At 42.6% G+C, this 144,179-nt stretch overlaps 1 protein-coding gene across 3 annotated transcripts; it reads left to right on the top strand.

Annotated features, from left to right (window-relative positions):
• Positions 1–32,254: 32,254 nt before the first annotated feature.
• On the top strand, positions 32,255–126,640 carry LOC126094809 (serine/threonine-protein phosphatase 6 regulatory ankyrin repeat subunit C-like). 3 transcript variants are annotated; one of them, XM_049909381.1, is made up of 6 exons: positions 32,255–32,429; positions 100,383–100,667; positions 103,626–103,907; positions 117,058–117,423; positions 123,283–123,907; positions 125,415–125,575. In XM_049909381.1, the coding sequence occupies exons 2-6, from the start codon at positions 100,393–100,395 to the stop codon at positions 125,424–125,426; spliced, it is 1,560 nt and encodes a 519-aa protein (XP_049765338.1). In that variant the 5' UTR covers positions 32,255–32,429; positions 100,383–100,392; the 3' UTR covers positions 125,427–125,575. The 3 variants fall into 3 exon arrangements, with proteins under 3 accessions (XP_049765338.1, XP_049765339.1, XP_049765337.1); XM_049909382.1 differs by having other exon boundaries at positions 32,256–32,429; positions 123,283–123,768; positions 125,415–125,592; XM_049909380.1 differs by having other exon boundaries at positions 32,259–32,429; positions 123,283–126,640.
• The last annotated feature ends 17,539 nt before the right edge of the window (positions 126,641–144,179 follow it).

Raw genomic sequence — 144,179 nt, 5'->3', positions numbered from 1 at the left:
CGCTCAAAGTCCGTCAACTGCACATACGGTTCACGTCCACGCTGTCGCGGCATGCTACCAGTGTTAAAGACTGCGATGGAGCTCCGTATGCCACGGCAAACTGGCTGACACTGACGGCGGCGGTGCACAAATGCTGCGCAGCTAGCGCCATTCGACGGCCAACACCGCGGTTCCTGGTCTGTCCGCTGTGCCGTGCGTGTGATCATTGCTTGTACAGCTCTCTCGCAGTGTCCGGAGCAAGTATGGTGGGTCTGACACACCGGTGCCAATGTGTTCTTTTTTCCATTTCCAGGAGTGTATTTACTTTTAACATGAAATATTTATTGTTTTATCGTTTTGATATGTGCAATTGAATGCTGAAGATATTGCATGTATGTTTAATTTATTGTTAAATGAAACAACAAGTATACTGTTACCAGTCATCGTTTATCTATATCCACGACGCGTTTAAACCTCCATCATCAGATGGATTTACATTTGTTAATATGACATCTGTGTGTGCGTTGTGTTACGATTTTTTGGAGGAACTTTGGCACTGTGTAGTGGAGAAAAATGGTTAAAATGGCTCTGAGCACTATGAGACTTAACATCAGAGGTCATCAGTCCCCTAGAACTTATAACTACTTAAACCTAACTAACCGAAGGACATCACACACATCCATGCCCTAGGCAGGATTCGAACCTGCGACCGTAGCGGTGGCGCGGTTCCAGACTCTAGTGGAGAAACAAAACGCTATTTCAGAACATGGTTTTGGATTTCTTTTGACAAAAAATTAAACGTGTATCTAACGGTAAACACAAAAATAAGTAAAATAAAGTACCTCAAATGGCCACAGGTTCCTTTCACTGTCGTCAAAAGAAACCCAAAACCAAGTTCTGAAATAGTTTTTTGTTTCTCCACTAGATAATGCCACAAGTTCTTCAAAAAAATCGTAACACAACACAAACACAAATTTCATATTAACAAATGTAAATCCACCCGAACATGGAGGTTTACACATTTGAAACGCGTCGAGGAGATAAATAAACAGTGACTGGTAACAGTATATTTGTTGTTCCATTTAATGTCAGTAACAGTCACGGTAAAGCCTAACCTAAAATGTTTAATTTGTATTTTGTTACACAAATGTTCCACAAAAATTAAATATTTCTCTAATAGCAGAACAGGTAACACTTCGAACACCAACAACATACTGGCTTCTCGTAATGTTTTGACTAGAGAACGCATGAAGTCCAAGTTAGCATTGGTTGCCGCAACGGGTCCCTCTATGAAATTATACAAGGTGCATTCAAGTTCTAAGGCCTCTGATTTTTTTTCTCCAAACTGGAAAGAGATAGAAACATGCGCATTGTTTTAAAATGAGGCCGCGTTCATTGTCAATACGTCCCACAGATGGCAGCACCATACGGCAGATGGAATTTTACCGCCAGTGGCGAGAATGAGAACTGTTTTAAATACTTAAAATGGCGACGTTTTCCTTACTTGAACAGCGTGCAATCATTCGTTTTCTGAATTTGCGTGGTGTGAAACCAATTGAAATTCATCGACAGTTGAAGGAGACATGTGGTGACGGAGTTATGAATGTGTCGAGAGTGCGTTCATGGGTGCGACAGTTTAATGAAGGCAGAACATCATGTGACAACAAACCGAAACAACCTCGGGCTCGCACAAGCCGATCTGACAACATGATCGAGAAAGTGGAGAGAATTGTTTTGGGGGATCGCCGAATGACTGTTGAAGATATCGCCTCCAGAGTTGCCATTTCTGTGGGTTCTGTGCACACAATCCTGCATGACGACCTGAAAATGCGAAAAGTGTCATCCAGGTGGGTGCCACGAATGCTGACGGACGACCACATGGCTGCCCATGTGGCATGTTGCCAAGCAATGTTGACGTGCAACAACAGCACGAATGGGACTTTCATTTCGTCAGTTGTAACAATGGATGAGACGTGGATGCAATTTTTCAATCCAGAAACAAAGCGCCAGTCAGCTCAATGGAAGCACACAGATTCACTGCCACCAAAAATTTCGGGTAACCGCCAGTGCTGAAAAAATGATGGTGCCCATGTTCTGGGACAGCGAGGGCGTAATCCTTACCCATTGCGTTCCAAAGGGCAGTACGGTTACAGGTGCATACTACGAAAATGTTTTGAAGAACAAATTCCTTCCTGCACTGCAACAAAAACGTCCGGGAAGGGCTGCGCGTGTGCTGTTTCACCAAGACAACGCACCCGCACATCGAGCTAACGTTACGCAACAGTTTCTTCGTGATAACAACTTTGAAGTGATTCCTCATGCTCCCTACTCACCTGACCTGGCTCCTAGTGACTTTTGGCTTTTTCCAACAATGAAAGACACTCTCCGTGGCCGCACATTCACCAGCCGTGCTGCTATTGCCTCAGCGATTTTCCAGTGGTCAAAACAGACTCCTAAAGAAGCCTTCGCCGCTGCCATGGAAACACGGCGTCAGCGTTGTGAAAAATGTGTACGTCTGCAGGGCGATTACGTCGAGAAGTAACGCCAGTTTCATCGATTTCGGGTGAGTAGTTAATTAGAAAAAATAATCGGAGACCTTAGAACTTGAATGCACCTCGTAACTCGTTGTGTCGCGTGTAGGCAAAAAGCTTAAGAATATTTCTGAAAATCTCAGTGGACGCCAGCATCTGTATCTGTAACTGCTGAGCTCGGGAGGGACAGGCCGCTCAAGAGACAGCGGTCGCGACCAGAGCGCGGGCAAATATTGGCCTTAACGGCGTCCGTGTGACGTTCGCTGGATGTCAGCAGCCCGTGAGCGCGTAACCAGAGAGGCGTAGGGTGAATCACTAGGTCCGAGAGCAACTTACAGTCAAAGAACAGCGTGCACGGGGTCGGAGAATGAGGCACAACAGGATTTACTTATTGGCGTCCAGGATCTGGAGTAGCAGCCAGCGTCCTGTAATACGCTGCGCCTCAGCACAGATGTGACTAGTGTTTTTGTTGACGTCAGTTTTTGCTTATGAGTGAATCAAACTGTCACATCCTTGAAGCTGATGGTTTTTAGCTCCCACTACATTCTGCTGCGCCCTTCTCCTTCTCTGTCTCTTCTTCCCGTTTGTCAGGATATGTCACAAATTAAGGGTTGTCACTAGACCACGGATTTTTAGGTCGTAAAAAAGTGTGTTTTAGGCACCTAAAATAGGCTCCTTCAGTAGTTCATTTAGGCTACATAAAACCTAAAATAGGCTCTAATATAAATGATGCAGAGAAAATAAAAATAAATTAAAATACACAGTGTTGACAGTATGAACATCTTATTAGTCGTTAAAACAAGGGGAATGAATATTTACACAGTTACAGAGCACAGCAATCTACAACATTAATGTTGAACATAACTCCAAATATTTTTGAGTTCCTGCAAGATAAAGATCTTCGTAAAAAGTGATGTGGCACTGGTTTAATTAATACACTCGTAGTTTCACATATTCTGACCATAGTTGGCTTCACAATAAATAACCAAAGTCTTTTCTAGGTTTTCTAGTGAAAAACAGTTGCGCTTGTCAGTCAGAATCAGTTTATACGCTGATAAAGAACGTTCTACATCAACAGATGTGACAGGGGCGTACTTCATTTTCGGCACATGTTGGACGGGAATGCTGCAGTCAGGAGTGCTGGATTTTCCACTAAGTATGTCGGCAGCTGCACGCAACTCCTTCAGGCCATTGTTCTTCTGCAAAACCGTTTGCATTTTTGCCCGTACTTTTCCCCCTACTTCACCTGGCGCTTCATTAATTTTCATTTTGACTTCTTCAAGCAAACAAATATAGTCGTAGATAGGTCTCCCTGAGCCTTCTAATTGGGAAATTATTCTTGCCATAAATGTGTAGTGGGCCCTAATGTAAGATAAGCCCCGTTTTAAAGAAGAATTTTTGAGTAACTCCTTTGCTGCAGTTACGGATGCAGCAGCCTCCGGTATATTTTCAACCACCTTCTGGACAGCTGAGAGACGCGTACTATAGTATTCTGCTGCTATCAGCCACGTGCCCCAGCGGGTGACAACAGGCTCTGACGGCTATGGGACATCTGGAAGCTGTTCTTTGAATGCCTGTATTCTTGATGGTGCATTAACAAAAATTTTCTTCACCATAGATACTACTTTATTTACTTTAGGAAATTTTAGCCTTACTTGCTCTGCTATGCGGTTGATCTCATGCACTACACAAGTTAAGTGCAGCATCAATGGGTAGAATACTTTTAATAGTTGAAACGGTGCTATCATATATGCAGCAGCATCAGTGACGGCCAGAAGCACCTTATTCTCATTCACTCCGTTTGGGTATAGCACCTTAAGCCCATTGTTCACAAACTGTGCTATTGTTTGTTAATTAGTTTTAGCAAGCTGTTTTGAGTAAATCAAATGAGTCCTGGCTGGAGCATCTGGATCTAGCTTGCCAATAATCAGGTTTGCAATGTAACGGCCAAGACTGTCAGCAGTTTCATCCACAGAACTCGATATGCAAGATTCTCCAACATCTTCTCGGATTGTGTGCAATGCAGCATTGTAAGCTGGATCCACATAATTCTTACGTAAAGTTGACTCTGCAGGAATAGACTGATGGCAGTACTTCTCAAGAAAACCTCTGAAAATAGGGTTTTCTAGTTTCCGAAAGGGGATGTTCGCTGCCACAAGTGCAAGACACAAATCACTGCAGAACTTGCTTTTTTCGGAGGATTCGCCAGATTTATTGGTTAAAAGAGTTTGCTTCAATTTTTACTTTCGTTCAACATTAGATTTATGTGCGATTCCATCTGCATGCTGAGTTAAGTGAGATTTCTTAACACTCGAAACCTAATACGAGAGAAAAGGGAAATGCAGTTAGAATCGCATATAAAGAGTATTCCGTATTACTAAAGGATAGCGATAAAAAATAATCCTAAGTGACAGGAAAATAAGAAGCCGCCCCTTCTGAACAAGCGAATGGAATCTACCGGTGCTGGCAAATTATTTTTCGAACCGGAAAATTCACGTATAATACCTTTCACGAAACAGAGTAGTTTGATAGGACTGCCTGTAGACAGCAGCGAGAAAATGCGCGAAGGGCAGTAATTTACCTATAGATGGCGTCTACGATTAACATTGTGATTTTTTAATCTGTGCTCAGCTTAAGGCCAATGAAACTGTTTCTTTGCGAAAACACACAGCTGGCCAGAATCCTAAGAACGAAATATTTTCAAATATAACATATAGTACTCCCACGTTCGATTCTAATGTGTAACTCAAATCTTTGACGGGTTCCCATTCGCTCACCGAAGTTAAGCACAGTCGCGCTCGGCGCGTACTTGGATGGATGACCACTCACCTGTGCCGAGTGCTGTTGGTAGTAAGGCAAGCAAAGGAATTGTAAACAGTCTCTAACGAACTTCGCCTTCGACGAGACGTAAAGGCCTAAGTTTACTTCCTTTTTCTAATCTTTGAAAACAAAAGAACTCTATGTCAGATTAACGAAATAGGTACTTTTTAGGATTTTGATGCCGAAACAGGCAAAATTAGGCGTCAACGTCGAAATACGCATTTTAGGTCCTATAGAACTAACAGTATTCAGTTTAGTTAGTCATGAAACGCGTAAGTACCAACTTATATGCAAATTGGAGCTTAGGAAAAAAATAGGTTTTAACCTAAAGATCCGTGATCTATTTTTTACGTATGAATAATAAAACACCTATAAAGAGTATTTGGTATTAACAGGGATAGCGATATAAAAAAATAAAAAAAGACCGAAGTGTTAGGCAAATACGAAGCATGAGCGCATATCAACTAGCCACCTTGCTGCACGCTGGGCAGAAAATATTTTTTTCCATCTGTCGTATAGTGTGGAAAAACTTGGAGCCACTGTCTTATATGATGAAATAGGCACTTTTTTAGGATATTAGAGCCGAAATAGGCAAAAATAGGCGCTAACGTCGAAATAGGCTTTTTAGGTCCTATAGAATTAACGCTATTAAGTGTAAATAGTCATGAAACGCATAAGTACAAATTTTTATGCAAATAGGAACTCAGGAACAAAATAGGTTATTACCTAAAATCCGCGGTCTAGTTATCACTTTTGCGTAACCATCTGCACAAGGGTCGACAGTGGCCACATCTGCCGCTTAGGCAGACTGTAAAATGACCACCTAGATAAGCGAATTTGGGAGGACGAGCGAGACACTCGTTTAAGGCGTCTTTTCCTAGATTAAATGAACGAAGTCGTGTCCACGAAACGCTATAAAACGTGACCCATTTAATCACTTTTATTATAAATTAGTTGTTACTTTTTGTCGAGCGGCGTTTCACAAAGTTTTGACGACTTGAAAATTTGAATAACGCGACAGCAGCGCCATCTATTAGTAGTCCAGAATGTCGAGTTTCATCCCACATACAGATACGTCGTACTAATCACCGCAACATCGCGCGTTCGCGTTGGTGTGCTATTCGCTTCGACGAATCTTCTGTGCGCGTGCAACGTGCCTTTCATAAGCATTTCGAGATTCAGCCGCAATAATCAATTCCTCCTTCTAGGACAATACTGAACTGGGTACGAAACTTCCGTGTAATTGCCAGTGCATCGAATCGAAATTCAACCGGCCCTAGGGAAGTCATCTGAATTTCGGAGCAGGTCGAACGTATGCGTAACAGCTTACAGGTGAGCCCTCATCGTTCGTTACGAAAACGTGCCCAGACGACCGGACGAGAAGCTTAAAACAGCTAAAAGATCAAACTTACGATGAATTTTTCAGAATCTTTGCAGCAGTTACGAAAGACGTGTTCAAAAAACTGGGTGAAACGCCTCGACTATTTCGTAGGTAAAATTGAATAAATGTTGTACCTTGTGTAACATGTTCAACTTTGTTTCGCGATTAGTTTGAAACCATCGAAACATTCTGAAACACCCTGTATTTTCCCTTGAGGGACTACGTCGGAAGTTCCACGAGGCTTTTCACGGATAATGCTGTTGTAAGCAGAAAAGCCGCAACCCTAGAAAACTGTAACGAAAAGCAGGAAGACATGCAGACGTTCGACACTTGGTTTGGGGTTTGGCACATAATCCCTAACATAAACAAATGTAACTAGGCAGAAAGATGCACTACTTTATGATTATACGACTGCAAAACAATCACTGGAAGCTTAAAATATGCAGGAGCGTGTCTGTAAGCAGTGACTTAAAATGTAACGGTCACAATAAACTAACGGCGGAAACGGCAAATGGCAGACTGATACTTACTGAAAGAGTCCTCAGGGAGAGTCTGGCCACAAAGGAGGCAAGTTAAAAAAGACCCTAGCTAGACCAGATAGGATCGATAGAGGAAACGGAGAAGATGCCAAGGGTAACAGCGTGTTTGGTTACAGACTCGTTTGATGATGATGATGATGATGACGACGATGAGGTCCCATACGGGAAACCCGCACCGCCATACTTGGCAAGGTGCTAGCGGAGGTGGTTTTCCATTGCCTTCCTCCACAGATTCATTTAGTAAGCACGAAGCCTCGCAAGGCGCTCAGCCTTCTCCTGTAGCTGACGCTGCAACACGTGCGTTTTGCTTCACGATGCGATTTATTGTTAAAAGTTCCGAGTGCGTACGTCCCTAGAAGAGTCAACCAATATATTACTCACTACTGCGTATATTTAGCGAAAAGAACACGAAGACAGAGTTAGAGAGACCCAATCGTTCTTCCAGGTCACCGTTCGCGACTGGAACAGGAAAACGGGCAATGTACCCTATACCAGACACCAAATGGGGCTCACAGTGGCAGTCGATACGAGCGGCTTCTTGGGGCACCAAACTGTGGGGCCGGGGGGGGGGGGAGGGTGTGGAGGGGGAAAGGAGGAGGGAAGGGAGCGGTTGCGGGGGAGATGACGCCAGACAGTATACGACAGAAGAAGAAAATACGCTCCTGGAAACATGGAGCTAAACGTCTTGCGAGACAATTGTGTATGTATGGTTACAAGCTACATCTACATCTACATTTATACACCGCAAGCCACCCAGCGGTGTGTGGCGGAGAGCACTTTACGTGCCACTGTCATTACCACGCTTTCCTGTTCAATTCGCGTATGGTTCGCGGGAAGAACGACTGCCGGAAAGCCTCCGTGCGTGCTCGAATCTCTCTAATTTTACATTCGTGATCTCCTCGGGAGGTATAAGTAGGGGGAACCAATATATTCGATACCTCATCCAGAAACGCACCCTCTCGAAACCTGGCGAGCAAGCTACACCGCGATGCAGAGCGCCTCTCTTGCAGAGTCTGCCACTTGAGTTTGCTAAACGTCTCCGTATCGCTATCACGCTTACCAAATAACCCTGTGACGAAACGCGCCGCTCTTCTTTGGATCTTCTCCATCTCCTCCGTCAACACCATCTGGTACAGATCCCACACTGATGAGCAATACTCAAGTATAGGTCGAACGAGTGTTTTGTAAGCCACCTCCTTTGTTGATGGACTACATTTTCTAAGGACTCTCCCAATGAATCTCAACCTGGCACCCGCCTTACTAACACTTAATTTTATATGATCATTCCACTTCAAATCGTTCCGCACGCATACTCCCAGATATTTTACAGAAGTAACTGCTACCATTGTTTGTTCCGCTATCATATAATCATACAATAAAGGATGCTTCTTTCATGTATTCGCAATACATTAAATTTGTCTATGTTAAGGGTCAGTTGCCACTCCCTGCACCAAGTGCCTATCCGCTGCAGATCTTCCTGCATTTCGCTACAATTTTCTAATGCTGCAACTTCTCTGTATACTACTGTGTGTTACATCAGTAGCAAACGTTGTCCCAAATAAAGATCCCTACAGACGCATCTCTTTATCGGTCGCCCCACCAATTCCGTGTCACTCTACACACGGTCCGCCCTGTTGTGATTTGCTTATCTAAAGTTCCTTAAGTTTATGTCCGCCCCCGGTAGCTGAGTGATCAGTGCGACATAATGTCAATCCTAAGGGCCCGGGTTCGATTTCCGGCTGGGTCGGAGATTTTATCCGCTCACGGACTGGGTGATGTGTTGTCCTAATAATCATCATTCCATCTCCATCGACGCGCAGGTCGCCGAAGTGGCGTCAAATCGAAAGACCTGCACCAGGCGAACGGTCTGCCCGACGGGAGGCCCTAGCCACACGACATTTATTTTTTATTGAGTGTATGTTCTACGAAATTCCGCTTGGTTTTACACTGAAACAAAAACTGAGCTTTGCTTGGCTGTTCCAGATGTTATAATGCAAAAAAAAAAAAAAAAAAAAAATGCCGAGAGAAAGCTGTCGGCAAGGAAGTGAGTATCGATTAACCCTTTCGGTCATGGCGTCCTCATGCAAGGACATACTAAATAAATGCTTAGTACACTAAAATTCGTTAAATTTTAACATTTTTAATTGTTGTCCTCAAATTGTCACAAGCGGAGAGTTTATTTGAGAACAGTGTCAACACCTCCTGTCAATCTGTGGTACCACAAAACAAAACTGAATGTGTACAGTCACATGGTCGTTTGCCAGTAATCTTTGTACCTCCCATCAGCCGATTAATATCTTCTGAGTCTAGGTAAAAAAAAAATATCTGTGCTTAAAAAGGTGCATTCTTGAAAGTGAAAACTAAAGGTGTCTTTCAGAACGAAAGGTAAGTGACAAATTTAGAACTTTATACATATCTCTAAATGAGGACATTGTGATTGAAAGGTTGTAATAGAATAGAAATTTAGGACATTATTTCGCTGTCTTTTTAGTCATCTTATGGTGATTTCACAATGCCCCTTGTCAAAGATAGACGAAAGCCACTTACAGAAGAAGTTATATAACTCCTTAATTCATCTGAAATTGACAATCTATCCGATGATCCTGGCGATAATTTTGAACAAGAGAACAATGATGGAGGTAATGTTAACATTTTATATCATAGGGTACATTGAAAGCTGAGTAGCCCTGACACAAAGCCCGCTAACTGCATGATAAGTGACGCTGAGATAATCACGAAACACTCGTCCCATCCAAACGACAATGCATTTCCAGCAAGAATGCTATTGTTGTGTAAGAATTTGTTACAGCGCAGCCAACCTAAAGCTGAATAAGAAAAATATCCATTCTAATCGTAACAGACTGAATGGTAGCTTTCAATGTCCAGATTGGTAAGTCTGATGTCTGTTAACGTACTCTGTATGCGGACATGGCAGGGCGACAGCCACGTCTGTTGGGCATTTAGCAGGCTTTGCACCCGAAGACAACATGCAGTTAGCTGCTTTTGAATCCGAACACGATTTTCGGCAGCCATTTTCGACAGTTTGTAGCCGGTTTTGCAACCTGAAAGTGGACGCATGTTTGCTCATGCAATTGATATTTCATGCGTAAATACATGAATTGAGTACAAGATAAACGCATCAGAATTAGGTGCTCCTAAAAGTAAGACCTTTGATTTGCTTCACTGTAGGGCAAGTGTGGTCAAAGTACTGACAAAAATAGATAATCCAGCTGCCAGGAAAAAGTGAGAGTCCAAGTACTTCAAAATGAGCCAATACGGAAGGTCGCCAGAAGCTGAAGTTCGTTTGGACGACGTTAGGCATCTTCCAGTGGTCAGTGACATCGTCCTGCAAAGGCAAAACGAAATTTTACTATGTAAAATGTAACATTCACTTATGTCTATACAGAAAAAAATTGTTTCTTTGATTATCATTCTTCATAAGTGTAAAACCATACTTTATGTATATAATCATTAAGTAAACTTTGTGTAATGTATGGTATATTGGTGAAATAAAATCAAATAAAACACTTTGGCTTTTCGACATATACTGCACCCACTTGAACAGAATGTCCCCCCCCTCCCACCCCCTCCGGGGGCACCTCGGAATATTTTATACCTCTGAAAAACAATTTAATTCGAAGAACGGGATAGAAAAACCATGATTTTTTCAGGAAAAAAATAATTCGTGACCGAAAGCGTTAAAGTAAAGAATAAAATTAATCCACCCTCTGTTTGCGGTAGCGTTCTCGCTTCCCACGCCCGGGTGCCCGGGTTCGATTCCCGGCGGCGTCAGGGATTTTCTCTGCCTCGTGATGGCTGGGTGTTGTATGCTGTCCTTAGGTTAGTTAGGTTTAAGTAGTTCTGAGTTCTAGGGGACTGATGACCATAGCTGTTAAGTCCCATAGTGCTCAGAGCCATTTGAACCATTTGAACCACCCTCTGTTACTTAAGGAGATGCAAGTCTATGATTTCTTAATTACCTAAAAATGGATGAAACATGCATTTTGAAGTCACTGAATATCATCAAACCATTTTTAGCGGAAATGAATACAGTCATGAGAGCTTACAGCCGTAAGCTGCGAGGAGAGACAGCTACATTACATTTTCTGGTCACTGGTTGAAGTTAAGAAGACCTCATATTCAGAGCTGTTGTATCCTCTCAATTATTACCTAAATTGGTTCCTGAAACTTGCAGTGTGGTTTATAGTTGGTTGAGGAAATACATCATCGTAAAGTAAAATAAATAAAACGAAATAGGTTGTGCCTATTTTATTAATTTATTTATGTATGTAGCATAAAAGATGCCCTGTATGTTTAAGAAACTCATTTCAGACTGGATGAAGAAAAACTAAAACTTGTTGTGACTCACACTATCTAATAAAGCCAACAACATATACATAAGAAATGAACAATCTAGCAACTGCCAGAATTGTGAAAAATTTCAGAGGTTGCTCTTCCCAAGAGCAGGAGGCTTGGATATAGGCTGGGATTTTTTAACACTTACAGCAAAGCAGCAAGTATATTTTATGAATAGATGTCCATGACTGCTTATATTTTAGTTTTTGGGTTTTACTTCCTGTTTGATCTTCACCACCCGTCGCTAATAGGATGCCTAAGGTTCAAAATGGCTCTAAACACTATGGGACTTAACATCCGCGGTCATCAGAACTACTTAAACCTAACTAACCTAAGGACAGCACACACATCCATGCCCGAGGCAGCATTCGAACCTACGACGTAGCAGCAACGCGGTTCCGCACTGAAGCGCCTAGAACCGCACGGCCACAACGGCCGGCCAGGGTGCCTAAGAGATGCATCATTCTCTGAATGCTATACAACTATTCACACAAATAACATTAGTAGTTTTATTTCTCTAAAGCAGTTGACAATACTTAACTTTGAGATTTACAAGTTGTTTGTTGTGGTCTTCAGTCCTGAGACTGGTTTGATGCAGCTCTCCATGATACTCTATCCTGTGCAACTTCTTCATCTCCCAGTACCTACTGCAACCTACATCCTTCTGAATCTGTTTAGTGTATTCATCTCTTGGTCTCCCTCTACAATTTTTACCCTCCGCGCTGCCCTCCAATACTAAATTGGTGATCCCTTCATGCCTCAGAATATGTCCTACCAACCGATCCCTTCTTCTAGTCAAGTTGTGACACAAATTTCTCTTCTCTCCAATTATATTCCATACCTCCTCATTAGTCATGTGATCTACCCATCTAATCTTCAGCATTCTTCTGTAGCACCACATTTCGAAAGCTTCTATTCTCTTCTTGTCCAAAATATTTATCGTCCACGTTTCACTTCCATACATCGCTAAACCCCATACAAATATTTTCAGAAACGACTTCCTGACACTTAAATCTATACACGATGTTAACAAATTTTTCTTCTTCAGAAACGCTTTCCTTGCCATAGCCAGTCTAAATTTTATATCCTCTCTACTGCGACTATCATTAGTTATTTTGCTCCCCAAATTGCAAAACTCATACACTACTTTAAGTGTCTCGTTTCCTAATCTCATTCCCTGAGCATCGCCTAACTAGCCTACATTCCATTATCCTCGTTTTGCTTTTGTTGATGTTCATCTTATACCCTCCTTTCTAGACACTGTCCATTCCGTTCAACTGCTCTTCCAAGTCTTTTGCTGTCTCTCACAGAATTACAATGTCATCGGCGAACCTTAAAGTTTTTATTTCTTCTCCATGGATTTTAATACCTACTCCGAATTTTTCTATTGTTTCCTTTACTGCTTGCTCAATATACAGATTGAATAACATCGGGGAGAGGCTACAACCCTGTCTCACTCCGTTCCCAACCACTGCTTCCGTTTAATGCCGCTCGACTCTTATAACTGCCATCTGGTTTCAGTACAAATTGTAAATAGCCTTTCGCTCCCTGTATTTTACCCCTGCCACCTTTAGAATTTGAAAGAGAGTATTCCAGTCAACGTTGTCAAAAGCTTTCTCTAAGTCTACAAATGCTAGAAACGTAGGTTTTCCTTTTCTTAATATATCTTCGACAACGGCTGGCGATTTCTAAGATAAGTCCTAGGGTCAGTATTGCCTCACGTGTTCCAACGTTTCTACGGAATCCAAACTGATCTTCTTCGAGATCGGCTTCTACAAGTTTTTCCATCCGTCTGTAAGGAATTCGTGTTCGTATTTTGCAGCCGTGGCTTATTAAACTGATAGTTCGCTAATTATCACATCTGTCAACACCTGCTTTATTTGGGATTGGAATTATTATATTCTTCACAAGTCTGAGGGTACTTCGGCTGTCTCATACATCTTGCTCACCAGCTGGTAGAGTTTCGTCTGGGCTGGCTCTCTCAAGGCTATCATTAGTTCCAATGGAATGTTGTCTACTCCCGGGGCCTTGTTTCGACTTAGGTCTTTCAGTGCCTTGTCAAACTCTTTACGCAGTATCATATGTCGTATTTCATCTTCATCTACATTCTCTTCCATTTCTATAATATTGTCCTCAAGAACATCGCCCTTGTATAGACCCTCAATATACTCCTTACACATTTTCGCTTTCCCTTCTTTGCTCAGAACTGGGTTTCCATCTGAGCTCTTGATATTCATGCAAGTGGTTCTCTTTTCTCCAAAGGTCTCTTTAATTTTTTGTAGGCAGTATCTATCTTTTCCCTAGTGATATGCGCCTCTACATCCTTACATTTGTCTTCTAGCCAACTCTGCTTAGCCATTTTGCACTTCCTGTCGATCTCATTTTTGAGACGTTTGTGTTCCTTTTTGCCTGCTTCATTTACTACATTTTTAATTTTCTCCTTTCATCAATTAAATTCAATATTTCTTCTGGTACCCAACGATTTCTAATAGATCTCATCTTTTTACCTACTTGATCCTTTGCTGCCTTCATTATTTCATCTCTCAAAGCTACTCATTCTTCTTCTACTGTATTTGTTTCTCCCATTCTTGTCAATCGTTTCCTAATGCTCTCCCTGAAGCTCTCTACAACAACTGGTTCTTTCAGTTTATCCAGCTCCCATCTCCTCAAATTCCCACCTTTTTGCAGTTTCTTCAGTTTTAATCTGCAGTTCATATCCAATAGATTGTGGTCAGAGTGCACATCTGCACCTGGAAATGTCTTACAATTTAAAACGTGGTTCCTGAGTCTCTGTCTTACTATTATATAATCTATCTGAGACCTTCCAGTATCTCCAGGCTTCTTCCATGTACAGGACCTTCTGTTATGATTCTTGAACCAAATGTTAGCTATGATTAAGTTGTGCTCTGTGCAAAATTCTACCAGGCGGCTTCCTCTTTCATTTCTTACCCCAGTCCATATTCAGCTACTACGTTTCCTTCTCTTCCTTTTCCTACCGTCGAGTTCCAGTCACCCATGAATCTTTCGTTTCCCTTCACTATCTGAATAACTTCTTTTACCTCATCATACATTTCATCAATCTCTTCGTCACCTGCGGAGCTAGTTGGCATATAAACTTATATTACTGTGGTAGGCGTGGGCTTCGGCTATCAGTTTCAAATGCCGACTCTCTAAACGTCACCTTCCCGCCAGGAATTCCCATTTGAGTTCCCGGAGCATCTCCGTAACACATGTTGTTTGAAGCTACAGGTAATAAACTTAGCAGCGTCATTTGCAGACTGACAGCTAGCAAGTTATGCGTCCGAACTGTAATCATCCACTGCTGACAGCTCTACGTGCTTCATTCGGGGATTAGTGCAGCTTCCGGACTGGGCGCCGCCAAGAGCCAGTGCCGCCTGCATGGTAATATGCGAGGTGGCTGGCGATGCAACAGCCGACAGCGGTCGCGGACTGCACACATGGGAATACAGGAAGCGGCCATCATGTCTGCCCTGCAATCGGTGCTAAACGCGATCAGAAGGTTACGTGCATTGAGTTATGCTGACGTCGATTTTTTGATGGTATTGCTTGTGCAATCAGAAAACGCTATCTATTTAATTACTGCTTTTCGATGTATTTTACAAGACCTACATCTTCTGAAACACTAGAGAATGATGAGATTTTCCCACAAAATAAAAGAGAGATCCAACCCATATAAACTGATCTTTTTAAATGAATAGTATATCCGTTGCTGTGTTACTGACATTGATTTGAATTTACTATCTTGGGATCCTTCCTCGCCGGCATAGACTGAGTCCTTTTCCTGTGCATTTCCAGCTGTGGGAGGGAAGGGGGGCTGGGGGATTTACTAGATTGGGGGGGTAGTTAATTATTGATTTAATTTATTAGAGGAAGGGAGCTACTCGAATAACTCAGGCCTGATAGCATGTGTGTATTGGCAAGAGGGAGGAGAGAGGGTTGTAGGTTTCCTGAGGGGTGGGGGAGGAGGGGGATGGGTGTGGTGTTTCTTAGTGGGACAGGTAATCCCCAGGGGGTCATGAATCGACCCCCAGAGTGTCAAAAACCACTTAGCAGAGCGATAGGTTAAGGTCGTAAATGAATCAGCTGTCACAATTTAACTACTTTGCATATCAATTAGATATCAAAAGTGTGCCAGAACATAGTTTATCGCCCTACTCATGTAGGTCTCTGAACCCCTCCCGCCCAAAATATGCTGATCGCAAAACGCTTGTTAGAGTTTAGTGCTCACAAATATTTTTCTTTCTTCTGGGACTTTCCCCAAATATGGCAGTAAAGTCACCAGAAAGTGATAATCCAGATCTTCGTTTCGAGAAACTGAGTTCCTTTCCATGAACATTTGTTAATTTTTGTTCTTCAAGCATGGTCATTTTTTAAACTGCAGTAGCATTATTCATTTCGGCACTATCTTTCTGAGGAATAGCAAAGTTTTGGATGGCATAGTTTCATTCGATGTTTTGTGGGGTGATACTGGTTCGTTTTCAGGGGGATTAGGGGAAAAAAATGAGTAGTTGAATTCTGGGTGTCTGCATCAAATGTCTCGCTCGGAACATTACCCTGCAATCTTCTCTTTTGAAACTGGTCCTTCAAAGACTCCATGCTTTTGAAATGGGCCGACTTAGACTCTTTCATGCTTCCACTTTCGCCTCCACTCCGTGTTTTAGAATTCTTGCTCAAGTCCTTGCGAAACGTGTAACTCAAACGTCGCCTCTTTGTTTTCGGTGCTTCGTCTGAAATTAATGAAAAAAAAAAAACAATTGATCAATGTTTTAAATTGTAACCTAGTGTTATGTTCGTGCTTTGAATTATTGTCTTAATGGATATGTTGACTTAATGTATAGTAGTTGTTTCTTATTACAGATTTCTATCGACTGGAATGTCATTCCGAGCTTCACAAGCTGTTCTCGTGCACAAGAGTCATGAATTTATCGTAATGCATGGTAAAATAAACAAATTAATCGAAATTCAACGCACGAAAACATCCAAAACAGACGCAGGTCGCACGAAAAAAATCAAACTTGTTAGAACGCTAAACTGCTTCTGACGACGTCGTGGATCCTCTTGACGTATTCGTCGCTGCCAGCGTAAACGTTCTCTCTGGAAAACAGGTGTGTGTTTGTTCGGGCGAATTAGTCAGAACTCACCAGACCACATTTTCGTGAGAACTCGCATCAGTTGTAACCGTAGCCTTACACTAAGACTACACGGGCGTTCTTGAACGCAACAAGTTTACAGAAATACCTCAACGTTCTCTTACTGCAGTCACTTGCTACACCATACGTTAAATAAGGCAACCGTTTTATGCGGTTATTGGCGCAGGTTTGGGAGCACGGCGGCTACACGATATATTGTTAACGCAATTTCCTTTGTAGCGCGGTGCATTGTGCACCTACTGGAGTGAAGGACGAGTGTCGAGAACTGAGAAATACAGTGACAGAACCGAGCATAACATCGAAAGCGATTATTTCGTTGCTGGTTGTCAGACGGCGGTACGGGAAAAAAAAATAAAAACAGAGCAAAAAATCCATTAATTGCAGATTGGCTTCGCAAAGGAAGTTCATAAATATAAATGAATGACAAGAATTATCCAACCCTGTTTCTCTATTATCGTTCTTGTTGTTGTGGTCTTCAGTCCTGAGACTGGTTTGATGCAGCTCTCCATGCTACTCTACCCTGTGCAAGCTTCTTCATCTCCCAGTACCTACTGCAACCTACATCCTTCTGAATCTGCTTAGTGTATTCATCTCTTGGTCTCCCCCTACGATTTTTACCCTCCACGCTACCCTCCAATACTAAATTGGTGATCCCTTGATGCCTCAGAATATGTCCTACCAACCGATCCCTTCTTCTGGTCAAGTTGTGCCACAAACTTCTCTTCTCTCCAATTCTACTCCATTCCTCCAAATTAGTTATGTGATCTACCCATCTAATCTTCAGTATTCTTCTGTAGCACCACATTTCGAAAGATTCTATTCTCTTCTTGTCCAAAATATTTATCGTCCACGTTTCACTTCCATACATGGCTACACTCCATACAAATATTTTCGGAAACGACTTCCTGACACTTACATCCATACTCGATGTTAACAAATTTTTCTTCTTCAGAAACGCTTTCCTTGCCATAGCCAGTCTACATTTTATGTCCTCTCTACTTCGACCATCTACATCTACATACATACTACAGTAGAACCTGAATGCGTTGTTGTTGTTGTTGTCTTCAGTCCTGAGACTGGTTTGATGCAGCTCTCCATGCTACTCTGTCCTGTGCAAGCTTCTTCATCTCCCAGTACTTACTGCAACCTACATCCTTCTGAATCTGCTTAGTGTATTCATCTCTTGGTCTCCCTCTACGATTTTTACCCTCCACACTGCCCTCCAATGCTAAATTTGTGATCCCTTGATGCGTCAGAACATGTCCTACCAACCGGTCCCTTCTTCTTGTCAAGTTGTGCCACAAACTCCTCTTCTCACCAATTCTATTCAATACCTCTCATTAGTTATGTGATCTACCCATCTAATCTTCAGCTTTCTTCTGTAGCACCACATTTCGAAAGCTTCTATTCTCTTCTTGTCCAAACTATTAATCGTCCACGTTTCACTTCCATACATGGCTACACTCCATACAAATAATTTCAGAAACGACTTTCTAACACTTAAATCTATACTCGATGTTAACAAATTTCTCTTCTTCACAAACGCTTTCCTTGCCATTGGCAGTCAACATTTTATAACCTCTCTACTTCGACCATCATCAGTTATTTTGTTCCCCAAATAGCAAAACTCATATACTACTTTAAGTGTCTCATTTCCTAATCTAATTCCCTCAGCATCACCTAATTAGCCTACATTCCATTATCCTCGTTTTGCTTTTGTTGATGTTCATCTTATATCCTCCTTTCAAGACACTGTCCATTCCGTTCAACCGCTCTTCCAAGTTCTTTGCTGTCTCTGACAGAATTACAATGTCATCGGCGAACCTCAAAGTTTTTATTTCTTCTCCATGGATTTTAATACCCACTCCGAAGTTATCTTTTGTTTCCTTTACTGCTTGCTCAATATACAGATTGAATAACATCGTATGTCGACACAATCATCTGAGAGTTCCTTTCTGCGGTACGTGGAAAACTTGCACGCAGAGGTAGCAATATGCGAGAGCTGAAACTTGTGTCTTATAATGATTTTTATAATCGGTATCGCGAACGTCACAAACATTTGTGCTTTTCAGCCTGCATTGTAAGGACTTCACTGCCAGTAGACACCATTGTTGAGTGTCGGGCTACCGGCGAGTACTGAGATGAATGTACGAGACAGCAACTCGCCAACACTCGGGGCGACCAGTAGCCGCTCGGCCACTGCACCGCGTTATTTAGCGCACGTGTGGCCGCTACCGCTTGCGTCTTTTGGCCCAAGGAAATGTGCCCTGGCCCATCCGTCTGTGGAACGACCTCAAGAACGCGCTTGTCTTTCGACAATGTGCGTTAATTTCCTTACCGTGGAGTCACGTCACACACCGCAACGCTGGGTCGTTATTTCTTGACTTATTTATCGCACAAAAGTTGCGTTAAAAACGCCCGTGTACCCTATTTTATTATTTATTTATTTGGCCTTCCGAGTAGCACTTGATTTAGCCATCAATAACACATCGTTACAATGTACATAGAACTGAGGAAAAGAATGCAGAAATGCATCTACATCTACATCTACATAATTTTCCGCAATCCACCATACGGTGCGTGGCGGAGGGTACCACGTACCACAACTAGCATCTTCTCTTCCCAAACAGAACGAGGGAAAAATGACTGCCTATATGCCTCTGTATGAGCCCTTAGTCTCTCTTATCTTATCCTTGTGGTCTTTCCGCGAAATATAAGTTGGCGGCAGTAAAATTGTACTACAGTCAGCCACAAATGCTGGTTCTCTAAATTTCCTCAGTAGCGATTCACGAAAAGAACGCCTCCTTTCCTCCAGAGACTCCTACCCGAGTTCCTGAAGCATTTCCGTAAGACTCGCGTGATGATCAAACCAACCAGTAACAAATCTAGCAGCCCGCCTCTGAATTGTTTCTATGTCCTCCCTCAATCCGACCTGATAGGGATCCAAAACGCTCGAGCAGTACTCGAGAATAGGTCGTATTAGTGTTTTATAAGCGGTCTCCTTTACAGATGAACCACATCTTCCCAAAATTCTACCAGTGAACCGAAGACGACTATCCGCCTTCCCCACAACTGCCATTACGTGCTTGTCCCACTTCAAATCGCTCTGCAATGTTACGCCCAAATATTTAATCGACGTGAGTGTGTCAAGCGCTACACTACTAATGGAGTATTCAAACATTACGGGAGTCTTTTTCCTATTCATCTGCATTAATTTACATTTATCTATATTTAGAGTTAGCTGCCCCCCCATGAACCATGGACCTTGCCGTTGGTGGGGAGGCTTGCGTGCCTCAGCGATACAGATGGCCGTACCGTAGGTACAACCACAACGGAGGGGTATCTGTTGAGAGGCCAGACAAACGTGTGGTTCCTGAAGAGGGGCAGCAGCCTTTTCAGTAGTTGCAAGGGCAACAGTCTGGATGATTGACTGATCTGGCCTTGTAACAATAACCAAAACGGCATTGCTGTGCTGGTACTGCGAACGGCTGAAAGCAAGGGGAAACTACGGCCGTAATTTTTCCCGAGGGCATGCAGCTTTACTGTATGATTAAATGATGATGGCGTCCTCTTGGGTAAAATATTCCGGAGGTAAAATAGTACCCCACTCGGATCTCCGGGCGGGGACTACTCAAGAGGATGTCGTTATCAGAAGAAAGAAAACTGGCGTCCTACGGATCGGAGCGTGGAATGTCAGATCCCTTAATCGGGCAGGTAGGTTAGAAAATTTAAAAAGGGAAATGGATAGGTTAAAGTTAGATATAGTGGGAATTAGTGAAGTTCGGTGGCAGGAGGAACAAGACTTCTGGTCAGGTGACTACAGGGTTATAAACACAAAGTCAAATAGGGGTAATGCAGGAGTAGGTTTGATAATGAATAGGAAAATAGGAATGCTGGTAAGCTACTACAAACAGCATAGTGAACGCATTATTGTGGCCAAGATAGACACGAAGCCCACGCCTACTACAGTAGTACAAGTTTATATGCCAACTAGCTCTGCAGATGACGAAGAAATTGAAGAAATGTATGATGATATAAAAGAAATTATTCAGATAGTGAAGGGAGACGAAAATTTAATAGTCATGGGTGACTGGAATTCGAGTGTAGGAAAAGGGAGAGAAGGAAACGTAGTAGGTGAATATGGATTGGGGCTAAGAAATGAAAGAGGAAGCCGCCTGGTAGAATTTTGCACAGAGCACAACTTAATTATAGCTAACACTTGGTTTAAGAATCATGATAGAAGGTTGTATACATGGAAGGACCCTGGAGATACTAAAAGGTATCAGATAGATTATATAATGGTAAGACAGAGATTTAGGAACCAGGTTTTAAATTGTAAGACATTTCCAGGGGCAGATGTGGACTCTGACCACAATCTATTGGTTATGACCTGTAGATTAAAACTGAAGAAACTGCAAAAAGGTGGGAATTTAAGGAGATGGGACCTGGATAAACTGATAGAACCAGAGGTTGTACAGAGTTTTAGGGAGAGCATAAGGGAACAATTGACAGGAATGGGGGAAAGAAATACAGTAGAAGAAGTATGGGTAGCTTTGAGGGATGAAGTAGTGAAGGCAGCAGAGGATCAAGTAGGTAAAAAGACCAGGGCTCTTAGAAATCCTTGGGTAACAGAAGAAATATTGAATTTAATTGATGAAAGGAGAAAATATAAAAATGCTGTTAATGAAGCAGGCAAAAAGGAATACAAACGTCTCAAAAATGAGATCGACAGGAAGTGCAAAATGGCTAAGCTGGGATGGCTAGAGGACAAATGTAAGGATGTAGAGGCTTATCTCACTAGGGGTAAGATAGATACTGCCTACAGGAAAATTAAAGAGACCTTTGGAGATAAGAGAACCACTTGTATGAACATCAAGAGCTCAGATGGAGACCCAGTTCTAAGCAAAGAAGGGAAAGCAGAAAGGTGGAAGGAGTATATAGAGGGTCTATACAAGGGCGATGTACTTGAGAACAATATTATGGAAATGGAAGAGGATGTAGATGAAGATGAAATGGGAGATACGATACTGCGTGAAGAGTTTGACAGAGCACTGAAAGACCTGAGTCGAAGCAAGGCCCCCGGAGTAGACAACATTCCATTGGAACTACTGACAGCCTTGGGAGAGCCAGTCCTGACCAAACTCTACCATCTGGTGAGCACGATGTATGAGACAGGCGAAATACCCTCAGACTTCAAGAAGAATATAATAATTCCAATCACAAAGAAAGCAGGTGTTGACAGATGTGAAAATTACCGAACTATCAGTTTAATAAGCCACAGCTGCAAAATACTAACACGAATTCTTTACAGACGAATGGAAAAACTAGTAGAAGCCGACCTCGGGGAAGATCAGTTTGGATTCCGTAGAAATACTGGAACACGTGAGGCAATACTGACCTTACGACTTATTTTAGAAGAAAGATTAAGGAAAGTCAAACCTACGTTTCTAGCATTTGTAGACTTAGAGAAAGCTTTTGACAATGTTGACTGGAATACTCTCTTTCAAATTCTAAAGGTGGCAGGGGTAAAATACAGGGAGCGAAAGGCTATTTACAATTTGTACAGAAACCAGATGGCAGTTATAAGAGTCGAGGGACATGAAAGGGAAGCAGTGGTTGGGAAGGGAGTGAGACAGGGTTGTAGCCTCTCCCCGATGTTATTCAATCTGTATATTGAGCAAGCAGTAAAGGAAACAAAAGAAAAATTCGGAGTAGGTATTAAAATCCATGGAGAAGAAATAAAAACCTTGAGGTTTGCCGATGACATTGTAATTCTGTCAGAGACAGCAAAGGACCTGGAGGAGCAGTTGAACGGAATGGACAGTGTCTTGAAAGGAGGATATAAGAGGAACATCAACAAAAGCAAAACGAGGATAATGGAATGTAGTCGAATTAAGTCGGGTGATGCTGAGGAAATTAGATTAGGAAATGAGACACTTAAAGCAGTAAAGGAGTTTTGCTATTTGGGGAGCAAAATAACTGATGATGGTCGAAGTAGAGAGGATATAAAATGTAGACTGGCAATGGCAAGGAAAGCGTTTCTGAAGAAGAGAAATTTGTTAACATCGAGTATAGATTTAAGTGTCAGGAAGTCATTTCTGAAAGTACTTGTATGGAGTGTAGCCATGTATGGAAGTGAAACATGGACGGTAAATAGTTTGGACAAGAAGAGAATAGAAGCTTTCGAAATGTGGTGCTACAGAAGAAAGCTGAAGATTAGATGGGTAGATCACATAACTAATGAGGAAGTATTGAATAGGATTGGGGAGAAGAGAAGTTTGTGGCACAACTTGACCAGAAGAAGGGATCGGTTGGTAGGACATGTTCTGAGGCATCAAGGGATCACCAATTTAATATTGGAGGGCAGCGTGGAGGGTAAAAATCGTAGGGGGAGACCAAGAGATGAATACACTAAGCAGATTCAGAAGGATGTAGGTTGCAGTAGGTACTGGGAGATGAAGAAGCTTGCACAGGATAGAGTAGCATGGAGAGCTGCATCAAACCAATCTCAGGACTGAAGACCACAACAACAACAACAGAGTTAGCTGCCATGCATACTGATAAGTAGAGAAACTCTGTCCTTTATACTTTTGCAACAATTAGCTGAAAAGATAGTTAAAATCGTGTTGAATTAAAGTTCACACCGTTCCTGAAATATCTTCAGAAACAAAACAGAAAAATAGAATAAGTACACCATTAAAACCTACACATTGTGCCCAGTATTCTTAAGGAACTTAACAATGCCTTTCTAAAGGCGAATGTCTTTGGTAAATAAAAGAGGAGTAGCTGATTGAGGAACTGAACAATGTTTTCAGGAAGTCCAACCGTTCACGGTCAAATTTGGGACACATAAACAAGATGTGGTTGACATGAGCTTCCGACTCAGGGTCACACTCGCGTGCCGACAAAGCGTACACGTTGATCCGATGTACACTCCTGGAAATGGAAAAAAGAACACATTGACACCGGTGTGTCAGACCCACCATACTTGCTCCGGACACTGCGAGAGGGCTGTACAAGCAATGATCACACGCACGGCACAGCGGACACACCAGGAACCGCGGTGTTGGCCGTCGAATGGCGCTAGCTGCGCAGCATTTGTGCACCGCCGCCGTCAGTGTCAGCCAGTTTGCCGTGGCATACGGAGCTCCATCGCAGTCTTTAACACTGGTAGCATGCTGCGACAGCGTGGACGTGAACCGTATGTGCAGTTGACGGACTTTGAGCGAGGGCGTATAGTGGGCATGCGGGAGGCCGGGTGGACGTACCGCCGAATTGCTCAACACGTGGGGCGTGAGGTCTCCACAGTACATCGATGTTGTCGCCAGTGGTCGGCGGAAGGTGCACGTGCCCGTCGACCTGGGACCGGACCGCAGCGACGCACGGATGCACGCCAAGACCGTAGGATCCTACGCAGTGCCGTAGGCGACCGCACCGCCACTTCCCAGCAAATTAGGGACACTGTTGCTCCTGGGGTATCGGCGAGGACCATTCGCAACCGTCTCCATGAAGCTGGGCTACGGTCCCGCACACCGTTAGGCCGTCTTCCGCTCACGCCGCAACATCGTGCAGCCCGCCTCCAGTGGTGTCGCGACAGGCGTGAATGGAGGGACGAATGGAGACGTGTCGTCTTCAGCGATGAGAGTCGCTTCTGCCTTGGTGCCAATGATGGTCGTATGCGTGTTTGGCGCCGTGCAGGTGAGCGTCACAATCAGGACTGCATACGACCGAGGCACACAGGGCCAACACCCGGCATCATGGTGTGGGGAGCAATCTCCTACACTGGCCGTACACCACTGGTGATCGTCGAGGGGACACTGAATAGTGCACGGTACATCCAAACCGTCATCGAACCCATCGTTCTACCATTCCTAGACCGGCAAGGGAACTTGCTGTTCCAACAGGACAATGCACGTCCGCATGTATCCCGTGCCACCCAACGTGCTCTAGAAGGTGTAAGTCAACTACCCTGGCCAGCAAGATCTCCGGATCTGTCCCCCATTGAGCATGTTTGGGACTGGATGAAGCGTCGTCTCACGCGGTCTGCACGTCCAGCACGAACGCTGGTCCAACTGAGGCGCCAGGTGGAAATGGCATGGCAAGCCGTTCCACAGGACTACATCCAGCATCTCTACGATCGTCTCCATGGGAGAATAGCAGCCTGTATTGCTGCGAAAGGTGGATATACACTGTACTAGTGCCGACATTGTGCATGCTCTGTTGCCTGTGTCTATGTGCCTGTGGTTCTGTCAGTGTGATCATGTGATGTATCTGAACCCAGGAATGTGTCAATAAAGTTTCCCCTTCCTGGGACAATGAATTCACGGTGTTCTTATTTCAATTTCCAGGAGTGTAGATGCTGAGGAAGAAAGGCGTGATTGAAGCGAAGTCGGATGATAGTAGAAAATGTGGATCTGTCCAAATGTATCCTCACGAACCATAGCTGTGAAGGAATCCACGGTTTGAGCACTGCGTAATACGCGCCCATCGTTAGCTGTGAAATATTCCACATCTCTTACCGTTGTTGGTTTGCGTGACCTTTGACCTCACGTAAGTAGTCTGTGTAAGGTAACTTCAGATCCAGGAGAGTGCCTAAAGACGTCGTTTGCTTGGGTAATTCATCAGCTTCCTCACTATATAGGATACCTGCGTGGAAAGGCACCCACACCAAATGGATCGTCCGCCCCATTCGTGTGCTGCGAACACATTCCGAAACCACATACAAGATATAGAGGTTAGTTGTTTTCTTCAATATCCGGTATTCAATATTTTGAAGAACGCTTTGAGAGTCAGCCACAATTAATAATATCTTGGGGAAGGAAGTGGAAGAGAGAAACTTAAGAGCTTCAAGAAGTGCCACTGTCTACGCAATGAATATAGATTCGCTTTGGGGCAGTTTGAAGGTTTTCCGGATCTGAATCTCAGGGCAGAGAAGTGCACGTCCAGTATACTCTTCCGAGGAAATTATGAATCCAACGGTATACACACAGAGAAAACCAGGCCACTGAGATGCAACGAGATGACTAAATGCACTACGGACGTTAGCACTTTCCAAACAGTTTATATTAAAATAATATAGACTGGAATGTGACAGCTGAGTGTATGAAGATCGTAGTCAAATAGAGGTAAATGCGATGAACATCGTATAGAACGCCCGAGGGGTGATCAAGTGTCAAAGCTGATACAAACGGCCTCCTTGTGTAGGAGGCAGTCCATAGTCCGTATTGCAGTCTCTACTTTGGTAGACGGAACTGTCCATGAAGGCCATGCCTTGAATGAAGGATTTATTCGATAACAGTTGGCGTCTAATGCTCAAGGGCATCTCCCTGCTTCCACTGAAAGAGCGTTGAGGGGGGGGGGGGGGGGGGGGGCGTCGATGGCATGGCTCCAAGACAGGTAGGAACGGCTCTGCATTGGAGAGTATCTAGGTTGGTTAGATGAAGCTTAGGTGCATTGTGGTATAGTTGACAGCCATAGTCTAGCCGAGATCGAATAACCCGCCGGCACATGGTGAGTAAACTACTGTGGTGCACTCCCCCCTCCCCCCCCCCCCCCCCCGAACTCACACAGACACGGCGAGTGATCGAATTACATTTAAGCCTTCTTCACATTTGGTAACAACGGGTCGAATGAGAGGCACCCAGCTTCACCCTGAGCCAAAAATCATCCCCATAAATCGGGCGAGAGATTTGATGTGGAAAGTGTACTTTCCACACGTAGTGTGACCACCAATACGAGCCGATTTCAAATTGTAATGATTTCTCAGCCAAAATCTCCAGCCAGTCCACTAGTAAATAGACACTCATCAGTGTATGCAGTGGTTGTGAATAATGCTGTTTTGACCTAAAGATACGAAACAGAAGTGGAATAAACACAGACATAAAAGTTCCTGACAGATTAAAACTGCTTGCCGGACCGAGACTCGAACTCGGGAAGGTAGGAGACGAGGTACTGGCAGAATTTAAGCTGTGAAGACGGGTCTTGAGTCGTGCTTGGGTAGCTCAGTTGGAAGATCACTTACCCGCGAAAGGCAAAGTTCCCGAGTTCGAGTCTCGGTCGGGCACACAGTTTTAATTTGTCAGGAAGTTTCATATCAGCGCATACTCCGCTGCAGAGTGAAATTCCCATTCTGAGAATACAGACATAGTCTGCATACTGCATGTTTTTGTGGGGGGAGTGATTATGCGCTCTGCACCATGAGTAAACAGAGTATGCAGGATGGGGGGCTTAAAATTGCACCCTGAAGCAAGCCCTGGGAGACAAGAAAAGGTCCGATCACGTTTCCTTTGTAACGGACGTAGATGGTTCTTTGAGCGAAGAGGGTACTGATGCCATAAGTCCTCCGTGGAGGGAGGAATTCCGAACCCTGCCAGTTTGTCCAAGAGAAATGGTTTATGAACGTGACCTTACGCTTGCTTAACGACCAGAAAGGCAGCGACCACTGTTTCATTTGAAAGGTTGACGTAATATCCATAGCAATCAAATACAGTTTGTCCATAGTCCCTTTGCCTTTTCTGAAGCCGTATTGACTCCGAAGCATCAAGTTAAGATTTTCAAGCCACTATTCCAATCTCCTTTTAACCATTCGTTCCAGCGTTTTGACAACATACGACGACAAAGTAATCGGTCGATAATTAGAGGCCTCATTTGGATCTTCTTCGATTTTCAGAACTGCAATTATTGCTTGCGTGTTCCACGTTGCTAAGAGCTCCTTGAGCATCCAGTACCTATTGAAAATGAACAAGAGCAAATCTTTCGCTTCTGTAGGCTGATTCACAAGCACAGAATAATGAATAAAATCAATACCAGGACAACTGTCACTCGATAATTTAATAGCTTCGTTGAGTTCTTTGGAGAAAGGACCAACGAGAGCGTGTTCTCGGTCTTCTTCAGCAGGAGATGGATGATTCAGGAATGGGTCCGTGGGGCGAGCAAATGTATGTATAAATTCCTCTAGCCAGACAGTGGTAGCAGGAGGGGGGGGGGGGGGGGGGGGGGAGACAGTCGGCTGATTCTGAAAGCATTTGTTTAATGCCAGATGAATGCCATACTGGTTTCATTATTGAGGAAAGAACAAAATTTTATCCAACGGTCCTTTTTTTTCAGAAATTTGTTAGCTCACGCATTCGCTTTTCGAACAGCCAAGAAATTATGCAAAGTAGGATTTTGACTATAGGTTATCAAGCCGGCCGTGGTAGCCGTGCGTTTCTAGGCGCTGCAGTCCGGAACCGCGGGACTGTTACGGTCGCAGGTTAGAATCCTGCCTCGGGCATGGATGTGTGTGACGTCCTTAGTTAGTTAGGTTTAAGTAGTTCTAAGTTCTAGGGGACTGATGACCTAAGATGTTAAGTCCCATAGTGCTCAGAGCCATTTGAACCATAGGTTATCAAAGCAAGTCTGCGCTTAGCAATTTCTCGAAAACGTTTTGGGATTCCACCAATGAGGGGAACGGTGCTTCATAACGGTGAACTCTTTTTCCTTAAGAATGCTAACATCCGCTGCAGTATTCATAACGTTGATTAAAACTTGATATGGATCTTCATTCGGTAAGCCCCTTTATATGAGTCCCATTTGGCTTCCTTGATCTTCCATGTACGATTAGCGTAAAATGTTTCCGTAGTATCAACGTTGGTATGGATGTCGAACTCTATTGGGAGGTGATCGGGTCCCACTGAATCTGTTTTGAAGCGTCAGTTAGATAATTCAGTAAAACAGGGAGTGAAAATCCTTAAGTCGACCGCCGAGAGTCTACGGAAAGGTGAAGACAACATAGTTGGAGTGCCGTCATTGAGTATGACTAGGTTATTGTCTTCGATAACATTCATCAACGTCCTGCCACTCATGTCTCTTCCCCATGCTACATAGCAGGAATTCGAATTCCAGCTAGAATACGTATAGCCTGAGCCTTAGATTTATTTTCAAAGGTCTTCCAAGACCCCAAGAATAGGCCACTAACGTCTAAGGTTGGGGGTAGAGTGATACGTCGCTTGAGTGGAAAAATGACATCAGACCGGACCTGCGCAGATGTAGATGGGGAACACATTCAACTTTTGTAGTCCTGTCGTCCATAGTTGCGTCTAATATTGCGTTATGTTAATAGATTTTTGCTTTTGACAAATGTCTTGAAAACAAAATTTCAAATGGCAATTGTAAGAAGAAGGAAAACGCGAAAAATGGAACGAAGATACAACATGTAGGAAAACATCCACGGAACCTTTAAATAGAATTTTAAATTATTATTGCGTTATGACGAATGGAAAAACTGGTAGAAGCCGACCTCGCGGAGGATCAGTTTGGATTCCATAGAAATACTGGAACACGTAAGGCAATAGTGACCCTATGACTTATCTTAGAAGAAAGATTAAGGATAGGCAAACCTACGTTTCTAGAATTGTAGACTTAGAGAAAGCGTTTCACAATGTTGACTGGAATACTCTCAAATTCTAAAGGTGGCAGGGGTAAAATACAGGGAGCGAAAGGCTATTTACAATTTGTACAGAAAGCAGATGGCAGTTCTAAAAGTCGTGGGACCTGAAAGGGAAGCAGTGGTTGGGAAGTGAGTGAGACAGGGTTGTAGCCTGTCCCCGATGTTATTCAATCTTTATATTGAACAAGCAGTAAAGGAAACAAAAGAAAAATTCGGAGTAGGTATTAAAATCCATGGAGAAGAAATAAAAACTTTGAGGTTCCCCGATGACATTTTGATTCTATCAGAGACAGCAAAGGGCGTGGAAGAGCAGTTGAATGGAATGGACAGTGTCTTGAAAGGAGGATATAAGATGAACATCAACAAAAGCAAAACGAGAATAATGGAATGTAGGCTAATTAGGTGATGCTGAGGGAATTAGATTAGGAAATGAGACACTTAAAGTAGTAAAGGAGTTTTGCTATTTGGGGAACAAAATAACTGATGATGTTCGAAGTAGAGAGGATATAAAATGTTGACTGCCAATGGCAAGGAAAGCGTTTGTGAAGAAGAGAAATTTATTAACATCGAGTATAGATTTAAGTGTCAGGAAGTCGTTTCTGAAAGTATTTGTGCGGAGTGTAGCGATGTATGGATGTGAAATATGGACGATAAATAGTTTGGACAAGAAATGAATAGGAGCTTTCGAAATGTGGCGATACAGAAGAATGCTGAAGATTAGATGGGTAGATCGCATAACTAATGTGGAGGTATTGAACAGAATTGCGGAGAACAGGAGTTTGTGGCACAAGTTGACTAGAAGAAGGGATCGGTTGGTAGGACGTGTTCTGAGGCATCAAGGGATCACCAATTTAGTACTGGAGGGCAGCATGGAGGGTAAAAATCGTAGAGGGAGACCAAGAGATGAATACACTAAGCAGATTCAGAAGGATGTAGGTTGCACTACGTACTCGGAGATAAAGAAGCTTGCACAGGATAGAGTAGCATGGAGACCTGCATCAAAGGAGTTTCATTTCTGAAGATTACAACAACAACATTGCGGCATAGAAAAAACCAACCACCAGAACTGTTTATGACCTACATACTCATTGTCCCGAAATGTAAGCAGTAGAAAATGCAATAAAAATATGTACGTATTCCTGGCAACTGAAGAGCCTTGCAAAGAATAAAGGCGGAACGCTTATGACACGAAAATTGTGTTTCATTCAGTAGCAATTAGACAGTGCAAAAGTAAATATTATCAACATATCGTAATAGTAGAACCTTAATGCGCTGTTGTTGTTGTTGTCTTCAGTCCTGAGACTGTTCTGATGCAGCTCTCCATGTTACTCTGTCCTGTGCAAGCTTCTTCATCTCCCAGTACTTACTGCAACCTACATCCTTCTGAATCTGCTTAGTGTATTCATCTCTTGGTCTCCCTCTAAGATTTTTACCCTCCACGCTGCCCTCCAATGCTAAATTTGTGTTCCCTTGATGACTCAGAACATGTCCTACCAACCGATCCCTTCTTCTAGTCAAGTTGTGCCACAAACTCCTCTTCTCCCCAATTCTATTCAATACCTCCTCATTAGTTATGTGATCTACCCATCTAATCTGCAGCATTCTTCTGTAGCGCCACATTTCGAAAGCTTCTATTCTCTTTTTGTCCAAAATATTTATCGTCCACGTTTCACTTCCATACATGGCTACACTCCATACAAATACTTTCAGAAGGACTTCCTGACACTTAAATCTATACTCGATGTTAACAAATTTCTCTTCTTCAGATACGCTTTCCTTGCCATTGCCAGTCTACATTTTATATCCTCTCTACTTCGACCATCATCAGTTATTTTGCTCCCCAAACAGCAAAACTCCTTTACTACTTTAAGTGTCTCATTTCCTAATCTAATACCCTCAACATCACCCGACTTAATTCGACTACATTCCATTATCCTCGTTTTGCTTTTGTTGATGTTCGTCTTATATCCTCCTTTCAAGACACCGTCCATTCCGTTCAACTGCTCTTCCAAGTCCTTTGCTGTCTCTGACAGAATTACAATGTCATCGGCGAACCTCAACGTTTTTATTTCTTCTCCATGGACTTTAATACCTACTCCGAATTTTTCTTTTGTTTCCTTTACTGTTTGCTCAATATACAGATTGAATAACATCGGGGACAGGCTACAACCCTGTCTCACTCCCTTCCCAACCGCTGCTTCCCTTTCGTACCCCTCGATTCTTATAACTGCCATTTGGTTTCTGTACAAATTGTAAATAGCCTTTCGCTCCTTGTATTTTACCCCTGCCACCTTCAGAATTTGAAAGAGAGTATTCCAGTCAACATTGTCAAAAGCTTTCTCTAAGTCTACAAATGCTAGAAGCGTAGGTTTGCCTTTCCTTAATCTAGCTTCTAAGATAAGTCGTAGGGTCAGCATTGCCTCACGTGTTTCAACATTTCTGCGGAATCCAAACTGATCTTCGCTGAGGTCGGCTTCTACCAGTTTTTCCATTCGTCTGTAAAGAATTCGCGTTAGTATTTTGCAGCGGTGACTTATTAAACTGATAGTTCGGTAATTTTCACATCTGTCAACACCTGCTTTCTTTGGGATTGGAATTATTATATTCTGCTTGAAGCCTGAGGGTATTTCCCCTGTCTCATACATCTTGCTCACCATATGGTAGAGTTCCGTCAGGAGTAGCTCTCCCAAGGCCGTCAGTAGTTGCAATGGAATGTTGTCTACTCCCGGGGCCTTGTTTCGACTCACGTCACACCGCCGTAAATAGAGGGCTACTATCACACTTCACACGAGAGATCGCTACTGCAGATTTCACCTGAGACGTCAGAGGCCACTTGGCGTCACGGGGAATATCTGGAGGTAACGGTACGAGGCCTGCCAGAAGAACCGACCCACTGGCCGCGTGACGTCACAGCGCTTCCTCAGCGGCGGGGCGGAGCTGAGAGGATGACCAGCGCGTCCTGCTGGCGACCTTGCTCGCGCAGTAGCCGACGCGCGGCCTGCATGCTTTTCCCGTTTCACGGTCGGCGTTGAGAGCTGCGCGCGCAGCCGCCTTGCAGCGTCGCAGGCGGGCGCAGCTTCGCTCGCAAACATCCGCGCCAGTGTTGTTCGGCGAGCGGCCGTGTGTGTTTGGTACTGTCACCAGCGTACACGATATTCTGACGCGTGGCCAAAGCCGACCAGTGTGACCTCCCAACGCCGTAGGAACTGACTCTGCACAGAACACGTGAGTACTGCTGTATCTACTCTTACACTCTGCAAACCAGTGCGAAGTGCGTAGCAGAGGGTACTTACCCTGGGACAGTGTTCGATTTGTGCTTTTACCAGTGGGGGGGGGGGGGTGGTTAGTATAATTATATATGTTACCAGGTTGGACCGTGGCGTTACCCATGGTTAAACAGTTATTTATAAATAGATGTTAATGCCGAAACTCACTATTCGCACGTAAGCACGATCAGAAAAGCCATCCCTTGTTATATCTTTAAAATTACTTTATAGGTAAAGCTTATTTACAAAATCATCTACATACAGGTATTCGAGGGGAATTCAAAAAGTAAAGGCACATTTGTGAAAAGCTGTACTTTTTCTGATGATAGAAAACTGAAACATGCGTTATTTTTCTTCGTAACCTCCCTGGACTTCAATGCAGTTTTCCCGACGTTTTACGAGTTTTTTTTTTTTTTATTTCATCAGAAAATACGTTTATCGGTTGCATCTGTAACCAATTTTGCATCGCAGCAATGACGTCTTCATCACTTTTGAATCTTCTTCCCTGTAGTGCTTCCGGTAAGGGTCCAAACATGTGAAAATCGCTTGGAGCCAAATCTGGACTGTATGTTGGATGTTCCAGCACCTCGAATCTCAACTCCTTTATTGCGTCGGCTGTCCATTTGGCAGAATGTGGGCAAGCGTTATCTTTCTGCAGGATGACACCTCTTCACAGTTTTCCACGACGTTTGGATCTGATTGCAAGTTTTAGTTTCGTACGCGACACATCACATCCACCATACAACACAGACCTGGCTCTAAAGCCTCGTTTACGCTGGGGCGACGTCTTGCAACATTGTGGCATGTTACGGAAATGTTGCGCGCGTCGGCTTTTCGTTTAGTTCTAAATGTTTTGAAATGCTTACCTACTACATAACACTTTTTCAAGATTAATAAGCAAACATATTAATAGTATTAATAGTAAGACTGTATTAAAAACTTTCAGTGTTCGGCTCCACAAATGTAAATTATATGTAAAGTTTTACTCCAGAGCGTGGGAAATAAACATCCCAAGTTGGGATGCATAAACTAAAACAGGAGGAGGGGATGGTCTGATGCAGAGGGGGGAAATCGCCCGCCCCCTTCCCCCCCCTGCAAATCGCACACTGCCCTCGGGACGTTAACTGAGGCTTCTGACTGTTCCATTTGCGTACGCAGCGCGAGAAGAATGATTGCTTGAACGACTCTGTACGCGTTTTAGCCCAATTTTGCCTTCACGGTCGCTACGGAAGTGATGCGTAGGGGACTGTAACATTCCTCAGTTAATGCTCGGTCTAGTAAATCTGAGTACGCCTTCGTGTGATGGTTGGCTTCTACGTTCAGATAGCTGCCAATTCAGTTTCTTCAGCATCTCCGTGACATTTTCCCAGCAGGCAACCCTGTATGCTGCCTTTCTTGCTGTACGTTCAGTATCATTTTTGATATAGGTCTCAAAACAGTTGAGCAACATTAGAAAAAGTAGGGTAGATCGCACGAGTGTCTTTTAGGCAATCTCCTTTGTAGGCTGGTTGAGTTTTCCAAACATATCACTAAATCCAAGTCTGACGCCTGCTCTACCCAGGACTGAGCCAATGTTATTGTTCCATTTCATATACTTACGAATTGTTACACCTAGGAATTTGAAAGACACGACTGATTCCAAGTATCATTCATTGGTGATGTAGTCGTAAGATATATTTTTTGCATTTTGTGAAGTGCGCAATTTTAAATTTCCGAACATAGAAAATGAATTGCCAATCTTCGCGCCAGTTTCAGATCGTATCAAGATCTGACTGAATGTTTGTACACGTATTTTGAGAGCGAGCTCGATCACAGATAACTGCATCATCCGCGAAAAGTGTGAGAGTAATATTAATGTGGTATCCCAGCTCATTAATATAAAAGACGCACAGCAACGACCCCAACGCTCCTTACAAGATAACACAATGCGTCGTTCTTTAGATAATTTTAACTTGTGTAGTATGAGACAGTAAATTCTGATTACCAAGAAGCCGTCAATCCAGTAACAAAAAAGTTTTTTTTCGTACGATCGTATTTTCATTAATAAGAGTGGGTACGCTACTGAGTCAAATGCTTTCCAAAGTAAAGAAACTACATCTTCTTCACTGCTTTGATCTATGGCCTTCAGGATGTTCTGTGAGAAACGCGCGAATTGGGCTTCGTATGACTGATGTATCTGGAAACGACACTGTTGGGAATGTACGTCGTTCTGTTCGCGACATCTGCTGATATTTTGCTCCCACACGTTGAAGAGCTATTCTCCCGGCTTTGCTTGACGATTTCACTGTTAAATACAGCATTTTCCAGCAGTGGTGGAAGTACAGGATCGTGTGTTTGTTTTGCGAATCACTGTAAAGCGCGCTGCAAACGGTATTTACTATTGTACAACATGTTTTGTAGTGATGACATTCGTGGAAGGAGCGCGGGGAAGTACTGTTGCTTAATGACCTCGGTGCCTGCCGTAATTAATTTTCTTGAAAGCGATACACGGGAGACTGACGATTATACGCAATTTCCGCCCGGAAAACCAGTTCTCGGAACTTTCTAAACACGTTTTTACAAGATGGTCATCTTTCTTAGTGTCTGCTGTTTCAGGGTTTATAAGCCGTTACTTTGCATTCTCTTTCGAGGGAAATAACCATGGAGGTAAGAATAAGGGGACATGGCGCTACGTATCCCAGCCGTACTAAGTTTTGAAGCCATGGGGGCGTGGCTCGCTGCCATGACACCCTGACCAAAACATTGCCAGTGTGCTATAGCGCTGCGTGTATTACAGTCGCTAATTGCACCATATACGCATGTAACGTCATCAGATTGGTTGTTTCAAGTTTTTGTTTAAAATAAAATCTCGTAAAGGCGAAATTCCGCGTTTCTTCTGATTAAAAATAATTTTTAATGTAATATTACGAATAGCTAGCCTTCAATGTAAACGATACAATTTTGTTAATTCAGTAATAAACGTGTATCACAAACTAAATAATAGAAACTGAAAACTAAGTTAGCTATACCCTCCCTCCAAAGCCCCATAAATACATCTTGTTTGTAATACGTACTGGGACATTTCAGTTACGTTACACTACTGGGAAACACTGTTCATTACCACGAATATTTACTGAAATACGGTACATAGAATGGCAAATCTACACAGTGTCCTGTTTAGGCCTATACTTTACGCCAGTTAATGTAGTGTTAGCTTTTAATTTGGAACATGATGAAGACAAAGTGAGTTACTCAACACTTCGATTATCGACGATACGTACGTACACTCCTGGAAATTGAAATAAGAACACCGTGAATTCATTGTCCCAGGAAGGGGAAACTTTATTGACACATTCCTGGGGTCAGATACATCACATGATCACACTGACAGAACCACAGGCACATAGACACAGGCAACAGAGCATGCACAATGTCGGCACTAGTACAGTGTATATCCACCTTTCGCAGCAATGCAGGCTGCTATTCTCCCATGGAGACGATCGTAGAGATGCTGGATGTAGTCCTGTGGAACGGCTTGCCATGCCATTTCCACCTGGCGCCTCAGTTGGACCAGCGTTCGTGCTGGACCTGCAGACCGCGTGAGACGACGCTTCATCCAGTCCCAAACATGCTCAATGGGGGACAGATCCCGAGATCTTGCTGGCCAGGGTAGTTGACTTACACCTTCTAGAGCACGTTGGGTGGCACGGGATACATGCGGACGTGCATTGTCCTGTTGGAACAGCAAGTTCCCTTGCCGGTCTAGGAATGGTAGAACGATGGGTTCGATGACGGTTTGGATGTACCGTGCACTATTCAGTGTCCCCTCGACGATCACCAGTGGTGTACGGCCAGTGTAGGAGATCGCTCCCCACACCATGATACCGGGTGTTGGCCCTGTGTGCCTCGGTCGTATGCAGTCCTGATTGTGGAGCTCACCTGCACGGCGCCAAACACGCATACGACCATCATTGGCACCAGGGCAGAAGCGACTCTCATCGCTGAAGACGACACGTCTCCATTCGTCCCTCCATTCACGCCTGTCGCGACACCACTGGAGGCGGGCTGCACGATGTTGGGGCGTGAGCGGAAGACGGCCTAACGGTGTGCGGGACCGTAGCCCAGCTTCATGGAGACGGTTGCGAATGGTCCTCGCCGATACCCCAGGAGCAACAGTGTCCCTAATTTGCTGGGAAGTGGCGGTGCGGTCCCCTACGGCACTGAGTAGGATCCTACGGTCTTGGCGTGCATCCTTGCGTCGCTGCGGTCCGGTCCCAGGTCGACGGGCACGTGCACCTTCCACCGACCACTGGCGACAACATCGATGTACTGTGGAGACCTCACGCCCCACGTGTTGAGCAATTCGGCGGTACGTCCACCCGGCCTCCCGCACGCCCACTATACGCCCTCGCTCAAAGTCCGTCAACTGCACATACAGTTCACGTCCACGCTGTCGCGGCATGCTACCAGTGTTAAAGACTGCGATGGAGCTCCGTATGCCACGGCAAACTGGCTGACACTGACGGCGGCGGTGCACAAATGCTGCGCAGCTAGCGCCATTCGACGGCCAACACCGCGGTTCCTGGTGTGTCCGCTGTGCCGTGCGTGTGATCATTGCTTGTACAGCCCTCTCGCAGTGTCCGGAGCAAGTATGGTGGGTCTGACACACCGGTGTCAATGTGTTCTTTTTTCCATTTCCAGGAGTGTATTATAGTGAAACGTGAACTTGAAAACTAAGAATTCAATTCTTTGAATTAACATACCTTTTGCAAATGTTTTGGGTGTGTAGGGAAAACTGATGGTACAGCATTTTCTCGGAGCCTTACTGTTGGGTCTATGTCGTCTTCTCGGAAATGCTGAGAACATATAGTGCTCCATTTAGACGCACGCCAATTCTTCCTCCTCACGGCATTCTCCCACAGAGCTTTCCGACTTTCATTTTTAGGAAATCTAAATTATCATACAGGAGAAAAACACGCTGTAGTACAAGACCGATGTAGCACACGTTCATTCACAATGAAGTTGTAAAATCACACTTAACGAGACAACTTACACATGAAATGTTATTCCCTTCGATTTTGCATAACAATCAGAACGATTCGTACATCCGAACACCACACAAGTCACCATAATAGCGCAAAATCCTTCCAAAAGCGAGCGACAAGCCTATGCACACAAGCTTACAGCAGCAATGTTTTGGTCGGATTGAGATGGCTACCCTCGGCTTCACATAGCTTCACAGGTGTGACGTCACGGCGTCTCCCTCTATTCTTACCTCCATGGAAATAACCCTGCTAGCTTTCGCATCGCTCCTCCGCGCACAGGATCTTTGCAGCCTACACACTTTGGTGGTGTTTCTCTGCGGGTCGCAGACGCGTTCTGTAAGAATGCCCTTTCCTAGTCTAATGAATACGAGCTATTGGTGGTATATTTTCTGAAGTATGATGTTATATGTGACATAGATGGTGAGTGGGATGTTTTCTTTTGTATGTTTGTCGTCGGTGGTGTGTTTTGTTTATTTTTTTATAATGTGTCGTGTATTTCGTGGTTTATGTTAGGTTGGAAAGGCAATGTATCACATCTTATTGTTATTTTTTTAATATACGCTGTACACTTGAAAGTTATGTGGCCCTGTATTTTGAAGTTTTTAAAAGGGTTTGCAGGGGTTTATAGGAATACTAGCCTCGTCCAAACCCATCTACTCTCGTGTAGGCTCGACTTATCGGTTTTTAATTTGGTAATGTTATCAGCGCGGTACCGAGTTCTTAACGTACCCCGCTTTTGAAGGCGAGGGGATACTGCAGAAAGAAAAATAAACGTCTCTTTGTAGATGCATCTAAATATCTGAAACTTTGTTCTTGTACATTAGTGAAGAAATAGATTCCTTCACCAGTTCAGACGACTAATATAAAATACATATTGAAAGTGTCTTCAAATGAAGCACGTTTGTAATCGCATGTAGCACTAAATTTTATTCTGCGTGAAATACTCGTCAAAATCAGTAACGATCTAGTCAGTGACTGCCAGATGAAAAATTGGAAAAGGTCTAACAAGAGGATCGCCCTCTCCTAATCACCGATTTCGTCCGAATTCGTGATATACGCAGGGCCTGGCCAGAAAAGTGGGAGTTCCAGATGGGAAAGCGGTTAGAAAACAGGAGCATTTTTGGCGCGGGCTGGGGAGAGGCCTGAGCCATTTTAAGTGTAGTATAGTTTGTCAGTAGCGGTTGGCGTAGCGGAAAAAGCAGACAACGGTAATCAGAGGGTCGTGGACACCAGATCCCTATGGGGAAATTGCTGAAATTTTTATTTTCTGTTTGTACGTTACGTACAATGCAAATAAACTGAAGTAATCCTTAACATACTTTTTGGTATTTTCATAAAAGGCATACAAAGGAAAGTCAAAGGAAAATTTGAGATTGAAATAAACTTCCAGGAAGAGATTGTAAGGGGTGCATGAGAACGTCGTACGTAAAATTACTCTTATAGTTTTACATTCCATAATTTACTTGTGCGGAAAAACAGTTCTACATCATACCACGGTTTGGCAGCAAACCACACGTAACGTGTGATTTCGCCCAATACTGGCGACGATAGCTAGTGATGTACAATGGACTCGATTCTGATCAAGGCTTCTCGGGGTGAGATTTCTTTTTCTCTGAGGTAAGAGCAATTTTGAAGCTTTTTGATAATGTTCTGTACGTGTTGATAAAAATCACCGCAGGGTTGCACTAGCGGAGTGCATTTCGGGAGGAATCATTTTAGTACTGCACAATGGCAATCGTTCATCTTGAACAATCTCGTCGTATAATTGTGGATTCGTTTGTGTTCCCCACGAGCTAATTAACAGAAATTTGTTGCCGCGCATGTAGGGCCTCATCACATTAGACAAACAATGTTTGTATAAAGCTGTTTCAAGTTTACCAGGTTTCGACGAAGTAGTGACAACATTCCTACGTTTTGTGACGTATTCATCTACCTCTCCAAAAGAGCCAGTAGTCTTTTGCAGGCATACGTAGCAAAGAAGGGAAGGCAGAAAGGTGGAAGGAGTATATAGAGGGTTTATACAAGGGCGATGTACTTGAGGACAATATTATGGAAATGGAAGAGGATGTAGATGAAGATGAAATGGGAGATAAGATACTGCGTGAAGAGTTTGACAGAGCACTGAAAGACCTGAGTCGAAACAAGGCCCCGGGAGTAGACAACATTCCATTAGAACTACTGATGGCCTTGGGAGAGCCAGTCATGACAAAACTCTACCATCTGGTGAGGAAGATGTATGAGACAGGCGAAATACCCACAGACTTCAAGAAGAATATAATAATTCCAATCCCAAAGAAAGCAGGTGTTGACAGATGTGAAAATTACCGAACTATCAGTTTAATAAGTCACAGCTGCAAAATACTAACGCGAATTCTTTACAGACGAATGGAAAAACTGGTAGAAGCGGACCTCGGGGAAGATCAGTTTGGATTCCGTAGAAATATTGGAACACGTGAGGCAATACTAACCTTAAGACTTATCTTAGAAGAAAGATTAAGAAAAGGCAAACCTACGTTTCTAGCATTTGTAGACTTAGAGAAAGCTTTTGACAATGTTGACTGGAATACTCTCTTTCAAATTCTGAAGGTGGCAGGGGTAAAATACAAGGAGCGAAAGGCTATTTACAATTTGTACAGAAACCAGGTGGCAGTTATAAGAGTCGAGGGGCGTGAAAGGGAAGGGAGTGAGACAGGGTTGTATTCTCTCCCTGATGTTATTCAATCTGTATATTGAGCAAGCAGTAAAGGAAACAAAAGAAAAATTCGGAGTAGGTATTAAAATTCATGGAGAAGAAGTGAAAACTTTGAGGTTCGCCGATGACATTGTAATTGTGTCAGAGACAGCAAAGGACTTGGAAGAGCAGTTGAACGGAATGGGCAGGGTCTTGAAAGGAGGATATAAGATGAACATCAACAAAAGCAAAACGAGGATAATGGAATGTAGTCATATTAAATCGGGTGATGCTGAGGGTATTAGATTAGGAAATGAGACACTTAAAGTAGTAAAGGAGTTTTGCTATTTAGGGAGTAAAATAACTGATGATGGTCGAAGTAGAGAGGATATAAAATGTAGACTGGCAATGGCAAGAAAGCGTTTCTGAAGAAGAGAAATTAGTTAACATCGAGTATAGATTTAAGTGTCAGGAAGTCGTTTCTGAAAGTATTTGTATGGAGTGTAGCCATGTATGGAAGTGAAACATGGACGATAACCAGATTGGACAAGAAGAGAATAGAAGCTTTCGAAATGTGGTGCTACAGAAGAATGCTGAAGATAAGGTGGATAGATCACGTAACTAATGAGGAGGTATTGAATAGGATTGGGGAGAAGAGAAGTTTGTGGCACAACTAGAAGAAGGGATCAGTTGGTAGGACATGTTCTGAGGCATCAAGGGATCACAAATTTAGCATTGGAGGGCAGCGTGGAGGGTAAAAATCGTAGGGGGAGACCAAGAGATCAATACACTAAGCAGATTCAGAAGGATGTAGGTTGCCCCCCCTGCGGGTTCGGGGGTTAGAATAGGCCCGCAGTCTTCCTGCCTGTCGTAAGAGGCGACTAAAAGGAGTCTCACATGTTTTGGCCTTATGTGATGGTCCCCTCTCGGGTTTGACCTCCATCTTTCTAAATTATTCCGAAGAGCGAGCCAATTGGGGAAGGGCGCCTTACATGGTGCACTGTATCCGTCGTGCAATTCGACCTTTAGCCGGCTTTCACGTCGTTGCAATGGTGTCCCGCTCGTTTTCGATCTTTAGGGCGGGGATACGTCCCTGGGTGCGATTACCACGCTGCCCTCTGCAGTGTTTCTTTTAACTGCGACGACGACCTTGGACAGTTTTGCACCTAAGATCCAGCACGGTAGCCAGTCTGTTGTGGTGGGGCCGCCATGTACCCTCTTGGTTGTAGCCCCCTGACAACACAGGGATCGCTCTACTGATGCCTGCGCCATTAACTCCCCACGTATGCCAAGGAGTAGATGCCTATCCTCCTGGGGTATCAGGACTCCCGGCAACGGCCATCCTGCCAGGTGGCCTTTGCTGTGGCTGGGTGGCGCCCGTGGGGAGGGCCCTTGGTCGGAGTAGGTGGCATCAGGGCGGATGACCCGCAATGAAGCGTGGTCCATCATCTCTCGCTGGCGGCCAGCCGCCAGCAGTCTCTAAGCGTTCTCGGGCTCAATTTAATGCTGAAAAGTACGATCCAAAAACGTTCCCCTCCCTGGCCACGCCGTGGGAAGAGCGTAAGTCCCAGGATGGAGGTAACAGTTATTCGCCCCGATTCTTAGTTTGCACGAGAGCTGATGGGGAGTCTTTTCTCTATACAAAGCCTCAGTTCTTCGTCGAGCATTTAGAGGACAAGTTTGGGGAGGTGGAGGGCTTGTCTAAAATGCGCTCTGGCTCAGTACTGATACAAACGGCATCCTCCGCCCAGTCACGCAGGTTACTTGCTTGTGACAAGTTAGGGGATGTTAACGTTACTATTACTCCCCATGAGAGTTTAAATATGGTCCAGGGTGTTATTTTCCATAGGGACCTCCTTTTGCAGTCTGATGACGAGCTGCGCGCCAACTTAGAACGTAGAGGTGTTCATTTCGTCCGGCGCGTTCATCGGGGTCCGAGGGACAATCAGGTTGCTACCGGTGCCTTCATCTTGGCCTTCGAGGGTGATACGTTACCGGAAAAGGTCAAGGTGATGGTCTACCGATGTGACGTCAAGCCCTATATCCCTCCCCCGATGCGGTGCTTAAAGTGCCGGAAGTTCGGCCATATGTCTTCCCGCTGCACTTCCAGCCTCACATGTCGAGATTGCGGACGCCCATCTCATCCCGATACTCCATGTGCCCCGCCTCCCATCTGCGTCAACTGCGGGGAGCACCATTCACCTTGCTCGCCAGACTGCAGAATATTCCAGAAAGAGCGCAAAATCATGGAATATAAGACCCTGGACCGACTGACTTATACTGAGGCCAAACGGAAATACGACCGATGACATCCAGTGAGAATGACAACTTCCTACGCTGCTGCTACAACACCTGTGCTAGCCCCATCAGTTTCGCGCCTTCCGGCCGGATCGACGAGTGGTACAACTCCTCTTGCCCCCTTGCCAGTGGGGGGCTCTACCCACCGGATTGTTCCTGTGCCACCTACCTCAGGAGCAACACCATCCCCCCCATCGGGGACGTCGGTCCCCGCTTCTAAGCCGGAGAAGTGTCCAACTTCTTCGGCTTCTCACGCTCGCAAGGGGTCCCTTGGGTCCCTCCCTTCCCAGGTCTCCACCGGCGGGAAGGCTGACGATCGACAGTGGCGTAAGTGCCCACAATCTGCAGGTCGAAGGGCTTCCCGATCCTCCTCAGTCCCGGAGACTGAATCGGTGAAGCCCTCCCAGCCAGTTAAACCCAAGGAGCAGCATGAGAAATCAAAGAGCAGCTCTAAGCCCAAGGAACGCGCGGTGGTAGCCACCCCATCGCTACCTTCTAGCTTTGCGTCTGAGGACGAGGTGGAGATTCTGGCGTCCGCTGAGGACCTCGATCTCGCCGGTCCCTCAGACGCCGTGAATAGCAATAGCGCTAGCACGGGTGCTCAGTCGGAGGCAGCAGGTGACCCAGCGGCGTAATCTGCCGTCCCAGTCCCGGCACGCCTTTCTCAGCCATGGACAAAACCATCCTCCAGTGGAACTGCAGCGGTTTCTTCCACCATCTAGCTGAGCTCCACCAACTTATCAGCCTTCACCCTTTCCTCTGCATTGCTCTGCAGGAAACTTGGTTTCCAGCAATGCGCACCCCCGCCCTCCGTGGCTATCGGGGTTATTATAAGAACCGAGCAGCTTATGAAAGGGTGTCTGGTGGCGTCTGCATCTATGTCCTTAACTCTCTTCACAGCGAGTCTGTCCCTCTACAAACAGCTTTAGAGGCTGTCGCTGTTAGGGTGTGGACGCCGCAGGCTCTTACCGTCTGCAGTCTTTACCTTCCACCGGAGTGTGATGTCGCGCAGCATGTCCTGGCTGCGCTGATAGCCCAATTGCCGCCACCTTTCTTATTACTGGGCGACTTTAACGCCCATAACCCTCTGTGGGGTGGGTCAGTGGCAACAGGTCGAGGCGCCACCGTTGAGCATTTATTGTCGCAACTCGATCTCTCGATTTTGAATGATGGTGCCTCCACACACTTCAGTGTGGCGCATGGCACCTACTCCGCCATTGACCTTTCAATCTGTAGCCCTAGCCTCTTCCCATCTGTCCACTGGAGTGTGCATGACGACCTGTGTGGTAGTGACCACTTTCCGATTTTTCTGTCACTACCACAGCGTCACTCTTCTGGGCGCCCTAGCAGATGGGCTATAAATAAGGCTGACTGGGACTTGTTCTCCTCCACTGCCGCTATTGAGCCTCTCTCAGCTGATGCCATTGATGCGGTGGTTACATCGGTCACCGCCGGCATCGTCACTGCCGCCGAGTCTGCCATTCCCCGTTCTTCTGGGTCCCCTCGGCGGAGGGCTGTGCCTTGGTGGTCGCCTGAGATCGCTGAAGCGATTAAAGATCGCCGGCGGGCGCTCCAGCGTCACAAGCGACATCCCTCCATGGACCACCTTATCGCCTTCAAACGGCTGCGTGTGCGGGCCCGCCTCCTTATCCGCCAAGGCAAGGAGGAGTGCTGGGAGCGGTATGTGTCCACCATTGGACTCCATGTCACTCCATCGCAGGTCTGGGCCAAAATTCGACGGGTCTTCGGCTATCGGACCCCTGCCAGCGTCCCTGCGCTCTCACTGAATGGAGCAGTTTGTACTGACTCCGACGTCATTGCAAACCGCTTAGCAGAGCATTTTGCTATGAGTTCCGCTTCTGCGAATTACCCCCAGGCCTTCCGCTCCATTAAAGAGCGGATGGAACGTCGGAGCCTTTCTTTTCGCACCAACGCTTCTGAACCCTACAACGCTCCATTCAGTGAGTGGAAATTTCAGAGTGCCCTTGCCGCTTGCCCTGATACCGCTCCCGGGCCAGATCGCGTCCACTGTCAGATGCTGAAACACCTTTCAGTGGACTGCAAGCGACGCCTCCTCGACCTTTACAACCGTCTCTGGGTCGAGGGTGAGTTTCCGTCGCAATGGCGGGAAAGTATTGTCATCCCCATTTTGAAACCTGGAAAGAACCCTCTGGAGGTGGACAGCTACCGTCCCATTAGTCTCACCAACGTTCTTTGCAAGTTGCTTGAACGGATGGTGAGCCGGCGCTTAAATTGGGTGCTGGAGTCTCGGGGCCTTCTGGCTCCGTCTCAGGGTGGGTTCCGTAAAGGCCGCTCCGCCACCGACAATGTGGTGAGCCTTGAGTCGGCCATCCGTACAGCCTTTGCCCGCCGTCAGCACCTGGTCGCTGTCTTTTTCGACATGCGGAAGGCGTACGATACGACATGGCGTCATCACATCCTTTCTACGCTTCATGGATGGGGTCTTCGGGGCCCTCTGCCGATCTTTATCAGACATTTTCTGTCGTATCGTACCTTCCGCGTGCAAGTCGCGGCCTCGTATAGTTCCTCCCTCGTCCAGGAGAACGGGGTACCCCAGGGCTCTGTCCTCAGTGTCTGCCTGTTTTTAATTACAATAAACGGTCTCGCTGCGGCAGTAGGAAATTCTGTCTCCGCTTCCCTGTATGCTGACGACTTCTGTCTTTACTATAGTTCTATTAGCATTGCAGCAGCTGAACGTCAGCTACAGGGCGCAATCCGCAAGGCGCAGTCTTGGGCTGTAGCGCGTGGTTTTCAGTTTCCGGCTGCCAAGACCCGCGTTATGCATTTCTGCCGGCGCCGAACGGTCCATCCTGAGCCACGGCTTTACCTTGCCGACGAACTTCTTGCTGTGGTGGAGACCCACAGGTTTTTGGGTGTCCTTTTTGATGCCCGGTTGACTTGGCTGCCTCATTTCCGGCAGCTTAAACAAGCGTGTTGGCGGCATCTCAACGCCCTGCGTTGTTTGAGCCACACCCGCTGGGGCGCCGACCGATCTACCCTGTTGCGGCTCTACCAGGCGTTAATCCAGTCTCACCTGGATTATGGGTGCCTAGCTTATGGCTCAGCATCCCCATCTGCGTTGCGGGTGCTGGACCCAATTCTCCACAGCGGGATACGCCTTGCCACTGGTGCTTTCCGCACCAGCCCTGTGGACAGCGTCCTAGTGGAGGCAGGTGTACCTCCACTGCGGTTCCGACGCCAACGTTTGCTGGCCGCTTATGCTGCCCATGTTTTTAGCTTGCCCGGGCATCCAAATTATCGTGTCCTGTTCCCGCAGTCAGTCGTCCATCTGCCAGCCCGTCGGCCCCGGTCGGGTTGTCCGATCGCCGTACGCATCAAAGAGCTTCTCTGCGGGCTTGGGTTTTTCCCAGTTCCACCTCCTTTCCGGGCGCCTCTGCGTACACCCCCGTGGTGTGTTCCTCGCCCTTGCCTTCGGCTCGACTTGGCACAGGGCTCGAAGGACTCGGTCCCTCCAGAGGCCTTCCGCCGCCGCTTTTATTCCATCCTGGCCACGTATCAGGGCTCTGGAATTGTTTACACCGACGGTTCGATGGTTGCTGGTCGTGTCGGGTATGCGCTAACTCTCGGGGACCATTCCGAACAACGGTCCTTGGCGGCTGGCTGCAGCGTTTACACTGCTGAGCGAGTCGCCATCTTTCGTGCCCTAGAGTATATCCGCTCCTGCTCAGGTGAGTCCTTCGTTATCTGTAGCGATTCCCTGACGGTTTACGAGCTCTCGACCAGTGTTTTCCTCGTTCTCGTCTGGTGATGGCTATCCATGAGTCCCTGCATACTCTAGCGCGTTGCGGCCGCTCTGTGGTCTTTGTGTGGACCCCCGGTCATGTCGGTATCCCGGGCAATGAACATGTTGACCGCCTGGCGAAAGAGGCCACGAGTAAACAGTCTCTGGACGTTGGCCTCCCAGAGACTGATTTGCGGGCAGTCCTCCGCCGAAACGTTTTTGCGCTTTGGGACGCTGAATGGCGCAATCGGATCATGCCCAATAAACTCCGTGCCATAAAGGAGACGACGACTGTGTGGCGGTCATCCCTGCGAGCCGACCGCAGGGACTCTGTCGTCCTTTGTCGTCTCCGCATTGGCCACTCTCACCTGACACACAGTTATTTACTGCGCCGGGAGGACTCTCCTGTATGTCGCTGCGGGGCGGCTTTGACAGTGGCCCACATTTTGTTGGCTTGCCCCCTTTTAGCTGTGGTCAGACAGACATTTGCGCTGCCTGATACGCTCCCTGCCCTCTTATGTGATGACCCTGGTATGGCTGACTTAGTTTTCCGTTTTATTCGGGCAGGGGGTTTTTATTATTTACTCTGAGTGTTTGTTCTGTTCGTTTGTGTTGATTCTGGCCATTGGCCTACGATTTTACGCTGAGTTTTTAATGTGTTCTCGGTGGTTGGCTTTTCCTTTTTATCTCTATGGTCGGCCAACCACTGTCACACTCTGTGTGATTTTAATTTGTTTCGTCTGATCTCTGTAGGGGTATTTCTTGTCCTGTGTCGTCTGACGTCTTTCCTGTTGTTCGTTTTTTATTCTCTTTGGGTGGTTTTACTTTTTTGGAAAAAGGGACCGATGACCGTCGCAGTCTGGTCCCTTTCATCCCCCCCAAACCAACCAACCAACCAATGTAGGTTGCGGTAGGTACTGGGAGATGAAGAGGCTTGCACAGGATAGAGTAGCATGGAGAGCTGCATCAAACCAGTCTCAGGACTGAAGACCACAACAACAACAACAACAACAACAACAACACGTAGACTGCTTGCAATAATTTTGCAGAACGGGTTGTAGCGTATTGCCCTGTGTAGGAGTGAGTAACTGTGCTCCATTTCTGTGTATTTACAGTGTAAGTAATGTAAAAACTGAAAATTTAAAAAAAGTTTAGTCATAAGGATTTGATCCCACGACCCTCTTTCCGCTGGGCCAACCGCCGCTTGGAAATTGCACTAACATAAATGAGTCATGTCACGCCTGTCCCGCGCCAAAAATGCTATTTCTTTTCCCCCGCTAATCGTTACGCCATCAGGAAACCCGCTACTGCCACCTTATCTGGCAGTGTTTCATATGAAATAAATTTGGACGAGATCAGTGATGACGAATAGGCGTCTCATTTCACCGACAGGATTCCTGGGATAGGTTAGGAACACGATCGTCGCCGAAGATCCAGACGGTTGAGCCGCAGGAAATTAATAATAATAATAATAATAATAATAATAATAATAATAATAATAATAATGGGTAGCGAATGTTCCAGAGGCACTAATGCTGGTCACACAGGTCGACTTTGATTGTAAGCTGTCTTTTTTTTCTGCTGGCTGCGAAGTTAGATGTTAAACTCTGAAATGAGAGTTTCGCAGTGGCGGATCGAGCAAAATTTTATGATTGTGCTACAATGTGGTGACCTCTAATCTTTTGACTTACAGGGGTACATAACTAAACCGGATATATAAATTTTACATATATAAACTGAATTTCTAGGAATAAAAAAAGTATCGGTAACAGCGGGATTTGAACTCGGCTCGACCAATTGAGGATGTGTTGGACCACATGGCCAGGGGTCTGTTTAGATGTCAGATCCTCAAAAAGCTGAAATGAAAATGCCGACCTGGTGCTATGGGCAACATAGCACTCGTACTGGAAGGGATGCCATCTCATCAGAGCATGCGCAGTCGAACACGGACACCTGCTTCCCTTGTCAGAGTTGATCGTAGTGGCGGCTGACCATCATTAAGGCAGTCGGTACCGGTTTCTATTTATCGCGGAGAGAGCGCTAAAAAACAAGTTTTCATTCATTTTATTTGTGTACCAGCACGTATTCGAAGAACAGTGGCATAATTTTAGTGAGACTTCCGGTACACACTCGAAGAGAGATGACACAATTTTAGTGCAATATTTACAGTGTTCTTTAGCGCATTAACGTATAACTGGCTGCTGCTGGAGGCTGGATAGGTGGTAAGACCGAACACCACGAAGTGATGGACTGCAGGTTTGAGTCCCGGTCCGGCACAGTTTTAACGTCTGGAAATTTGAATGTATTTAGATATATTTGTCCTTACTTTGAACCACTTGCGAATGAAACTTGTGAAAACTTGTTTGTTCCTCAGTTCGCATTAATTTCTCGTTTTGTCTTAGGATCTACGGGTGAAATGTGAGGTCATGTGTGTTTTCCAATTTTTGTCGCTTCTTAATGATACGCCGATATACAGGGTTATTACAAATGATTGAAGCGATTTCACAGCTCTACAATAACTTTATTATTTGAGATATTTTCACAATGCTTTGCACACACATACAAAAACTCAAAGTTTTTTTTAGGCATTCACAAATGTTCGATATGTGCCCCTTTAGTCATTCGGCAGACATCAAGCCGATAATCAAGTTTCTCCCACACTCGGCGCAGCATGTCCCCATCAATGAGTTCGAAAGCATCGTTGATGCGAGCTCGCAGTTCTGGCACGTTTCTTGGTAGAGGAGGTTTAAACACTGAATCTTTCACATAACCCCACAGAAAGAAATCGCATGGGGTTAAGTCGGGAGAGCGTGGAGGCCATGACATGAATTGCTGATCATGATCTCCACCACGACCGATCCATCGGTTTTCCAATCTCCTGTTTAAGAAATGCCAAACATCATGATGGAAGTGCGGTGGAGCACCATCCTGTCGAAAAATGAAGTCGGCGCTGTCGGTCTCCAGTTGTGGCATGAGCCAATTTCCGCGGGCTACGCGTGAAACTTGCCCGGACGCGTTCAACCGTTTCTTCGCTCACTGCAGGCCGACCCGTTGATTTCCCCTTACAGAGGCATCCAGAAGCTTTAAACTGCGCATACCATCGCCGAATGGAGTTAGCAGTTGGTGGATCTTTGTTGAACTTCGTCCTAAAGTGTCGTTGCACTGTTATGACTGACTGGTGTGAGTGCATTTCAAGCACGACATACGCTTTCTCGGCTCCTGTCGCCATTTTGTCTCACTGCGCTCTCGAGCGCTCTGGCGGCAGAAACCTGAAGTGCGGCTTCAGCCGAGCAAAACTTTGTTTTTCTACGTATCTGTAGTGTGTCGTGACCATATGTCAATGAATGCGCTACAGTGAATTTATGAAATCCCTTCAATCATTTGTAATAGGCCTGTATTTAAACCATATATTTGACTCCAGTTTCGTGTCAGTAATTCTGTACTCCGAAGAGTCTGAATTATTTCCTTAACTCCTGCGTATTATATTTACCCATATTCAAAGCCAGGGCCGTAGCGGATGGCGACGTAGGCTCGCGCAAGGGCTACAGGCGCAGAGGGGGCGAAAAGAACTGACAGTAAAAAAGTAAACAAGAAACACGCCTAAAGAATTGCTTGGGGGAGGTACGTGACCTCTCGTAACCCCGGTGCCCCTGCTCCGTACCAACGAGAGGCAGCATTTCCCCGTCGGCCCGCGACTGTAAACACAGCCTGTTGTCCATGTCATTTCGTCGAAGTAGGTTCATAAAGAAACGACTGTTTTGGTGGCAGCAGTGTGATTGGTTAACACAGCTCACTCGTGTTCAGCAATAGTTCTTACTTCTAGGATCATAGAAGTCGTCGGCGAACGGATGCCGAAGCAAATATGCTGTTTTGAAACCACGAATTGTTCGCCTTTGGCCATCTGCGCCTAATAAACCTTCTTCACCAGAGCGCCCTTAGCCGACACGTTTCAGGGTTCCTGCTGGGACCCCGTAGCTAACAAACTGTCGCGGAACACACAGTCGACACTGCACGTCGGCCCAGCAGGCTATTTATTCCCTGCTACGTACCGTTTCTCGTTCCCACTGGTACGCCGACTGCTGACGAGACCCAGCCAGATAAACTGCTCAGAGCAACTTATGTTCCAACTGCGTATCTAGAAACGTATGTTGTGGGGGCTTTATTTTAAGAGAAGCAGGAAGTGAGAAGGTGAAGCCAAAATAATAATAATAATAATAATAATAATAATAATAATAATAATAATAATAATAATAATAAACCCCCCCCCCAATGAACCATGGACCTTGCCGTTGGTGGGGAGGCTTGCGTGCCTCAGCGATACAGATAGCCGTACCGTAGGTACAACCACAACGGAGGGGTATCTGCTGAGAGGCCAGACAAACGTGTGGTTCCTGAAGAGGGGCAGCAGCCTTTTCAGTAGTTGCAAGGGCAGCAGTCTGGATGATTGACTGATCTGGCCTTGTAACAATAACCAAAACGACCTTGCTGTGCTGGTACTGCGAACGGCTGAAAGCAAGGGGAAACTACGGCCGTAATTTTTCCCGAGGGCATGCAGCTTTACTGTATGATTAAATGATGATGGCGGCCTCTTGGGTAAAATATTCCGGAGGTAAAATAGTCCCCCATTCGGATCTCCGGGCGGGGACTACTCAAGAGGATGTCGTTATCAGGAGAAAGAAAAGTGGCGTTCTACGGATCGGAGCGTGGAATGTCAGATCCCTTAATGGGGCAGGTAGGTTAGAAAATTTAAAAAGGGAAATGGATAGGTTAAAGTTAGATATAGTGGGAATTAGTGAAGTTCGGTGGCAGGAGGAACAATACTTTTGGTCAGGTGAATACAGGGTTATAAACACAAAATCAAATAGGGGTAATGCAGGAGTAGGTTTAATAATGAATAGGAAAATAGGAATGCGGGTAAGCTACTACAAACAGCATAGTGAACGCATTGTTGTGGCCAAGATAGATACGAAGCCCACACCTACTACAGTAGCACAAGTTTATATGCCAACTAGCTCTGCAGATGACGAAGAAATTGAAGAAATGTATGATGAAATAAAAGAAATTATTCAGATAGTGAAGGGAGACGAAAATTTAATAGTCATGGGTGACTGGAATTCGAGTGTAGGAAAAGGGAGAGAAGGAAACATAGTAGGTGAATATGGATTGGGGCTAAGAAATGAAAGAGGAAGCCGCCTGGTAGAATTTTGCACAGAGCACAACTTAATCATAGCTAACACTTGGTTTAAGAATCATGATAGAAGGTTGTATACATGGAAGAACCCTGGAGATACTAAAAGGTATCAGATAGATTATATAATGGTAAGACAGAGATTTAGGAACCAGGTTTTAAATTGTAAGACATTTCCAGGGGCAGATGTCATCTCTGACCACAATCTATTGGTTATGACCTGTAGATTAAAACTGAAGAAACTGCAAAAAGGTGGGAATTTAAGGAGATGGGACCTGGATAAACTAAAAGAACCAGAGGTTGTACAGAGTTTCAGGGAGAGCATAAGGGAACAATTGACAGGAATGGGGGAAAGAAATACAGTAGAAGAAGAATGGGTAGCTTTGAGGGATGAAGTAGTGAAGGCAGCAGAGGATCAAGTAGGTAAAAAGACGAGGGCTAGTAGAAATCCTTGGGTAACAGAAGAAATATTGAATTTAATTGATGAAAGGAGAAAATATAAAAATGCAGTAAATGAAGCAGGCAAAAAGGAATACAAACATCTCAAAAATGAGATCGACAGGAAGTGCAAAATGGCTAAGCAGGGATGGCTACAGGACAAATGTAAGGATGTAGAGGCTTATCTCACTAGGGGTAAGATCGATACTGCCCACAGGAAAATTAGAGAGACCTTTGGAGATAAGAGAACCACTTGCATGAACATAAAGAGCTCAGATGGAAACCCAGTTCTAAGCAAAGAAGGGAAAGCAGAAAGGTGGAAGGAGTATATAAAGGGTCTATACAAGGGCGATGTACTTGAGGACAATATTATGGAAATGGAAGAAGATGTAGATGAAGATGAAATGGGAGACACGATACTGCGTGAAGAGTTTGACAGAGCACTGAAAGACCTGAGTTGAAACAAGGCCCCGGGAGTAGACAACATTCCTTGGGCGAGCCAGTCCTGACAAACCTCTACCATCTGGTGAGCAAGATGTATGAGACAGGCGAAATACCCTCAGACTTCAAGAAGAATATAATAATTCCAATCCCAAAGAAAGCAGGTGTTGACAGATGTGAAAATTACCGAACAATTAGTTTAATAAGCCACAGCTGCAAAATACTAACACGAATTCTTTACAGACGAATGGAAAAACTAGTAGAAGCCGACCTGGGGGAAGATCAGTTTGGATTCCGTAGAAATACTGGAACACGTGAGGCAATACTGACCTTACGACTTATCTTAGAAGAAAGATTAAGGAAAGGCAAACTTACGTTTCTAGCATTTGTAGACTTAGAGAAAGCTTTTGACAATGTTGACTGGAATACTCTTTCAAACTCTAAAGGTGGCAGGGGTAAAATACAGGGAGCAAAAGGCTATTTACAATTTGTACAGAAACCAGATGGCTGTTGTAAGAGTCGAGGGACATGAAAGGGAAGCAGTGGTTGGGAAGGGAGTGAGACAGGGTTGTAGCCTCTCCCCGATGTTATTCAATCTGTATATTGAGCAAGCAGTAAAGGAAACAAAAGAAAAATTCGGAGTAGGTATTAAAATCCATGGAGAAGAAGTAAAAACTTTGAGGTTCGCCGATGACATTGTAATTCTGTCAGAGACAGCAAAGGACTTGGAAGAGCAGTTGAATGGAATGGATGGTGTCTTGAAGGGAGGATATACGATGAACATCAACAAAAGCAAATCGAGGATAATGGAATGTAGTCGAATTAAGTCGGGTGATGTTGAGGGTATTAGATTAGGAAACGAGACACTTAAAGTAGTAAAGGAGTTTTGCTATTTGGGGAGCAAAATAACAAATGATGGTTGAAGTAGAGAGGATATAAAATGTAGACTGGCAATGGCAAAGAAAGCGTTTCTGAAGAAGAGAAATTTGTTAACATCGAGTATAGATTTAAGTGTCAGGAAGTCATTTCTGAAAGTATTTGTATGCAGTGTAGTACTGTATGGAAGTGAAACATGGACGGTAAATAGTTTGGACAAGAAGAGAATAGAAGCTTTCGAAATGTGGTGCTACAGAAGAATGCTGAAGATTAGATGGGTAGATCACATAACTAATGAGGAAGTATTGAATAGGATTGGGGAGAAGAGAAGTTTGTGGCGCAACTTGACCAGAAGAAGGGATCGGTTGGTAGGACATGTCCTGAGGCATCAAGGGATCACCAATTTAGTATTGGAGGGCAGCGTGGAGGGTAAAAATCGTAGGGGGAGACCAAGAGATGAATACACTAAGCAGATTCAGAAGGATGTAGGTTGCAGTAGGTACTGGGAGATGAAGAAGCTTGCACAGGATAGAGTAGCATGGAGAGCTGCATCAAACCAGTCTCAGGACTGAAGACCACAACAACAATAATAATAATAATAAGACGCATCCAACACATGGCTAAGAAAAGGCAATATATACAGTGAGACGGAAGGATTCATGATTGCAATACAGCATCAAACAATAAACACCAGATATTACAGCAAGCATATTATTAAAGATCCCAATACCACAACAGATAAATGCAGACTTTGCAAACAACAAATACAAACAGATCACATCACAAGCGGATGTACAATATTAGCAAATACAGAATACCCCAGAAGACATGACAATGTAGCAAAAATAATTCACCAACAACTTGCCATACAATATAAACTAATAAAACAACACGTTCCCACATACAAGTATGCACCACAAAATGTACTGGAGAATGATGAATACAAATTATACTGGAACAGAACCATTATAACAGATAAAACACCACATAACAAACCTGACATCATACTCACCAATAAAAAGAAATTAAAAATTAAAAAAAGTAAAAAGAAGAAATTAATCGAAATATCCATACCCAATACAACAAATATACAAAAGAAAACAGGAGAAAAAATTGAAAAACACATCCAACTGGCTGAGGAAGTCAAGGACATGTGGCATCAGGATAAAGTTGACATTATACCAATTGTACTATCAACTACAGGAGTCATACCACACAATATCCACCAGTACATCAATGCAATACAGCTACATCCAAACTTATATAGACAACTACAGAAATCCGTAATTATTGATACATGTTCAATTACCTGAAAGTTCCTAAATGCAATATAACATATACCGTACAGTTAAAAGGAAGTCACGCTTGATCAAGGTCCGCGTCACTTTCCATTTTTAACCAGACTTAACGTCTGAGAAAGTAAAGAAATAATAATAACGTGAAATAAAACAAAATAACATAGCAGGGAGTATCTCTTCAAAAGTGTACACCTTTCCCTTACTGACACACCGTGCCTCCCAGAAGTCGTTCCAACCTTCCCCATTCTCCTAAGATCGCCCAGTGTGTGAGGAGGCTCCCAGAGACTGTAACTTTCACCTAGTCCCGGAGGTGTCCAATCAGGTCGCTGTCGGCATCGACTGCAGGCCTTTCCATTACACTGGTTCGCGATTGCTGCGCCACGGTGTTCACGAGTTGAACGCGATGTACATCAGCGAGATCATCTCGAGAGACGAACCAGTTGCCGAAATATTGACTGTAGGGCTGGCTAATTGCTTGGAGAATCCTGTCCCGACACTGCACAACCTTCAAATTGACACCGATAATGGCGAGCGGTGTCAGAACCCGAAACACGACTGAGCCCCCTCGCAGTTGAACCAGCGGGATGTGCCACCCCGAGACGGACGCGCACGGGTCTACTGGCGGCCACGCCTGTCCCATGACTCATCAGGCGTCGGACAAACTCTGCACTCGACAGTCAAGCCGACGCTGCTCATTTAGTTTCCATTCGTGGTGTTTACTTGCATACTTTCTACAATGCAGGAGACGGGTTTGTGTTCGTAAGATACGTTTAGAAATCAATAGTTCGTGTAGAGTAGGTTTTGTGCTCTTGATAAACACACAGCTGGTTTGAATCATAATGAACAGAAAGCAAAAAGTTGTGCTGAATAACACAAATAATGTTGGGAGGGTGGTAAATTCTAGTGAATAGGGAGTTATCACAAAGGGACTCCCACAGGGTTCAATTTTGGGTCATCTACTGTTCCTTATTCATGTGAATGACCTCTCACTTAACGTTCAGCAAGCAGAATTGATACTTTTTGCAGATGAAACGAGTGTTATAATAAATCCCATTCCAGAAAAAGCAGCTGAAGATATTATGAAGGATGTCTTTCAAAGAATTAAGTGGTTCTCAGAAAATGGACTGTACCCTAATTTTGAAAAAACTCACTATATCCAGTTCTGTACACCGAATAGTCATACCGACAATTGATGTAGCATATGAACAGGGCTCAGTTAACAGGGTAGATTTCTCCAAATTTTTGGGTGTTCGCGTTGATGACAACTTGAACTGGAAGAAGCATATTACTGAGTTCTCAAACAATTAAGTTCAGCTTCTTTCGCTCTTCGTATAATCACTAGTCTTGGTAATAAACAGATCAGCCTCCTAACGTACTTTGCATATTTCCACTCAATAATGTCTTATGGAATAGGTTTCTGGGATATCTCACAACTTAGATATAAAGGACTGATTGCACAAAAGAGAGCAGTGAGAATAATTAGTGGTGTTCACCCAAGGACGTCATGTAGACATATTCAAGGAGTTAGGTATTTTAACTGCATCATCAGGGTACATATATTCGCAAATGAAATTCGTTATAAATAATCCATCTCAATTTGCAAAGAAGACTGATGTTCATACGTACAACACTAGAGGGAAAAAATGACCTTTCCTATCCGTTACTGAAGCTGTCAGTTGCTCAAAAAAGAGTACATTATTCAACAACAAAAATCTTTGATCATTTGCCCAACAACATAGTGTCTGGCAGGTAGCAGATCAAGTTTTAAACCTAGCTTAAAATCATTTCTTTTGGACAGCTCCTTCTATTACATGGACGAGTTCCTGTTTCAAAACTGGTAAAATAAATAAATAAATAAATAAATAAATTGTACCTCTAAACGTAATTGCATGTGCAGAACTAAAAATTTCAGTAATATTAATATTAGCACTATTCATGTATTCCACATCATATCGATAAAATAATAGTGAAAATGATCTACGGAACATGACAACTAAACTACACAAATCGCAGTGCCTTAAAAACGCTAAGCGCCGATATATTGCATTTGCATGCTACATATCACCCATAATTTGTAGTTAGCAGTTACCAGCTGGTATTGTTGACCGCACATGACCACTACCAAGCAAATCTTCAGTGTTTTCCGTCTTACTAAGATTTGGGAAAAAAGGTTAGCTGTGAAATGTTTTTCACAGACTGAGAGCTGCTGAAAAATGTCCTCAGTACTCAGATGTAAAACTGCAAAGCATCCTCTCAAGAGTCTAGAAACAGTAAGAGCGGAAGGACATCAGAGATATTGTTAAAGTATTGCTTAACGAGAAGAGAATTTCGTAGTGTAGAGAAATATATCTGCAAGAGTGAGGAATGTGTGTGTGTGTGTGTGTGTGTGTGTGTGTGTGTGTGTGTGTGTGTGTGTGTCGTAATCAACTGAAAATGTTGTAATATGTAAATAACTTGTAGCATGTTGTTTCATATTATAATCTGTGGGCTAAATATTTTAAGATATTAGGTGAAGTTGACCTGTCCTATATTAAAAGTACATACTTCGCACATAATGTAATGAAATGGGATCAAAAAATGTTAATCAGTCTTAATATGCGAACAGTCAGTGCCTAAATACAGAGCACATAGGTCGGTGTTTATTCCTTAACTACTCATTTTCTATTGCAGTTGCTTGCGCCAAGCTCATTAAGAAAAATGGTCGCAGCAAGACTAAGCAAATTTCATCTCAATTGCTTCCATGACGAGACTATCTCAATAGCTGCGAGCGCAGTTCGCAGTTCAGACTCTCCGTGTTGCATTCCATGGGTTGACCGGTACCAAGACAGTAGCAAATGTGCTCGGTTGTTGTGCGCGCCTTTGACGTTCATGCTGTGGACCAGCCGCCCTCAAAGAGGGTGGGGCGTAGAGAGTAAGAGAGGGGGGGGGGGGGGGCGCCGGCTTTCACTGAAACATCTTTATTTCGTATTATGAAAGAAAAAGAATTTCTTTGAACAGATTCTCATTTCGATGAACCAAGTTAGGAAGCTCCACCATTGTTAATTTGTTGTCTTGTTCCACAAGAACTGTCCAGCAGGAACGCTGAGATAAGTCGAGAGTAACATTTTATCTCACAGCCCCTGTCACCGATCACCCGCAGTCTTAACTACTTGCCAAAGATTAACAACCACTAAAATCAGAACATTTTCCGCAATGGCATCAATCAAGACGGAACATCAGTCTTGACCGCAGCAGGGAAGGGAACTGAGAGTCGCTGTTTCAAGGATACAACTAAAACTGCATGTGGTTTCTTAACAAAATCAATCGCACACGTGACACCATCACACCAAACGTGAAAGTGTCAGTAAAATTCAGAATTTTGAACAGTGTGCATTTTCACTCTCGTTTATTTATTTATTTATTTTGTTATCAATTTAAATACAACAGCTTTCGAAATTGGGAGTTAAATCTTGACTATTGTCCTGTCGTCATTTGTACGTCGTGATCTTTCAAATATTAAAACACAGTAAATGAATTAAAAGCAATATAAGTTGAGTCCTGCCTATTCGTCTCTATGGGTTACCTAGGAAACCCTATTTCTTGGATCGCTAGACAACAATTCAAGCAAATTGTATTGATGAGTTTTTATTACAGTAAGATAAATGACAATACTTAACTTTGAGAATTTACAATGATCTGTCGCAAGCACTGGATGACAGACAAAATAAGAAAATCTCTTCAGTGTACACAATTCCTAGGTCGCTGCTATGCAAGTGCCTATCCTTGATGCTGCTGTAGTGCTCATAGAATGGCCAGTCTTCTTCAACTGGCGGTGGCCAGGCTGCGCGGCGCTTACGTCCTCTTCGCCTAGAGGCCGCTGCTGTGTTGGTGTCGTCCTAGGGAGGGGTCGGTCAGCGTTCTATTGGCTGACGTCTTCTTCACACCCCTCTCTCCTCTAATGTTCCTGACTGCTGTGCCGGCGCTTGACTTTACGATGGAACATAAATGCAAATAGTTAAACTTTCATTAACTCATTTGTAAAAAAATATGTAGTGAAATACATATCTGCTCAATTCCAACAGCTACACGTGCAGCCGGGTTCTTTATAAACTAGTTGTAATTGCTAACTTTCAGTGCCTGTGAATTATACAAATGTATGATAATTGAAAAAAGAAAAAAAGAAAACTTAGCTCTGATGTACTCGAAGGACACACATTAACTGTAACGGTTGTTGTAACTAACTGCTGCAATAATTAGAAGTAAACTCATATCGTGAGCCGTTTTTGTGAGAAGTGCTGAGGGAAAAAATAGGGAATGGGCGTAACATGATTTATACACTACTGGCCATTAAAATTGCTACACCACGAAGATGACGTGCTACAGACGCGAAATTTAACCGACACGAAGAAGATGCTGTGATATGCAAATGATTAGCTTTTCAGAGCATTCACACAAGGTTGGCGCCGGTGGCGACACCTACAACGTGCTGACATGAGGAAAGTTTCCAACCTATTTCTCATACACAAACAGCAGTTGACCGGCGTTGCCTGGTGAAACGTTGTTTTGGTGCCTCGTGTAAGGAGGAGAAACGCGTACCATCACGTTTGCGACTTTCATACAGTTCGAATTGTAGACTATCGCGATTGCGGTATATCGTATCGCGACATTGCTGCTCGCGTTGGTCGAGATCCAATGACTGTCAGCAGAATACGGAATCGGTGGGTTCAGGAGGGTAATACGGAACGCCGTGCTGGATCCCAACGGCCTCGTATCACTAGCAGTCGAGATGACAGCATCTTATCGGCATGGCTGTAACGGATCGTACAGCCACGTCTCGATCCCTGAGTCAACAGATGGGGACGTTTGCAAGACAACAACCATCTGCACGAACAGTTCGACGACGTTTGAAGCAGTATTTACTACCAGCTCGGAAACCACGGCTGTGGTTACCCTTGACGCTGCATCACAGACAGGAGCGCCTGCGATGGTGTACTCAACGACTAACCTGGGTGCACGAATGGCAAAACGTCATTTTTTCGGATGAATCCAGGTTCTGTTTACAGCATTGTGATGGTCGCATCCGTATTTGGCGACATCGCGGTGAACGCACATTGAAAGCGTGTATTCGTCATCGCCATACTGGCGTTATCACCCGGCGTGATGGTATGGGGTGCCATTGGTTACACGTCTCGGTCACCTCTTGTTCGCATTGACGGCACTTCGAACAGTGGACGTTACATTTCAGATGTGTTAAGACACATGGCCCTACCCTTCATTCGATCCCTGCGAAACCCTACATTTCAGCAGGATAATGCACGACCGCATGTTGCAGGTACTGTACGGGCCTTTCTGCATACAGAAAATGTTCGGCTGCTGCCCTGGCCAGCACATTATCCAGATCTCTCACCAATTGAAAACGTCTGGTCAATGGTGGCCGAGTAACTGGCTCGTCACAATACGCCAGTCACTACTCTTGATGAACTGTGGTATCATGTTGAAGCTGCATGGGCAGCTGTACCTGTACAAGCTATCCGAGCTCTGTTTGACTCAATGCCCAGGTGTATCAAGACCTTTATTACGGCCAGAGGTGGTTGTTCTGGATACTGATTTCTCAGGATCTATGCACCCAAATTGCGTGAAAATGTAATCACATGTCAGATATAGTATAATATATTTGTCCAATGTATACCCGTTTATCATCTGCACTTCTTGGTGTAGCAATTTTAATGGCCAGTAATGTATTTTAGAAGGGGGACGCAACAGAAAAGTTTGAGAACATCTGCTGTAGACACCACAGCTCCATGGTGCTGATGGTCTGACCGATGTATCACATGCCACAACTGCGTGAGGTAGAAGACGCCCGCCTTACCCTAACAAAGATCAACCTTCAGAGGCCATGTGAAGGCCTCCGTGTTTCCGCAGACTACGAGCAGTCCTGTTGGGAATGCTACCTGCGTGTGACAAAAAGGCTGTAGACATCTGATTCACGGTTGGTCGACATCGGAACGCGCGTCTGATGTTTATTTTATTACAACCATTCTGGCGAATGATCACTTAGTTGGTATAACTCCGGTGACAAACTTCCAGGGTTTGAAATTACGTGGTCTTTGTGAACCCATATTTGAAACCTGTACAGTTTACAACACGAACGTTACCGCAAAACACGCTGACGGGCTTATTGGGAATGGCCAACTTTCGTCCAGAACGTCGAATAGGCTTTTGTAGAATATGTGCGAAACTTGAGTACGTCATACGCCTTGAAGGAGCACATAGAGCGAGGACCCGCAGATTTGCACTTACATAAAATGCTGATGTCTTGAAGTTGCCGATGCCGTCGCGGAATGCTTTGACGTGTACCAAGTGCAGTGTCAATCACGCCGCACGGCTGGAACTGAACAGCACCTGCTGACAAGGAGGACGTAAAGCGTCTTCTGTTGGTGTGTTATCGGCGCACACTCCACCGGCAGACCCCGATCGGTTAAGGGCATATTGGAGCAGACGCAAAGGCAAGCTTTGTCTTGATGCGTACGTCAAATTTCAACACAAATTTCAGTCATATATGGGGTCTGTATATTGAGCAAGCAATAAAGGAAAGAAAAGAAAAATTCGGAGCAGGCATTAAAATCCATGGAGAAGAAATAAAAACTTTGAGGTTCGTCGATGACATTGTAATTCTGTCAGAGACAGCAAAGGACTTGGAAGAGCAGTTGAACGGAATGGACAGTGTCTTGAAAGGAGGATATAAGATGAACATCAACAAAATGGATAATGGAATGTAGTCGAATTAAGTCGGGTGATGCTGAGGAATTAGATTAGGAAATGAGACACTTAAAGTAGTAGATGAGTTTTGCTATCTGGGCAGCAAAATAACTGATGATGGTAGAAGTAGAGAGAATATAAAATGTAGACTGGCAATGGCAAGGAAAGCGTTTCTGAAGAAGAGAAATTTGATAACATCGAGTATAGATTTAAGTGTCAGGAAGTCGTTTCTGAAAGTATTTGTATGGAGTGTAGCATTGTATAGAAGTGAAACGTGGACGATAAATAGTTTAGACAAGAAGAGAATAGAAGCTTTCGAAATGTAGTGCCACAGAAGAATGCTGAAGATTAGATGGGTAGATCACATAACTAATGAGGAGATATTGAATAGAATTGGGGAGAAGAGGAGCTTGTGGCACAAGTTGTCTAGAAGAAGGGATCGGTTGGTAGGATATGTTCTGAGGCATCAAGGGATCACCAATTTAGTACTGGAGGGCAGCGTGGAGGGTAAAAATCGTAGAGGGAGACCAAGAGATGAATACACTAAGCAGATTCAGAAGGATGTAGGCTACAGTAGGTACTGGGAGATGAAGAGGCTTGCACAGGATAGAGCAGCATGGAGAGCTGCATCAAATCAGTCTCAGGACTGAGGACCACAACAACAACCACCTCATGGCTCTCATATTAATCCTGCATTTGTCATTTGTTCCAGTTTCAGGCATAGTGCCAGATGTCATTGCGCCGCAAAAACGAAAAACAGACGTCGCTGTTGTTGAATACGTACTCGGTTCTTCCCAAGGCCGTCGTTTTGTCTCCTCCCAGCTATGCTGAGCCTCATATTCCGTCGTTTCTTGAAATGTGCGCACTGGTATTTCCCGAAATGTTGCAGCCGCTGCGGGTCCCCCTTCAACTGGCGTCTGGGACCTGCTCGTTGCTATCGCGTGTCGTGGCCACAAATTACGTGACCGTGGCCTTGCTCGCCACTAATTGTGGCTGCGAGCGTAGAGAGAAAGACACGCAACGGCGTACTAGCCAGGGGACACTGGCGCCCCTCCCTGATTCCTTTACAAATGTGAACACTCTGTGAGCAGAGTCAGTCATAAGAATTATGCTACACACCATCAAATGTGCTATTAGTATTTTCATCGACAGCTGTTTTTGCTTATAACTGTACACGCTTGACTGACGCTAGTAAACGTCAGACGATGTTTAAGCGTCTTATAACCCCCACTGCATTTCGCCCTGCCCCTTGTAACCTGCCTCCTCCTCCTTCTTCCTTACATCTATTGTCCACACTAAACAAAGTATTTTTTGAAGATTTGAGAGGAGCGAAGATTGCAATAAACTTTCTAGTTTACTTAGCTTGTCATGTTGAGTTCTTCTTGTCTAGTGGTCTGATTCTTGAAGCTGGAAGTGTCACATCTTACGTTCTTACGGTTGGATCGAATCAAATAAATTTGAAAATTGCTGTTGCAGAATTTTAGTATATCATACAGTCTTTTGATTTTTCTCATTGACAAAGCCGAAATTACATTGTTCGTACAAAAATACGTCCAATCACATCAGAGGCATGCCTACGACTCACACTCCGCGGAAGTAACTATATTCCAAAGGGTTTCCAATTTTTCTTAATAAATTAATTTCTAGTAGTTGGTGTTACATTATTAATTTCGATTCTCTCTTCTTCGGTTATCAACCCACAGGTTGGTTGGCAGCAGCACGCCATTCCGTTCTTTTGTCAACTTTCTTCTTCATATCTGCATAGGTCTGGCACCCGATGTCATTTATTACTTGTTGAATGTAGGTTAATCTAGGTCGTCCTCGGCGAGTTCTTCCTTCAATGATTCCTTCTAATATTCTCTTAATGAAATTGTTATGCCGTAAAATGTGACCTATGAAGGTTATTCTTCTTTTCTGTATATTTCGCCAAAGAGATCTGTTTTCTTTCACTCTTCTGAGGACATCTTCGTTTGTAGCCTTGTCTCGCCAGCTGATTTTTTCCATTCTCCGGTAGCACCACATTTCGAATGCCTCTAATCTTCTCTTTTCTTCTTTTCCACAAGTCCAAGTTTCACATCCGTAAAGGGCTGTACTCCACACATAGGTTTTCATGACTCTCTTTCTTACGTCTAAACTAACATTTCTACTCGTCAGTAAGTTTCTTTTTCCATTGAATGCTATTTTGGCAAGTTGTATTCTGTTTTTAATGTCACTTTTGCTCCTTCCATCTGCTGTTTTTTCGATTATTGTTTCATAAATCAATTCAAAAATAAAAATATTAAACAGTACAGGATTGCGTAATTAATTACAAATTTTAAGTGTGCCAATAATTCGTTATTTCAAATGTTTCTAAAAAATAGTTTGAGCTGTAGGTTCAGAGCTAGTAATTGTCGTTTGTAAGATCAAGACAATAATTCCTTTTCATAAATTTAGCTTGAAATATAACATACTATGCCTAAAATTATATGAAAAGTTTCAGAAAAGCAGCTGAGATAATACAGACCTGTCCAAAACTCGAAAAATAAAACTGGTATCGCCAAGTTCTGTTGAGGAAAGGTAATGCTAGAAGAGGATGTGCCCCTACACCCTCTCCTTCTCCCTCCTTCGGCCCCATTTGACAGTCCGTGCCCCATACGCCCCACAAAGAAGAGTGATACTGGGAGATAACCTGTGTCAGGATACGTATTAAATTCCGGGTATCACTTCTGCATAAACAACTGACCAGTGGTCGTGACTGTTGTACACTGTCTGATCAAAAGGATTCGGACAGCCCTGTGTAGTGCGGAACTGACAACGAGAGACGCTCCCACCGGTGTAAAAGGAGGCTGGGAGTAGAGGAACACGGGTCCGCCAGCGCCAGCAGAGCTCAGTGACTTCGAAAGCGGACTCGTCATTGGGTGTCGCCTCGGTATCACGCTCGTCAGTCGACTGTTGGTGACGCGACTGTGAAGTGCGAACGCGAAGGAACGGTCACAGCTGACCCGGAACCAGGCAGCGCTCGCGCACTGGTGGACAGCGACCGTCGAGCATTTCAGGGTGTGAAACTTCCTGGCAGATTAAAACTGTGTGCCCGACCGAGACTCGAACTCGGGACCTTTGCCTTTCGCGGGCAAGTGCTCTACCATCTGAGCTACCGAAGAACGACTCACGCCCGGTAAAGCTGTGAGGACGGGGCGTGAGTCGTGCTTGGGTAGCTCAGATGGTAGAGCACTTGCCCGCGAAAGGCAAAGGTCCCGAGTTCGAGTCTCGGTCGGGCACACAGTTTTAATCTGCCAGGAAGTTTCATATCAGCGCACATTCCGCTGCAGAGTGAAAATCTCATTCTGGAGATTTCAGGGTGTGGTTGTAAAAAAAACCGCATGAAGTCAGCAGAAGGAAACACTCGCGGATTCCGAAGCGCTACCAGCAGTCCAGCTTGTACACTGACCGTGCCTACGGAGTTAAAAGGAATGGGGTCCATTACTGGAGCAGCCCCCCATGAGCCACTCATTCCCATAGTTAGTGCTAAGTGAGGCTTGAGGTGCTGTAAAGATTGACGCGACTGGACAGTGGATGACTGGGAATGAATGATTTCGAGCGGTCAATTACGTATACCTTGTGGCAATCCGATGGGTCTGAATTGGGCAAATGCCTGTAGAATATTACCCCTAATTACCTCATGTGTAGCTCCAACAGTGAAGTTCGAAGGAGGTGGTGTTATGGCATGGAGCTGTTTCTCGCTCTTAGGGTGTGATCGCTTATTGCACTTAAAAAAACGCTTAATGTAAAAGGATATGAACATATTTTACAGTCCCTGTGCCGCATACAGTAGAGGATCAGTTTGGAGATGAAGCCTGTTTCTTCAGCATGACAATGCGCCTTCTCATAAAGCCCCTCTGCGAGTCCAGGGGTTAGAATAGGCCCGAGGTATTCCTACCCGTCGTAAGAGGCGACTGAAAGGAGTCTCTCACTTTTTGGCCCTATACGTTCAGGTCCCATTTTCTGGTTTGACCTGCCACTTCCCAAATTCTATAGTGCGAGCCATATGGGGAAGGATGCCTTAAGTGATGCACAAGTTGTCCATAGTGCCCTTAAATTCGATCTCCTGAATCACTTGTCATGGCTTTGCATCTCCACCTGCAATTCAACTATTTGGGTGAAGACACTTTCCAGGGTATGTCATCTTCTTTCGTCGTCTCCTGTCCTCTTTCGCCCGCATGACAATATTGGATTTCTCTGCACCCAATATCCAGCACAATAGCCAGTCCGTTGTGGTGGGGCCATTATGAACCCATTTGGTGGTAGCCCCCTGACAACACAGGGATCGCACTGCTTATGCCTGACCTGTAAACTCCCCATGTATGCCAAGGGGCAGATGCCTATCTTCGTGGGTCATCTGGACCCCTGGCGACAGCCATCATGCCAGATGGCCTTTGCTGTGGCTGGGTGGCGCCTTTGGGAGAGCCCCTGATCGGAGTGGGTGGCATCAGGGCGGATGACCCGCAATGAAGCAGACTGTCATCTCTTGCTGGTGACGGTATGGCGCCAGCAGTCTTTAAGAAGGGCAAGACCGAACACGGTGCTGACAGGTATGACCCCAAATCGTTTCCCTCCCTCGCTACACCATGGGAGAAACGTAGGGCTACAGAAAGAAGAGAGCCATATTCGTCTCGGTTTTTAGTTCATAGCAGAACTGATGGGGACTCGTTTCTACCTACGAAGTCTCAGTTTTTCGTTGAACACCTTGAGGATACGTTTGGAGGAGTGACAGCGCTGTTCAGGATGCAAAACGGCGCAGTCTTGATTCAGACAGCGTCCCCAGCCCAATCCCGAGCGTTACTCACCTTGACAAGCTGGATGATATTCCTGTTTCCGTCACTCACCATAAAAGCATCAACATGGTCCAGGGGATCAATTTCCATCGCGATCTCCTCTTGAAGTCTGACGACGAGCTCCACGACAATTTAGAACAGCATGGTGTTAATTCCATCCAGAGCGTTTACAGGGGACCCAAAGACGACAGGGTTGTTACTGGTGCCTTCATCTTGACCTTTGAGGGTGATTCATTGCCTGAAAAGGTCATGGTGATGGTTTACCGCTCTGACGTTAAACCATAAGTCCCTCCACCTATGCGGTGCTTTAAGTGCTGGAAATTCAGGCTCACGTCTTCCTGCTGCACATCCAGTGCCACATGTCGAGACTGCAGATGTCCGCTGCACCCAAATACTCCATGTGCGCCTCCTCCCACTTGCATCAGTTGTGGAGAGCACCACCACCCTGCTTGCCAGACTGCCCAGTACTCCAAAAGGAGCGGAAAATCATGGAGCAAAAGATCCTGGACCTGTTGAGTTTCAGAGGCTAAACGCAAATTTGAAAGATTACACCCCATTCAGTTGACGTCGACATATGCTGCAGCTACTTCACCATCGCCGTCCCAAGCGGCAGTGGTTCCTCATTCTGTGCCACAAACAGTGGGCCCTCTGGGTCCCCAGAACACATCCGCCCCCTTGGTTGTAGGGGGCAAATCTTCCTCCATTGCTCCCAAACCATCTACTTTGGGAGCAAGGCCCCCCAAACGCAGGAGACATTGGTCCCCTCCCCACTGCCAGAGAAGCAACAGCCTCCTCTGCCTCCTCTGGCGTGGAAGGGCCGCCTTGAGACCCTCTCTCCCAATGTCGCCACTAATGCCAAAGAGGACACTCGCCAGTGGCTAAAGGAGCCAAAATCTACTGGACGAAGAGCCTTAGACTTCCCCTGTGCTTGAGACTGCTTTGGAGAAGTCTTCCCAGCAAGCCCCTAAACAGAAGCGAGAGAGCAAGCAAAGAAGTAATCTGCAAAGAAACAGTACCCTCTGATGGCCCCAGCACCACCACTCCCCACCAATTCTGCATTTGAGGATGAGATGGTGATCTTAGTGTCCCCTTAGGACCTGGATCTGTGATGCCTCAGCCACCATAGGAATGGATACAAATACTCAGTTGGTGGCAGCGGGTGACCCTGAGGCATAACCTGCCTCCTTGCGAACTTCGTCTTTCCAGCCTCACGATGTCATCCTTCAGTGGAATTGCTGCAATTTTTTCCACCACCTGGCTGAGCTATGAAAGTTCTAAGCTTAACACCCTGCTTTCTGCATTGCCCTCCAGGAAACCTGGTTCCTGGCTGTGTGGACCCCTGCCCTCCACAGCTATAAGGGATATTCGAGGAACCATAGTGACTATAATCACGTGTCAGGTGGAGTTTAGGACATAAACGCAAACTCGGTCTGTAGTGAATATGTGCCCCTTCAAACCCCTCTTGAAGCTGTGGCTGTCAGGATAAGGACGACACAGGAAATAACCGTCTGCAGTGTATATCTTCCTCCAGATGGTGCAGTACCCCTGAATGCATTGGATGCACTGATTGATCAAATCCCTAAACCTTTCCTATTTTTGAGAGATTTTAACGCTCATAACCCCTTGTGGGGTTGCACCACGCTTACTGGCAGAGATGTTGAAGCTTTACTGTCTCAGTTTGACCTCTGCCTCTTAAATACTGAGGCTCCCACACATTTCAGTGTGGCTCTCGGCATTTACTTGGCCATTAATTTGTCCCTCTGCAGCCCAGAACTGGAGAGCACATGGTGGCCTGTGGGGTAGTGACCACTTCCCCGTCTTCCAGTCACTCCCCCGGCGTCACGCCCACGGACGCCTACGCAGATGGGCTTTAAACAAGACAGACTAGGAAGCCGTTACCTCTGCTGTCACCGCTGAATCTCCCCCACGTGGTGCCATAGATGTTGTCGTTCAGCAGATCTCTAAAACGATTGTTTCTACGGCGGAAAACGTGATCCCTTGTCCTTTACGGTGCCCCCCGGCGAAAGACAGTCCCTTGGTGTTCGCTGGAAGTCGCTGAGGCAATTAAAGAGCGTCGTCGAGCTCTGCAGCGACATAAGCGGCACCCTTCTCTAGGGCACCTAAATAGCCTTTAAGTGGCTCCGTGTCCATGTTCGCCAGCTTATAAAATGATGGAAACAGGAGTGTTGGGAGAGGTACATGTCGACCATTGGGTGTCATACTTCACCTTCCCAAGTATGGATGAAGATCAGACGTCTTTTTGGGTACCAGACCCCAACGTGTGTCGCTGGCATTAACATCAATGGCTTGTTATCTACAGACACAAACACGATTGTCGAGCACTTTGCTGAGCACTATGCTCGAGCCTATGCGTCAGAGAACTACCCCCCAGCCTTTCGCGCCCCCAAACGGCGGATGGATAGAAAAGTCCTCTTGTTCACTACACGCCACAGTGAACCCTATAACGCCCCATTTACAGAGTGAGAGCTCCTCAGCGCCCTTGCAAATTGCCCCGTCACAGCTCCTCAGCCGGATCGGATCCACAGTCAGATGATTAAACATCTCTCGTCTGACTAAAAGCGACATCTCTGTCACCTTCAACTGGATCTGGTGCAATGGCGGCTTTCCATCGCAATGGCAGGAGAGCACCATCATACCGGTGATCAAACCCAGTCAAAACCCATGATGTGGATAGCTACCGGCCCATCAGCCTCTCACCTACTTTCTTTGAAAGCTGCTGGAAAGTATGGCGTGTTGGCAGTTGGGTTGAGTCGTGGAACCACGTGGCCTTCTGGCTCCATGTCAGGGCAGCTTCTGTCAGGGTGGCTCTACCACTGATAATCTTGTGTCCCTCGAGTCTGCCATCGGAACAGCCTTTTCCAGATGCCAACATCTGGTTGCCATCTTTTTTGACTTACGTAAAACATACAACACGACCTGGCGATATCATAGCCTTGCCACATCGCATGAGTGGGGTCTCCAGGGGCCCGCTCCCACACCACTGTGGCGTTTGACTAGCGATGGGAGCTTCTAGGACGAGTCCAGTGACCAGCGTCCTGGTGGAGGCTGAAGTCCCTCCGTTGAAGGATAGGCATGCACAACTGCTCGCCAGTTATGTTGCACACATTTGTAGTTATCCTGCCCATAGAATTACCATCTCCTTTTCCCACCCATGGCGGTTCATCTCCCTCATCGGCGGCCCAGATCAGGGCCTACAATTGCTGTTCGTGTCTGATCCCTTCTATCTGAACTGAAGTCCTTGCCTTTACCACCTATACTTGAGGTCCATTCACATACACCTCCATAGTGTACACCTAGGCCTCGGCTTTGCCTGGAACTTTGACATGGCCCTAAGGACTCAGTTAACCCTGTGGCTCTCCACTGTCACTTCCTCTCGATTCTTGACATGTACCGAGGGCATGAAGTGGTTTACACCGACCACTCGATTGCTGATGGCCATGTTGGCTTCGCGTATGTCCATAGAGGACATACCGAACAGCATTCCTTGCTCGATGGCTGCAGCGTTTTCACTGCAGAGCTGTTGGCTATATCTCGTGCTCTTGAGCACATCCATTCATGCCCTGGGGAGTCGTTACTCCTGTGTACTGACTCCTTGAGCATCGTCCAAGATGTCGACCAGTGCTACCATCGTCATCCTTCGGTAGCGACCATCCAGGAGTCTCCAGCAGTCCATCTATCCCCTGGAACGGTCCAGTCGTTCAGTGTTGTTTCTCTGGATCCCAGGGCACATTGGAATCCCAGGCAACGAACTTACCGACAGGCTGGCCAAACAGGTTACACGGAAACTGATTCTGGAGATTGGCATCTCTGAAGCTGACCTGTGTTCAGTTTTACACCACAAGGTTTTATGGCTTTGGGAGTCGGAATGGCATAATGTCAGTACACCCTACAAACTGTGTGCTATTAAGGAGACTAAGAATGTGTGGAAGACCTCCATGCGAGCCTCTCACAGGGACTCTCTGGTTCTCTGCTGGCTCCGCATTGGCCATGCTTGGGTGACACTAGGCTACCTCCTGCACCATGATGACCCACATCTGTGTCAGTGCGGTGCCCGGCTGACAGTGGCACATCTTGTTGAGCTGCACTCCTTTGGCTGCCCTGCGACGGAATCTTCAGTTACTGGACTTGTTACCATTAATTTTAGCTGACAGTGCCTCATCGGCTACTTTAGTTTTGCGTTTTATACATGAGGGTGGGTTTTATCATTTAATCTGAGTTTTAGCGCATGTCCTTTGTCCGTTTGCATTCTCCACCCCACTGCTTTTAGGCTAGATGTTTTAATATGTCGCAGAGTGGCTGGCTTATCCTTTTTATTCCCGTAGTCGGCCAGCGACGGTCATCTGCTCTCTTGTTTTTATCCCTTCTACCCGTTTCTTACGTCGACTGTGGTTCTCTTGTCCAATTTTGTCCATGTTAGTGTTTGTTGCCCTTCTGCCGTTACTCTGGTTTTTTCCTTTCCTTGAGCTTTGTTTTGTGTGTCTTGTTTGTTTTACTCCCACCCTCTTGGAATTATTTTAATGGGAACAAGGGACCAATGACCAGCAGCTTGGTCCCCCCCCCCTCTTTTTTATACCAACCAACCAACCTTCTCATAAAGCAGCACCTTGTGAGGCAATGGTTTGTGGACAACGACATTCCCGAAATGAACTGGCCCACCCAGAGCCTGACCTTGAACCCAATCGAATACCTTTGGAATGACTCTGATAGGAGACTTTGCTCCAAAGTCCAGTGTCCAACATGACTGCCTTCTCTGGTTCAGTCTCTTGAGGAATAATAGGCTGCCATTCCACCACAGACATCCGGGCACCTCCTTGAAAGTGTACACAGCAGGGTTCAAGCCGTCATAAAGGTGAAGGACGAAAGCACTCCTCATTAATGCCCATCGATAGACGACCGGACACTTTTGATCAGGTGGTGTAAGGGTGAACTGTACATTGACCGTCTAGTGCGCCGATTTTTGGGGGAGGAGCACCAAACTTATGACGAAAATTCTGAAACTTTCAAGAAATTGCTCTCTTTGTTCCTTTGCGTTGTTAGTAGCTATCCTAATGACTTGCGTAGTGATGTGGCCTACTGTTAACAGTAAGTTATGCATCAGCATGATAACTTGCTTGGTTTAGGCTTACCTTGATCGGAAGTATCTTTCTCACAACTCGTTTGCGTACGTTTTTGTTTCAAAGTTTTACTCTATTATTTCCTACTCCCGTTGAATATAAGCCCAAACACATTCCCACAAACGCAGGGATGATGCAGAAATTTTCTGGGCAGTCTTGTCTCGCAGGCGCGACCAACCTCCCATGGACAAAGATTTACGGAAGACGTGTTTGAAATCCGTGAACTCCTTCTGAACGAGACTGATCGAAGGTTCACTCAAGGGGATATAAAGCGACTGTCCTATCTTGAAGAAATACTGTTTTTACGTTCTCCCAAACAATTATACCCTCTACACCACGAATGGATTTATTTGCTTGGAGTAAGTACAGCAGCCTTCAATCTAAACAGGCTTCACGCACAGCTCGAAATGCTGTCAAGGATTTGGCATCTGCTCCTTCGCATTCACTGAGACAACGCTCGAAAAATCAGTATAACGGATCTTATGAAATAATTCGTTTCCTGAACTGTGGCAAGAGAAGCTACGGTGGGAAATTGTATGTAAAAAAATTTTTATCAAGTCTGAAAAGAAACAAAATACATTCTTTTTCAAATATTTTTTTTCTTTTTCCTTTGAGATGCGACACACACACACACACATAGTACTTATAAAATTGTCAAAACACGAAGGACCCATTAATATTTCTGTTTACAGACAGAACAAACTCCTGTTTTAAGTGGTGGTAGAGGGAAGTATAGCTAATGTCTTCCAGGCTACGTGAAGTCTTCTTCAAAATTGAAACAAAACAGTTGTTTCCAATACGAAAAATAAAATTGAGCCTACATTTGAGGCTTTTAATATTTATGAATTATTTCTCAGCAGTAACACTGACTGCCTGAGAAACCTTTCTTACACAGTCGGTAGACACGCATGCTCAACAGTTTTGTTGAAAGATGTATGTCTGATTCACATTAGACAAATTCATTGAATGGGTTTATAATGTATAACCAATATGTCGAAAAGAAACCAGTAAAAACTGGCAGTGAATTCATAGAACGCATTCATGAGTTTTTGCATTAAGGGTGGGCTTGTAGAAAACGGCTGAATCTATGGTAAAAGGAACAAACGGAAAACTGCACGGTAGCGTTTTTCGTTAACTGAATGGTTTGCTAAATGAAGCTTCCTGTGTGTCTGGTAAGTTTACAGTCAGGGTGCATTACCGGGCCGGCCTGGGTGGTCGAGCGGTTCTAGGCGCTTCAGTCTGGAACCGCGCGACCCCTACGGTCGCAGGTTCGAATCCTACCTGGGGCATGGATGTGTGTGTTGTCCTTAGGTTAGTTAGGTTTAAGTAGTTCTAAGTTCTAGGGGACTGATGACCTTCGAAGTCAAGTCCCATAGTGCTCAGAGTCATTTGAACCATTTTTGTATTACCGGTTCTGACTTATGGTAATGTGACATCGACTTGTAATGCGAAAGCCATTCAAAACTTATGAGGTGGTCAGCGCGACGGAGTATTAATCGAAGGGGACCGGTTTCGATTCCCGGCCGGGTCGGAAGTTTTCTTCTATTGCGGTGTGTTGTCGTCGACATAATCGACATTCCACAGTTGAGATGTTCGTATGCCACGTACAGTAAGCCAATTAATTGAAAACATATCGGAGCTACGTAGCAAGCAGCTGGTCTTCCAGTGCCGTAGCTGAACGCGTGACTAGTCTGTGGTGACCAGTTTCTCCGAAATGTCTGCGGTATTCTGACCGATGACAACAGCATGGCGATGCAGCACTTTGCAGACACACGAGGCGCACACACACACACTGCTGACGATCACAGTTCCTAGACGTTCTGACCACTTTGCAGAATTCGTGGATCGGAACATCGAGTCACTCCAGGGCTTGAAATACACTCCTGGAAATGGAAAAAAGAACACATTGACACCGGTGTGTCAGACCCACCATACTTGCTCCGGACACTGCGAGAGGGCTGTACAAGCAATGATCACACGCACGGCACAGCGGACACACCAGGAACCGCGGTGTTGGCCGTCGAATGGCGCTAGCTGCGCAGCATTTGTGCACCGCCGCCGTCAGTGTCAGCCAGTTTGCCGTGGCATACGGAGCTCCATCGCAGTCTTTAACACTGGTAGCATGCCGCGACAGCGTGGACGTGAACCGTATGTGCAGTTGACGGACTTTGAGCGAGAGCGTATAGTGGGCATGCGGGAGGCCGGGTGGACGTACCGCCGAATTGCTCAACACGTGGGGCGTGAGGTCTCCACAGTACATCGATGTTGTCGCCAGTGGTCGGCGGAAGGTGCACGTGCCCGTCGACCTGGGACCGGACCGCAGCGACGCACGGATGCACGCCATGACCGTAGGATCCTACGCAGTGCCGTAGGGGACCGCACCGCCACTTCCCAGCAAATTAGGGACACTGTTGCTCCTGGGGTATCGGCGAGGACCATTCGCAACCGTCTCCATGAAGCTGGGCTACGGTCCCGCACACCGTTAGGCCGTCTTCCACTCACGCCCCAACATCGTGCAGCCCGCCTCCAGTGGTGTCGCGACAGGCGTGACTGGAGGGACGAATGGAGACGTGTCGTCTTCAGCGATGAGAGTCGCTTCTGCCTTGGTGCCAATGATGATCGTATGCGTGTTTGGCGCCGTGCAGGTGAGCGCCACAATCAGGACTGCATACGACCGAGGCACACAGGGCCAACACCCGGCATCATGGTGTGGGGAGCGATCTCCTACACTGGCCGTACACCACTGGTGATCGTCGAGGGGACACTGAATAGTGCATGGTACATCCAAACCGTCATCGAACCCATCGTTCTACCATTCCTAGACCGGCAAGGGAACTTGCTGTTCCAACAGGACAATGCACGTCCGCATGTATCCCGTGCCACCCAACATGCTCTAGAAGGTGTAAGTCAACTACTCTGGCCAGCAAGATCTCCGGATCTGTCCCCCATTGAGCATGTTTGGGACTGGATGAAGCGTCGTCTCACGCGGTCTGCACGTCCAACACGAACGCTGGTCCAACTGAGGCGCCAGGTGGAAATGGCATGGCAAGTCGTTCCACAGGACTACATCCAGCATCTCTACGATCGTCTCCATGGGAGAATAGCAGCCTGCATTGCTGCGAAAGGTGGATATGCACTGTACTAGTGCCGACATTGTGCATGCTCTGTTGCCTGTGTCTATGTGCCTGTGGTTCTGTCAGTGTGATCATGTGATGTATCTGACCCCAGGAATGTGTCAATAAAGTTTCCCCTTCCTGGGACAATGAATTCACGGTGTTCTTATTTCAATTTCCAGGAGTGTACTTATAACAATGAAACCGTTTGAACGTAGCGGTTGCCAACAGCTGAAAACATGTCAGTCACAAAGACAATCGACTTCTGCCAATATGTATCGAGCTGAACTATGAGGTATTGGGGGGGGGGGGCAGTGGTGTATGGTTGAAGAGGTGGTTCCGGCGTCTAAAATTTTAGAAATTAAGCACTGGGTCACTCTCTGTACCTCTCTTGGCCATACTGGCTTAGAAGTTCAAATTTTATGTCGACTGATTAGTTGTACCACAAAACTATTTTCGATGCTTGAAGCAACATTGTAACGTCGGGCCGTTGCCGCCGCTTGACTTGGGCTGTATGATGTACGGCGTTTCGGTTCTCGTTTGTAATGGCTTGAAAGACTGGGTTCAAGTAATTACAGACCGAACGTCCCGCTACCGAGCGCTGAATTTCACAAGTAATACAGTTCTGGCTATAGTGAACAGTCCGTCAAAAAGGAGTCTAACACGAAAGTCCCCTATTGTGCGCAACAGATAAATGCTTGGTCTTCTTGGAGACCTAAATTTGCATCTGAATGCCTAAAGAGACGTAACCGTTACAATAACAAAGGTTCCCCCTCTAAGAGCGAATATCAATTTGAATGCGCAATCCGTACAAGGAAAAAATTCTTTCCTTTAAAATGTTAATACCGATCAAATGAAAAGCTTGCACAGTACTGTAAACTAGCAAAATAATCACCATCAACTCACTCACACACTCTCATCACTAAAACAAAAACAGTGAATCGCTAAACAAATAATTCTGAAAAACAAGTCATAATATCTAGTTTCCTTCCTTTAACTGAGATCCAGTTACTATCAAATCCAATCTAGTAATCTGGCGTAGCGCAACTAAAAGTTATCGGCCGTTTTAGCAAAGGACGCACGGGCTGTCGACCTCGTTTTAGTTTTTATCCGTCGTAGCAACACGGCGAAGGCCATTTAAATATTAGTTCTGGACCTCAGTTTCTTTATAGTATACTTTATAGACCTTTCTCCACATCCCTGTTTTAAGCTGTCTTCTCTTTCATCGATTGGGATTGACGTGTAGTCGTTTTTCAACTCCTCCCTGTCTTCGTGTTCTATAGTTTTGACATGGCGCGTATGACTCTATAGTTGTTTTTGTGCGCCCTAAAACAAAACACACACAGCAACTAAGTGTTACCTCGGTCAGACTTGAGTATGAAACAATGACAAATTAAAACATAATCCATGTCTCGGTTATTCTTCTGGATGTCTTCTGCTATACATAAAGAAATGACGCATTATCTGCTAGTGGGTATTGTTTTAAATCAATGGGGAACGTGAAAAATTTGTCAGACCAGGACTCGAACCGAGGCCTCCAGCTTGCTCGGCACGTGCACTGACCACTGCCCCATCCAGCCCCTGTCTAGCACAACTCCTGTCAGACTCAAAATTCTCAACTCATCCACACTCTAACTCTCTCAGAGGGTCACAGCTCTTCCGTGAGCTCGTGCGTGGCGCACTCCGGACCCCGAGCTATTGCGGCCATTCTTCATTCCCTGGCTGCATTTCCTTCACCTGCCCCTCCCTCCCTATCCTCACTCCTTCCCCGTTGCCACTCCCCCCACCTTCCTCCACACACTCTCAGTAAGCTCGTCACACTTTGACAGGTTCGTGCTTGGCTAATACGGGGCCCCAGCCTTTGCAGCTTCTTTGCTCTTCTTCCGTGCCACATGTTTATCCTCTTGCTAATCTTTTTCCCCTCCCTTGGAGAACATGTCTGGCGTGTTATTGGGAATGTTCTGCATTGTCTGACGCTAACGTAATAAGTCTCACCACTGTTTTTTCGCTCCATTTTCCTTTTTGTTTCCCTTCTCTCGTTCCTCTGCTTCGGTGTTTGAGGTTCCTCTTTTTCTTCTTCCTCCCTGTGTGCTCCTGAAGGCCGGCTCGAGCGTCCGACACCTAACAGGTGACTGGGTAACGCGTAATTTTCAGCCCCAGGTCGACAGGTAGGGTTTACACGTACCCACTGGTACAGGCCAGGCCCAGGAAGGAGCCACAACCTCACCAAATTGCCGATTGGTCCCTCTGTCAGGTGTTCAGGAGGTGTGAACAATCGCCTAAGGTGGATGCACCCCCTTGTGAAGGGGCTCCCAGTTGGAAGGAGCACACCATCAGAGACACTGGCAATTATGGGGCATTTTCCCGCAATGAGCCAATCATCTTCACAAGCAATGTCAACAAAGCGTAAACGTAATGAGGCTAATGATTCAATGGCCCTTCCCACTACACCACGGTTCCCCGTGGTCTCACGTACTGAAAAAGGTCAGTCCTTCACCATGGTAAATCCGTTTATTGTTCAGAAAGATGTTGTTGCAATTGCCAGCCCTGTGAGATCCTGCTCTCATTTACAAAGTGGCACTTTGCTTTTGGGAACTACTTCTGATTCCCAAGCACAACTGCTTGCCGCCTCGCTTCTCCACAGCTACCACGTTCATTTCGAGACCCCGTGGTATTATTTACACTAGGCTGCTTGACGGTCTAACCGAAGACGAAATCCAATCTTACCTCTCTGATCATCGAGTGATGAAAAATGTCGATTCTTCCTTAGTGCCAACCTGCACTCTTTTTCCCAGCTTAGATAGAGGTGTGCTTTCACCCAAATCAAAGCAGGCTGTGAAATTATCACAATCCTGCCGTACATTCCGAACCCGATGCACTGTTACCAGTGTCACCGTTTCAACCACATTAGAACGTCTTGTCAACACCCAGCCAAATGTGTAACTCGTGGTAGGGATGTGCACCTCCTCCTTCCCACTGTATGAACTGCAATGGCGGCTGTGCCACCTCCTCTTGGGATTGTCCCGTGTATCTTGATGATCAGGCTGTTGAAGAGATCTGAGTAAAGGAAAAAGTGCCTTACCCAGTCGCTCGCTAGTCACAAACCCTGTATTATCCCGCCTGGCACCTATAGTTCTGTTCTTGTTACCCCTCGCTCTATGAAGGACATGGCCATGCAGACATTCAACCTCAAATTCATCCCCGAGGTTGTGCTAAGGTAGCATCGCCATGCCTCCAATCCAGCTGTGCAACAAGCCATCAAACTCTCGTCTCAAGGGGCGAAGCCACCAGCTACACAACTGGTAGGCCGGAAAGGTCAGGAGGAGTACTCCCGTGAAGACTCCCTACGTCCCTCCAGCCAAACAACACCTGAGTCTTCCTCTAACCGGAAAGGCTTGAAGTAGTCCACCAAAGGCAAATGGTCTATACTTCCCTGACTCGAAGATCCTCTTCAACAGTGCTGCCACGTGATACCTTAGCCTGGCCAGCCTCCGTGTCGCCGGTGCACACCGCCAACCATTTTTTCAGCATTGGACTCCACAGACCGACAGCACAAGCAAGCCGATGCTTCTGTGGACCCCATGGAGTAGGATCCTCGTGCCTCTGTGCCATTTAGCAGCGACTCTTCACAGGCTGTCGCCCGGCAGCCGCCGAGTGTCACCCCTGCATCTCTTCCTAATGATACCTCTCCTCCAGTGGAAAATTAGCGGCCTTCAGTCCCACAAAGGGGATTTACAGCTGCTTTTAGCATCGCAGCGTCCCCTTGTACTCTGCCACCAGGAAACGAAATTGCGCCCTCATGACTGCTTTTAGCTTTCACATTTCTTCCTGGTTCGTTTTGACCTTCCCTCTGAGGTCGGAATTCCATGTCATGGGGGCGTCATGCTGCTCATATGGGATGACATTGAAAGTCAACCCATCTCCGTGACTACCCACCTTCAAGCTGTTGTAGTTTCCCTTTTTCTTTCCTGCCTGAGTTTTTCCCTCTGTACCATTTATATCCCTCCACCATTCGATATCACCAGAGCAGACTTCCTTCAGCTTATTGGGCAGCTATCTCTCCCTTTTCTGCTACTTGGTGACTTTAATGTGCATCATTCCCTTTGGGGTTCTCCCAGAACCTGTCAGAGGTTCCCTCTTGGCTGATCATCTTGATCAACTCAACCTCTTCTGCTTTAACACTGGAGCAACCACTTTCCTTTCCAACTCCTTGCACACCTATTCCCGTTTAGATTTATCCTTCTGCACTGTCCAGCATGCCCATCGCCTTGAGTGGTCCGTTCTTTCTGACGCCTGCCCGAGCAACCATTTCCCCTTTGTTATCCATTTGTTGACCCCTACCCCACCTGTGGCACACCCAAATGGCGGCTTACAAAGGCTGAGTGGCGGCTTTACTCCTCCCTGGCGACCTTCGAAGAACAAGATTTCCCCAGTTATGAAGACCAGGTGGAATATCTCACAAACGTTATCCTTACTGCTGCAGAACGTTCCATTCCTTGCACTTCCTCTTTATCACGACGTGTCCCAGTCCCTTAGTGGGCTGAGGCATGCCACGATGCAATTCGCGCACGGAGACGTGCTCTCCGCGTTTTTAACTCGTGTGTCGCCGCGTTCTTCCGGATAGCAAAAAGCTAGGTGGATTTCATTCACTAATTCTTTTAACAGTTCCACCCCTTCCTCTGTCGTGTGGGCCAATTTCCAATAGCTCTCTGGGACCAAGATCCATTCGCCAATTTCCGGCCTGACAGTAGCAGCCGGCCGTGGTGGTCTAGCGGTTCTAGGCGCTCAGTCCGGAACCGCGCGACTGCTACGGTCGCAGGTTCGAATCCTGCCTCGGCACGGATGTGTGTGATGTCCTTAGGTTGGTTAGGTTTAAGCAGTTCTAAGTTCTAGGGGACTGATGACCATAGATGTTAAGTCCCATAGTGCTCAGAGCCATTTGAACCATAGCAGACAATGCTATTGTGGAACCTTTTGCTATCTCAAACACCTTGGGCAGCCATTTTGCTGAAGTTTCGTGCTCTTCCCACTATCACCCTGCCTTCCACCATCAGCAACGAGAGGAGGAGGCTCGCGCAATACCCTTCTCTTCTCAGAATCGGGAATGCTACAACGCCGTCTTTACTATGAGGGAGCTAGATCATGCTCTCAGTTCATCCCTATCCTCTGCCCCAGGGCCAGATGCTGTGCACATTCAGATGTTGCAGCATCTTTCTCTTGTGGGAAATAAAAAAAAATAAAAACACTAAATCGCTAAAATTGCCACGAATATAGCCCTCTGTCATGCAGTGAACAATAGGTTGTAGTGTATGTGGATGCTATCTCATCGGATACTAGTCTTAGAAGTTTATTTCATCACTGAAAGGTATCTTCGACTTGGTTAAACTCAAATTACCTTTTACTTATATCACGTGGCAAAAAAAGTCTTGAACTCGTGTCGAAAGGGAATCCAGCCTGGATAAAATCTAACCAATAATTTAGAATGCAAATATGGCTCTGTGAAGCTATTTCCCCTAGTTTCGAAAATGATGCCCGCTCGTGACTTGGCTACTCAATACTACCGGGTTTTTCAGTAGTGGCCTATATTGACGTTGTTTCCCCAGATCCTAAGTAGGTCAAGTAGTAATAAGTCGAATATGTGTAGTGAAAAACCAAGACCAAAGCTGTATCTTTTTTCGCGATTTGCATTTAAATCTTTAATGATAGCTTAATTTTATTCTGTTTCTCTGTTAATTGTGTAACTGGCTGAGTGGGTGAGTTCGAAATCGGAGGAAGGGAAGGACGTAGCATTTTCGATAGGAGCATGCCCAGCGAAGCAGAGTTGCTCTTCAAAGGAAGAAGAAACAGGAGTACTGACAGGGTTTAATTCTCGAACCACTGCAAAGATGAGTCACCCATATTCGGTGTCACCGAGTTGAGAAACAGCTGAAGTTGCTGCAACTGAATACGGCCTAAGGGTCCGATGGAATCCTTTTGAGATTCTATACAGAATTCGTGGCTGACCCATCTCCTCTTTTGAACCACAATATACCGTAGATCTAGCGAACAAAAAAAGAAAAAGAAACTGTGCCCAATAGCAATAGTTGGAAGGAAGCTTGAGTCGCACCCGTCCGCAAGGAGGAGAGTAGAAGTGGTGCACAAAATTGCAGTAAAATGTCATCGGCGTCCAACGACCATAGAATCTTGGGACATACTCCGAGCTCACATATGATGAAGTATCTCGGAGTGGCCTCCGCCTTGCAAATCAGCTAGTGTTTCAAAAACACTGATCATGCGGAATCCCACTCTCGCATTCTGCCCGTGACATTCTGAAATCCGTGGATCACGTAGGTGCAGCTTTCGTTGACTTCCGAAAAGCTCTTGACTCAGTTTCGCATCAACGCTTATAAACTACGGGTGTGAAATGACATTTGTGGCTGGATTGTGAAATATTTGCGACTGGATTGGGGATTTTTTGGCAGTTAGGAGGCAACACGTTATCTTGGATATAGAAGTAACTTCGGGTGCACCCCAGAAAACTGCGTTGGGACCCTTGCTACTCGTGTTGTATATTAATGATGTTTGCAGGCAATGTCAGTAGCAACCTCAGACATTTTTCAGCTGTACAGTTATCTATAATGTACTACCTGAAAACAGTTCCACAATTAGTCAATAAGACTTTGAAGAGATGCAGAGACTGGCATCCTGGTTTAAGTGTTCAAAACTGTTAGTAGTGTGTACATCGAGTAACGAAGAAACGTGATACCCTAAGAGTCACAATATATAGGGAAATGAAGTGGAATGATCACATAGATGCAGTCGAACGTAACGCAGATAGCAGACGTAGATTCATTGGTAGGATAACGAGAAAATCTAATTAGTTTACAAAGAAGATTACTTACGAATACTTTTTTGCGACTGGGAGATAGAGCTTGCACTGGATAGATTAGCATGGAGAGCTGCATCAAACCAGTCTCAGGACTGAAGACGACAACAACAACAACAACAACAACAACAACAACAACAACAACAACGACATAGAATATTGTTCAAATGAGTGCGGCCCCATACCAGATAGTTCTAACAGGGGGTGCTGAATGCACACACAGGGGCAACACGTATGCTCGCAAGTTTATTTGGCCTGCGAAAAGGTGTTGCGGAGATGCTGAAAAGTCTGAACAGAGAAATTGTTGTACACACACGCCAACTGTCTCGTGAAGGCCTACTTACAGGGTTTCAAGAACCAGACTTAAATGAGGACTCCAGGAATATATTAACGCCTGAGCTGTATCGCTCTCGTAGATACCGCAAAGATAAAATTACATTAATCCATACGCCAATGGTAAGGTAAGAAGCCCCGACTTGCGCAATGGAATGTACCCTCTCCCACGCCGTTCGGTGGTTTGCGGGATGTACAAGTAGGAGGTGTTAAAACCAACCTTAGGATTTTATTTTGATTTTCTATTTCTGACGGCCTTGGGAGAGCCAGTTCTGACTAAACTCTACCATCTGGTGAGCAAGATGTATGAAACAGGCGAAATACCCTCAGACTTCAAGAAGAATATAATAATTCCAATCCCAAAGAAAGCAGGTGTTGGCAGATGTGAAAATTACCGAACTATCAGTTTAATAAGCCACAGCTGCAAAATACTAACACGAATTCTTTACAGACGAATGGAAAAACTAGTAGAAGCCGACCTCGGGGAAGATCAGTTTGGATTCCGTAGAAATACTGGAACACGTGAGGCAATACTGACCTTACGACTTATCTTAGAAGAAAGATTAAGGAAAGGCAAACGTACGTTTCTAGCATTTGTAGACTTAGAGAAAGCTTTTGACAATGTTGACTGGAATACTCTTTCAAACTCTAAAGGTGGCAGGGGTAAAATACAGGGAGCGAAAGGCTATTTACAATTTGTGCAGAAACCAGATGGCAGTTATAAGAATCGAGGGACATGCAAGGGAAGCAGTGGTTGGGAAGGGAGTGAGACAGGGTTGTAGCCTCTCCCCGATATTGTTTAATCTGTATATTGAGCAAGCAGTAAAGAAAACAAAAGAAAAATTCGGAGTAGGTATTAAAATCCATGGAGAAGAAATAAAAACTTTGAGGTTCGCCGATGACATTATAATTCTGTCAGAGACAGCAAAGGACTTGGAAGAGCAGTTGAATGGAATGGACAGTGTCTTGAAAGGAACATATAAGATGAACATCAACAAAAGCAAAACGAGGATAATGGAATGTAGTCGAATTAAGTCGGGTGATGCTGAGGGAACTAGATTAGGAAATGAGACACTTAAAGTAGTAAAGGAGTTTTGCTATTTGGGGAGCAAAATAACTGATGATCGTCGAAGTAGAGAAGATATAAAATGTAGACTGGCAATGGCAAGGAAAGAGTTTCTGAAGAAGAGAAATTTGTTAACATCGAGTATAGATTCAAGTGTCAGGGAGTCATTTCTGAAAGTATTTGTATGGAGTGTAGTCATGTATGGAAGTGAAACATGGACGATACATAGTTTGGACAAGAAGGGAATAGAAGCTTTCAAAATGTGGTGCTACAGAAGAATGCTGAAGATTAGATGGGTAGATCACATAACTAATGAGGAAGTATTGAATAGGATTGGGGAGAAGAGAAGTTTGTGGCACAACTTGACCAGAAGAAGGGATCGGTTGGTAGGACATGTTCTGAGGCATCAAGGGATCACCAATTTAGTACAGGAGGGCAGCGTGGAGGGTAAAAATCGTAGAGGGAGACCAAGAGATGAATACACTAAGCAGCTGCAGAAGGATGCAGGTTGCAGTAGGTACTGGGAGATGAAGCAGCTTGCACAGGATAGAGTAGCATGGAGAGCTGCGTCAAACTAGTCTCAGGACTGAAGACCACAACAACAACAACAACAACAACAACATTTCCGTTTTATTCAAAGGCTCAATTTCTTATGCCAGAATGTAGAAATTTCTCCTTGTTTAATAGCATTGTGAAATAGTGATCGTGTCCAGTCCCTTGAATTTTTTACACCTTCGCATTTCGGACCTATTTGAACTTGCAAATTAGTGCGTAGTTACAGTTTGAAAGGACGTTACACTGAACTTAAATGGTCCGTGACTGATTAATTGGTCAGAGGTCGTCGTCAAACTGCGGGCCGTGGTTCTATCTTATTTCATAACAATTGCATCTAGCAACGAACAGTCGAAGCCAAAAAAGTGATCTAACGGCTACTCAGGTGTCGTTATCCTGCTCGGTAGCAGATAAAAAATACTTAAGATAGTAACATTTTAAGATGTGCTTGGTTTTAATTGGGCAACGGCTTGCTGCAGTGGCTACACCGGCTCCCGTGAGATCACCGAAGTTAAGCGCTGTCGGGCGTGGTCGGCACTTGGATGGGTGACCATCCAGGCCGCCATGCGCTGTTGCCATTTTTCGGGGTGCACTCAGCCTCGTGATGCCAATTGAGGAGCTACTCGACCGAATAGTAGCGGCTTCGGTCAAGAATACCATCGTCACGACCGGGAGAGCGGTGTGCTCGTATCCGCATCCTCTCTGAGGATGACACGGCGGTCGGATGGTCCTGGTAGGCCACTCATGGCCTGACGACAGTGTTTTTTTAATTGACGTTTGTGAGTTCGGCGTGACCTTACGGGCTGAGTGTTAGCGCGGCTACTGCCCGCTTAGAATTTTAGAGAGTGTGGGAGGGATGGTAATGTTTCATTGTCTTGTAGTACCGACAACTCAAGGGCACAAACGACTCGTACCGACCGGATGTTATGGTATAAATTTTGGCACGGAAGTAACACGGATTCAAGAATGTGCATTACAAAGATAGCCGTCTTCAAATGCGGTACATTTCTATAGCAAGGAATATGAAATCACAATAAAAATGTTGTATTACAAAAGCGCAGTGAGTAGAATTAGTAGTAAACATTAATTTTGTAATCGTGTCTCATATTGCATAAGGCATTTAAATATGAGTACTACTATTGTTATTAATAAATTAATCATCCGCTCACAACAACACTTAGTCTGGAATCAGTCTCCGAAGTTTGTGTCGCAAAGAGCGGCAGCAGTCTGAAACAAAACAGCCGACATGAGGTATTAAGGCCGGTCCACACGCAACGATCTGTCTGCGCAGACATCGGCGCAGATGTCTGTACATGCAAAAGATCGCTGCAAATGTGGTGTGTTCACACGACACAAACCCCAATCTACTACACGCCCGCCATCTGTCGGTGTAGAAAAGAAATATCAGTGGCAAGCGACTACGCTCCCCGTAAACGTCAAAAATTTAATTCAGTTATTTTGAAATATAGAAATGAAGGAAGTTCTGTTGTGGTCTCTGTTCGCAACTTGTGTTGCAAAAAACATTCAGACCAACCGCAGGAAACAGAGAAAGCGGTCAAAATGGTGTAGACAGTGGCTGCTAAAGCGAAAGCAGTTTTCTCATGTACATTTACTGTGAGAGTTGCAGGGCGAACCTGTTTTGTTTTACATTACACGGTGTTCCATTTCATGGCACTTTGACACTCCAATTTCATCTTCAATTGAGAGTTGCAGGGCGAACCTGTTTTGTTTTACATTACCTCGTGTTCCAATTCATGGCACATTGACACTCCAATTTCATCTTCAATTGTACTCCTGCTTGGTCTTGGCGTTTCTTGATCACTAAGAAAGCCAAGCAAATCAAAATACCATAACGTTGGCTGGTGTACTTGACCTACTCTTACACCAGATCTTCTAGATTTCTGAACTTTGGATAACTCTTTTCGGTAAACAGTTCGCTGACAGACTTAATTTACTTGACTTGCCTTCATGAACTCATCCTTCAGGACAGCGTAAATAGCTTCACATGTGTTGGGTATTATTTTACTCAACGCTTGTTTCGATATTGCAATTGAAAATTCCAAATCCTTGTAGCTCCTTCCTGTTGCTAGGAATCTTAATGTTACCGCCAGCCGTTCATGAGGAGAAATTGCCCTTCTCATACAAGTGTTTTTTCTCATAATATGAGGGGTTACAAGCTTTAAGAGATAATTATAAGTTTCGACATCCATCCGCAAATAATTCCGCCAGTTCGCAACGAATTTTTAAATTTTTTTTATTTTTTATCATCGTTTCTCTGTTTGCCGAGGCGTCAACTGCCCGCAATTTTTCAATTAGAGCATTGTATGCTGCTGCCTTTTTTGTCTCGGTCACTATATTCTTTACTTTTAATCTTCCACAAACATGGGTGGTTTCTATATACTTCAACGAATTCACTTACAAACTCTCGAGAACACTGACGAGTATCAGCCATTTTAATGCCCTGTGCGCACAAATACAAACACTAGACTGAACAAACAGCTGATTCGCGCCAGATTTGCGGCGATCTCCTGACCACACGCTCCAACTTGTCTGCGCAGATGTGGTTTGAACCCACAGATTTGAGAGGTTTCGCTCAAACCTCCAACTCCAACTTCCAGGTTTGCACACACCTCAGGTTGATGCAAATCTTCTGTCCACACGCAACGATCTGTCTGCGTAGATGTGATGTGCGCAGACATTTGCGCAGACAGATCGTTGCGTGTGGACGGGCCTTTAGTGTTAGTGCTTTGGGGGCCGACGGCCAACTTCCCGCGCCGCTGCTACAGCCAGTCTGCTGGGATCCATAACATCACTGATTTGTGTAGGTTACCAATGAGTGATGAGAGCGGACGCCACTATTGACTCTTCAGTAAAGCAGTCTGAACTGGTGCGATACGCATGCTGGCACGAGTGCAACAGGCAGGGGCTGCCCGGCAGTGCGTGGCGCCAACGTGGGCGCGGGTTATCGATTCACGCGCAGCCGGCTTCAGAGTCGGTTGTAACTCGAAGACGCAGTCCGCATCTCCGTGCACATTCTCTCGGGGGACGTCGGAATCCACTGATGTGCCAGCGATTTCAAATGTTGTCCTGTTGCACGCATGGAAAGTGGGAATAGTTAAATATCCTTAACGTTTCCCGCCGTGTCAGCTATTCAAAACTCAAGTTTCGTTTTTCGTTTAGCTAGGCTACTCTTCTACACGAGCCACAGACTTCGTTTAAATGCATAATTCTGTGCTTAAACTGCGGAGCCTTCAGGCGAAATATTGTGCTCATTTAATGGAGTAGCTCTTACCCTTAGTACTGTGGAAGGACCAACCCATAAACGCTGAAAGCTGTTGAGAATGTCACACTACATGGCGTCTTTAAGACACAATCATTCGCAATAGATCCAAGCGAGACGTTTGGTTCTGTGAGTCCTTAAATTCTAACACAATTCTCTTGTAGAATCGTATCTTAGTAACAGGAAACAAAACTTGAACTTTAATAACAATCACTGTGGATCTCGAAAGGTTTCTAGAGGCGTTCCGCAAACTTCTGTGCCTGGACTTTCTTTGATTTATGAAAATAACCTGCCTGTTATCACGGCATGAAAATCTGTTCTTTATGCTGTCGATACTACTCTCATTGCGACTCGAAATGACTTGGGGAGCCAGATGGAACAGAACAGAAGCAAACTTAGAATATCTAGTAACTATTTTAGAGATAATCATTTAGCTCTAAATGGAGATAAATAAGGGACGTAATTTTTAGATTTGGTAATTCTGGCACCGGCTGTATGTCCGTTAAACTGCCGAGTGTAAATTGCAACGTAAAAGTGCCATAGAAACATCCTCATGCCGCCCAGTGATTGAAGGAAGCACACCGTACTGGGTGCAGAATGGTTCGCTCAGCTTCCGTTGTAGATTCTCTCAGCATTACAACTTATATGGAGAAAAAGAAGGAAGATAACAGAAAAGGCGAAAGCTGATCCAGCGCTTCTGGATGCACAGGACCCCCCCCCCCCCCCCCCGCCACCCCTCACCATGTTGCTGGTGAATGTATCGCTGCTCAACAGATGGTGCTCAAGGCTTTGTGACATGATAAATAATGCAAAATATTTTCTAGGCGTTATATTCATTCCCAACAAAGAAACACAAGCATTTCTGAACATTCACTACCAAATTGAGGTCACTTACGAAGTAGCACTTACGTAAGTCAATGAATTTGAGTCACTACTCGAGGTGGTGGTGATAGGTAGTAGTAGTAGAAGGGTTTTGTGGGCGCACGACAGCAAGGTCTTCAGCGCCCGTTCAGTATCATAGTGAGACGGGTGTCAAGAAAAAAACTCAGAACATTTACATCAAACGGAACATAAAACACAGGGAACAATCATGGAAAAATGTGCTCACCCACACCGAAGCGTGGGATGAAGCAGGGCGTCAGCAGTAAAACACGGACAACACAGGAAGAAAAAGGTAGAGGGAGCTAAAACAATGGAGCAGATGGAAGTGGCTGGCTGACCGCAAGGAAAAAAGGGAGGAGTCAGCCACTCTGCAATACACTAAAACCGCCAGCCTAAAAGTTTAGGCCAGAGTCGAGACACATCACAAAACTTAAAAACCCTAGACACACACGTCTCATCGTTAGTTAAAACACAGGGCAGATCCCCATCAACTTGTGCTTCTGCCCTTGCATCACGGTATAAAACGCAATCTGTTAAAATGTGCCGGACAGAGATGTGCACACCACAAGCATCACAAAACGGAGGATCCTCCCGCCGTAATAAATAGCTATGTGTCAGAGGGCAGTGCCCGATCCGAAGACGTGTGAGGGCCACCTCTTCCCGCCTGAGCAGCCGGCAGGAGGAACGCCACGGCCGAGTGGTCGACTTTACCGACCGCAGTTTATTGGCCGTCACCGCCAGCGATTCGTCCTCCCACAACTCCATGCACTTCCTGTGGAGTGCAGCGATGAGTGACTGCAAGGGGATAGGACACTGGACCACATCCCGCTCTCTGCAGGCCTGCTTGGCAGCCCGATCAGCCTGTTCATTGCCCCATATGCCGACATGACCAGGCACCCAGCAGAAGGATACCTCTTTACCCCGCCGTTGGAGCAAGTACAGTTGGTCATGTATCAGCTGGACCATCTCCTCAGTCGGGTATAGGTTCTGCAGTGATTGTAAGGCACTAAGAGAATCGGAGCAGAGAAGAAATCGATCGCCCCGAACACGATGCATCTGCTCCAGTGCCGTCAGGATCGCGTGGAGCTCCGCTGCGAAAACGGTATATTCAGCAGGGAGGCGAATCCGGGTAACATGATCAGGGAACACCACAGAACAGCCAAGGAAAGTCTCCTGTTTGGAGCCATCAGAATAGTGATGCCTGCTTCTATATGGCGCAGTGAATGGCAGCCATCTTTACGTCTGAGACCAGTACTCATGCCACCTAAGTGTTACGAGCTCACTTAGCCTGTAATTCAACTGGAGTCTGCAAAACAGAAGCGGGAGTGCCGCTGGAGTTTACAGCATGTTGACGAGCTGCAGGTTGCATCGTGGCACACCCTGCTGTGTGCAGCAGCGCAGGCCGCTGAAGATGGTGCTCGTCATCAGGGACGCACAGTCACGTGTCTTCCCTCACTCTTGCCCCCACCAAGAAACGTTCTCACCGACTGGTTTTCGACATGCTTCCATACTCAATATTTTACAACTTTGCGTGGTTCAGAATGTTATAGAAAATCAGCATTACATTGTTTAAAACAGAACATTATGTTCCTTTATGGGCATTAGACTTGGCCACTGTTTCTATGTTTCGATACAGTGTATCGATACCTGGAACTGTTTCAGTGTTTCGGAACGGCTATGGTTCACTGTTTCGAAACAGTGGTGTTACATTCCGCCCCTGTCTCGGATCTCGAGCCACACACACAAACTGTATCGTTGTTTCAAAATAAGACTGTTTCAGTCCACCTGCGCCTGGAACGGACTAATTGTATCGAAACAGTGATGTTTCATTCTGCTCTGTGTCGGACGAGATTCGGGCTCGGCACAGGTACTGAAACACAACATACTACTTCATGAAACACTTTCAAGAGTGTCGAAATCTTTTGATAAGCAATAGCGTGAAGCTGAAGATATCCGAAAATAAAGCTTCATTTCTAGCTGACTGTCCTATTCCGAAATGGCGTAACATCTGCTTTATAAACACTAACCAAACAATAAAACAACGCATACTATTCGCATTCAAAATAATAAATATGTGAAAATCATTCAGTCAAATTTCACTTTCTTTATAACATACGCTTCTCTGTTCATGTACAGTAATCATATTAAGAAACGCAAGTAAGACTACAACATTTTAAATAAAAAAAGGCGTAGAGTGACAGTTATTAGACATGTATATAAATTTGATGTAGGTATAATTGCAAGCAATCTGTTTGACATATCACTGATAGTGTAATGGTGAAAGGGAAGCATCGCAAATTCATAGTAACGGCTCGAAACACAAATTTTTTTCTGTTATATTTTGTTATTTATTCGAATTATTTGGCGTTATTTGTGAGTCTATAGTCACTGTGTCTATTATCCACAATGATTCCCTTTGAGTGCATGGAAATTAGCAGGATGCGTATATTAGCCATACTAATGGAATGTGGGAATCCCAGTAGCATATCTGTTGTTTCTGCAGTTTGCTCCCACCTCCAATTCCGTTCGTGGTGGTTCTTCTGTCTTCAGCTAAGGCTTTCCTCAGCCAATTGAAAAGTATGAAAGTCACATGACACAAAAGCAGCGCATTTGCTGCAGGAAATACGCCTAAGTGATAGTTTCATACTTTCTGCGTTATGATTAGCGCTCTCGCACCTCATTTGTGTTTATATGGACATACTTATACAGTAGACATTCAAGATGATAAAATGTGTAGGTTTATTAGATTACTAAACACAAACTGTTTCACTGTTTCGAAACACATTGTACTGTTTCATGTGTTTCGAAACATTTACGTGTTTCAGTTTGCCCATCTCTAATGGGCATTAATACGAGGGCTATCCACAAAGTACATTACGTTTTCGTTTGTGTCCGTTAGGGGCGGGGCTAGCGCGGCCATCTTGGTGTCATGGCATTCCGCCGCTCAGTAGAGGTGGGCCAAACGGTTATTCTGGAGTAACCGTTATCACAGTTCCAGTTATTCTTTGATAACCGTTATCGTTAACCGTTATTAATAACTGCCAAGTTATTTTTCGCTAGCGAATACCGATAACTCCGACAGTTAAATAACGACATAGTTGGAATCCATCAGTTTAGTTATCAGTATAACTGCGAGTAGTGTGAAATAGCAGGAATGTCGTATGAATCGTGTCATAACCTTAGCTTATTAACTCCGGGTACATTTTAGTTGATGTTAGAACGACAGAAAGTACGCGGAACTTCGCCAAAGCACTGTTTAAGTAAAATGTTAACAACGTGCGTTTTTAAGTATAAAGTAATATGTAAACTGAGTACTGTAGGTTAAATTCGAAGCTTAATTTCTTGTGCTGCTCACATAATAGAATAAAGTGTACAGCCTTATAATACAACAAAAAATATACGTAATGTGACAGATTCGTTTACTCCTGTGCTGTAAAAGCTAGTCCTATTGGGGAAAGTGTGAGTACGCTAATCCAAGTTTTATGTCAGATTTGCAAAATGCTCGATTTCTCCAGCGACAGCATGTTTATAACATATTAAGACATGCAGATCGAAAAGATTGACAGTGTTAAATTTCTGGGACTACAACTCGATAATAAATTCAGTTGGGAAGGGCATACCACAATTTTTCATTCTGTTATTTCATAAGGGAGCATATTCTGTGGGAACTTATCAAACGTAGCAAAAGTTTTTCGCATGTAAAAGCGTGTAATAAAAATCGTTTGTGGTATCAATTCAAGAACATCATGTAGGAACCTGTTCAAGGAACTTTGTATTCTAACCACTGCTTCCTAATATATTTATTCCTTTATGAAATTTGTTACAAGTATTTCCAACCAATAGCTTAATACATAATATCAGTACTAGAAATGGGAACAGCAATCTACATAAAGACCTAAAATTACTTACCTTGGTCCAAAAGGGGTCCAATATTCAGGAACATGCATTTTCAATAAACTGCCAGCAAGTCAGCAACCATTAAAAACTTGGTTTCAGATAAGGCAGTGTGTTTACAGTGTGTTTGAAAGACTATTTGATACAGAAGGGTCTGATTCCACCTGTCATCAATATGCCGGAAATGGCTATTTTAAGTGTGTCTATGACGTCACTACATACACATGGCAACAAACACGAAGATACATATAAATAATACAATAACATTTCCCACCAAAAATACAATCAAACCAATGGGACAACTGCGGGAAGTTGGGGGTTTTAGGGTGAGGACAAGCTAGTAAAAAAAAACACACCATGATCCCAAAACACAAAATGAAGAACAAAAAGAAAAAAAAATTACAGCATTCTGCTACACCAACAAAAATCTGCAGGAATCGGACACTTCCCTTGAACAATATAGGTCAACTATAGGTGACCATACCAAAACACCAATACCCACAACTAAAAGTACGAAAATTGGAATCAGACATTTCCCTTGACCTATATAGGTCAACTTCAGATGACGATACTAAAACATCAACACACACAACTATGAAAATGGGAATCGGTCATTTCCGGTGACCTATATAGGTCCACCACAGCTACTGATGCCAAAAAACCAACACCTACAACTGCGAAAAATAAAACCACAATCCCAAAAGTCCACAAATCAATCATCCCTACATAAATTAAATCACATTCAATACATCATAAATACACAAAACATCACAGCTAGAAAAAAAAAAAAATTTAATTACCACCAGCAAATTCCGGCACTGCAACCTAGATTGACAGCCCCCCCCCCCCCCACACACACACACACACACACACACACACACACACACACACACACACACACACACACACAAAAACCAACTCATAAACACCGTGCCGTAATGACATTCACACACCACAACACCTTTACGTCGAAGCAGACGGGTGGAATCAGACGCTTCCATCGACCCCTCCTTCTACTCTGTAGATGAATATCGTAACAGAGACTGATAGACCAGCTTAGGTAAAAATTCTGCTATATTTCAGTTTTGACAGCACTTGGTTGCAACAGTGAATATCGGGTATTCTGTGTACGATAAATTTATTAAAAGTACGTAACTGTGTTTTATTCTGTCAGTGTACCAATTCTGTAAATATTAGCAGTTACTGTGATATATTCACATATTTTGGCAATCTCCTGACAAATGATGAGGATAATAATTATTATATTCCACTGTATTATGTTATACTTTCTGACATGTTATTTGTCATTCGCGATGGCCAGCGGCTATTTCCGTAGCAGTACAAAAATATTTGTTCGCTCCAGTTACTATCCTCTCTGGAAATATCACCTGGAACTACGACCTTTAACTGGAGTCACCGAGTCAGGAACGTCTAGACACACAGTTATTCCGTTACCAGCTTCCGGGTTATCTGTGGTGGTAGCCCGATAACTACCAGAGAACTAGAACTACGAGCCAATAACGATAACTGCCAGAGGAGAATACCGGTCTCTGACAGTTATTTCCATAGTCGCTCGAATTCCTAAGTAACTTTCCTTCTACTACCCGTCCAAGCTAAATTAACACGTAAGGCGGTGGCTTAAGGGAACGACCGTACTTGTTAATGCGTATACTGCAGCTCCTATCAGCCACGGCTCGGACATTAACTTTATTTAATTGTTTATGCTAAAAGTAACGAAGGCCCACGAAATAGTACACAGTTCTTATCAACAGATGGCGCGCAGTCTCACAGTTATTCCCATGGTCTATAGAACGCCTTCCAAATGCGCAGTACGATCTTCGGTCAACAGATGGCGCGAGGCACTGTTGACAGTAAACAGTTATTGAAATAACTGCCAGAATCAGAGGAACGGTTATCGCAGTAACCGTTACTTCTCAGTAACCGGTTATTTCTATCAGTTACGTTATTTTTTGCCACCTCTACCGCTCAGTCGGCATCCTGCCGTGCTAGTGAGAGGTTCGTGGTGTACTCCGTTGAGTTACTGAGACAGTTTGAAATGACAGCGTGAATTGAAAATGCCGCGAAGTGTGAAGTGCGTACTGTAATACAGTTTCTGACTGCAAAAAACTGTACACCGATAGAAATCTATCGGCAGCTTTGTGAAGTGTATGGGGACAACATAATCACTGAAGGTGGAGTGCGTCAATGGGTCATAAAATTTAAAAATGGCCGAACTAACGTTCACGACGAAGAGCGAAGTGGAAGACCCAGCATAGTGACTGCCGAACTTCTCGGAAAAGTCAATGCCGCGGCCCGTGAAAACCGTAATTTCACAGTAACGGAACTCTCTGAGTTTTCCCCAAATTTCACGAAGTTTGTTGCACGAAATCATTACCGAAAGCCTTGGTTACCACAAGTTTTGTGCAAGATGGATACCAAAAATCTTGACAGAGATTCACAAAAATCAGCGAATAGCTGCAGCGTTAACGTTTCTGGACGCTTACGAGAAAGATGGCCACTCATTACTCCATCGCATCGTTACTGGTGACGAAACATGGGTTAAGCATGTGAACTGCGTGACAAAATTGCAGTCAATGCAGTGGGGGCATACACATTCCCCCAAAAAACCCAATAAATGCATGCAGACAATGTCAGCAAGGAAGGTGATGGCGACTGTCTTTTGGGACAGAAAAGGTGTGATTTTTGTGGATTTCCTGGAAAGAGGCACTGCAATAAACTCTCAAAGGTATTGCCAAACTTTGCACAACCTCAGAAGATCAATACAAAACAAGCGCAGGGGAAAGTTTGGCTCAAAGATCTTGCTGATTCACGACAACGCCCGGGCCCACACGGCTAATGCCACTCGTGAAGTTCTCGAATCTTTGAAGTGAGTTGTTTCCTCATCCGCCGTACAGTCCCGACCTGGCACCGAGCGACTTCCACTTATTCCCAGCAATGAAGAAGTGGTTGGCTATGCAGCGTTTTGATGACGACGCACAGCTTCAAGAAGAGGTAACCACATGGTTGAAGGAGCAGGTGGCCGAATTTTACGATGAAGGAATTTCCAAGCTCATCCATCGCTACGATAAGTGCCTTAATTTAAATGGCAACTATGTAGAAAAGTAGTATTTAAGTGTGGCTTTCATCTGTATATAATAAAAAATTTCCAATACTTTATTTATTTTTAATTCCAAAACGTAATGTACTTTATGGATAGCCCTAGTATAATAGTTTACAAGTTTATAAAGTAATGTAGAGATATGCTGCCTGAATCTACCTCTCTAGGTTTCTGTCAACGACAGGCTTCTTGTCCGATCTTAGGGACACTTGCTGTTTTGTGCCTATGGCTGCTATGTAAAAGATATAGTGTCACTCTTTGTCTCCTAACTACAATATTGCACCACACTATAGAACTCTGAAAGAATTACACTAGTACATCAGAACCGCTATTTTATATGAACATTATTTTTGCTTCTAGTTTTATGGTTGTCAGTTTCACAATTCATTTTGAATTAACACTTAATTAAACATGAATTCCATTAGGGACTAAATTTTTGGGCATAAAAATGTAAGGTGTAGCAGAAATGAGAACAACAAAAAACTTAAAATCTAAATTCGTGACAAAGAAGTAGATGAAGTGAAAGAATTCTGCTGCAATGAAATTGAGTGTGGAAAAGGTTTTGTAATGAAATAACATCCTGACCACCACTTTAAATGAAGAACGCTTTATTATAAGGAACACATTTACACAAGTCAACTGCACAGTTCAGCAGTAGGCAAGACTGCCCTAGACTCCACAGTACAGGCCTAAGATCTTAGTGCAAATATTCCACATTACTCGATACATCGATCGGCCACAGAATGCCCCCTCAGAGTGTGGAGCATAGGGTAGGAGTAGTTAGAGAAATTGAGATGGATTGAGACAGCAGGAAGTGAAGACACGACATAATCTTGTAAGCATGCCGGTTGGCGCAGAGGTCGACCCACATGGGAGAATAGGACACGAATAGGCGTAGGTTGCGAGGGCTGATCGCACTGGATGTGAAATGTAAGGAGACATCACTGATGGAAGCTCGAAGAGAGCAGTCTACAAAGTCGGTATGTAATTGGAAAGTTCAGATGAGCGTTAGGTTACAATCAGAATCTCCGAGGGAGTGAGGTGGTGCACGAATAACAAATTGTCTTTCTGACAGTGCCAGGAAATATCCGCGTTGGGGTATGCAGAGACAGCGACAGTGAACGTAGCCATGGCAGCAGAAGGCGTGGGCGCTGGAAGAACATTGACAGATTCATCACATGCAGTACTCACTGCTAGGAACACTATCACTTACACTGCCCTGACAACGAGGGAGGGAGCACGAGGTGGGAGTGCCTACTGAACGCTCACCAGGGATTGAGTTGCTCTTCACGACTATACTTGGGGTGAGCTCAGAGTCCTCGTCATCTGAGAGCTGGTCGTCAAGGACACATGACGGTTTCACCTGTTGTAGGGAGACTGTTTGTGGTATGCCATTTAGCAAGATCACCATTGTATTTTCCGATAAATTGAGAACCTGATGAGGTCCTTACTACAGCAGAGTTATGGTCGGACGAACAGTTTCATAATATAATGAAGTCTCAACTTGCAAGGTCCTTGTGCAGAAAAGCTTGTGGGCATGTGTGCAGCCAGGGTTGCACATGTGTGCAATATGAGAGCAAACTTGCTCGACTAGAGAGGACAGTACCTCATCTTCGGTAGTATTAGGGTCCTCGACAAATTCAGCGGGTGGTACGAGAGGCTTTCTGTAAAGTATTTCTGCAAGCGAAGCTTTCAAATCATTTTTCGCCTTTATAGGCTGTGCATATGCCCAATAGAACCCACGGAAGTCCATGGGACCGAAAGTGTGAGTGACACATTAAAGCTGCTTTCAGTGTTCGGTGCCAGCATTCGACCGACCCGTTACTTTGTGGGTGATAAGCTGTCGTAAGAAATCTCTTTGCACCGCATAGAACCCGTAAGCAGTCCAAGATCAAAGATTTAAACTGGTGGCCCTGATCCGTGATGATGGATGAAGGGCAGCCAAAACAGGAGAGCCAGTGGGTAATGAGTACTCGGGCCACAGTATCTGCCAAGATATCGTTCCAAGAGACTTCCTTATTATGTGGTCAGTGTAGCAGTGGTCATCACAGAGGATAGGGGGCCGACGAGATCTGTGTGTAAGTGTTTAAAATGTCCCTTCAGAATCTGTGTCAAAGAGACAGCTGAGTGTGCTGACCAACTTTAGCATGCTGGCACAACACCTGTGCTCAAGCCCACTCGAAGCAGTATTTCTTAACATTCAGCCAGACGAAATGTTCAGTGACAAGCTGAACCGTTGCTCTGATGCTCAGGTGAGCTAGTCATGTAGTGGAGAAAAGATGGTCTGGTGTAGGGGAAGAGGTACAAGGGGGCTGTGATGTGTTTGTCAATGTATCACAAAGGATTGGTTGCTCGACACTAGGAAAAGGGCACGGTCAGATGCAGAGGGAAGTGAAGTTGTTTGTAGTTACTAACTGCACCTCAGGATCTGTAGTTTGTAGCTGTAAGAGTTCTGCTGGGTCAAAGAGGCTTGTAATAGTATCAATGTGTTACATGTAGTCTGCTGTGATGTTATCCACATCTTCGATAAAACAGATGTCTGCCGTATATTGGCTGATGAAGTCCATATGCAGAAAGAGGTGTGGAGGGAGATCACTGGCAGTATTACGTAGAGCATCAATGAGGGGACGGTAGTCTGTGTAAATATTGACATCTCGTGCCTCGGACCCTCTTGAAAGTAGCGTATAGCTTCGTAGATAGCAAGAAGTCACCTATCAAAGGCAGACCACTTATGCTGAGAAGCAGACTACTTTTCGGAAAATAAGTGCAGTGGCAAAGAGGTCTTGCCTATATGTTGCTGCAGCACAGCACCAATCGTGGTATAACTAGCATCAGTAGTGATTGAAATTGGGTTATCGGTGCTGGGAGGAGCTAGCATGAACTGCATTAGCTAGAGTCATTTTAGGTGGTATGAGGAATGTGGCACCTGAAGAAATTGATCGTGCCCGAGAAATGCCAGAGATTACGAAAACTGAGGGGCAGTGGTAAGCTATTAATGTGAGTGGCGTGTTCAGATGTGGGAAGTATGCCTTTAGAGTTCACGGTGTGACCTAGGAAAGTAACTTCCGTCAGACACAGCTGTGATTTGTTGTCATTTATCTCTGCACCGTTATCAGAGTGTATGCAGAGTACGTGGGAAAGGTGATGCTCGTGTTCTTTAGCAGTCACAGAAAATAATTAAAATGTCATAGAGATAAGTGTAACAAAATGGAAACTGGAGAAATAGTTCACAAAACGTTGCCACGTCTGAGCTTCATTTTCGAGTCCATAAGGCATAAAGCAGTATTTGAACATGGCAAAGGGAGTTATAATGGCAGTTTCAGGAATGTCGTCTTTGTAAATTGGAATCTGGTGATATACGTATGTCTTATGACAGTCAATGACGCTGACATACTGAGCGCCATGTAATTGCAATGCAGAGTCCCAAATGTGGTGCGTGGGGTAATTATCCAGAATGCTGCGAGCATTGAGCCTACAATAATCCCTGCAAAGTCTGAAAGTTGAGTCCTTTTTGGGGATGAGATGAATGGGTGGTGACAAACTGCTGTCGGAAATATGTACGATCCCTAAGTTAAGAATACCTGAATGTACTCTTTGGCAGCGCGAAGTTTCTTACCTGATAGGCGGCGTGCCTTTGCGCGGACAGGAGGTCCTTTGAAGGTATGTAGCCTGTGACAAGTACAGTTTGTAATAATGGATATCCTCAGTCAGACGAGCAGTAGTCACTCTGAGGTGGGGGACAACGTGACATGGTCACTGTCAACTGTGGTGGTTGCTGTGGTGCAGGCTTGTAGAGGCTCGGCGGGAGCTGTAGAAGTAGCTGTGTAGCTCGTTGGCTCAACTACTGTGAAGGAGATGGTTTTGTCTCGGTGGCGGACGTGTCATTGAAGCTATCTATTGTGGAGGAAGTAGCTTACTCACCAGGTGAGCAAGATGCCAGGTTGACGTGAACCTTCTCAGTGAAGACTGTGACTGCGGTATAGAGCTGTGATGTCGTGTCACTTGTCGAGTAGTTTGCACAGTGAATTTACCGGGTCAGGAATGAGGCATGAGAGTTCAGCTAACTGTGGCAGAGAGGCAGCAGTCATCATTCTCGAATGCAAGGGCATTGTGATGAAGGAGCCTGCGATGTGTCTGTTGGAGGGAGGTTGTAACAGCGTGACTGATGAAAGTTCTGGAGAGAGCCCGTGGTGTCACAGAAAGTTTGTGCCTAACACAGGTTCATCGATGTCTGTCATGTTAAATTTGCAATCAAAACAAAATGCTAATTGAAATTTAAGTTTAAGATGAGTAGAGCCATAAACCGTGACTGAGAAGTTGTTAGCTGCTCGCAGAGTCACGGCGAAAGGTGTCGGTGGCATACTACATGATGACAGGGTATGACACTAGTACCTGCACTGGTATTGACCAGAATGGCTAAGAGATGATGCATCTCATTCATCCTGTGGCACAAGTTTGGGTCCCACAAGTGAGGCGGGCAGCACATGGATAGATAAGATGAGAAATGTGAAGGTTGTCTGTAGAATTGGCAAAGAAAGGAACATATGGAAAACACTCACAAGGGACAGGATGATGGTGCACGTGATAACACATGAACAAATAACTCCCATAGCACTAGAGGGAAGTCTACATGGTAGAAACTGTACAAGAAGACAAAGATTGGAATACAGCCATAAAATAATTGAGTGCAAGTGCTACTCAGGGAAAGTGTCACTACAGGCTGCATTAAACCAGTCAGAAGGTTAATTACTCAGAGAGAAAGAATATAAAGGTTATTGAAGAGGCTCCTGTAGATGTCTTGTTTTGATGTCTACATAAGATTCTTACTGCACACTTCTGTCGAATAAATACTTTTTTAGCCTCGGCAGCACTGCAACAGACGATTATGCCATTGGGTAGTACTCGGCGAATGTATGCAAAATGTACTAGCACCGCTGTCTGTAGATCTAAAAAATGAGAAAGAGAGACTTCTACATGCAAAGCAAGCAGAGTTAAGATGTTTGATTACCTTACTGACATACCAGTTCCACCTCAGTTTATAATTGATCTATATGCCTGTAAATTAAGACTTGTAGCTTCATGCTGTGTGTGTCCACTGATTTGTCTGCTACTAAAATCATTTTTATTTCTTTGGAATTGCATTGACTGACTTTTTCTAATATTAAGGGTTAAGGTATTTGCTGTGAATCAGTTGCAAGCCTATTTTGCTATTCTTCTGATCATTTTGTACTGATGCATTTTGGACATTTACCATTATACATATCAACAAACGTAAGTTTCTGAACAGCCTCCCCATTCCCATGGTAAATAATTTATGTAGGTCAAGAAGAGAAGCAGGCCAAACACCAAATCTTGTGAGATACTATGTTCAATACTTCCGGGCAGACCAAAACTCTTTGCTTGACTGGGACTTGAACCTTGTACCTATGCCTTTTGTGCGCAAGTGCTCTACTGACTGAGCTGTCCAGCATGACATGCCCTCACAGATTTACTTCCACCAGTACCTTGTCTTCTACCAGACAGTAGACCACTTATCCATGAAGGCTGAAGGTTCCAGGTTAAAGCCATGGTTCAGAAAATGGTTTTGATATGACAAAGTTTAAAATCAGCACGCACTTCACTGTAGAGTGAAAATTCATTCTGGATCCTACATTTAATGCTTTCCCACTCTGAATTTTATTAGTTTGGTATCATTTGTTACTGAGGACCTTTGTTCTCTATTGTTAAGATATTTAACGTATGGTGAGGAAATGCCCTTAATGCCATAAAAGTGCACATTTGTTATTAGAATTTTAAGAACTACACAATCAAAGATATTATTGTTAATTTCCTACATCACTTCTCTAATTTTGCTGTAATGCTCAAACATTAAAAAAAAGCTCTTATTTTTCCTTGTGTTGCTAAATTATTGTCACAGATTGTGAAACATTTATTTTAAGTTGATTTGTTTCCCTAATATGGGGTTGAAAATTGTCACATTGACCTAAATTTTTAACAAATTAGTTCCACTTTCTAATACTGTCCCTGCTAGTGATACTATGAAAACTGGCTTTGAACTTATTACCGTTAAAAGAATAGAACTTAACAGATGCTTTCTAGTGTAACTGTTGTCTTTCTTTTGTTTGCAGATGGAAAGTAATGGATCATCAAATTCCCCAACAAAGTGAAGTGGATGCACAGAAAGCATTGTTAGATGCACTACTGGGAAATGATTTCCATACATTCTGTAACTTGCTTGAAAGAGGTCAGGTTAATCCTCTGTATCGCTATGGCTTCCCTCACTTCTCTACTTGTCTAGAAATAGCATCTCGCCATCCTGAAATTCCAGCAACATTTACAAGTAAACTACTAGAATGTGGTGTGAAGCCAAATGTCAATGTAGTTGTACCTGAACCAATACACTACGCTGCCAGGTGAGTCTCTCTCTCTCTCTCTCTCTCTCTCTCTCTCTCTCTCTCTCTCTCTCTCTCTCTCTCATGAACACCATTTAGATGAACTACTTTAAATTACTGCTGCCATAAACTTGGCACAACTTGTGTGGCACAAAGGATTGTCCCATATAGCAAAAGGTCGCTATTATGAACCACAAAGTGCGGAAACAACTAACTGATTGTAAAAAGATATGAGTCACTGTGGTTGTCAAGATAACCGTAGACTGGTATCTGTGAATGCAATCTGTTTTAGAATTGTGAAATATAAGTTATTTGTGGGAATTATGATCTTATGGAGACTGAAAATTTTCTCTGTATGATTCAACACAGTCCACAGATAGACATTTTGTGAAACTCTTGCTTGTTCTGTGTATTAATGTAATCAAGAAGGCAGTAGGTCATCATACCCAGACTGACACTGTGTTCTTTTATTTCTGTTCAAAGCATTGACTTCATTTCCTCACTGCTGCCAGGTGAATAAAATACGATCACACAGAATATTGGTCCAGCTTTATGATTTGTTTAAGGGCTTCATAGCAAATAGAACTCAACACACACTTTTGAATTGTTCTAAATTGTCAGATGTTATTTTAAAGTTACTTTGAGCATGACACATCTGAGTGTGTTTGGATGCTGTTACTGTTCACAATGTATTGAGATGAACTGGTGGACAACATTAAAAACTCAGTGGGACTATTCACAATCGATGGTGTAGTAAACTGGAAAGTGGCAACATGATAAAATTATTGCAAAATTCAAAAAGACCAGCCAAAAATCGACGCTGAGTGCAGGGCCTGCAGCTGACTCTCGTTGTAGATAAATGTAATGTATTGCAGAAAGATACTTTATTATTTGATTACATGACTGGTGATCAATGACCGAGGACAGTAACAACTGCAAAATACTTAGGAGTATGCTTCTGCGGCAACCAAAAATGGAACGATCACATGGAACTAGTTGTAGAAAAAATTAGTGCAGGACTGAGGTTCACTGGAAGAATCTAAAGGAGAGAGTTCAAACCTGAAGGAAAAATGTAAACTCTGTCCACAGGCCCATCTGGACTGAACAACTACTAAATCATCTGCTGCCACTGGCATCATTGGATGTGTGGTATGGAGGGGATTGGTCGTGTCAGCACATGGCTTAGTACATCACATTTTGCAACAGTTTTTTTCTCCTCTCTCCTCCTCTCCCATAGACATGTTTCTTCTTATAGATTAACCTTTGTCTTGACATTCAACTTTTTATGCTTAATATGGTTTCAAAGAAAGGAAAAGAGCCTATAACAATTTCTTCAGTGAGGATGATTGACTTAATGATAAATTACCTTCCTCAGCTCAGTACAGCCGATAGATACACATAAAACAGAACCGAAAATTACATTCCTAGCTTTCAGAACAGATGTTCCTTCATCAGGGAGGAGAGAGGGGAAAGAAAGGGAAGAAGGGAAAGGAGATTCAGTTACTCACAACCCAGGCTACGAAGCAACAGGGAAAGGAATGGTAGCAAGGATGGAGGCATGGTTGTCAGAGGGAAGCCAAAGATATTCTACTGTAAGTACTGTGCCAGCTTCAAACCAAAGAGGATGCATACAGAAGTAAAGAGGTATGTAGTATAAAGATAAACACAACTGTGTAGGATACCTCTTTACTTCTGTATGCATCCTCTTTGGTTTGAAGCTGGCACAGTACTTACAGTAGAATATCTTTGGCTTCCCTCTGACAACCATGCCTCCATCCTTGCTACCATTCCTTTCCCTGTTGCTTCGTAGCCTGGGTTGTGAGTAACTGAATCTCCTTTCCCTTCTTCCCTTTCTTTCCCCTCTCTCCTCCCTGATGAAGGAACATCTGTTCCGAAAGCTAGGAATGTAATTTTCGGTTCTGTTTTATGTGTATCTATCGGCTGTACTGAGCTGAGGTAAGTACTGGCCAGCCCCTCTATCTCTTTGTTAGTATTTGTTTCACATCTTTATATGAGATTTTCCATTAATCATTTTGATAAATTACCTTAGCAGTTAAAAATACATAAAGAAATTTCACTCACTAAATGGCAGGAAAGCTGTAGTTACACAAATAATTATTTGGAATGGGAGGTGTTTTTATCTGATGAAAGAGGCAAGTGAAGGAATTGAGACTAGTTGGGAATTAGGTAGGAAAGTCACCCAGGATTTCTGTGTTGGAAAAACACAGGTTAAAAAAAAATTGAGCACCTCAATAATGAGGAGAGAGATTTTATTCCAAATTGAGATTTTCACTCTGCAGCGGAGTGTGCGCTGATATGAAACTTCCTGGCAGATTAAAACTGTGTGCCCGACCAAGACTCTAACTCGGGACCTTCGCCTTTCGCGGGCAAGTGCTCTACCATCTGAGCTACCGAAGCACGACTCACGCCCGGTCTCACAGCTTTACTTCTGCCAGTATCTCGTCTCCTACCTTCCAAACTTTACAGAAGCTCTCCTGCGAACCTTGCAGAACTAGGAGACGAGATACTGGCAGAAGTAAAGCTGTGAGACTGGGCGTGAGTCGTGCTTCGGTGGCTCAGATGGTAGAGCACTTGCCCGTGAAAGGCAAAGGTCCCGAGTTCGAGTCTCGGTCGGGCACACAGTTTTAATCTGCCAGGAAGTTTCGAGATTATTATTGTTGGAAATGCTGATTAGAAAACAAAAATATAAACTAATTAATAAACAATGGAAAAATAAGCTGAAATATAAAATTTTTAGGTTTGTAATTTAACTCCATGTTGGCCTTACAAAGCTACTTTCTCTTTATTCATACTTTTAATAGTTCTCCTCATTGTGCTCATTATTTTTATCTATACAGGAATATGTGTGTAGTATTAATGGACATTCCCTTCATTTCCACAAAAAATAAGTACCAAACATCAAACTTGACCACCAATGGAAATGTGAAGAATTATTTGTTTTTAATTCTGTTAAAACAGGTGTGGTAATGCAGCAGTCCTCGGAGTTTTACTATCACATGCAGCAACGCGGGTGAATGCGGTGGACAGTTCGGGTCAGAGTGCCCTTCATTACATTGTGCTGGCCTTCAGAGATGACTGCCTTCCAGAAGCAGCTTCAGAGTTTGAGTCTTGCATTGAAAAGCTCATAGAATGCCAGAGATTTGATATAAATATTCTTGATAATACAGGGCTTTCAGCAATTCATCTGGCTGCCAATAAAAAAAGATATAGAGCTGCTACTGCTATTATTGAGAAATCAAGGTAATGAAAAAGGAACATCATATAAACATAGCTGTAGCTCTCACTGTGCTTTTGTAAGAGAGCTTTATTTGGTGTTATGGCATTGTATGTATTTCATCTAGTCTTTGAGAGTAGAAATTAAATCATTGTTACCAGGTTACCAATATCAGTCAGCACCACCAAGTATTTTACTGGATCACTGGTCATTTTGTACAGCTCATTGAAACTTAACACTGAAAGCATATAGTGAAAATAGATATAAACAGTTTCTGGATAACCTGTAAAACTGTTTTCATCCATCCATCCATTCATCCATTTATTCATTCATACTCACTCAGCTTGTTACATAGATTTCATTGAGAAAGGAAAAATTCCTGTGTGGGAAAAGCCAGATGCAAATAGCATTGTTAGCTGCCACTAGCTGACGATGCTCCACACTTTTCATGGGGCACCCCCATCCCCCTTCCACTTCCCTCATACACTTTCATATGTGTCAGTATTAGTAACTAATTATGATATGACACTCACTGTGTACAACTCTAACTCTCGGCTGCCCTGACATCCAAGAGGTGGCTTGTGTCTTCGGCACACCAGTGTAGAAGTTCACAGATCCAGCCAACTAGGTTAAATTTTTTTTTTTTTAAATTGTATGGTTCCCACATTTATTTATGCAGCCTACATAAGCAGACTTACGAATTTTCCTTTATGCATGTCCATGTGTGCCAGATTGGTCCGATTCAAAAATCTACATCCTAATGTGTTATAACACTGTTCCTGTCCTTTTTACTTAATCTTCCATTCATTTTGTCAACACTTGCGTCTATCATAATACACTGTATTTTCTCAAACATTTTTGAGTACAAAAAAGACCTCGTATGGTACTATAATATCAATTGTAACCTTAATTTGTGCTTTTCAGAAACTTTTGGTCACAGTATCCTCATTATAAACCAGTTGTTCCTTAATTTCATTATATATTTTATGTGAAAAAAGTCATATTTTTTACAATTTTGAGACTCTTCCAAATGTAATAGTTAGGTGAATTTTTGTAAGTTGTTAGTCATGCATAACCAGCTTCATAGTAAATAGGCATTTGTTTGCAGTTACTATCAATAACTAAAATATCAGGTCCCATCAACAGCAGTGTATACTGTCTGCAATTATCATAAATTAGGCTACTGATATTTTTATAATTGTTAGTGAGCATAACCTGGAAAGAAATAGTGTGTGCAAAGTTTTCCTGTTTTTGTAATAGATATCTCAGTTTGGCTGTTAATTACTTCAGTTCTAAAAGGCTTTGGATACCTGCAGCATATCATTCCCATAAATTAAAAGATAATCAGCAGGCTTGGTCCAAAGTTATTTGTTTACTATACAGTAAAATATTGGAACAGGCATAGTGCAGCCCCATTGTGTATGCTGTCCTGAGGCATGGGATGAGTTATGTAGTTGCTATTCATAAGCATCTGCATCTACATCTACACATCACCATGAGGTGGATGGCAGAGGGTATGTCCCATTGCACCAATTATTAGGGTTTCTTCCTGCTCCATTTGCATATGGAGTGCGGGAAGAACGATTGTTTGAATGCCTCTGTGCATGCAAAAATTATTCTAATTTTATCCTCACGATCCCGGTGTGAGTAATACATGAGAGTTGTAGTATATCCCTAGAGTAATTTAAAGCCAGTTCTTGAAACTTTGTTAATAGACTTTCTTGGGATAGTTTACATCTGTCTCAAAGAGTCTTCCAGTTCAGTTTCTTCAGTAACTCTGTGACCATTTGTGCCGCTCTTTGCTGTATATGTTCAATACCCCCTGTGGGTCCCGCACACTTGACCAATATTCTGTGATGGATTGCATGAGTGATTTGTAAGCAAGTTCTACCAATAAACCAAAGTCTACCACCTGTTTCACCCATGACTGAATCTATGCGATCATTCCATTTCATATCCCTACAAAGTTTTACACCCAGGTATTTGTATGAGTTGGCCAATTCCAGTGATGACTCATTGATATAGTCAGAGGGTACTATATTTTTTTTGTTTTGTGAAGCACAAAATTTTACTTCTGAACGTTTAAAGCAAGTTGCCAATCTCTGCATCATGTAAAAATTTTTATCCAGCTCTGACTCAATATTTATGCAGCTTCTCTCAGATAGTACTTCATTACAGATAACTGCATCATCTGCAAAATGCCAACATGAAGAGCAAGGGTCACAACACACTTCCCTGGGGCACACCCAGAGCTACTTCTACATCTGACAATAACTTTCCATCCAAGATAACATGTTGTGTCCTCCCTACTAAAAAGTTGTCTAGTCACAAATTTCACTTGATACCCCATATAATCATATTATTGACAGTAAGTGTGGGTGTGGCACAGAGTCTAATGCTTTTCAGAATTCAATAAATACTGCATCTACCTGGTTGTCTTAACCAAGATCTTTTGGTGTGTTATGTGAGAAAAGTGAGAGTTAGGTTTCATATGATCAATGTTTTCAGAATTGATGCTGACTGACATTGAGGTAGTCATTCTGTTCAAGATACCTCATTAGGTCTGAGCACAAAATATGTTCTAAGATTCTACAACAAATCGATGTCAGGGATATTGGACAGTAGTTTTGTGGATCACTTTTACTACCCTTCTTCTAGACAGATTTGACTTGTGCCTTTTTCCAAGAACTGGGCACAGTTTTTTGTTCGAGGAATCTATGATAGATTATAGTTTTGAGGGGGGGGGGGGGGGGCTGCTAACTCAGCAGCAAATTCATTATAGCATCTGACAGGAATTCCAATGGGGGTCTGAAGCTTTGTTCAATGTTGATAATTTCAGCTGTTTCTCAACACCACTAGCACTAATACTTATTTCATTCATCTCAGCGGTACAAGGATAAAATTGGGGCAATTCTCCTGGGTTTTCCTTTGTAAAGGAACATTTGAAACTGGAGTTAAGCATTTCAGCTTTTGCTTTGCTACCCTCATTTTCAGTTCTTGTCTCATTCACTAGGGACTGGACACTAACTTTGGTGACGCTAACAGCCTTTAGGTACGACCAGAATTTCTTTGTATTTTATGAAATGTCATTTGACAATATTCTGATAAGGTAGTCACTGAAGGCATCACACATCTCTCTCTTGATAGCCAAATGCGTTTCATCCAGCATCCCTCTTACACTTAGTTTTACACCTCTTATGCAGTAATCTCTGTTTCTTTAGAGCAGCTGGAAATCATCTTGACGACTGTCAAGTGATTGAATGCTTCTGCAAACTGATGTATTGGGAGAGCTACCAAGAGTTCTGTTCTATCCTCAATTATGGACTCTGTCTCTTCTGCAGAAAATACTGGAGCTATTATACCACTTATGCGCTCGACTGTGAGTGGCATGTCAGCGGCAGGTGTAGGCATCTTTTACAGAGCAGACAGGGACCAGAGAGGGCTCAGAATGTTACAGACAGCCCCCTAGCTGATAAATGCTACCTTCTAAGGAGACTGAAACTGAGCCTGTGAGACACACTTCATTTGTTGGGAAATGTGCCAAGCCCTGTGTCTGGGGGTGGCAAACACAAACTGGCAAAAGTCTAGTAATCCTCAGCAGTTCAAATGCACAGCAAATAATGGTGCCACCTCAGGCAAATGGTAGCAAGGGAGGAATACCACGTACAATCAGTATTTATGCCTGGGGACCTCATTAAGCCTGCTGAAAAGACTATCCTGGCAGCCACTGAGTGGGCAGGGTGCAATCAAATGCAGATGTTGGCTCTCATTGTGCCAAACAATGCCTCTCATTTGGGCTCAGAGATCATACTTGAATCATTCCAGTTGTGATGAAGCAAGCTGGGATATTTTTGCTTCCCCTCTTGTTTTGCCAACTGCCTACTTAATTTTTTTTTCATTTTTGAACTAATTACCATTAACATACTTGGGTATAATCTGCATTGTCATAAAAGAGAAAGGGTGGCCCTCAGTTTTAAAGAATATAGCACCAGATCTAATTTTGTGCTTAGTTTTATGTATGTAACTGATTTTCTAATTTATTTTGACTATTCCTGGTTAGTATCTTTTGTTATAGGGTGAAATTAGTAATTGTTTTGTAACTTAAATTTTATTGTTGATGTATAAACAAATATAAACTATGTAATAATTGTAAACATTTGGAATACAAAATGCTAGTATTCTTAAAGTAACTATTTTGCTTTAGCCCTTAATTAATTTCAAAGTAATTAACAGTTTTGTCTAAAGTATTGTTTGTGTAACTATGCTTGTTAATTTCACAATTTAAACAATTTGGCCTAACTCGTGTAGAAGAAGAAACTGTTAAAAAGACTGAATTTTTTGATGTATTCAGTTAATTTAATGGGTTAAGCTTTAATTGTAATTTCTGTAAATTTAACTTCGAACAGTGTGTAGTTTCAGCACTTATTATTGTGAGGATATATAAGGGCACAGTTTTTGGTCATGAGACAGTCAGTCCACGGCCAAGTTTCAGACGAGGAACTTGTGTTGGTTATGACAACATCAATGCATCAACTTAACAGTGTAATAGGTGTTAAACGGTTAGGCCATGTGTTAAAACAGTGACAGTGTCTGCACTATATGTAGCTTTCTATTCTTCAAAAACTGTGAACTTTCTGGATAGGCTTTTACTGCTTGTAGATGTTCAACAGTAAACTATTGTTGCATTATGTGGATTTTCACTTGCTAACTAGTAATAAGGCTTATGGGAAGTTAGAACACCATTGCACTAGCAAGTAACTGTGTATTATTGGGGGGTTGTGGAAAGTGAAAGTGAAAGTAGAAGACTGTGAAATGAAACTGTGCATCTGTCGGCTACATCATTTACACTAGACAGTAGTTGCACATCCAACCCCAATTTTTTCAGCCATTACATAGACACCGAGGACAACAAACGACAAACGAAGAAACAAAGTGGGTGAACCTCTACATAGTGACTGGTAGAAGGTTGAGAAGATCAGCCCTGCTCATGGATTTTCAATGAATCTTAAGATTTGCAGCACTGTCTCTAGAATAGATCATGGGCCCCCTTGGTGCTGAGTTGTGTGGAGGCCTTGAATCTGAGACACAGAAAATTGTCACAAGCTAGGCAGCAATTTCCTGGACTTGTGCCATAGGGTTGAGAACTGTAGGGTCCCCCTAAATGGGCCAGGTGTGCACTCTAGAACAAAGGCTGCTGCCCAGACAGCTGACTGCATGTGGGATGTACACAAGGGTGCTTTAGATTGGGTGACTCTCCACCTAATCCAGACAATGACAGCTGTAAGAGACCCAGGAGAATTACTGTAACATCCAAAGGAATGACCACCACCACAGGCAGAAGTATTAAAATCCTATTAGTTAGCTGCAGAAGCATTCGCAACAAAGAGCCAGTGTTTGGATCACTCCTGACAAGCAGTGAAGCTAACAAAATGCTAAGTGCAGAAATCTGGTTAAAATTTAGGCATATATTGAAAGGATAGGGAAGTGGAAGTAGTGTAATTGTCGCAGTAGACAGAAAACTCAAATGCACCAAGATAGAAATTGAAGCTGCATACATGGCTGTTTGGGAAAGACTTACCATGAAGGGAAGGCATAAAATTATAACTGGATCCTTCTATCAACCAACAGACTCACCTATGCTGTAATTGAAAACTTGAGAGAGGAACTCTGTTCACTTGCGAGTACTGGAATACTTAGTTTTGTTAGTGGTGGGCATGACAAGACATCCTGTGAAACATTACTAAATGCCTTCTCTGGAAACTACATAGAACAGAGGGTTCAGAAGCCTGCTGATGATGGAAATGTATTACATCTAATGGCAACAAACAGACCTGGCCTCTTTAAGGATGTCCACATCAGAACTGTTATCAGTGACCATGACATGGTTGTGGCAACAATGACTTCCAGAGTACAAAGCCTAACTAAACCAAGGAAAAAGAAATATATTTTCAGTAAATTAGATAAAAAATCAATAGTGTCGTATCTCAGTGAGGAACTTGAAACTTGCAACACAGGGCAGGAGCATGTTGAATTATGGCTCAAGTTTGGAAGAACAGTTAACCATGTACTGGATAGACATCTACCCAGTAGAACAGTTTATAATGGGAGGGACCCCTCTATGGTATACAGCCACTTTAAAGAAACACAGACTACTGCTTGGATAGATGCAAAAACAAAGCATAGGACTCTCCCTGTCAGATTCTATTTTGAATTTCTGGCTGAGTTAGTCCCTCTTCTAACTATAATCTATCATAGACCCCCCTCAAACAGAAAGCCATGTGCAGTTGTTGGAAGAACGCATGCGACAAAGCTGTCTATAAGAAGGGTAGTAGAAGTGAGCCACAAAACTACCATCCAATATCCTTGACACTGATTTGTTGCAGAATTGTAGAATATATTCTGAGCTCATTCCTTCCTTCCTTCCTTTTATTAGGTGTCTTAAACTGAGTGATCTCCTCCATGTTAACTAGCAGGAATTCCAAAGACACCACTAATGTGAAAACCCAACTTGCGCTTTTCTCACATAACATACTGAAAGCTTCTAATCAAGGCAGTAAGGTAGATGCAGTATTTCTTGATTTCTGAAAGCATTTGACTCAGTACCTCACCTACACTTACTGTGAAAAGTTTGATCATAAAGGGTACCAAGTTAAATTTGTTGACTGGATTGAGGACTTTTAGGAAGGAAGGATGCAGCTGTTATCTTGGATGGAGAGTCATCATCGGGGGTAGAAGTATCATTATCTATAATGAAGTACTGTCTGAAAGAAGTTGCATGAATATTCAGTCAGATCTTGAGAAGATTTCAAAGTGGTGCAAAGATTATCAACTTGCTTTAAATGTCCAAAATTGTAAAATTTTGCACTTCACAAAATGAAAAAATTTAGTACCCTATGCCCATAATATCAGTGAGTCACTATTGTAATCAGCCAACTTGTACAAATACCTGGGTCTAACACTTTGTAGGGATATGAAATGAAATGATCACACATGCTCAGTTATGGGTAAAGCAGGTTGTAGATTTTGGTTTATTGGTAGAATAGTGGGGAAATGCAATCAGTCTACAAAGGAGATTACTTTCAAATCACTTGTGCAACCAGTTCTAGAATATTGCTAAAATGTGTGGAACAGATAGCAAATGGGACTAACAGGGGATATTGAACATATACAGACAAGGGCAGCACAAATGGTCAAAGCTTCATTTGACCCATGAAAGGGTGTTACATTGATGCTGAAGAAACTGAACTGGCAGACTCTTGAAGGCAGACATAAACTAACCTGAGGAAGTATATTAACAAAGTTTCAAGAATCATTTTTAATGATGACTCTAGGACACCCTCTGTATCGCTCATATAGTGATTGTGTGGACAACATTGGATTAATTATAGCATGCACAGAGGCATTCAAACAAGTATTCTTCTTGCACTCTATACATGAATGGAATGTGAAGAAACCCTAAAAGATGAATCACCCCTGAAGATAAACACAGTTAAAATGAGTAATTCATTTTTCCTAAGGAGTGTAACAGAGTTTGAGGTCATGAATATAATCTCAAAACTCAAAGTAAAATCATCTAGTGGCTGGGATGACATATCATCCACACTACTTAAAAAATGCAAAAATGAGTTAATAAAACCAATAACACATCTAATTAACAGTTCAACTGGACAGGGGACCTTTCCAGAGCTTTTAAAAATCACTGAGATACAACCAGTGTATAAAAAGGGGGCTATCACAGACAAATAACTACCAGCCAATCTCTTTGACTTCAACACTTGGCAAGTTCCTTGAAAGAACAATTCTAGATCAAATGGAATCATTCTTCTGTAAATACAAACTATTAAATAAAGCACAACATGGGTTTCGAAAAGGATGCTCTACAATAACAGCATTAGCAACTTTTTTCCATGAACTACTGAACTGGCTGGATAAAGGAAACAAAGTTATAGGGACTTTCCTAGATCTGTCTAAAGCATTAGATTCTGTGAATCATGCAGTATTGTTATCCAAGTTGGAAAATTATGGGATAAGAGGAGTAGCTCTAAAATTACTAAGTTCTTATCTCTGTGATACAAGACAGTGCACAAAACTAAATTATAAGAATGAAAGTAAGATCCAAACAGTAAAGTCAGCATATAGAACTCTCAATTGTGGAGTTCCCCAAGGAAGTATACTTGGACCATTCTTGTTTATAGTATATATTAATGACATAACACAGCCACAAAACTCCAAACTAGTGAACTATGCTGATGATACATATTTTATTAGCTAGGGCTGTAGAGCGGGCAGCATTCCAAAGCAACAGAGAGAACTTTGAAATGATCACAGAATATCTAACAGTGAATAAGCTTACACTGAATAAGGACAAGACTGTAGTAATAAAGTCCTTGCTACGTTTTAATAATACTCATACTCAATCACTTTCTACAGTTGAAACATCTGACAAACATAAGTTTTTAGGCTATTGATTGATGAACATCTCACCTGGAAAGAGCATATCAGCTCCACCTGTAAAAAGGTTTCTAGTAATATTTACTTACTAAAACGTGTTGCAAATAAAGTAGCTCCCCTTGTCCTTAAACAAGTGTATTATAGGTTAATACACTCACATCTGCAATATGGGATCGAGGTCTGGGGCGGGGCATCCACTGTCTATATGGATCGCATTTTTCAGGCTTCAAAAGAGAGCAGTTAGGATAATTGCTAATATAAGCAAACGCCAGTCCTATAGGGACTATTTCAAAAATTATAAATTATTGACTGTTTACTTATTGTATGTATTTAAGACCATAATGTTTGTAAAAGAGAACAAGGATAATAGTATAAAGAACAGTGACACCCATAATTACAATATTCGAGCCAAAAGTGACTATCATAGGATACGGACTAACAAGAAAGCTACAGACCACAGTCCATATGTAACTGGGAGACAATTCTATAATAAGTTGCCAAAAAATAGAAAACAACTCCAAGGCAATCTTTTCAAGGGCAAGTTGAAAAATGTTAGTAGAAAAATGTTAATAGAAAGATGTTTATACTCATTAAAAGAATTCTGAGCTGCAGTACTGTTAGTTTATCCTTTTAGATACTGCAGTATATTAGTGGTGGTATTGTTATTATTGGATAACTGATGTATATAATCATTATATGTATGGAGTGATATACAATGTGCTACTTGATGTATATATTCATTTTATTTATTTATTTATTTACTATTTGTCCCGTGGATCAAATCAGTACAATGGCTTGTTTGGAATGAAATGATATTGATATAATTGTACAAAAAATGACTATGTCCAAGACTGTAAAGTTAACATGGACAAATAAACATTATTATTATTATTATTATTATTATTATTATTAATAATAATAATAATAATAATAATAATAATAATAATAATAATAATAATAATAACTGGTACAAAGGGACATAGCCTGCTGTTGTGCAGTTTTTAGTGGTTTGTCAATGTGGATGTAGAAGTCTCATATCTTGATGTTTTTGAAATGTCATCCTGAAATGTAATTTTAGAAATGATAGTGCCAAATTATTTGAGACATCCAACAGTTAAAATTAAATGGTTCCTTCCCACTGTATTCACACACAGAAAATTTTGATGGCCAGTTCTGATGATACAATACACATTTTTTATGGATAGATGAATCACATTTCTTCCATAAGCATGTCCACAATACAATAACTTGGCTTTAATTCAGTGACACTCTGTTCTTTGGATATTTCAATAAAAACTTGATGCAGTAGCAATATATCATCTTAATATACAGTGCATGTTATTGTCGTTTAGACATTTGACAACATAATTAAATTGTCCAGTAAGCAGGTTTCATGGCACAGTCACATTTCTATTTTGTAAGATTACTATTGCATCTGTGATTTTAAGATACACAGATATTATTCCACCAGAACAGATTTTCAGATCTATAATTCCACTCCAACCACCATAGTTGTTACTTCTGAGCTTTCAGATTGCAGACTTTCAGATTGCAGACTTTTAGATACATAGATGTTAACAATATGACTGGAGCCCTCAGACTATTTCTTACTGACCAAAATAACTGTTCTCTGAACTAATGCGACCAGCAGACTTTAACACAGAACGACACAATTGTGTTATATGATTGATTTCCAGTCGCATACTCCAGATTCTGGAGTGAGGTGGGCTATTTAAAGATTGGCATATGGATATTTATTAGTCTCAGAAACTACATAATGTGTTGAAGATTAGCTTTGTTAGATTTTGCTATTTTAGATGCACTATGACTGAACTGAAAATGTTGGAGGTTAGTAAGTTATAAAAGTATGTAGAAATCTTATGCTTCCACCTTGGGAATACCCTAATTGCAAGTATGGAATCCATCTTTAAATTTATTTTTTGTGATATCAAATTATCAAAGTCATTGATTACTGATCTATTTAGTGAGGTATGTAATCTAGATCAGAAAAAATATAGTGACAAAAATATGATGTCAAAGTTTATAATCCAACAATCACAGAGGTAAAATTGGCACTTGAAACTATACAACATGTGAACTGCAATTTTAATTATCTTGGAAGTTAATTAGTGTCATAATTTAAAGTATGTTCTCAGAAAGAGTGGAATGACTGCTTTTGAATGAATGGTAAAAATACTTCTTATTCTGTCAATTTGCTCAAAATGTTTTCCTCATTATATATTGTAGTAAAACTCAGTTAGCTACAACTTCCAATTAACTGAGCTTCTAGTAAAATTAGCTGCATAACTGAATTCAGCAAGTTCAATATAACCATCTGAATAAAAAATTTAAATGGAACATCAACTAAATAACACTTTCAGAAATGTTCATGTACAACTATATTAAAATGAGTACTAAGATCAGAGAAAATATTGGTCATTTGTGGAAGTACAAGTATTAACAGTTGAAGGATACCAACTAGTTGTGTCTCGAGATATTGAATGAAATGTGTTTGACTGATTCGAGAGCACTGCATGAAGCTTTCAGTGACACTTTATGAGAATATTGTCAAAACATCTTTCACAAAGCCTAAAGAAATTCTGTTCATGTGTGAATTCATGTGTGAAAGCTGTTAGTGGCACTAAAGGAGGTGTCCAGGCACTTTCGGGTGAGACAGGAAATGAAACTGAAGGTAGCAAAGCAATAGCATAAATGCTGACCTGTTTTCCAACATTCCTTTACAAAGGTACATGTGGGAATATTGCCCAGATTTAATTCTTGTGTCACTGAAAAGATGCGTAAAATATATATTACTGTCAGTGGCTTTGAGAAACAGCTGAAATCATTAAAACTGAACAATGCTCCAAGGCTTGATGTAATATGTACTGGATTCTACAGTGAACTCAAGCTGACTCAGCCTTTCTTTAAATTATAATCTATCATGCTGGAGGTGACAGGGGTATATACAGGGAGCAAACAGCTATTTATAGTTTGTACAGAAACCAAATGGCAGTTCTAAGAGTTGAAGGGCACAAAAAAGAAGCAGTGGTTGAGAAGGGAGTGAGACAAGGTTGTAGCCTATATCTGATGTTATTCAATCTGTACTCTGAGCAAGCAGTAAGCAAATAAAAGAAAAATTTGGCATAGGAATTAAAATCCAGGGAGAAGGAATAAAAACCTTGAAGTTTGCCGATGACATTGTAATTCTGTCAGAGAGAGCAACGGACTTGGAAGAGCAGTTGAATGGAACGGACTGTCTCGAAAGAAGGATATAAATGAACATCAACAAAAGCAAAACAAGGATGCCGAGGGAATTAGAGTAGGAAATGAGACACTTTATGTAATAGATGAGTTTTGCTATCTGGGCAGCAAAATAATTGATGATTGTCATAGTAGAGACAATATAAAATGTAGCCTGATGATAACAAGAAAAGCATTTCTGAAGAAGAGAAATTTATTAACATCGAGTATAGATTTAAGTGTCAGTAAGTCTTTCTTGGAAGGTATTTGTATGGAGTGTAGCCACATATGCAAGTGAAAGATGGGTGATAAACAGTTTGGACAAGAAGAGAATGGAAGCTTTGAAATGTGATGCTGCAGAAGAATGCTGAAGATTAGGTGGGTAGCTCACGTAACTAATGAGGACATACTGAATAGAATTGGGGAAAAAGAGTAATTTGTGGTGGCACAACTTGACTAGAAGAAGGGATCTGTTGATAGGACATGTTCTGTGGCATCAAGCAATCACCAATTTAGTATTGGAGGGAAGCATGGATGTTAAAAATTGTAGAGGGAAACCAAGAGATGAATACACTAAGCAGATTCAGAAGGATGTAAGTTGCAGTAGTTACATGGAGATGAAGAGGCTTGCACAGGATAGAGTAGCATGGAGAGCTGCATCAAACTAGTCTTTGGACTACAACAGTAACAGGGCTCTCAGAACAGAAAATCATCCCAGTAGCTGGGAGAAAGCACAGGTCACACGCTTCTATAAGAAAGGTAGCAAAAATGACCTATAAAACTACCATCCAGTGTCCTTAAAACTCATTTGTTGTAGTCTTAGAACATATTCTGAGCTCGAATGTAATGAGGTATCTTGAACAGAATGACCTCCAATGTGACAACTAACATGGACTCCAAAAACATAGATCATGTGGAATTCAACTATCACTTTCCTCACATGACATACTGAAAGCCATAAATCAAGACATCAAGTAGATGCAGTATTCCTCAATTTCCTAAAAAACACTTGTCTCAGCAAGACATCATTGCTTATTATCAAAATTATAATCATATGTGGTATCAGTCAATATTTTTGACTTGAGTGAAGATTTTTTGGTAGGGAGGACACAGTAAGTTATCTCTGATGAAGATTCATTAACAGATCTAGAATTACATGCTGAGTGAATGGAGTCAGTCAACTATAGCACCATTAGTTATGATGTATCAAGATGCTCACCATTTCTGACTGTAATACTTGTCTTATTGTGTTAAACTTCTAACATAATATTATACACCTTAATGAGTAGTTTGACATTGTTGCTTCCACACTGCAACTAGTATGTTACCAAGATAACATTTTAGTAATATAGATTCTTCTGGAGCCTTATGATACTCTTCTTTTGTTAAAGAATGTGCAAGCAATATTCCCTCACAACTGAAATACTTCACAAAAATGAAATAAATTCTCTAAGAGATAAGTAATACATAGACTTTCATTTGCAGGGCTGCACACCGTGATCTAGATGTGGACAGACATTTAACACGTGGGCGAACAGCGCGTGAGGCGCTGCAAGCGGAGCTACCAGATGTGTGTCTGAGACTGATCACTCATGGTAAAAACTTTCCTGCCAACAAGAAGCGTCTACTTGAGGCAGTGGATCTGGGTGACTTTTCCCTTTATCAGCGACTGCTAAGGCGAGAAGCTGCTAAAGATGGGTTTGATGCTGATTTCTGGTTCGAGAAGCCATATAATACTAGACTTCTTGAACGAGCCTGTGGCCTCAGAGACTCAAAACTTGCTGCAGAATTTGTCAGAGTCACTCTTGATGCTGGTGCACATCCATCTTCTGTTAATCTCTGTAGCAGAAGGTAAGAAAATTAATAATAAAACAACTAGATAATGATAGAGTACAGCAACATAGCCTGAAACTATAGTCATCCACTTGTAAAGGTTGGAGATAATGACTGAAGGACAACTTGAAAGTAACACATGTAGTTATTACTTGGATTTATCTTTGCACAGTGAAAATTACCCATCCTGGTACTGTGGTAGTGAGGTGACAGTTTTTTCCACTTTTCTCCCCCCCCCCCCCCCCTCTCTCTCTCTCTCTCTCTCTGCCCGCCTCTCCCCTCTCTGCCACAGCTCATGATATTTTCTGCCTTGTGTGTTTCCACAGATTCTTTAATATTGGAGTGCCAAAAAGATGTTTCTGTGACCAAAATTGTTTTATCATACTCCATTGAATGTATTATTTAATAGGATGGATAAAAAATCTACTCACCAAGTGGTGCCAGAACACACACATAAGACTGTTGTGATTGGCAAGCTTTTGGAGCCAGTGGCTACTTCTTCAGGCAGAAGGGTTGAAGGGGGAGGACGGAGGGTGAATGAAAAGGACTGGAGAGGTCTAGGAAAAAGGGCAGATTTTTGCAAAGTCACCCAGAAGACTGTTTCCTTTCCTTCTCATCCCATACAGTAAATCTCCCCAGACCCATGGCTCTGGGTGACTTTCCCGAAATCTACCCCTTTTCTTAGACCTCACCAGTCCTTTTCCTTCACCCTTCTTCCTTCCCCTTCCACCCTTCTGCCTGAAGGAGGGGCCACTGGCTCTGAAAGCTTGACAATTACAACAGTCTTTTATGTGTGTGCTCTGCTGCTGCTAGGTGAGTAATTTTTTTATCTATCCAATTAAATAATTTGAATATAATAGAGGGAAACATTCCACGTGGGAAAAATATATCTAAAAACAAAGATGCTGTAACTTACCAAAGAAAGCGTTGGTATGTTGATAGGCAATAAACACACACACACACACACACACACACACACACACACACACACACAAATTTCAAGCTTTCGCAACCCAAGGTTCCTTCATCAGGAAAGAGGGAAAGATGAAAGGATGAGGGTTTTAAGGCAGAGGGTAAGGAGTCATTCCAATCCCGGGAGCAGAAAGACTTACCTTAGGGGGAAAAAAGGACAGGTATACATGCGCGCGCACCTATCCGCGCACGTGTGTGTGTGTGTGTGTGTGTGTGTGTGTGTGTGTGTGTGTGTGTGTGTGTGTACATACCTGTCCTTAAGTCTTTCCACTCCCGGGATTGGAATGACTCCTTACCCTCTCCCTTAAAACTGACATCCTTTCGTCTTTCCCTCTCCTTCCCTCTTTCTTGATGAAGCACCCTTGGGTTGCGAAAGATTGAAATTTGTGTGTTTATTGCCTCTATCAACATACCAACACTTTCGTTTGGCAAGTTACAGCATCTTTGTTTTTATGTATAATTAAATAATTTCATCAATAATTGATTGTTTTTGTTGTTCCATTGAATGTGTGGTGCAGACACAATGTCTGGCAATAGCAGATGTGCTCAGTTGTGAAAGGTGAGTGGAATATTGATGTTTAGTGCAGTGCTCTTCCGCAGTGCACACAGTCTGACCTATATCAGCTGTATCACACTGGTAGGATATTTTGTAAACTCCAGCCTTCTGCAGTAACAAATTTTCATTAACTGAACCCAGCAAGTCAACAATACTAGATGGTGGGTGGAAAACTGCTTTAATGTCAAAATTACAGAGGATTCCTGGTGCTTTAAATGAAATATTGTCAACAAAGCGAAGAAAAACTAGAGATTTAGCTGGGATGCTTCTCTTCTTATCCACTTCCTGGCTCTCAGTTGTAACTGATAATGCCCTATTAATGTGTGGGGTAGAATATCCTTTTGACTTCGGCGGGCGGGTGGGCAGGCAGAGGGTGGTACAGTAGGATGGCTTACCTAGGCCAGACCACATGCACCATGGTAGAATACTGCACTGAATGTCAGTTTGCACTCACATTTTGCAACCAAGCAAGTCTGCTATTGCCAGGCATTGTATCTCCACTAGACTTTCAATGGATTATGATAAAACGATAATTTTGTCCACACCAATGTCTTTTTGAGACTCCATTATTCAAGAATCAATGGAAATACAAATGTTGGAAAATCTAATGAACTGTGACAGCTGCATAATGGGTGCAATCCCATCTTCTCCATGATTTGCTCGAATCAAGACAACAGAGTGCATTGATGGTCATGGTAGGCGGTAATGCAGAGGACAACTAATTTCCACAGTTCCACCAGCAAAAACGCTACTGCCAGGAAATTTGGTCGCTCTGTCAACATGATTTTGATGCATGTGCAAAATACTCTGAGCACACTATATATTGCAGAAAGGAGGACATCCCCACCAATCTTTTGTGGACTACCTGAGGATGATTGGCAGATGCCCAATCAAAATGTTGTGGGTGTAATTGATGGTAACTAGCTAGAAGCCCAAACTTTTTTCATAATTGTCCTTTAAAATTACCACTCATTCAAAGATGCAGCAAGAAATGCAATGTTTACAGTATCCTCATGTTTAAAATATCTGCAGTTGATGATGTACCTCAAATGTGCTTCACTCGGCAAATGTGTGGTCTATCCAGACATCACTGCACTTGCTAATCATTGCTAGTCACTGTTATAATTTTTTAGTTTCATGTCAGGTTACAGCTAGGACCACTGATTGCAAACTGTGATATGTCTCAGAAACAGTTTAGTTGTTACACATCTTACTTCAGTCCCAACATTATGGTGTTACAACTGTTATTGCACAAAATGTCAGTCCATGTCAAGAAGTTAGTTCTGTTACCACAAAGTCACAGTCTGTACTGTTCTTATAAAACATTCAACTTGATATAATTGTCTCTTCTGCCCCAATAAGTAACTTTCACCTTTCTAGTTTGTGATACAATAAGTTGTAAAACAACACTATAAGCTGTGTTTTATAGTCTTTGCAGTTAGTTCTTTTCAGAAAAATCTGCCCCCTTGGCAGACATCTTACTGCACTGCCCACATATTTTGCCTTAAAGTTCACTTTGGGATGACAGTCAACAATGTGAGAATACATTAAAATTTAATATTTTAAATCTGCAATCCTGGATAGACATTGAACAGTTTGTGCTGTACACACACTGAATGCCATTACACAATAACCATGTGACTTGGCATATCATATTTTCAAGTTCAATTTTTTTTAATGTTAATCCATGATGTGAAGCAATCTAATACATTTAGTTTTTATCTTAATTGTCCACAGTTTGTACTGAAATTGTATGCATAACACAAATAAAAAGTCTCAGAACAGTGGCCACAAACACACAACTTCCTTGGTCATGCACGTGATGTGACAATCGGTATCCTACATGCTCTTCAGACACCACTGATGGCGTTTCATCTACCGATGCCCCAATACATTCATAAAGGTCAACTTGTCTCACTTAGTATCACACATATTACAATGTTTCAGTGTTTTACAATTTTAGTTGAAACGATAATATTACATTTATGTACAACTTCATCTGTAAAGAAACCTATTAAATGTGCAAGAGGAGAAATTACCAACAGCAATTCCTCAAACTCTCAATTACAAAATAAATCTAAAACTGACACTACTGCAAATTCTCCTTGTGCACAATCAAAAGCCAAAGGGAATTGAAAAAAAAGTATTGTATTAGTATCTACACAAAATGTGGCTAATTTGAAGAAGGAAAAAAATTATCAGAAAAGTTAAGAAACGTTGAGCATTATTTCATTCATATTGTTATATAATTATCGGTAATACCTACTGACTCAAAATATTTAGATGAGTTACAGTAGTAGTGGTTGAGGCACTCTTACTTTTTTGTGTTATCTGGGGATTTCTAACTTTCTGTTGTTTGCCAAAATGTAAAAAATCTATTCTGAACAAAAGGTAGGGATGCATAGTCCACATTGCTATTATGGCCTTCTGAAGACTGGTCTGATGTAGCTCTCCACATCCGTCTGTCCTGTGCAGGCCTCTTCTTTTAACAGCTTATTATCTAGGTTTCACTTCCATACAAAGCTACACTCCAGTCAAATACCACGAGAAAAACATCTAGATTAGATTAGATTCAGTTTTCATTCCAAAGGCCCAAAAGTGAGAGGATTCTATTGGGTGTGGAACATGTCAGAAAGTATAATATAATATAAAAAACATAAAACATTTGAATGTAATACTTACTACCCTGATAATCTGTCAGAAGATTGTCAAAATTGGTGAATACATTACAGTAAACTGGAACTGCTAATATTTACAGAATTAATATACTGTCAGAATGAAACATTATGTACTTTTTATAAATTTATCATACACAACATACCTAATCTTGACTGTTGTGACCAAGTGCAGTCAAAACTGAAATCTAGCACACATTTTTATTTAAGCTGGTCTAACATTTCCTGTTAAGTTATTCATCTATAGACTAAAAGAAGTTTCCTATCAAAAAGTCTTTCAAACTCTGTTTAAACTGTGATTGTAATGATCACTGGCATTTTGTTGAAAATGTGTGTTCCTGAATATTGGATCCCTTTTTGGACCAAGGTAAGTGATTTTAGGTCTTTACGTAGATTGTTCTTATTCCTAATATTGATACTATATATTGAACTATTGGTTGGAATTAGAGCTATATTACTTGCAACAAATTTCATTAATGAATACACATACTGAGAAGCAGTGGTTAAAACACGAAGTTCCTTGAACAGATTTCTACATGATGATGTTGAGTTTACACCACAAATGATTCTTATTACACACTCTTGCACACTAAAAACTTTTGCTCTGTTTGATGAGTTACCCCAGAATATGATCCCATATGCAGAGCTCTGTGAGACATTCACCTGCACCCACCCACCCACCCACCCACCCACCTACTAACATAATTACTTCTCTCTCCCTATTTTGTTATTGTTGATCGAGCTGATGCCATTTACATTTTCAGCCTTCTCACTTTTGCTAGTAAGTGTCACCCAGCTAGAAGGCATTCTTTACTTATTATAACTGTCTTAGTCCTCACTTGGGCTGGTGGTGGAGGGGTTTGACAGGTCAGATATGGGTGGGATTTCTCTCACCACAGATGAGGCACGGACATACCTCATCTGTTCTGAGCTATGTGCCAACCCAGTCAATATACTTTTAGGTCTCTTTAAATTATTTCTCTCAGCTCTGGCATCAATACTGCTTTCAGTGCCTCAATTTTACCATTCTTATGCACTCTCATAATATGATTAACCCACTAGAAAAAATACATTTTAGAGATAGATAAAGATTACAAAATAATAAGTGTTACAGAGAAATAAATATTGCAAAATATATGTTTACAATAAAAATATTCGGTATTACAAATACAAATTTGGGAATACATTTGCAATTTACAATAGAAGAAATGTTACACTGTAGTTCAGGAACTCTTCTAATGTATAAAATGATCCTTGCAATAGGAACTGCCTGAAGGTTTTTTTAAACAGGAGATCATCATCTACCAAACACCAGGTAGGAATATCAACAATGTCAGAAAATACAGATTGCTACTTACTGTAAAGAAGACACATTAAGGCACAGACAGGCACAATTAAATTAAAAGATACTTGGATAAGCTTTCAGTCAGTCTTCATCAGTAAAAAACACACACAAACACACACACACACACACACACACACACACACACACACACACACACACACTAGCAAGCACACCTACACACACACACACACACACACACTAGCAAGCACACCTTTGTGTGTGTGTGTGTGTGTGTGTGTGTGTGTGTGTGTGTGTGTGTGTGTGTGTGTGTACATTGTTAAAAGTATAAAAATGTATTAGTGAACTTAAAAATTTACTTTAATTTTCAGGACTCCAATGCATGTAGCAGCTGCAGCAGGCAACTGGGCAGCACTTAAGCTACTTGTTGAACATCCACTTGCTGAAATTAATGTGAGGGATGGTAATGGACAGACACCTCTCCACATCGCCGCATTTTGTTTGAATTCTGAACATACGCATGATTGTTTAGAATTACTGTTGAATGTGGGTAACATTGATGTGAATGCAAAGGATGACTTTGGGAGGACACCTGCTGATGTTGCAGGATGTGATGCTGCTGTAGTAATGATAGAAGAAAAAGGTGGAATCAAAAGTGGAATGTCTCCACCTGTTCAGCTTTCCAGTCGAAGAGGTCCCACTCACTTGATAAAACCTGCAATTCAGTTCATGCGTAATGCAGGTGATGGTGTTGCTCCACTTGATAGTACTATTTTGTTTGATGGTGAAGGTGAAGACATTTGGCCCAAGTCCATACCTGAGAAGAAGATACTTTTTGACTTTATGATCCAAAGGAGGTATGCAGAATTTGAAGAGTTGTTTGAAAAAATGTCTGTTGAAGAAAACTTTCTGAAATGTGATGAATGTGGTTACACATTCCTGCAGTATGCTTGTGAAAGAGGTCTTCATGATTTTGCAAAGAAACTTCTCGAAAAGGTAGATCCAAATGAAACACATGAAAAAAATACGAGAACACCTCTTATGTTAGCCTGTCTCCAGAATGACTCTCACATGGTTCATATACTGTTAAATACTAAAGTTATCAAAGGAGTAGATACAAATATTTCTGATCATAAACAAAATACTGCCCTACACTATGCTGCTAAAAATGAAAATATGGACATCATATTTGAATTATTAGGTCATGGTGCTGACATACTTGCAAAAAATATGTTTGGGAAGTATCCCTTATCTGTTGAAGAAATGGAGAGGTTGCTAGATAAGAGCATAGAAGTTAGAGATAATATGTTGCCAAGCAATGATGATTTTGTTCTAATCTTCAATTATAAAATGTTGATATCTCAACAAAACCAAAAAAATTGTTTGAAAGGCTGTAACAGCAGTCTAATCCAAAGCAGCCCATCAAAAGCAGAAAGTAAAAATGGAAAATCAGTTTTACTTGGACCCAGGTCTCAAGTAAAATATTCTGAAATGAACTTCTTACACTCACTTAGCAGCTCATGTGAATATGCACCACTCTTAAAGCATCCACTTATCACTAGTTTTTTGAGAATTAAAGATGACTGTATGAGACCATTCCTGTCCTTGAACCTCATACTCTGTGTTGTTTTTGTTATTACATTAAATGTATACATTATAATTGAAGTTGGTAAACTGAATGAAAATTCCACACTGGTGCATTCTATTCAAATGTGCTTTTGTGCAGCTGCGTTTATATGTACCATACTCATGTTACTCAGAGAAATTGCACAGCTTGTTTTAAAAACAAATTTGTATACTAAAAATTGTGAAAATCTGTTTGATCTTTGTCTGATACTCACAGCAGCACTTATTCTTCTTCATTGTCCTCTTGGAGCATTTACTCAGTGGGCCTTTACTATCGCTATTCTGCTGTCGTGGCGAGATCTTTTTATTGTGACTGGCCGACACTACAAATTTTCAACTAATGTACAAATGTTAAAGGCTGTATCATTAAACTACCTACAGTTTTTAAAGTCTTACATATTCATAATTTTTGCTTTCTGTCTCAGCTTCTATGTAATATTCTCACAATCTACCAATCAGCCTACGACAAATTCTCAAGGTAATAATACTGCAGATATTTTTAATCAAACACAAACTGGTGGTGGAGGAACTGAAGCCATCAATTTCTTTCAAAATCCATTAAAAACATTGTTAAAAACTGTCATTATGATGACAGGAGAATTTGAAGCTAGCAATCTTCCTTTCCTGACAGACATTTGGCTTACTTCAGTTGTATTTTTGCTTTTCTTATTTTTTCTACATGTTGTATTACTAAATCTTTTGACAGCTCTTGCTGTCTCTGATGAACAGCATATAAGGGGAAATGCAGAGATTTTGAGTTTAATGTCTCAAATACAACTCTTGTATGAAATTGAAAATATTGCACTTAGTTTATGTACATTATTTAAAAACTGTAAATGTATTTCAAAACGTTTTGAGAATTTGTTGTTGTTTTCAGGAAAATCATTAGAGGAAGCTTGCTTGTTTACTTGGCCCAATAAAGGGACACAAGCAAAGATTTCAGGGGAACACGGGGATATTGTAAAAAGATTTAATTCAAAAATAGTAAATGAAGCTAAAAGCATTGTGACAAACCACAGATTATTTTCCCTAGAGAATGGAGGTGACACAGATGGCTTGTCAGCCTTGATACAGCACATAGAACAAATACAAACTAACGTAAAGCTGCTTTTAGAGGAACAACACGTAAAAAGTGGTAAAAATATGGACCAGAGATCAAACATATAAAAATGAGTAACACTTCAATTATGAATAATTGAAAATTACTTAAGTTAGATTCATAGACACTCTAACTATTAAGTTTATTATTGTATCATTATGGAGGTACGCTTGTTATGAGAAAGTTCTGCTTAAGCAGCTTTAAATATTTTCACAAAAGAAAACACTAAAGTTTTTGTAGCAAGAAAGGGTTTCTTCTATGAATTCATAAAATATGTGTGTTTTTGTGTACCTAAAAAGTTACTCCATACAAATGTTGAATATTGTTTTATGCAAAAAAATTTTAATTTTATAGAAGAAATGGATAATGTTTGAATCTCAGGTACCTAAAGTTATTGGCAGCTTGTAATTTGTATTTAGAGGTTGTGTACTAATCTGATTTTTGATAAAATTCTATTTTTATAAAAATAGTATAAATTAAATAGTTATTATGTGAAATAAATATTGTGTGTTACTTAAATTTTTCATCAATATGTGTAATATCTACTGATTACGGACAACGTGGCATTTTCCCAGTGCAATAGCCATCCAATACAATTCTTCAGATTAGTTATTACAAGGTTGCACAGTTGCAAAATATAATACTAAGCCTAAACATAAGCGAAATTAACTACTTTTTTAAAATCTATTTAAACTCAAATACTGAAAGCAAAGGATGGTTAACAGTTTATAATGAGTGTCTAACGTAATTTATTGGTTGTTACAACTACAAGCATTTTGAAATAACTTGCCAACTTAAGTGAGTGTGAACACAATTTGCTGTCCAGTATGGTTAATGTCCAGTAAGATGCATAATTAAACAATTTACAGAGTCAAAATGTTTGGTTTGCACTTTCAAAGTACAAACTAACCTCATGACCATCTCATATGCTGCTGCAGGAAGTTGTCAGTAATTGCCACTAAAAACATTTATGTGAATATTGTCTCCCCCGTAGTGGTGGTGCACGCGTGGCAGCATCCAGGTTCCCCTCGGAAGAAGAAAACAAGACTTTCACAAACAGCAGGCCGAAAGGTGATGGCCTCCTCATTCTGGGATCAGTGTGGTGTCATTTTTATTGACTTTTTGGAACCTGGCTCTACAATTAACTGGGACCATTAGTGTTTTTCATTAGACAAGCTGCAACATGCCATCAAGACCCACAGACCACATACTCAGGGTCAGCTCATCAGACTACACCCTGACAATGCCAAACCCCATACAGCCCTTATGACGCAGGAGAAAATCAGGAAAATGGGTTGGAAAATTGTTCCTCATCCTCCCTATAGTCCGGACTTGGCTCTTGCATGGTAAAACATTTGATAGTGAGAAAGACCTTATTTCCTGTGTCAAGTGATAGTGTAAAAGTCACTCTCCAGAATTTTACCAAAGTGCATTTACATCATGGAAACAATGTTGGGCCAAATGTGTCACAGCTGATGGAGGCCACATTGAGTAGGCTCAATGTATAACTAAATGCTCCAAGTATGCTCACAAAAAATTTCATTCTCCTCCTGCAAAAAATAAAAAAATTAGAGCCGACTGTGCAAAATTTTTTGAATGCCCTTTGTAATTCACTATTTTTATTAAATTTCACAAGCATATGGTTGCTTGTACGTGGCTCATTGGTGCATGAGCAAGACATAGTCAGACTGTTGCTCATTGAGGCATGTGTCAGATGGCTGCCATGCAACTAATGGGTTTGCAGAGTGTAGCTACAGATGCAGATGTCTACTGTAAAATGGTGGTGAGTTCATCTGAGGCCTCCAGCATGCATAGGTTATCGTTGTGTACCATGGGGGGCAGAGGAGTGAGTTGGCACATGGTGTACAGATGATATTGGACCAGGTGTTGAGGTGACCATCTGTTGTTGTTGTTGTTGTCTTCAATCCAGAGACTGGTTTGATGCAGCTCTCCATACTATTCTATCTTGTGCAAGCTGCTTCAGCTCCCAGTACCTACTGCAACCTACATCCTTCTGAATCTGTTTAGTGTATTCATCTCTTGGTCTCCCTCTATGATTTTTACCTTCTGCACTGCCCTCCAATACTAAATTGGTGATCCCTTGATGCCTCAGAATATGTCCTACCAACCAATCCCATCTAGTCTAGTTATACCACAAATTTCTCTTCTCCCCAATTCCATTTAATACCTCCTCATTAGTTATGTGATCTACCCATCTAATCTTCAGCATTCTTCTGTAGCATCACATTTCAAAAGCTTCTATTCTCTTTTTGTCTAAACTATTTATCGTCCACTTTTCACTTCCATACACAGCTGCACTCCATACAAATACTTTCAGAAAAGACTTTCTGACACTTAAATCTATACTTGATGTTAACAAATTTCTCTTCTTCAGAAACACTTTCCTTGCCATTGCCAGTCTACATTTTATATCCTCTACTTCAATAATCATCAGTTATTTTGCTCCCCAAATAGCAAAACTCATTTACTACTTTAAGCGTCTCATTTCCTAATCTAATACCCTCAGCATCACCCGATTTAATTAGACTACATTCCATTATCCTCATTTTGCTTTTTTTTATGTTCATCTTATATGCTCCTTGCAAGACACTGTCCATTCCGTTCACTTGCTCTTCCAGGTCCTTTGCTGTCTCTGACAGAATTGCAATGTCATTGGCAAACCTCAAAGTTTTTATTTCTTCTCCATGGATTTTAATTCCTACTCCAAATTTTTCTTTTGTTTCCTTTACTGATTGAACAACATCGGGGATAGGCTACAACCCTGTCTCACTCCCTTCCCAACCACTGCTTCCCTTTCATGTCCCTCGACTCTTATAACTGCCATCTGGTTTCTGTACAATTTGTAAATAGCCTCTGCTCCCTGTATTTTACCCCTGCCACATTCAGAATTTGAAAGAGAGTATTCCATTCAACATTGTCAAAAGCTTTCTCTAAGTCTACAAATGCTAGAAACATAGGTTTGCTTTCCTTAATCTAGTTTCTAAGATAACTCGTAGGGTCAGTATTGCCTCATGTGTTCCAACATTTCTATGGAATCCAAACTGATCTTCCCCGAGGTCGACATCTACTAGTTTTTCCATTTGTCTGTAAAGAATTCATGTTAGTATTTTGCAGCTGTGGCTTATTAAACTGATAGTTTGGTAATTTTCACATCTGTCAACCCCTGCTTTCTTTGGGATTGGAATTATTATATTCTTCTTGAAGTCTGAGGGTATTTCGCCTGTCTCATACATCTTGCTCACCAGATAGTAGAGTTTAGTCAGGACTGGCTCTCCCAAGGCTATCAGTAGTTCTAATGGAATGTTGTCTACTCCCGGGGCCTTGTTTCGACTTAGGTCTTTCAGTGCTCTGTCAAACTCTTCACGCAGTATCGTATCTCCCATTTCATCTTCATCTACATCTACATCTACATCCTCTTCCATTTCTATAATATTGTCCTCAAGTACATCGCCCTTGTATAGACCCTCTATATACTCCTTCCACCTTTCTGCCTTCCCTTCTTTGCTTAGAACTGGGTTTCCATCTGAGCTCTTGATATTCATGCAAGTGGTTCTCTTTTCTCCAAAGGTCTCTTTAATTTTCCTGTAGGCAGTATCTATCTTACCCCTAGTGATAAATGCCTCCACATCCTTACATTTGTCCTCTAGCCATCCCTGCTTAGCCATTTTGCACTTCCTGTCGATCTCATTTTTGAGACGTTTGTATTCCTTTTTGCCTGCTTCATTTACTGCATTTTTATATTTTCTCCTTTCATCAATTAAATTCAATATTTCTTCTGTTACCCAAGGATTTCTACTAGACCTAGTCTTTTTACCTACTCGGTCCTCTGCTGCCTTCACTATTTCATTCCTCAAAGCTACCCATTCTTATTCTACTGTATTTCTTCCCTCCATTCCTGCCATTTCTTCCCTTATGCTCTCCCTGAAACTCTGTACAACCTCTGGTTTAGTCAGTTTATCCAGGTCCCATCTCCTTAAATTCCCACCTTTTTGCAGTTTCTTCAGTTTTAATCTACAGTTCATAACCAATAGATTGTGGTCAGAGTCCACATCTGCCCCTGGAAATGTCTTACAATTTAAAACCTGGTTCCTAAATCTGTCTTACCATTATATAATCTATCTGAAATCTGTCAGTATCTCCAGTCTTCTTCCATGTATACAACCTTCTTTTATGATTCTTGAACCAAGTGTTAGCTATGATCAAGTTATGTTCTGTACAAAATTCTACCAGGCGGATTCCTCTTTCATTCCTTACCCCCATTCCATATTCACCTGCTACGTTTCCTTCTCTTCCTTTTCCTACTACCGAATTCCAGTCACCCATGACTATTTAATTTTTGTCTCCCTTTACTATCTGAATAACTTGCGACACTTACATTTTCTACGGGATCATTTTTTAATTGGGCTTGAATAGACATTTGATTAGTTGGAGGAATTAAATGAAAATCGACACACACAGTTTTTTCAGTATTTATAATGATTTTGTTTTTTGTGAACCACTCAGTCTTTTCATAGAACTTTCTGCTGTGGACTGCAAAGTTTCTGGACTGGATCAAGTGAACAATATGCTGGTGTCATCGGCAAACAGGATAGTTTTTGTGGGACTCATATATTCAACTAAGTGGTCCACATAAATCAAGAAGAGTAGTGGACCTAAGATTGAGGCCTGTGGTGCACCATATTTTATTGGTAATTCCCTAGAAAGAAAGGAGTTGTTTCTTGTTTTATGAGGCTGTTGGCATCAGCATAGTCTATGTTGAAATCAAATGGGGACCGATGGCTATGAGGGGTATCATCTGGTCATCCTGCAGGATGAATGCAGGTTTGAGCCTCACAAGTAACACTGCACACTAGTATGTTGTATGTTCCGAAGCCTTGTATGGTATCTGTCAGGCTGGCTGTGTGGTTTCATCACATATCATTACAAAGTCACACTGGCATAAGTCCTTATGACCAAAGATGGCATGTATTATTTATCAGTCTGTCTTTATCATTGATAGAATGTGACTGCTGTGTTCAGATGTGAGCTGAGTTGGTTACCCTTCACTCACAGCTCCAGGCAGTGTTGCCTTTGGTCTCACTGTTTGAAGCTGTTGCTAATGGGGGGAGGGGGGGTAGACTATCAAAGGGGTGTCCAGAACAACCCCCCCCCCCAATAAGCCCACTAATGTGGCTGTCCCAAGTACTGCTCACACTGAGGTTGATCCCTCGCCCTTGCTCGAGTGGAAGGTCATTGTCAGGTTTGGCCGACAGCAAAAGACTTTCCAAGAGCTGACTGGAGAGCCTTCCCAGTTTGATTGATGAACAGGTTTCAGGCACTGTCTGTGATGGAACATGTCCCTGAGCCACTTGCCCTGTTCCAGAGGATTCCACTCAGCCTGCAGGTTCACAGAGGGTGGTATTACTGGTAGTTGGGAACTACAGTGACAGGTACATGTTGTGGCTCTTTAGGGACATGGCTGCAGAATCCAGTGTGCACTCTGTGCATACTTGAGTGGAGCCATTCCAGATGTGGAACAGATGCTTTCAGATGCCATGAAAAGCACAGGCTGCAGTCAGCTGCAGGTGTTGGCTCATGTTCTTACTAATGATGTGTGTCACTTTGGATCGAAAGAGATTCTCTCTGCTTTCATGTAGCTAAATAAAGTAGTAAAGACAGGCAGTCTTACTTGTGAGAGGGAGGCAGAGCTCACCATCTGTAGCATTGTCAACAGAACTGACTGTGGTCCTTTGGTACAGAACCAAGTGGAGGGCCTGAGTCAGAGGTCCAGACAGTTCTAAAACTGTTGCAGGTTCCTCAACTTGCACCATATGATGGTGGGTTTCTGGGGTCTGCTGAATAGTTCAGGAGTCCACAGTATGCAGGAAGTGATTACATGGGTAGTGTTTGTTTGTTTGTTTTTTTTAAATTATTAGTTTAGAAGGTTCAAGAAAGGGCTTCAGTTCCAAAGGGTGCAGGAAGAACACGGGAACAGGGTAGACATACAAATAATCATAAGTAGCTCTAAACTTAGCTGTACTGAAAAAGAACCAGAGCTCTGAGCACTAATTGAAAGTGCTGAATCTCAAATTGTTATAGGTACGGGAACTTGGCTAAAGCTGAAATTTTTACAGATGACCTACTTGTGTTCAGAAAGGACAGATTAAATACCATTGGTGGTGGGGTGTTTACTGCTGTCAGAAATAGTTTACCTTGTAGTGAAATTGAAACAGATAGTTCCTGTGAGATAGTATGGATAGAGGTTATACTTGACAACCAGAATCAATTAATAATTAGTTCCTTTCCATAGCCCCCTGACTCAGATGATACAGTTGGTGAACATTTCAAAGGAAACTTGAATATCATTTCAAATAAGTATCCCCGTCATACACTTACAGTTGCTGGTTACTTCAATCTACCCTGAATACACTGGCAAAAATACATGTTTAAAGTCAATCATAAGCACAAAACATCATCTGAAGTCATACTGAAAGCCTTCTCAGAAATTTATTTTGAACAACTAGTTCCGGAGCCTGCTTGTAATGTAAATGGTTGTGAAAACATACCTGACCTCTTCACAGCAAATAATCCTGACCAAATAGGGAGCATCATGACACACAGGGGTTAGTGACCACAATGTTGTTGTAGCTGGACTGAATATCATAACATCCAAACCTACCAAAAATAAATGAAAAATACATCTATTTACAAAATGAGAGAAAAATTTGCTTATCACCTTCATAAGAGACAGTCTCCACTCCTTCAAATTTAACTGGGTAAGAGTAGACCAGATGTGGTTTAAATTCGAAGAAATAGTGTCATTGGCAATTTAGATATATACACCAAATAAATTATTAAGAGATGGTATCGATCCCCCATGGTACACAAAACAGGTCCGAACACTATTGCAGAAGCAATGAATAAGCATGCTAAACTTAAAACTACGCAAAATTCCTAAGATTGGCAAAGTTTTACAGAAGATCGAAATTTAGCGTGAACAATGCGAGATGCTTTTTAATAGTATCCACAATGAAAACCTCTTTCAAAATCTGGCAGGAACCCAAAGAGATTCAGGTCATATGTAAAGTACACCAGTGGCAAGACACAATCAATACCTTCACTGTGCGATAACAAGGGTGATGATATTGATGACAGCACCATGAAACCAGAGTTACTAAACATGGTTTCCTGAAATTTATTCACAGAAGAAGATTAAGTAAATATTCCATAACTGAATCAGGAACACCTACCAACATGAATAACTTAGCAGTAGATATCCTTGGTTAAGTGAAGCAGATTAAAACACTTGATAAAGGCAAGGCCACTGGTCTAGGTTGTATAACAGTCAATTTTTTTCAGAGTATGCTAATAAAATAGCTCCATACTTAGCAATCATATACATCTGCTCACTTGAGCAAAGATCTGTAACATAAGACAGGCCACATCAATACCAAAGAGAAGGAGTAGAAGTGGAGTACTCTGCTGAATTACAGACCTATATTACTAATGTAAATTTGCAATAGGATTTTTGAACATATGTTGTGCTCAAACACTATGAATCACTTCAAAGAAAATGATTTATTGACAGATAGTCAACAAGAATTCAGAAAACATCATTCTTGTGAAACACAACTAGCTGTTTATTCTGACAAAGCAATGAGTACTATCAACAGGGGATGTCAAATTGATTCCATATTCTTAGATCTCAAAAAGGCTTTTGACACCATTCCTCATATGTGACTTTTAATCAAATTATATTATCTCAGCTGTGTGAGTGGATTCATGATTTCTTCTCAGAAAGGTCAAAATTCACAATTGATGGACAGTCTTAGAGTAAAACAGAAGTAATATCTGGTGTTCTTCAGGAAGTGTTATAGGCCCTCCATTGTTTCTGATCTACATAAACAATTTAGAAGACAATTGAGCAACCCTCTTAGATTGTTTGCAGATGATGCTGTCATTTACCGCCATGTAAAATTGCCAGATGAACAAAACAATTTGCAGAATGATTTAGACATGATATCTGTATGATGAAAAAATAGACAATTAATTTAGTTTATTTATTTATTCATTTTTGGAGCACTGTTTAGATTGATATTGGATATCTCAGTATACATTTACAGTAAACTTTCAGCTACAGTGCAAATTGCAATTTGAGCATATATATTATTATTTTACAATAGCCTTACACATGCATGTACAGTAATTAATGAAAACATATTAATTTAATGTACCACATATCGGCAACCAGTTTCAATTTGGCTCTACATCATGAACAGTGTGTGAATATTCACATGAGCACTAAAAAGAATCAACTACATTTCAGTTACACAATAAATCACACAAATCTAAAGGCTGTAAACTCAACTAAACACCTAGGAATTACAATTATGAATAATTAATGAGACTGCTTATACTATGCTTGTCTACCATCTTCTAGAGTACTTGTGGGCAGTGTGGGCTCCACATAACATAGGACTGACAGAGGACATCAAAAAAGTTCAAAGAAAGGCAGCTCGTTTTGTATTATTGTGAAACAAGGGACAGAATGCCATAGATATGATACATGATGGGGGTGGCAGTCATTAAAACAAAAGTGTTTCTCACTATGGCAGGACCTTCTCAAGAAATTTCAATTATTAACTTTCTCCATAGAGTGTGAAACGGTTTGTTGGTGTGCAGCTAAATAGGGGGCAGTGATTATCATAATAAAATAAGAGAAATCTTTCTGTGTAAGCTGTGATTTATGAGTTCATTTTTTCACATACTGTTAGAGAGTGGAACAGTAGAGAAGTGGCTTAAAGATAGTTCAATGAACACTATGCGAGACACTTAATTGTGAACTGCAGAGTAATCATGTAGGTGTAGAGGTAGATGTAGACTTTCAGCTGTGTGTATGGTGACAGTGGAGCTATATTTGTGTTCTGAATGTGAGTGCAAAATTGGTTCACTAATGACAACAGGTCAGTGTGTGCAGTGTCACAAGTAGGCTGCACAAAGTCCACTGGAAGCAATAGGGTTTTGCCATATAGGATCTCGGCAAAAGACAAATGGATGTCATCTTTATATGCTGAGAAACAGCCAGAGCACTCTCTGAGACCAGGGCCCACCATGGCACATCAGAACCACCTTCTTAGTCATGTACCACCTCTCGACCTGCCTGTTACTTTCAGGGTGATAAAATGTGGCGTGTGTGCGTGATTGACACCACAGAGGCAGCACAGTTGTGAAGAGGAATGACACAAACTACCAGCCCTGGTCCATGGTGATCTGTTTGGCAATTCCAGAGCATACAGTTCCACATTTCTATAAGCACGACATTTCTACTGCAATATTGCAAATAGGTACCACCTTGAGCCATCTCAATGTCCTTTTGATGGCCAAAAACAAGTATTGGAAACCTTCCAATTGAGGAAGAGGTACTACGATGTCAGTATGAATGTGTTTGAAATGCGCTTTGGGTATCAAAAAGTGTCCAGTCTGTGACTGGTCAGTTCTGCTTTGTTGACAGGCTAGGCAGCCCTATGCCCAATGACTGCAGTCTCACTTAACCATGTGCACCACAAATCTGCCCATGATCAGGTTACTGTTCTGATTCCTGGGTGGCTCAAGTCGTGTAGTCTGTTGAACATTTCCTGGTACATGCTGAGTGTCACAATGTGGTTTATTCTGTCTTTGAACACATTGTACAGCAGTGTTAATTATGTACTGGGGAATGTTCAACATTCAGTCCACAAATCATTCATCTCATCTGTCACAAGACTGTCAGTGGAAGTATCATTGGCCTGTCCTGTGGCCATAAATTCATAGTTGTGTTGCAACAAAATTGCCCTGAAACTGCACTGATCCATAAGAAGTAATGTGCAATTATGCTGTCTGGCCCCTGAACATAGCAAATATTAGTAGCATACTGTGAAATGAGGTCTAGGTTGTGGAAGTGGCTTGGACTGTCTTCTTGAGGTAGGTTCTTAACTGTCTACAAGCTGTTGGTGGTTTAAACCATTATATTCCTCCCTTCTGTGTCCTCTCAAAAACGTCTGATTGCAGCATAGATCACAAGCAGCTCACAATCGAAGGCTTTAACTGGGGAGGTGTGACCTCATTAGAGGAAGGTTGCTACATGTCATTAATGTTTTGCTACAGTACAGCTCCTATCATGGAGTTTTTAGTGTCTGTTGTAAGGATGAGTTGTGCATTTGGGTCAGTATGGGTTAGGGTGACAGCGTTAAATAGCACCTGTTTTGAAATCGGGAATCCTCCTTTCATGCTGGCCATTCATTTGACCTTTTCCTTGTCGTGCTTGTCTTTTCTGGCTAGCACATCTGTCGGTGGTGGTTGTGAAGCAGCCGAATGTGATAAGTTGTGGCGTAAGTTATGGTACATCTCTGCTAGAGCCAGGGTCTGGGCCATGAGTATACACTCCACTCTTAAGGTGGCCAGGAACATGACCTCTGGTTGTTCAAGTTGAGATTTAGCCTTGTTAATAATAACCCCTCTTTGTGGAGGGTGGCTAAGACCTGCTCTAAATAAACAGCCTTCAAAGTTATTGGAGTAGATCAAAATATCACATCTGGCTCACATCTTCAAACCATATGGCATATACAGGTACTCAAACAGCCCAACTGGGATAATGATGGTGGTCTTCACAATGTCATTTGGGTGCACGAGAATCTGCAGGTACACCCGTTCAGTTGATGACACTGAACGCTGTGGTGCCCACACATATATTAGTAAAATCTTGCACATTAGAACAGAGTTGCTGTCATAAATTGTCCTGGAATTAAGAACACCGTAATCACCACAGAGCCTCGTGGTACAATCTTTTTTCCAGACAGGTCTGATCCTGGATGCCCACAGACTGTGCAACAGTCACATGATAGCCACTTGGAGCAATTCATCAATAGTGTTCTTCTCGATCTGCAGATCCACTGGACAGAGACAGCGTGGTTTGTGATGGCTGAGTAGACATTCTGTAATAACAATGGGATGCATTACCCCACCTTTAACCAAACACACGAGTGTCAACACCGTACGTTGTCTTGTACAAACCTAGGTGTGAGTCTTGTCGCATGGTAGCAGTGCTGATGGTGGCAGAGCGGCTCCTTCTTTATGAGTGGAGCTGGCTTGCAGTCCATTTGATGTAACCAACTGTTACAAGGATAAAGACTGCAGGTGGTCATGTGCTCATGTGAGTGCTGTAGTGGTGGTTTCAATGCAACACGTTTGAGAAGAATTCTCACATCATAGGTTTCTCGACTGAGTGATGTTTGAGAATTTGTTGGTGCATAGTGAGGATGTTGTTTACTGTGGGAGCGCAGTCGCCGAGGGTCTCCGCGTATATGGTGTCGAAGATGTGAAGTTCTGATGGCCTGATTGTATCACATCAGGCTGTAGGTGGGAAGGGTGTGATGACACCCTCCACACAATATCCCATCGTATGCTGTGTGAGCATAGCTTGCATGACATCTGGTGAAAGTTGATTGACAGTTACATAGAAGTCCCATCAAGACACATTATTTTTTATTGGGCAACCGGTGATTGACGTCATGCCATATGCAAGAATCTAAGGGTCATTGGCTTAGTGTAGGCATAAGGTCGATGTCGGCTGCAATGTCAGCCTGCTACTGACTGGTAATGAGATAGTGTCTGACAGTGTATCCACTAGAAAGTACATGTGGGTGGTGAGGTCGAGGACGAAGAGACGTCCATGTAGCAGTGTCTATAATTACTCTTTCCATTTAGATATTTTTAATATTAGCTGTAGTGAACAAAGAAGTAAAAAGAGAGTGAGGGTGACTATAATGATGAGATGAATGGTGAAAGTGAGCAATGCCTGTGTTGTAGGCATATCTTTAACATGATGATGTGTGACAGTGGAAAAATGATCGATCAGTTTTGTGCATTAACTTCACAATAAAATGACACCCATAAATCGGCGTGGGACTAGGTTCATTTTCTGGAACACACAGTGAGCAGTTAAGGCTGTGACAATGGTGGTCAATCAATTGCATTGTTGTACTGAGATGACCACAACTATTTTTTTCTGGAAAATATTAGAAATTGTTATACAAGGTCAAGGAGTAAATTAAATAATACAAATGAATAAAGCAGATCTTCAGATTTACATAATTCAAGCTAGTTAAACAGTCATAACAAGACATCACCTTTTATCACAGTTGTTCACTAAGATGGCTATACATATAAATTCCCCATCAGTTCTGTTTGCAGATGAGACTTCTGTTTTAAATGAAGATGACAATGCAGAAAAAATTCTGAACTCCATCATAAGCACACTGGATACCTTACAAAACTGGTTCCAGTTAAATGGGTTTAAACTGAACATTGCAAAAATGCATATGGTGCATTTCAAAACCAAACATTCAAAATGTGTGGAACTTAAAATTCAGCATAACAGTCAGCCTATGAAAAAAGTTGACATGGTCAAATTCCTGGAACAAAAACTTAAGCTGCAATACACATATTGATTTCCTAGCAAGTAAACTAAGCAGTTTAGCATGCAAATACTAGCAAATTCCACTGACTTGAGTACATGAAAAATTACTTATAGCTATTTTGAATCTGTCATTAGATATGGAATAATTTTCTGGGGAAGTTCAAGTAGTCTATCACGAATACTGAAACTGCAAAAGAAAATTGTCCGATACATATGTACTGCACAGCAAACAGTCTTGTCACCGATTATTTCGGAAACTACAAATCTTAACTGTTCCTTCCATATACATTTATGAAACTATAATCTTCCTACACAGCAGGCAAAATTTATTTGAGGAGAATTATTTTTAACCATACATATAGCACAAGAAATAAAAATAATTTTATGCTACCCACACACCATTTGAAATTATATCCATGGACTCAACAGTATATGGGGATGACAATATACAAGAAGTTAATGGACAAAAACATATTTAATATGAAGCCAGAAATTTTAAAAATGAGGCTACAGCAGATTCTGTGGGAGAAAAGCCACCATTCAATAGAAAAATTCGTAGAGGATGAAATGATAATTTGAGAAATGGGTGATCAAGTGTTAGATTTTATAGTATATACAACTACAAAAATCTGTAATTATTGATACATGTAAAAAAATAATAATAATAATAATAATAATAATAATAATAATAATAATAATAATAATAATAATAATAATAATTTTATTGTCATTCAGCCATTACAGCAATAGACAACATCATATACATACTAAAATACAATTAATAGTTTGAAAGAAACAACAGGTTTCTTGTTAACATTATAGTATTATATTACAGTTGATAAATTCTCTTATGTCATAGAATGGGTGGAGGACTAGCCAGTCATGAATTGTTTGTTTGAATAATTGTTCAGGTAATTCTTGAACAGATTGAGGAAGATTATTAAATAATTTGTACCCCATGATTTCGTAGCTGTTGAGTGACTTTGACAATCTGTGGTAAGGAATATAGAGGCACCTATTCCTTCTTGTATTGTGGCTGTGTACATTTTCTCTGGTTTTTGTTTCTGGTAATTTCTTCTTCGTATAAATTAGAACATAGTATATGTACAAGTTTATAACAGTCATGATTTTCTGTTCACAGAACAATGGTTTACAGTGTGCCTTATATGCAGAACCAGTAATTATCCTAATAGCTTTTTTTTTTTTTTGCAGTATTAATATGTCATGTACACAGCTAGAGTTCCCCCACAAAATAATTCCATATGTTATTATACTTTGAAAGAATGAAAAATAGGATGTTCTAACATATTTTTCAGGAACACAATCCATAAGTCGCCTTAACAGGTAAATAACTCTTGACAATTTACCACTAATATATTGTACGTGTTGACCCCAAGATAACTTATCATCAATGTATACCCCCAAAAATTTGACATAACTTGGATCATCTGACAGAAGTTTGTCTCTAAGACTACAGACCATCTGTTGTGTTTTGTTTTCATTCAGCAGGAATCCATTTGCCTTGAACCAATAGGATGCTTGGTCAATTGTCTTTTCAGCACAAGTTTTAAGGCTATTGAAATCCTTGCTAGCATGAAGAAATGTTGTATCATCTGCATACAACACAGTGGTGGACTTGATAAATGACGGCAGATCATTTATCATTATCAGGAACAAAAAGGGGCCCAGCACAGATCCCTGCGGAACACCTACCTTGACTTGCTCTATATTCGACATTTCTCTCCCTACACAAACAACTTGCTTACGATTCTGAAGATATGATTTTATTAATTTAAGGCTGTTATGTCTAATGCCATAGAATTCCAGTTTTTCTAGGAGTGGCTTATGCTTTACACAGTCAAAAGCTTTGCTTAGCTCACAAAATGTGAGTTGAGCATAGCCCTTATCCTCAAACACTTGATGTAAGTATTTGACTACAAAGTCTATAGCATCCACAGTAGACAACTTTTTCCTAAAACCATACTGAGATTCACTAATTATTCCTAATTTTTCAAAATAGACAGATAGCTGTTGGTAAATTACACATTCCAGTATTTTAGAAAAAGCTGGGACTATGGAGATTGGTCTGTAACTGGAAGGTGAGTCCATATCTCCCTTTTTATGTATTGGAATTACCCTAGCCACTTTGAGTTCTTCGGGAAAATATCCTTCAGATATGCATTTATTTATACAGAATGTTAAGGGGTACACAATATAGTTTATTACTTTCTTTAGTAAATTACAGGATATGTCATATATATCTACACTGTCTGAAGATTTCATCCATTTTACAATGCTTAGGACATGACTAGGTGAGACCTCGGAGAACATAAACGTACCTGTGTCTGTTGGTGTTCTACAAACATTTTTAGAAAGTAACTCTGATGAACTGATATCAGGTTTGATTATAGTATTTCCTACATTTTCAACAGATTTAATAAAGAAATCATTGAATTTTTGGGGACTTATATTAATTTTTTTGCTTCTCACATCTTTAGCAACACCATTTATTAATTTTCATGCAGCTTTGCACTTATTTGTGGAATTATCAATGGTATTGAAATTATGTGCTTTTTTGGCTTCCACAATGGCTTTTTTATACTCATTCCTGCATTTTATATAGGCTAATCTGGCATGTTCTGTTTTCTGATTGCAACACCATAACTTGGTTTTTCATATTTGATAATTGTTTAGTGAACCATGAATTTTGTCTGTTTGTAGCCCTGTTTGTAAAGCCTTTGTCAATTAATTTGCATTTCTTTATGGGGATGTTGTCATTAAATTGTGTCAGAAATGTTTTAAAAAATCTCTCAAATAATAGTTTCCCTGACAAATCAGCACTAAGACTATAACTTGTGTCACCATGACATTGGTTGAACCAGTCTCTATCAGCAAGGGACTTAGAGAGCTGAACAATTTTGTCATCTGTGACAGGCCTGGTGATTATAACTTTTGGGACAGGCTTAGGAATATTACTATTATCAATACAGAACCTACTTGTATAGTTTAAAGATACAGAGTCATGATCTGAAAATGGAAACGCTGTAACAGCACATGTTTCTTCTGTAGTTTTAAAGTTGACAAAAATATTGTCAAGACATGCTTTATCTCTTGTGGGCCTGTTACTGATTGAGTGCAAATTGCACTGTCTTAGAAGGTTTTTCAACTCAGTCACAGTACGTTTGTGTGTTGTTATATCAAAATCTGCATTCAGATCTCCACCAATTACTATGTCATAATGCAACCATCTGGTCCCTCTTAGTACATCTAACAGCATGTCCAATTTTTCTAGAAATACATTGATGATACCCTTAGGTGACCTGTAAAGGGATACTATTACTAACTTAAGACTGTTCATAACTATACCAGTGGCTTCAAAGTTCTGTTCCTCACATAAATATTCTAGGTCCAACTTAACAATGGAGCAGCTGAATGACTGATTAATATATATTGCCACACCACCTCTTATATGCAGTTTTCTAGAGTAACTATTTGCTACATTATAGTTATCAAGTTTGACAACTGGAAGTACACTCTCAATAACCCAATGTTCACTCAGACAGAAAATATCAAATTTGTTATCTAGTCCAAAACTGTTTACAATAAATTCTTTATCTATTAGTCCTTGAACATTCAGATAGCAAATTTTAAGATCATAATTGTTGTTTATTTTAGATTGAACGTTTTGGTGAGGTGTTATGAAATTTGTTACACTACTTATCTCGTGGGCTTCTTCATCTTGCTGCCTTCCACTAAAAAATCATTTAGACGGACAGGAGGTGCTGTTTTCCGTCTACCCGTAACACTTGATGCTGCTTCTCCTGCTGCAATTCTCATTTCTCCTTTTAGAGGCACTATAGTTACTGTTACTGGTGAAACTTCTGCTGTTGATGCTACTGTTACTTCCTTTTCCACTGCTGCTACTGATAATGCCACTGGTGACTGTGACGCTTTACATGTTTGCACAGTTGTAATTTTTTCATCGTAGGGTTTATCTGCAGATGTTTCTTCCTCATATGCTGTTGGTGCACTTTTCTTTTCTGTTGTCATTGGCAGAAAACCTGTTGCAGGTAGTGCTATTTTTACATAGGCATCCACTCCTGCTGTCTTTATCACCTGGAGAATTTCTTTGGCCAGCACTTTTTTGCCTAGGTTGTTTCTGTGCAGTCCATGTCTAGTAAAATGCTCTTACTGAACTCGTTGCTTCAATGAAAGTTGTGTGCACAAAACCACTACAAATCTTCCTGAATTTCCGATTTGTCGCGATGATTTCTTTGTTTACACACGAGTCTTCCGTTAAGTCGTGTCTGTAGGGAATGTTTACAACAAATACCTTCGCCTGTGAAATTTTTCCTAGCGATTCTTTCAGTGTTCTTACAGCAAGGCTGCTTTCATTTTTATAGACATCGTTTCCCCCTCCGATTATGACACAGTTGACGTCGCTTTTCACGGAACTTTCGCAGTTTTTCAGCACTTCTCGTAGAGGAGCACCTGGTTTCGAAATTCCAATCACTTTATATTCGGACTGCATATCAGACATGATTGTAGCAAGTCCCTTGCCATGACTCGTCGATAATATGTATATTTCTCCCTTCTTCTTCTGTTTCCTTTTTTGTCTCGTGTTCAGTTTTATTACAAGTTGCTCTCACACGATTATTTCGTTTAATAGTATTTGATGGTAACGTGTTTCTGCTGGCACTTTTTTGTTCAACAGATCTTTCCGAGCAGTTACCTGTTACACTGAGATTTTTTGTCCGTGATTCTGAGCTGTCTGCACTTAGAACATCGTATTTATTCATTAGTGGAACACGAAAAACATTGGTATTTAAGACAGGTCGAGAGATTTTCTTAGGCCTAGTATATACACACTCTCGTTTGCTTGTTTGCGTATCTGTGGGAAGGTCCATATAGTCGATCAAACTTTTCAGCATTTCTGCATATTGTCTAGCTTTACTTAAGTCACTTTGCAGTTCTTCCCTCACACTTATTTCGAGTCCAGCGTTGCACATTTCAAATGCTGTTTCAAGACCGTTGCACTCAGTTCCACAGTCACATGTAGGCCTATGTTGACCGAGATTTGCTTCCACGAAACAACAAGAATGATACCATTTATGTGCCACTACACATATTTTAACACCTTTTATCACTTTTTTTGCACATAGCATACAATTCACTGATGGTAATTTGCCGATATTCACGGAGCGATTTGCTACTACATCCATATGCGCCGCCATCGGTTTTGAGACACTAGCATTTGTTATAAAACAAGATCATTTCATACATCAGTCACAGAACATACCTCTGAAATTGGGTAGCTGTGACGATACTAATAAACTGTGGGATTACATGTCGGTGGAGTGTCTTGTATCTGTGCGACACAAGAATGGTGTAGATGGGTTTGATCGTTAGCATGGGCCAGACCATTTAATTTGGCCCACGGCTGGCATTTGGGTGATATCTGCAGGGGAATGGCATCTGCATGTGGCATGCTTAAAGTGGTGGTGAAAGCAAGAGACAGAAGATTCAGCTGTGGTCATATCTTCTGACACGAGAGCTGTCCGCTCCAAATCATTAATTTTTAGGACAGCAGTTTTTTCATTGTCAGATGGTGCAGTACCTGTTTCCCTCTTTATTACATTCCAAATCGTTCTGATTTTATTGTTTGAACAGTTAATTTCAGATTGTATGCACATACTTTTAGATTTTTTAATGACTTTAGTTAAGATTTTGCAGTATGTCCTATAATATTTCATCTGGAGGGGATTATTGGATTGTCTGGATATTATATAAATTCTCTTTTTCTCTGGCATGATATTTTTATGCCCTTGGTGAGCCATGGTTTTTTGCTTGATTGCCTGTCCTGTAGTCTACAGACCTTTTTTGGAAAGACATTTTCAAATATACCTGATAATTCATCAGTAAATAAATTATATTTTGTATTAATATCATTTGCAAGATAAACATACCTCCAGTCAGTCTCCCGAATGCATAATTTGAATTTTTGGATATTTTTCTCATTCATGTTTCTAATGGTTTTCCACTGTGCACTAGCTTTGTTCTGATTTGTATTAAAGTTGTCAATTGTGAGC

This window comes from Schistocerca cancellata, chromosome 8 (genome assembly GCF_023864275.1).
Source record: "Schistocerca cancellata isolate TAMUIC-IGC-003103 chromosome 8, iqSchCanc2.1, whole genome shotgun sequence".
NCBI lineage: Eukaryota > Metazoa > Arthropoda > Insecta > Orthoptera > Acrididae > Schistocerca > Schistocerca cancellata.
The sequence above is the reverse complement of the archived record's forward strand: the minus strand, read 5'-3'. Positions and strand labels throughout refer to the sequence as shown.

Coding starts and splice junctions, on each gene's coding strand:
- LOC126094809 (XM_049909380.1), top strand. CDS start 100,393: ATGGATCATCAAATTCCCCAACAAAGTGAAGTGGATGCACAGAAAGCA. Junction 100,668..103,625: donor CCAATACACTACGCTGCCAG/GTGAGTCTCTCT, acceptor CTGTTAAAACAG/GTGTGGTAATGCAGCAGTCC. Junction 103,908..117,057: donor GCTATTATTGAGAAATCAAG/GTAATGAAAAAG, acceptor TTTCATTTGCAG/GGCTGCACACCGTGATCTAG.